The sequence below is a fragment of the Oncorhynchus nerka genome, linkage group LG2 (genome assembly GCF_034236695.1).
Source record: "Oncorhynchus nerka isolate Pitt River linkage group LG2, Oner_Uvic_2.0, whole genome shotgun sequence".
Classification (NCBI taxonomy): Eukaryota; Metazoa; Chordata; class Actinopteri; order Salmoniformes; family Salmonidae; genus Oncorhynchus; species Oncorhynchus nerka.
Window position 1 is genome coordinate 42,581,636 of NC_088397.1, and position 104,238 is coordinate 42,685,873.

The 104,238-nt window shown below is 41.7% G+C and overlaps 3 protein-coding genes across 3 annotated transcripts; 1 reads left to right on the top strand and 2 right to left on the bottom strand.

The window, feature by feature from the left end:
- Positions 1 to 13,984: 13,984 nt before the first annotated feature.
- Positions 13,985 to 61,490, bottom strand: LOC115135470 (mitogen-activated protein kinase 14A-like). Its single transcript, XM_029670184.2, has 12 exons — positions 60,942 to 61,490; positions 41,644 to 41,773; positions 37,859 to 37,917; positions 32,051 to 32,162; positions 31,936 to 31,965; positions 31,421 to 31,468; positions 24,177 to 24,291; positions 19,274 to 19,345; positions 18,298 to 18,377; positions 17,165 to 17,243; positions 16,855 to 17,028; positions 13,985 to 16,711 (listed from the first exon to the last, which is right to left on the bottom strand). Exons 1-12 carry the CDS (start codon positions 61,058 to 61,060, stop codon positions 16,644 to 16,646), a joined length of 1,086 nt encoding a protein of 361 aa, XP_029526044.1. The 5' UTR covers positions 61,061 to 61,490; the 3' UTR covers positions 13,985 to 16,643.
- A 2,924-nt stretch (positions 61,491 to 64,414) lies between these two features.
- Positions 64,415 to 66,982, top strand: LOC115135476 (protein kish-B-like). Its single transcript, XM_029670198.2, has 3 exons — positions 64,415 to 64,567; positions 65,219 to 65,350; positions 65,692 to 66,982. Exons 1-3 carry the CDS (start codon positions 64,558 to 64,560, stop codon positions 65,772 to 65,774), a joined length of 225 nt encoding a protein of 74 aa, XP_029526058.1. The 5' UTR covers positions 64,415 to 64,557; the 3' UTR covers positions 65,775 to 66,982.
- A 4,477-nt stretch (positions 66,983 to 71,459) lies between these two features.
- Positions 71,460 to 73,355, bottom strand: LOC115145326 (beta-1,3-galactosyltransferase 6-like). The gene is made up of 3 exons (XM_029686819.2): positions 73,128 to 73,355; positions 72,246 to 72,795; positions 71,460 to 72,069 (listed from the first exon to the last, which is right to left on the bottom strand). Exons 1-3 carry the CDS (start codon positions 73,133 to 73,135, stop codon positions 71,590 to 71,592), a joined length of 1,038 nt encoding a protein of 345 aa, XP_029542679.1. The 5' UTR covers positions 73,136 to 73,355; the 3' UTR covers positions 71,460 to 71,589.
- Between the last annotated feature and the right edge of the window lie 30,883 nt (positions 73,356 to 104,238).

Consider the following 104,238-nt stretch of genomic DNA (forward strand, 5'->3'; position numbering starts at 1 on the left):
TTTAATATTATATTTTTCTAAATGTCATAGCACGCTGATAGAAAGAGAAATCTAATACCTCCTCAGCTAGCAATGCTCAGGCATCATCCAATGTCGTTACACAGGAGGCAAATGCTTTGATTGACAACTGCCACAACTATACTGGCCTGACAGACTCTATGACTCTTAGATGGGGAGAACGTGCGGCCAGAGATCATCAAACTCTGCCAAACTATCCTACCCGAGGAGAAGTCTAAGCTTGCAGATGTGGTCGACACCGTACATCGCCTCGACACGAGAAGTGTGAGGTTCTGTGTTATATACTTTAGCCCGTTACCATATATGTGATTGAATATTATCTGCTGTTGGCTTGTGTGGATGTATGTGTTATGCAACATTGCTGACTTGAGACATTGTTAACAGTTTCAGGGCCATGGGCCTTTCTCATGATGGAAAAATACAGAATGACATGAAGACAGGAACTGTGCAATGAGTTGGGGGGGCACATTCAGAATGTAGTGTTGCGAGAACAAACAGTATTTTGTTAGATAACAGGAGCCAGGTGCCTGATAACTGTATATTCTACACAACTACAACGACTGACTGCTGGAGCGCCCGGGGGATGGGACCAGCTCTGCGCCAACAATCAACGATAGGCTGGGTGAGTCTAAACCACGCCCAGTCTCTACTCTGACAGGCCGGCTCGGAAGCAGGAACTATTTCTGTCAAGAGTATATTATAATATCTTTGTAAGGAACAAGTCAGTTCTCTGTTTGCCCTGCGAGGTGTGACAGAGAGCCCGCATATACGAAAATTGCATTTGCCACTTATTGCTTAGCTAATAAAAAATACATAGTATACAATCGGTGACTCAATGTCATATTTATCCTGATACCAGATTCGAATTGACGCAACTCTAACAGAAGGCAGGGTGACTCCAAGCCCAGAGGTGTCATTCTCCAGTTCACATTACAGATCTACAGGGATGCCACTTGGAAAGCAGACAATGCATCTACCTTCCTAGTGACAACCTGGTTGGTTTTTTGAAGACCTCTCGAAAAGAGAGAGAAACTGTGGCCAGTTGTGGAAAAAGCACGAAAATAGGGGAAAGCGGCTTACTTTTCATCGGAGTGCGCGCATTCATCAACAGATCTGAAATCAACCTTCCTCTCTGAGGACTGTCATAGACTGTGCCTGGTGGTCAACATAGGCTACCTAGATAGCTACCTCTGATGTGTGCAGATCTCGCTCCCGGCTCTAAGGTGATTAAACTTTTGTTCTAACTGCACAGGACTACTGGAGTAATGGATATTTACTTTTTTTGTTGTTGAAATTTCACTTCTGCTATTTTTACCTGCAGTATAGGCAGTGAGCAAGCTCTTTGTTGTTTCTTGTTCTGGCAGTTATCTTCGCTGAGGTAAACTTCTCACTGAATCTTTTATATCTATATGGGGTGCAAAGCTGGTTTCTTTTCATTCTTACTCGATTTTCGATTGCTGTTTAGCAGGTAGTGCTTTCTGTTCTATATTCTACTTTGTCGTTGTCTATAATTTCAGTGAATGCTAGGGGGTTAAGAAATAATGTCAAGCGCAAAGCATTATTTTTATTTGGCAAACAGCTTAAAACAGATTTTATATTTTTTTCAAGAGTCTCATTCATTTTCTACCATTTACATTACATTTACATTTAAGTCATTTAGCAGACGCTCTTATCCAGAGCGACTTACAAATTGGTGCGTTCACCTTAAGACATCCAGTGGAACAGCCACTTTACAATAGTGCATCTAAATCTTTTAAGGGGGGTGAGAAGGATTACTTTATCCTATCCTAGGTATTCCTGAAAGAGGTGGGGTTTCAGGTGTCTCCGGAAGGTGGTGATTGACTCCGCTGTCCTGGCGTCGTGAGGGAGTTTGTTCCACCATTGGGGGGCCAGAGCAGCGAACAGTTTTGACTGGGCTGCGCGGGAACTGTACTTCCTCAGTGGTAGGGAGGCGAGCAGGCCAGAGGTGGATGAACGCAGTGCCCTTGTTTGGGTGTAGGGCCTGATCAGAGCCTGGAGGTACTGAGGTGCCGTTCCCCTCACAGCTCCGTAGGCAAGCACCATGGTCTTGTAGCGGATGCGAGCTTCAACTGGAAGCCAGTCAACCAACGTCAACTTCTGGAGATCTCAGTGGGGTAATGATGTATGGCTCTCTCATGGTTCTGAATGCTCTGCTGGAGTCATCACTCTGGAGAATCATTTAAATGGAAGTATTTTGCACTCCGACTGTGACCCCTTTGGTCACTTTCTTTGTCTTGTTATCAACTGTAACAACAACATCATTATTATTATTACCAACATTTATGGGTACAATTCCAAACGTGAAAATGATCAGTTACTTGAATCTTTGGAAAAGCGTATTCTCCATTGGCTAACCAAGTTCTCTAATGATTTACATATAGTAGCTGGGGATTTTAATATTTCTGTTTATGGAAAGGTTTGATATTACAGATATTTGGAGAGTAGAGTTTCCCAATGACAAGTCTTTCACTTCGAGTAATAAGGCATGCTCCAGATGATCCTAGATATCCCTCTAGTGGTCTGGGGGCTGTGCTTTGGCAAGGTGGGGTTATATCCTGCCTGTTTGACCCTGTCCGGGGGTATCGTCAAATGGGGCCACAGTGTCTCCCGACCTCTCCTGTCTCAGCCTCCAATATTTATGCTGCAGTAGTTTATGTGTCGGGGGGGCTAGGGTCAGTCTGTTACATCTGGAGTATTTCTCCTGTCTTATCCGGTGTCCTGTGTGAATTTAAGTATGCTCTCTCTAATTGTCTCTCTTTCTTTCTGTCTTTCTTTCTCTCTCTCGGAGGATCTGAGCCCTAGGACCATGCCTCAGGACTACCTGGCCTGATGACTCCTTGCTGTCCCCAGTCCACCTGGCCGTGCTGCTGCTCCAGTTTCAACTGTTCCGCCTGCGGCTATGGAACCCTGACCTGTTCACCGGATGTGCTACCTGTCCCAGACCTGCTGTTTTCAACTCTCTAGAGAAAGCAGGAGCGGTAGAGATACTCTGAATGATCGGCTATGAAAAGCCAACTGACATTTACTCCTGAGGTGCTTACCTGTTACACCCTCGACAACCACTGCGATTATTATTATTTGACCCTGCTGGTCATCTATGAACATTTGAACATCTTGGCCATGTTCTGTTGTAATCGCCACCCGGCACAGCCCGAAGAGGACTGGCCACCCCTCAGAGCCTGGTTCCTCTCTAGGTTTTTTCCTAGGTTCTGGCCTTTCTAGGGAGTTTTTCCTAGCCACCGTGCTTCTACACCTGCGTTGCTTGCTGTTTGGGGTTTTAGGCTGGGTTTCTGTACTGCACTTTGAGAATTCAGCTGATGTAAGAAGGGCTTTATAAATACATTTGATTTTATTTGAATCACACGTAGATTTTTGTCTGGTGACTAAATGTTTTGATAAACAGGGTATTTCTGTTAACATCCTGGCCACTCCCCTTACTGATTGATCATAGAGCTATTTATATTGACATTAAACTGTTTATCTCTGATAATGGCCTTGGCAGAGCATCCTACTGGAAGCTTAATAGCTCCATATTAAAACACGAGTTGGTCAAGAGGGAGATAAACAATTTAATTACACTTCTGGAACAAAGCTATAAATGACAATTCACACAGTAATAACTGGGAGCTTTTCAAATATGAGATTGGAACATATTTAAGAAAATATGGGAGTATTCTTGCCAAGACGAGGAGAGCTGAAGAAGAAAGTTTAATTACAAAGACCACCTCTCTTGTTCAAAAGCCTGTTGAAAGTCTCTCAGTGGAGGACAAATCTGTTCTGGGTGAGCTTCAACACAAGTTGGATGATATGTACAAACTGAAAGCAGAGAGGGAGCCTTTGTCAGATCTAGGAACAAGTGGCTAGAGGAGGGTGAACAAAATTCATCTTGTTTTTTCAGGTTAGAAAATACCGCTCTAAAAAATAATACAATTCAACAATTAAATATTAATGGTCTCATCACAGGTGATCCCAAATTAATCTCTAACTTTAGTTGCAACTTCTACAGGAATTGATATGGTTCTAAGTATTGTGAGGTTTCCTCAAGTCTTTTTTTTTAAAACTCTCTGTGTGATGTGAAATCAATTGGGGAGGCTGAAAGGGAACAGTGTGATTTTTATTTTATTTTACCTTTATTTAACTAGGCAAGTCAGTTAAGAACAAAATCTTATTTTCAATGACGGCCTAGGAACAGTGGGTTAATTGCCTTGTTCAGGGGCAGAACGACAGATTTGTACCTTGTCAGCACGGGGATTCAATCTTGCAACCTTTCGGTTACTAGTCCAACGCTCGAACCACTAGGCTACCTAGTGTAGCCTAGTGTAGTTGTACACATTCAAAATAAAAAAAGTCTCCTGGGACTGATGGTATATCTGTTATATCTGTATATCTGAGTTTTACTAACCTTTTTCTCAACAGTCAGACCCATTTCTGTTGGAAGTCTTTTCTGAAATAATTTCAAATAATGCACACCCTCCCAGTTTGACTCAAGGTCTGATTACATTAATAAGAAAGCCCAAGAAAGACTTGCTTCTCCTCGATAATTGGCGTCTAATCCATCTGCTCAATAACAACTACAAAATATTAGCCTCTATATTTGCAAAAAGAATGAAGGCAGTATTGGACTCAACTACTTGTCCTCTTGCTCAGTTGTGCACCAGGGCCTCCCACTCCTCTTTCTATTCTGGTTAGAGACAGTTTGCGCTGTTCTGTGAAGGAAGTAATACACAGCGTTGTACGAGATCTTCAGTTTCTTGGCAAGTTCTCGCATGGAATAGCCTTCACTTCTCAGAACAAGAACAGACTGATGAGTTTAAGAGGATAGTTATTTGTTTCTGGCCATTTTGAGCCTGTTATTCGAACCCACAAATGCTGATGCTCCAGATACTCAACTAGTCTCAAGAAGGCCCGTTTTATTGCTTCTTTAATCAGAACTACAGTTTCCAGCTGTGCTAACATAATTGCAAAAGGGTTTTCTAATGATCAATTAGCCTTTAAAAATGATAAACTTTGATTAACTAACACAACGTGCTATTGGAACACAGGAGTAATGGTTACTGATAATGGGCCTCTGTATGCCTATGTAGATATTCCATAAAAAATCTGCCGTTTGCAGCTACAATAGTCATTTACAACATTAACAATGTCTACACTGTATTTCTGATCAATTTGATGTTATTTTAATTGACATAAAATGTGCTTTTCTTTCAAAAACAACATTTCTAAGTGACCCCACACTTTTGAACGGTAGTGTATGTCTAATAATATCCAACTGGTGTTTGACCTTATTGACTGTTCTGATCTAATCTTTTAAGATAGAAGACAATAAAACGTAGACTTTTATAAAGCCTTTGATACAGTGGAATATGAGTTTCTGAGAATTGTTTGCTGTTAAATACTGTGTGATACCCTCTATATGCAATATTCTAGTCAAGGAAAAAGTAACATACCTTGGGATTACCATATCTAAGGATCAGCAGGGTAGATGCTCATTAAATTTCATACCTATTATTGATTTGTCCTTGAAAGCTTGGGTATTGCTTTCTAAAGCTGAAGGTATCTCCAGACTTATGCAGTCCAGTCAATCTTGACAACAAAATAGGTAAAGTGGTTGACCAGATATTTTTCAACTTCATTTGGAAAAATCGTACACATTATATTAGGAAATCTGTCATTATGAACACATGAATATGGTGGTCTCAATTTTGGGGATTTTCCTACTTTGAATAATACTTTAAAGATACATTGGCCTGAACATTTCTCAAAGAATCGCGCTTCAATTTGGAATTTTATCCCTCATTATGTCTTCTCTTGTTTTGGTGGCTTCAATTTTATGTTACTTTGTAACTATAACATTGATAAGATTCCTACAAAATGATCTGCTTTTCAAAGACAAGTATTCTTTGCGTGGTTGTTAATACTGTATATAAACATATCTCATTACAATATCCCTGTTACACCTAGAGAGTTCGCCATAGTCTTTGATGCTATTCCATCTGGAACTCTCATGTTGTTTAGAGGTATAACCAGACCTCACCTTCTTGGCCTACCCTCCTTAATCCAGTTGAATCTCCAATAGGAAAACATTGTTTATCCTTGCTCCCTCAGAACAACAGATCTATACATGCTTTATTTCAAAGGGATATTGTATCCATTCCTTATGTCACAACTTACTGGAATACATTTGTCAATAATGTCTGTTGGAAAAAAAAGCTTGGTTATTACCACAAATACTTGCTTGTTAACAAGGTCAAAGAGGTCTCCTTAAGAATGATCCACAAGTATTACCCTGAGAATCATTACCTGAAGAAACTCAAAAAAGACATTAACATTAACTGTACTTTTTGTGTTGACCATCCCGAAACAGTTTAGCATTTATTTTGGCATTCTTTACAAATTATGGAAAGGTATTCATAGTTTTATAATTGTTAATATTCTTGATGACATTTTTTTTTAAATGTTATGGGAGAATGTGCTGCTCGGTTTCCTTAACTATAATAAGGAAAAAGAAAAACAATTTTACCTCATAAATCTAATTGTGCTAATGGGAATGTCATATTCATAAATGTAAATTCACTAATAAAAAAACACTCATCGGTGTTTCCTATAAGGAATTCGAGCAGCACATTAAGACCATTCTACATTCTTCTAATAAGAAAGCTGTTAAAACAATCAATGTGTGTTTCTTTTAAGGTCTTTGTATAATCGGTAATTTGTTGTACCCCCTAGCATATGTTATCATTGTCTGTTTGTATACTTCTTGTATGTATACTGTTTTTTCTGCAATAAATGAAAACAAATATATAACCATTATACTTTGTGATACAAAATGGTAAAAGGGAAGAAAAAAACATAATTATAAAAATAATTCACCCTTCCAATTAAACCTACTCTGATTAAAAACCTACTACCCCATTCCACTACTTTGACCCTATCTACTCCTGCACAAAGCCAATGGCCTGGAAGGACAGCACACCACCACTCAACACAGCCTGAAATCAAATCTTGTATACCCAAATACACTGCTCAAAAAAATAAAGGGAACACTGAAAGAACACAATGTAACTCCAAGTCAATCACACTTCTGCAACACTGATTGACAATAAATTCCACATGCTGTTGTGCAAATGGAATAGACAACAGGTGGAAAATATAGGCAATTAGCAAGACACCCCCAATAAAGGATGGGTTTGCAGGTGACAACCACAGACCACTTCTCAGTTCCTATGCTTCCTGGCGGATGTTTTGGTCACCTTTGAATGCTGGCGGTGCTTTCACTCTAGTGGTAGCATGAGACGGAGTCTACAACCCACACAAGTGGCCCAGGTAGTGCAGCTCATCCAGGATGGCACAATGCGAGCTGTGGCAAGAAGGTTTGATGTGTCTGTCAGCGTAGTGTCCAGAGCATGGAGGCGCTACCAGGAGACAGGCCAGTACATCAGGAGACGTGGAGGAGGCCGTAGGAGGGCAAAAACCCAGCAGCAGGACCGCTACCTTTGTGCAAGGAGGAGCAGGAGGAGCACTGCCAGAGCCCTGCAAAATGACCTGCAGCAGGCCACAAATGTGCATGTGTCTGCTCAAACGGTCAGAAACAGACTCCATGAGGGTGGTATGAGGGCCCGACGTCCACAGGTGGGGGTTGTGCTTACAGCCCAACACCGTGCAGGACGTTTGGCATTTGCCAGAGAACACCAAGATTGGCAAATTCACCACTGGCGCCCTGTGCTCTTCACAGATGAAAGCAGGTTCACACTGAGCACATGTGACAGACGTGACAGAGTCTGGAGACGCCGTGGAGAATGTTCTGCTGCCTGCAACATCCTCCAGCATGACCGGTTTGGCAGTGGGTCAGTCATGGTGTGGGGTGGAATTTCTTTGGGGGGCCGCACAGCCCTTCATGTGCTCACCAGAGGTAGCCTGACTGCCATTAGGTACCGAGATGAGATCCTCAGACCCCTTGTGAGACCATATGCTGGTGCGGTTGGCCCTGGGTTCCTCCTAATGCAAGACAATGCTCGACCTCATGTGGCTGGAGTGTGTCAGCAGTTCCTGCAAGAGGAAGGCATTGATGCTATGGACTGGCCCGCCCGTTCCCCAGACCTGAATCCAATTGAGCACATCTGGGACATCATGTCTCGCTCCATCCACCACGTTGCACCACAGACTGTCCAGGTGTTGGCGGATGCTTTAGTCCAGGTCTGGGAGGAGATCCCTCAGGAGACCATCCGCCACCTCATCAGGAGCATGCCCAGGCGTTGTAGGGAGGTCATACAGGCACGTGGAGGCCACACACACTACTGAGCCTCATTTTGACTTGTTTTAAGGACATTACATCAAAGTTGGATCAGCCTGTAGTGTGGTTTTCCACTTTAATTTTGAGTGTGACTCCAAATCCAGACCTCCATGGGTTGATCAATTTGATTTCCATTGATAATTTTTGTGCGATTTTGTTATCAGCACATTCAACTATGTAAAGAAAAAAGTATTTAATAAGAATATTTCATTCATTCAGATCTAGGATGTGTTATTTTAGTGTTCCCTTTATTGTTTTGAGCAGTGTACTTCTCTGCAGCTGCCACCACAACATCTATTTTTTTTTAATTTTTGCGGTACAGTTGATAACCATTGCAATGAATGCTAAGAAGATAACCTTACTGAAGCATTGCCTTTGGAAAGTATTCATACCCTTTGACTTTTTCCACATTTTCTTACATTACAGCCTTATTCTAAAATTTATGAAAAAAATTCCTTATCAATCTAGACAAAATACCCCAAAATGACAAAGCAAAGACAAGTTTAGAATTGTTTTGCTAACTTGTAAAAAAATATCACATTTACATAAGTGTTCAGACCCTTTACTCAGTACCTTGTTGAAGCACCTTTGGCAGCGATTACAGCCTCAAGTTTTCTTGGGTATAACGCTACAAGCTTGGCACACCTGTATATGGGGAGTTTCTTCCATTCTTCTATGCAGATCCTCTCAAGCTCTGTCAAGTTGGATGGGGACATCTCTGCACAGCTATTTTCAGGTCTCTCCAGAGATATTAGATCGGGTTCAAGTCCGGGCTCTGACTGGGCCACTCAAGGACATTCATAGACTTGTCCCGAAGCCACTCCTGCATTGTCTTGGCTGTGCTTAGCATTGTTGTCCTGTTGGAAGGTGAACCTTCGCCCAAGTCTGTGGTCCTGAGCACTCTGGAGCAGGTTTTCATCAAGGATCTCTCTGTAATTTGCTCCCTTCATCTTTCCCCTCGATCCTGACTCGTCTCCTAGTCCCTGCCGCTGAAAAACATCCTCACAGCATGATGCTGCCACCACCATGCTTCACCGTAGGGATGGTGCAAGGTTTCCTCCAGATGTGACGCTTGGCATTCAGGCCAAAGAGTTCAATCTTGGTTTCATCAGACCAGATAATCTTGTTTCTCATGGTCTGAGAGTCCTTTAGGTGCCTTTTGGCAAACTCCAAGTATGCTGTCATGTGTCTTTTACTGAGGAGAGGCTTCCGTCTGGCCACTCTACCATAAAGGCCTGATTGGTGGAGTGCTGCAGTGATGGTTGTCCTTCTGGAAGGGTCTCCCATCTCCACAGAGGAACTCTGGAGCTCTGTCAGAGTGACCTTCGGGTTCTTGGTCACCCCCCTGACCAAGGCCCTTCTCCCCTGATTGCTCAGTTTGGCCGGGTGGCCAGCTCTAGGAAGAGTCTTGGTGGTTCTAAACTTCTTCCATTTTGAGAATGATGGATGCCGCTGTGTTCTTTGGGAGCTTCAATGCTGCAGAAATGTTTTGGTACACTTCCCCAGATCTGTGCCTCGACACAATCATGTCTGGGAGCTCTACAGACAATACCTTTGACCTCATGGCTTGGTTTTTGCTCTGATATGCCCTGTCAACTGTGGGACCTTATATAGACAGGTGTGTGCCTTTCCAAATCATGTCCAAACAATATAATTTACCACAGGTGGACTCCAATCAAGTTGTAGAAACATCAAGGATTATCATTGGAAACAGGATAAACCTAAGCTCGATTTCAAGTCTCATAGCAAAGGGTCTGAATACTTATGTAAATAAGGCATTTTTTTATTTATTTTTTACAAATAATTAAACCTGTTTTCGCTTTTTCATTATGGTGTATTGTGTGTAGATTGATGATGAAAAAAATATAGAACTGTAACGGAACAAAATGTGGAAAAAGTGAAGGGGTCTGAATGCAATGTATGATTGTTTTTTTTAATGATTCTCTCCCTTCTCATGTAAAGCTGAACTTTATGAGATACCCTGTAAGAGCTCTTGTGCACAAGCCCCTCCAGTGTTATGAATTCACAAAATATTTGGGCATGTATCAAGTGTATGCAGATGGGAAGAATATCATATGCCAGCTGAGGTTATATGCTCCAACTGTGGTGTTGAACACTCAACACCACAGTTTAAGGGCTGTCCAACATGTCTCCTATTTGAAGGTGGTGAGAAGAGTGGAAGGAGCGAGTGGCATTTGAAGACACAAATGGTATTTGGGACTGCACAAGTGAATGTTTCTCGGTAATCAAGGGATTCTGATATGTTACAGGTGAAAAAGGTGGACTTTGTAGCATTTATTTTAATGGTCACAAACTGCACAGCACAAACAAATAAGAAATCAGAGAACATTTGAATTACTGGTCAGCAGTACGCTTTTTGGGACTCTGTGAGTTTACAGCCGGGGCATTGCAAGAAATCCTGTCAAAGGACGTTCCGCCCTCACAATCCCCGAGTCTGTGTAGGGATGTGATTTGAATGGCAATGTGACTGAAGGAGTGTCTATTTTTATATTTCGTATGATGTCGGTTTTTCCTACAATGGTTCTCAACTGTACCACAGAACTGGATTGTAAAAATCAGAAAAAATTGATTTGTTGTGGTGTCAGCTGTAGATAAGTACTTGGGTGTACGGGATTTTACTGCAGAATAGTTACAGGGTGTGCTGAACGATCATGTCCTGTCCTCCCAGGCCGCCGGACTGGTGTAGGATGAGATAGGACCAGTGGAATAGTGGTGACATTTTTAATGGTTATTTTGTCTTCCCTTTTCTCCATCCCTTCCCTTTTTATGTTACAAAGTGTAATGAATTCACATTCCAGAACAGTAGGCAGAAACACAGGGCTAGATAACAGAAATAGATTAATAGGATGGCCGACCGTTTTTACATATATATATATATTTTTTTTACAGTAATGATTGACGAGTGTGGAGGAGAAAGAGAGAAGGGAGAGAGGTCGTGCCTCTGCTATTGTTCTCAAAATGTCGGCGCCCAGACAAGACATGTTTCCAAGGTGAGCAGGACGATTATGAGATGAAAGCAAAGTCAGGAGAAGATGAATATTGGGACAGGGATACAGAAAGGTGGGTTTCTGAGGATCTAAAACCCTCACTCAGAGTATAAACACTTTGCTTCTTTTGATTCCTTTCTTTTTCACGACTGTAGCCCAATCATTCTCAATCTCATCTTCACCCGACCGACCCAGCATCAGTTTCGAACAGAACAGCCGTTCCCGCCACCTTCCCAAATCCTTCTTTAACCTCTTTAAGGTTTATTGGCAGACTAAAACCTATAAGGTGTATTGCCGTCACATACTGTGCGAGGTAGTAAAATATACCCCCAAAAATAAGACGTTTTGGATTGAAATATTCATACTAACTACGATCTTCAATATGCTCCATCTGTTTGCAAACATTTGCAACATGGGCAAATCCTTTACAGTTTTTGCATTGTAGTGTTTAGTGGACAAATGCTCTTGCTAAGTACTTTACATAAACTAGCTTTACATGCATAGGGATGCGCTCTAGGGATGTGCTCTTAATCAAAAAACAAAAGAACTGACAGAATTTCTTCCTTTTTTCTATTCACTATTCAGTTTAGGCGAAGGCCACCAACCACACCTTGGATTCTCTTGAAGTATTCAATCTCAACATCCATCGACACCCCGACGATGACTGCTTTAACAGGTGCTCTATTCTGCAGTTCAAAGCATGACACTTTGGAATTTGCAATTATTGTGCTTCCCAATGCCTTCTTCTGCTCTTCAGAAACACAATTAACTAGAACAAGCCCACTCCCGGTCACTCTTTTCCCAACGCATGCTTCACCTTCTTTTATACCTCAAATGTGTTTAAGGATTGGGCCCTTATTTTCCATTTTCGCCTAAAATGATAAACCCAAATCTAACTGCCTGTAGTTCAGGCCCTGAAGCAAGGATACACATTTACTTGGTACCATTTGAAAGGAAACATTTTGAAGTTTGTGGAAATGTGAAAGGAATGTAGGAGAATATAACATATTAGATCTGGTAAAAGATAATATAAAGACAAAAACAACCGTTTTTTTGTATTGTTTTTGTACCATCATCTTTGAAATGCAAGAGAAAGGCCGAAATATATTATTTCAGGAAATGTTCTTGTTTCTTACAACCTAATCGTATTAGCTTACATTAGCTCAACCGTCCCGCAGGGGACCCACCAATCCTGAAGAAGTTTTTAAAGTAATGATGGACTGTCATTTCGCTTTTCTTATTTGAGCTGTTCTTGCCATAATATGGACTTGGTCTTTTACCAAATAGGGCTATCTTCTGTATACCACCCTTACCTTGTCACAACACAACTGATTGGCTGAAACGCATTAAGAAGGAAAGAAATTCCACAAATGAACTTTTAACAAGGTACACCTGTTAATTGAAATGCTTTCCAGGTGGCTACCTCATGAAGCTGGTTAAGAGAATGCCAAGAGTGTGCAAAGAGGAGGAAACAGGCACAAAAGTATCTATATCCACAGTAAAACGAGTCCTATATTGACATAACCTGAAAGGCCACTCAGCAAGGAAGAAGCCACTTCACAAAATAGATGGCATCATGAGGGAGGACAATTATGTGGATATATTGAAGCAACATCTTAAGACATCAGTCAGGAAGTTAAAGCTTGGTCGCAAATGCGTCTTCCAAATGGACAATGACCCAAAGCATACTCCAAAGTTGTGGCAAATGGCTTAAGGACAACAATATCAAGGTATTGGAGTGGCCATCACAAAGCCCTGACCTCAATCCCTTAGACAATGGGCAGAACTGAAATTGCGTGTGCGAGTAAGGAGGCCAACAAACCCGACTCAGTTACACCAGCTCTGTTAGGAGGAATGGGCCAAAATTCACCCAACTTATTGTGGGAAGCTTGTGGAAAGCTACCCGAAATGTTTGCCCAAGTTAAACAATTTAAAGGCAATGCTACCAAATACTAATTGAGTGTATGTACACTTCTGACCCACTGGGCATGTGATGAAAGAAATTAAAGCTGAAATAAATCACTCTCTACTATTATTCTGACATTTCACATTCTTACCATAAAGTGGTGATCCTAATTGACCTAAGACAGGGAATTTCTTTGCTAGGATTAAATGTCAGGCATTGTGAAAAACTGAGTTTAAATGTACAGTATTTGGCTAAAGTGTATGTAAACTTCTAACTTCAACTGTATATATTGTTTTTGACCAAGCGTGCATGCACCAAATCCACCTCTTCGGCACCATAGAATTAAAAATGTTAATACTATAATGGACATGAACATTATAGGGTAAAGGTCAGCCATTTTGGTCAGGGAGTTGGTCAACCATAGTTTGCCAGTGCTGTGATAAGATAGTGTAAAATAATGAATTTTAAAAATTCATCTGCACTGTATGTTTTTTAGCAACCATTCAGACAGTTTTATATTCCATATTATTTTTTATTAACTGCCAATACATCAACATTCCATTCAAACAATGCAGTCAATCCACAGCCATACACTGGTTGAAATCAGTTCATGATCGTTCATGATAGGATAAGTAAATGCAACAAGCAGGGTAACGTGGGGTAACTAACCCCCCCCCCCCTCTAAAAACAATGTCCAATTACTGACACAAGATGAAGGAACAAGGAAACCACACACTGCTCTTGATAGTATCACTGATCTTTAATAAGCTTACGTATCAGCCTCACGGCCTTCGTCAGAGCTTTTGTGAGTTTTTTTCAAATTAACACCTTTATGTAGACCTAGCCCCACCCACATACGCAGGGGGTTAGACCTAGCCTCACCCACATCCGTTCCACGCATCGAAGGGGGTTGGAGGCAAAGGAAAAATAAGTGCTACCAAATATAACAATATGCATTTCATAAATATTAAAATAAAGTGTGTAAATAAGACGTTTTAAACACGTCTGTAAAACCACAATGAGGACATAGACCTACCGAGCATGTTTAAAAAAAATCATTGGGTACATCGTACGAAAAACATCAAAGTAATCTTAAATAGGGGCATAATTCAAGTTCAAATTCACAACATAACATACATAGGCATTTCATCATTAAGACCTTGAGGAAATAATGTCTGGAGGGTGAAAATCCCAAAACATTCTCTTTTACTCAGAGTATTATTAATGTCACCTCCCCTGTCTGATATCTTAACTTTCTCTATGCCACAAAATCTAAAAAAGTAGAAATGTCATGCTTTAGGTCATTAAAATGTACTGCGACTAGATAATCCCTGTCGTTTCTCCTGATTGAACTTTTATGTTGACTGATTCTCTGTTTGATTGAACGAGAGGTTTTACCGACATAGCACAGCCCACATGGACATTTAATAATGTAAATAACATGGGTGGTGGAACCCATAATAATGTAATTTATTTGGAACCATTTTCAAGTATGTGGGTGTCAGAAATATTCACACTTCATCGTATTGTTACACTGTGCGCATCCTCTGCATCTATAGCTACCATTTGGAAGAGGGCGTAAAAGAGCCTGGCTGATTTTCTTTTGTGACTGGCAGTTGGCATGAATCAACTTATCGCGTAAATTTCGACCTCTCCTATACACAAATAAGGGGTGGATTTTTAAATTCAGCCGGCAAAGCTGGGTCCGATGATAAAATATGCTAGTGTTTCTTCACCGCATCTCCCACTTCTCGCAAGTTCAAAGTAAGTATATGTGGTTGTGAACATTACAGAATGTTCAGGTTCATTTCCCAGACCGCCCTCCAATTCATGCATCACTAGCCACTTTAAACTATGCCACCTTGTTTACATACCCTACATAACTCATCTCATATGTATATACTGTACTCAATACCATCCACTGCATCTTGCCTATGCCGTTCTGTACCATCACTCATTCATATATCTTTATGTACATATTCTTTATCCCCTTACACTTGTGTGTATAAGGTAGTAGTTGTGGAATTGTTAGGTTAGATTACTCGTTGGTTATTACGGCATTGTCGGAACTAGAAGCACAAGCATTTCGCCACACTCGCATTAACATCTGCTAACCATGTGTATGTGACAAATAAAATTGGATTTGATTTAACAAATATCCTTTTGTGACAGTGACATAAGATCCCTCCCCTCGCTTCTAATAGACTACACACAGAACAGAGGACAGGACAGCGTAACAAGCGTTCGAGGAGGCAATGATACAAAGATGGAGTGAAAAAGAAACAGAGATGGGTAGAAAAAAAAGAGATGAAATAAGTTGAAAGGGGCAGGATAAGCAAATACAAAACTCCCCAGCCCTCTACCCCCTCTCTCTTTCTGCGTGATTGAATTAGAGAGAAAAGATGGACATCAAAAGGTTGTATCGTCATTCTCATAAGGGACACACCACTCTAAGAAAAATCCACCTGATTGGGCATGGAACCTGCCAGTCATTCCTAAACTGTTCCTGTCACTGGGGGCAGTGTTCTAATCAGTGAGAGAAGGGTGGGTGGGGCTATGTGCTCGATTATAATCGCGACTTCTCGGCAGTATTACTGTGTGCATAGTACCATTTATTTACAAGAGTGCAGCCTTATTTACATATGTAAAACACTGGCAGGCATAACAACAGAGTACAGTTTGACTGTGGAGACAGAACTTTTGTCAGAGAAGGGCAGAGGTGATTTACACTGTTGGGTTTCCTACTGAATTCGATCCAAAAGGAGGTAAAATAACATCTGGCTATACACTACCAACCTAAAATCATAAATAAATGTTTGAAGGTACCAGTTGTTTATTAAATTAAATAATGTGGTTGATTGTTTTTGCCATATTGAACTGAGCACCATTTCCAGGAATTTGTTAAATAAGATACTTTTTAGCAAATCATGTGAAAATCTGAAGCTAACTTAACAGATATTCTAAACACACAAACAGTAGATACAATATTACAAAGTAATTTCCCCAGTTCGGCCCAGAGACCAAAACATAGACAATATAATATAATATAGCAAGCGGGAGGGTGGGGTCGGTCACCTTTAACCCTTGATCTCTAACCCGAGAATGACCCCAGAAATGAACGACGACAGACACTTGAATGTCGTGGTTTCCCATTTGTTTGTTGTTAAATAGTCCGGAGAGTTGATAGTCCTCACACAAGGTTGTGTACTCTGGGAGGAAGTCGACTCTAAATTCTGATCTAAGATAAGCTTAACCTACTCCCAGATCCTAACCTAAACCATTAGGGGAGGAAACGCATAACTGGTCCGAGTTCAATGTCTACATGCCACTTCCTCCTCAACACAATTCCATAAGAGAAGGAGAAGGCAGCAAGATTATCAATGACATCACCCTAGTTCCCTCAGGACTCCATCTCGTCTCCGTCGAATGGCAGGGGCTCGAAGCTGCAAACCTCCTCATAGGTCAACCCTGAGAGAAAGAGAGGAGATCAGAAGTGGCCGGAGTAGACATCTACCTAGTTTAGTGTGAGTACCATGTTATGTTAAACCTAAATGGTTTTATCATCCTCCCTCCACACACGGAGCCATTTCCCTCTCTCCCCCATCACATACTTTTCCACTCCTCTATCTCCAGCTCACGGCTCTCAAAGCTCTGGTCGTATGGCTCAGACTCTGGTTCATCGTCTGGGTCGTGGTACTGGGAGAAGTAGGGGTGGGCCAGGGCTTCTGACGCTGTGATCCGCTGATCAGTGTCCAGAACCAACATCTTCTCTAACAGATCCACCGCTGGAAGGGAGAGAGAGAGAGAGAGAGAGAGAGAGAGATTGTAAACGGAGTGTCTGTTAAGACAGTGTGAATGTGTGTGTTTGTGAGACACTAGACAGACTACCCCATTATTACCTAGTAGACTAGCCATTATTACCTAGTGGGTTAGCGCCAATGAACACATCAGCAAAGTTCCTCTTGGGCATCTGGGGAAGGGAGTTAATGTAGTTTCTGGCCTGTTCGAGAGATACACAGAACGGTTCAACACACATTGGACGGGGAACACACAGGTGACTACAACACTTGAACTGCTTCTGAAATCAAGCGATACCTCATTTCGGCAGTGAAGACAGATTATTTCTGTACACTTAGGGCTCGAATCCTAACTTGAGATCAGAATGTGTAAATCCCGCATTGATGCCAATAGGAGACTCAGTTACGTGCTCTGTGGACTTATGTATCAAGCGGCTCAGTGTAGGAGTGCCAATTTATGATCAGTTTAGCCTTTTACATCACATTGAATAGGATTACATGGTCAGGGGGAACCTGATCCTAGATCAGCACGCCTACTCTGAGACGCTTGAGAAATGGCCTCAGATCTCAAGATAGGAATCCCATAGAGCACATCTAAAGGGTTATGAAGAATGCAGCAGTCTGTAGTTTGGAAGAGAACCACTGTACACAACGACCAAACACATCATATACCATCAGAACACTCCAGATCAGAGGGGCAAGGCCATAAAAAGCAGTCAGGAATTAGGGATTGAAAGGCACTCTGGGAAGTGGTTAGATTACGTCAGAGATGCATGTCAGACAAAAAGCAATCGGGTGCAGAGAGTAGGAGAGGGTTGGAAGAGCTCTGTAGGGCCTAACAAAAGACTGGGGGCATCATAGAGATCCAAATTAAATTACTAGAGGGGCTATGTCATAAACCCTCAAGATTCCAGGATGGGGTAGCCATAATGGTCAGGGAGAAATCCAAACCAATCTAATCGGAAAGGATGGCAGTAGAGGCATAATCCTGATTTTACTTATGCAGGAAAATAAAGTAAGACATGTGATATCAGAAACTGTGTAATAGAATTTGAACTAAAATATTGTCATAAATACAGTTCATACGGTTTTATATGCATTTTCTGTATAAATAGTATCTAAAATATGAGTCAACGACCATAAATGTCTACATTTGTTTTCCTGGAAAACTGTGAGTGCTATTATATAATACAATATCAGTACTTGTTGCATTTATAATTTGGGCGACCATGGGAAGGACATTTCATAGCGTCTCACCTCATGGCTGGGCATCCGGCTAATGACAGAGGCCGGGGGTGTACCTGTCAGCCTCATGATCTGCTGCAGCTGGTTAATATCTACAGCAGCCCAGGGTCAAGGGTCATAGGTCATACTGTCACACGTGAGAGGGTCACAGGGATGTCAAAGTGTCCCTAAACTAAATATTGAATCATTTTGTTTCGTGTGGAGAAGATAAGGTGGATGAGAGGAAAGGGTAAAAGTTGACATGCTGTATGAGGTATTATTGAATAGACACACAACAACATGCTTTTAGAACAAAGCCAGCAGAGGAACGAGTGACAGAAGAACAGAGCAACTCAAGACGAGAGGGCTCAAGGGGGCAGCTCTACTCAATGACAACTAGGTCAAGGTTCTCTTGGCTTCTGAAACAGCAGCCCATGTAGCTGTAAGTACACAGGAAGTGGTGTTGAGTTACAGTGGCTATATAAATGGCAGGACAGGAAGAGAGTATAGTAGTAGTAGCGTCTCACTAAGGAGGTTGTTATAGAAACGCAGAAGCACAACCCAAACGCAGGCAGGCAGACGGGCGAGGGCGGATTGGAACAGAACATGGTGGAACACGACGGAACACTCACAGATTCAGGAGAGTTTTCATCAAGAGCTCAGTTTCCGGGGTTCCCATGAGGAGCATTATAAGCTTCAACTGACCAATGTCTATACCATACCATACCAACATCAAGGGAAAACTAAGGGATGGGATGGAAGGAGGGTGAGAAAGAAGGGATGGGAGGGTAGGGAAAAGTAGGAGGGAAAGATGGAGGGAGAAGTAGGAGGAGGGATACTTCTATGAGAACCTCAGACATATACTACCTGGTTTGCCCATGCATGTAGTTAGTTATTTAGCTAAGTGCACACTTCAACTGGGTGTAGGGGATAGGGGTCAATATGGAATTGGGCCATGACAACAAGTGCTACACTTTTCTATGTCACCGTGACAACAGTGAAAGGATACGGTCGGTGCCGGGGAATAACGTCCTTCCGGTTAGCAGCTCCGCCATTATGCAGCCCACCGACCAGATGTCAACTACAACAACAAAAACAACACTGTTAGTGTTCAGCTAGAAACACATATCCGTAAAATAATTTGGTATAACCATTTACACCTGCAAAATTATTTTTTGGGGTGTAAAAAATACAATTATAGGTCATACCTGTCATATTGCAGAGATAGTGTAATATACAGTGGATTCGGAAAGTATTCAGACCGCTTCACTTTTTCAACATTTTGTTACATTACAGCCTTATTCTAAAATGGATTAAAAAAGTTCTAATTTCTCAAACACTACCCCATAATGACAATGCAATAACAGTTTTTTAGAAATGTTGGCAAATTTATTAAAAATAAAAAACTGAGACATCACATTTACATAAGTTTTCAGACACTTTACTCTACTTAGTTGAAGCACCTTTGGCAGCGATTACAGCCTTGAGTCTTCTTGGGTATGACACTACAAGCTTGGCACACCTGTATTTGAGGAGTTTCTCCCATTCTTCTCTGCAGATCCTCTCAAAATCCACTTCTGCATTGTCTTGGTTGTGTGCTTAGGGTTGTTGTCCTTGTGGAAGGTGATCCTTCGCCCCAGTCAGAGATCCAGAGCACTCTGGAGCAGGTTTTAATCAAGGATCTCTCTGTACTTTGCTCTGTTCATCTTTCCCCTGATCCTCACTAGTCTCCCAGTCCCTACCGTTGCAAAACATCCCCAAAGCATGATGCTGCCACCACCATGCTTCACCGTAGGGATGGTGCTAGGTTTCCTCTAGACGTGATGCTTGGCATTAGGGCCAAAGAGTTCAATCTTGGTTTTTGTCTGGCCACTCTACCATAAAGGCCTGATTAGTGGAGTGCTGCAGTGATGGGAGAAACTTCAACTAGCTTTTTCAAACATAAATTTGCATCCTGTAGCTCTAACTCCAAAAAGTTTTGGGACACTAAAGTCCATGGAGAATAAGAGCACCTCCTCCCAGCTGACCACTGCACTGAGGCTAGGAAACACTCACCACTGATAAATCCACGATAATCGAGAATTTCAATAAGCATTTCTCTACGGCTGGCCCAACAAACAGCCCCGCACACCCCGCAGCTACTTGCCCAAGCCTCCTCAGCTTCTCCTTCACCCAAATCCAGATAGCAGATGTTCTGAAAGTACTACAAAACCTGGACCCGTACAAGTCAGCTGGGCTAGACAATCTGGACCCTGTCTTTCTAAAATTATCCGCTGCCTTGTTTGCTAACCCTATTAGCAGTCTGTTCAACCTCTCTTTCGTATCGTCCGAGATCCCTAAAGATTGGAAAGCTGCGGCGGTCATCCCCCTCTTCAAAAGGGGGTGACACTCCAGACCCAAACTGTTAGACCTATATCCATCCTGCCCTGCCTTTCTAAAGTCTTCGAAAGCCAAACAGATCGCCAACCATTTCGAATCCCACCGTACTTTCTCCACTGTGCAATCTGGTTTCCGAGCTGGTCACGGGTGCACCTCAACCACGCTCAAGGTACTAAACGGTATCATAACCGCCATTGATAAAAGACAGTACTGTGTGGCCGTCTTCATCGACCTGGCCAAGTTTTTCGACTCTGTCAATCACTGTATTCTTATCGGCAGACTCAATAGCCTTGGTTTCTCAAATGACTGCCTCGCCTGGTTCACCAACTACTTCTCAGACAGAGTTCAGTGTGTCAAATCGGAGAGCCTGTTGTCTGGACCTCTGGCCGTCTCTATGGGGGGTACCACAGGGTTCAATTCTTGGGCCAACTATTTTCTCTGTATATATCAACAACGTCACTCTTGATGCGGGTGATTCCTTGATCCACCTCTATGCAGACGACACCATTCTGTTGTATACACCTGGCACTTCTTTGGACACTGTGTTAACAAGCCTCCAATCGAGCTTCAATGCCATATAACACTCCTTCTGTGGCCTCCAACTGCTCTTAAACGCTAGTAAAACTAAATGCAGGCTCTTCAACCGATCGCTGCCCGCACCCGCATCACTACTCTGGACGGTTCTGGCTTAGAACATGTGAACAACTACAAATACCTAGGTGTCTGGCTAGACTGTAAACTCTCCTTCCAGACTCATATTGAACATCTTCAATCCAAAATTAAATCTAGAATCGGCTTCCTATTTTGCAACAAAGACTCCTTCACTCACCCTGCCAAACATACCCTCATAAAACCTACTACCCTACCCATCCTCGACTTTGGCATGTCATTTACAAAATAGCCTCCAACACTCTACTCAGGCAAATTGGATGCAGTCGATCACAGTGCCATCCGTTTTGTCACCAAAGCCCCATATACCACCCTGTACTGACCTGTATGCTCTAGTCGGCTGGCCCTCGCTGCTTATATTCGTCGCCAGACCCCCTGGCTCCAGGTCATCTATAAGACTTTTCTAGGTAAAGCTCCGCCTCATCTCAGCTCACTGGTCACCATAACAACACCCAACCGTAGCACATGCTCCAGCAGGTATATCTCACTGGTCATCCCCAAAGCCAACACCTCCTTTGGCCGCCTTTTCTTCCAGTTCTCTGCTGCCAATGACTGGAACAAATTGCAAAATCGCAGTAGGTGGAGACATATCTCCCTCACTGACTTTAAGCATCAGCTATCTGAGCAGCGAACCGATCGCTGCTGCTGTACACAGCCCATCTGTAAATAGCCCATCCAACTACCTCATCCCCATATTGTACTTTTTTTGCTCTTTTGCACACCAGTATTTCTACTTTCACATCATCATCTGCACATCTATCACTACAGTGATAATTTACTAAGTTGTAATTACTTCGCTACTATGGTCTATTTATTGCCTTACCTCCTTACGCCATTTGCACAGACTGTATATAGACTTTTTCTATTGTGTTATTGACTGTACATTTGTTTATTCCCTGTTTGTGTCGAACTGCTTTGCTTTATCTTGGCCAGGTCACAGTTGTAAATGAGAACGTGTTCTCAACTTGCCTACCTGGTTAAATAAAAGGTGAAATGAAATAAAAACTTCCATAAGGACAACAGTCTCCACAGGGGAACTCTGGAGCTCTGGTCAGAGTGACCATTGGGTTCTTGGTCACCTCCCTGACCTTGGCCCTTCTCCCCCAATTTCTCAGTTTGGCCGGATGGCCAGCTCTAGAAAGATTCTTGGTGGTTCCAAACTTAAGAATGATGGAGGTGACGGTGTTCTTGGGAACCTTCAATGCTGCAGAAACCTTTTGGTACCCTTCCCAAATCAAATCAACTTTTATTGGTCACATACAAATGGTTAGCAGATGTTAATGCGAGTGTAGTGAAATGCTTGTGCTTCTAGTTCCGACAGTGCAGTAATATCTAACAAGTAATCTAACAATTCCCTAACAACTACCTAATATACACAAATCTAAAAAGGAGTGAATGAGAATATGTACAGATAAATTACTGGATGAGCTATGCTGAGCGGCATAGGCAAGTTGCAATAGATGGTATAAAATACAGTATATACATATGATATGAGTGATGTAAGATATGTAAACATTATTAAAGTGGTATTATTTAAAGTGGCATTGTTTAAAGTTACTAGTGATCCATTTATTAAAGTGGCGAGTGACTGGGTCTCAACGTAGGCTGCAGCCTCTCTGAGTTATTGATGGCTGTTTAGCAGTCTGATGGTCTTGAGATTGAAAAACAGCTTCTTTCTCTCAGTCCCAGCTTCGGTGCACCCGTCCTGACCTCACCTTCTGGATGGTAGCGGTGTGAACAGGCAGTGGCTCGGGTGGTTGATGTCCTTGATGATCTTTTTGGCCTTCCTGTGACATTGGGTGCTGTAGGAGTCATGGAGGGCAGGTAGTTTTCCCCTGGTGATGCGTTGTGCAGACCGCACCACCCTCTGGAAAGCCTTGCGGTTGAGGGCGGTGCAGTTGCCGTACCAGGCTGTGATACAGTCAGACAGGATGCTCTCGATTGTGCATCTGTAAGTGTTTGTAAGGGTTTTGGGTAACAAGCCAAATTTCTTCAGCCTCCTGAGGTTGGCGCTGTTACGCCTTCTTCGCCACACTGTCTGTATGGGTGGACCATTTCAGTTTGTCTGTGATGTGTACGCCGAGGAACTTAACTTTCCACCTTCTCAACTGCTGACCCTTCGATGTGGATAGGGGGGTGCTCACTCTGCGGTTTCCTGAAGTCCACAATCATCTCCTTTGTTTTGTTGACGTTGAGTGAGAGGTTGTTTTCTTGACACCACACTCCGAGTGCCCTCACCTCCTCCCTGTAGGCTGTCTCATGGTTCTTGGTAATCAAGCCCACTACTGTTGTGTCATCTGCAAACTTGATGATTGAGTAGGAGGGCGTGCATGGCCACGCAATCGTGGGTGAACAGGGAGTGCAGGAGGGGGCTGAGCACGCACCCTTGTGGGCCCCAGTGTTGAGGGTCAGCAAAGTGGAGATGTTGTTTCCTACCTTCACCACATGTGCCTCAACACAATCCTGTCTCGGAGCTCTACGAACAATTCCTTCGACCTGGTTTTTGCTCTGCCATGCACTGCCAACTGCGGAACCTTATATAGACAGGTGTGTGCGCCTTTCCGAATCCTGTCCAATCAATTGACAATCAAGTTGTAGAAACCTCTCAAGGATGATCAATGGAAACAGGATGCACCTGAGCCTCATAGCAAAGGGTCAGAATACTTATGTACATTCCAAAATATATACATATGAAAAATTCTAAAAACCAGTTTTCACTGTCATTATGGGGTATTGTGTGTAGATTGATGAGGATTTTAAAAAAAAAATCTATTTTAGAATAAGTCTGTAATGTAACAAAATGTGGGAAAAAATGAAGGGGTCTGAATACATTCTGAATGCACTCTATTACAGTATAATATTACCTGTCATGTTGTAGTGCATCCAGTTAAGCATGATCTCTGGGGCGCGGTACCACCTGGTTGCTACGTAACCCGTCATCTCATCATCAGTGTGTCTCGCCAAACCAAAGTCCAGGATCTGACGGGTAGAAAGAGAGAGAGGGCAAAAGTGAGTGTGTGTGTATGCATGTGTGTGCAAGAGAGAGAAAGAGAGATGGTTGTGTGTATCAAAAGGTGTGGACTCAAGTCACAGACTTTTTGTAATTCATAATTTGTAACTCAAGTCAGACTCGAGTGACCTGGACCTGGAATTTGAGTTACAAATTTCATAACTTCAAGACTTAACTTGATAGAAAATAAAATTACTTGACTTGAACTTGGAGCCTAAAGACTCGGGACTCGACTTGAATTGGCAACAGACAAACAGAGAACACAGGTATAAATACACAGGGAACAACACATTGCATGTATAGATAACTTTTATTACTTGACTTGAAAAAAAACGTATGACTCAACTTGCTCTTAGAATGCATGGTTTGGCCTTGACTTGAGACTCAACCAGTTCTACTTGGGACTCGGACCTTGCTTGTGACTCGAATAATAGTGACTTCGTCCCACCTCTGGTATTTACAGTGCCTTTAGAAAAAGTGTTCATACCAGTTGGCTTATTCCACATTTTGTTGCGTTAGAGTCTGAAGCTTCACACAATACCCCATAATGACATAGTGAAAACATGTATTTATTGTTGTTGTTTGTTTTGTATTCACACCCCTGAGTCAATACATTGTAGAAGCACCTTTGGTAGAGATTACAGCTGTGAGTCTTTCTGGGTAAGTCTCTATGAGCTTTCCACACCTGGATTATGCAACATTTGCTTCAAGCTCTGTCAAATTGGTTGGTGATAATGGCTAGACAACCATTTTCAGGTCTTGACATAGATTTTCAAGCTGATTTAAGTCAAAACTGTAACAGCCACTCAGGAATATTCAATGTCTTATTGGTAAGAAACTCCAGTGTAGATTTGGCCTTGGGTTTTTAGGTTACTGCTGAAAGGTGAATTCATCTCCCAGTGTCTGGTCGAATGCAGACAACCAGGTTTCCTCTGGATTTCGCATGTGCTTAGCTCCATTGTGTTTCTTTCCTATCCTGAAAACTCCCCTGTCCTTAATGATTACAAGCATAACATGATGCAGCCACCACCACACTTGAAAATATGTTGTGTTACTCAGTAATTTGTTGTATTGGATTTGCCCCTAACAGTTTGCATTCAGGACAACATTTTAATTTCTTTACCATATTTTTTGGGGTATTACTTCAGTACCTTGTTGCAAAACAGGATGCATGTTGTTTAATATTTGTATTCTGTACAGGGTTCCTTCTTTTCACTCGGCCAATTAGGTTAATATTGTGGAGTAACTATGTTGTTGATTTAGCCTCAGTTTTCTCCTATCATAGCCATTAAACTCTTAACTGTTTTAAAGTCACCATTGGCCTCATGGTGAAATCCCTGAGCGGTTTCCTTCCTCTCTGGCAACTGAGTTAGGAAGGGCTACTGTACTTTGTAGTGGCTGGGTATATTGATACACCACCCAAAGTGTAATTAATGACTTCACCATGCTCAAAAGGGTACTCAATGTTTGCATTTATTTTTATCCATCAACCAATAGGTGCTCTTCTTTGAAAGACCTTGGAAAACCTCCCTGGTCTTTGTGGTTGAATCTGTGTTGGAAATTCACTGCTCGACAGAGGGACGTTGCAGATAATGGTATGTGTGGTATAGAGTAGAGGTCGACCGATTAATCGGCATGGCAATCGGCATTTTTGAAGGCTGATTAAGGCCGATTACAATGCATTCCACGAGGAAACTGCGTGGCAGGCTGACCACCTGTTACGTGAGTGCAGAAAGGAGTGAAGGTAAGTTGCTAGCTAGCATTAAACTTATCTTATAAAAAAAACAATCAAACTACACATAGCTGATGATATTACTAGGTTACCTAGCTTGTCCTGCGTTGCATATAATCAATTTAATTTATCATCGAATCACAGCCTACATCGCCGGGGGATGATTAACAAAAGCGCATTTGTGAAAAAAGCACAATCGTTGCACGAATGTACCTAACTATAAACATCAATGCCTTTCTTAAAATCAATACACAGAAGTATATATTTTTAAACCTGTATATTTAGTAAAAATAAATTGTTAGCAGGCAATAATAACTAGGGAAATTATGTCACTTCTCTTGCGTTCACTGCACGCAGTATATGCAACAGTTTGGGTCGCCTGGCTCGTTGCGAACTCATTTGCCAGAATTTTACATAATTATGACATAACATTGAAGGTTGTGCAATGTAACAGCAATATTTAGACTTAGGGTTGTCACCCGTTCGATAAAATACAGAACGCTTCCGTATTTCACTGAAAGAATAAACTTCTGTTTTCGAAATGATAGTTTCTGGATTTGACCATATTAATGACCAACGGCTCGTATTTCTGTTTATTATATTATAATAAGTCTATGATTTGATAGAGCAGTCTGACTGAGCTGTGGTAGGCAGCTGCAGGCTCGTAAGCATTCATTCAAACTTTACTGCGTTTGCCAGCAGCTCTTAGCAATGCTTGCTTCACAGCGCTGTTTATGACTTCAAGCCAACTCCTGAGATTAGGCTGGCAATACTAAAGTGCCTATTAGAACATCCAATAGTAAAAGGTATATGAAATAAAATGGTATAGAGAAAAATAGTCAACGTGTCATAATTCCTATAATAACTACAACCTAAAACTTCTTAACTGGGAATATTGAAGAACTGGTAATATTGAACCACCAGCTTTCATATGTTCTCATGTTCTGAGCAAGGAACTTAAACGTTAGCTTTTATACATGGCACAAAAATTGCACTTTTACTTTCTTCTCCAACACTGCGTTTTTGCATTATTTAAACCAAATTGAGCATGTTTCATTATTTATTTGAGACAAAATAGATTTTATTTATGTATTATATTAAGTTGAAACATAAGTTTCATTGTTCATTCAGTATTGTTGTAATTGTCATTATTACAAATATATATATAAATAAAAATGGCTGATTAATCAGTATCAGCTTTTTCTGGTCCTCCAATAATAATCGGAGTTGAAAAATCATAAATCAGTCGACCTCTAGTACAGAGATGAGGTAGTCATTCAAAAATCATGTTAAACACCATTATTGCATGTGACTAGTTATGAACATTTTTACTCCTGAACTTATTTAGGCTTGCCATTAAAATTAGGTTTGAATACTTAAATTTCAAAAAACATAATTCCACTTTGACATTATGGGGTATTGTATGTAGGCTAATGACAACAAATCTTTAATCCATTTTAAATTCAGGCAGTAACAACAAAATGCGGAAAAAGGCAAGGGGTGTGAATACTTTCTGAAAGTACTGTGTGTGTGTGTGTGTGTGTATTCATTTTGGGGGTATTGAACCTTTATTTAACTAGGCAAGTCAGTTACGAACAAATTCCTATTTACAATGACAGCCTACCCCGGCCAAACCCGGACGATGCTGGGCAATTGTGCGCCGCCCTATGGGACTCCCAATCACGGCCGGATGTGACACAGCCTGGATTCGAACCAGGGACTGTAGTGAAGCCTCTTGCACTGAGATGCAGTGCCTTAGACCGCTGCGCCACTCGGGAGCAAATACAGTGCCTTCGGAAAGTATTCAGACCCCTTGACTTGTTCCACATTTTTTATGTTACTGCCTTATTCTAAGATGGATTAAATAAAAAATGGTTGAAGTTCGAAACCCCCAAGACTCATCCTAGAGCTGGCCGCCCGGCCAAAACGGAGCAATCGGGGGAGAAGGGCCTTGGTCAGGGAGCTGACCAAGAACCCAATGGTCACTCTGACAGAGCTCTACAGTTCCCCTGTGGAGATGGGAGAAACTTCCAGAAGGACAACCATCTCTGCAGCACTCCACCAATCAGACCTTTATGGTAGGGTGGCCAGACAGAAGCCACTCCTTAGTAAAAGGAACATGACAGCCAGCTTGGAGTTTGCCAAAAGGTAAATAAAGACTCTCAGACCATGAGAAACAAGATTCTCTGGTCTGATGAAACCAAGACTGAACTCTTTGGCCTGAATGCCAAGCCTCACGTCTGGAGGAAACCTGGCACATTCCCTACAGTGAAGCATGGTGGAGGCAGCATCATGCTGTGGGGATGTTTTTCAGAAGCAGGGACTGGGAGACTAGTCAGGATTGAAGCAAAGATGAAGGGAGCAAAGTACAGAGGCATCTTTGATAAAAACCTGCTCCACAGCGCTCAGGACCTCAGACTGGGGCGAAGGTTCACCTTCCAACAGGACAACAACACTAAGCACACAGCCAAGAACACACAGGAGTGGCTTCATTGGGTCAGTTACTGAAAGGTTACTGGATCGAATCCCCGAACTGACAAGGTAAAAATCTGTCGTTCTGCCCCTGAGCAAGACAGTTAACCCACTGTTCTATACAGTTGAAGTCGGAAGTTTACATACACCTTAGTCAAATACATTTAAAACTCAGTTTTTCACAAATCCTGACATTAATCCTAGTAAAAAATTCCCTGTGTTAGGTCAGTTAATATCACCACTTTATTTTAATAAGGTGAAATTATCAGAATAATAGTAGAGAGAATGATTTATTTCAGCTTTATTTTCTTTCATCACATTCCCAGTGGGTCAGAAGTGTACATACACTCAATTAGTATTTGGTAGCATTGCCTTTAAATTGTTTAATTTGGGTCAAATGTTTCAGTTAGCCTTCCACAAGCTTCCCACAATAAATTGGGTGAATTAAGGCCCATTCCTCCTGACAGAGCTGGTGTAACTCGGGTTTGTAGGCCTCCTTGCTCACACACGCTTTTTGATTTTCAGTTCAACCCACACATTTTCTAAATGATTGAGGTCAGGGCTATGTGATGGCCACCCCAATACCTTGACTTTGTTGTCCTTATGCCATTTTGACACAACTATGGAAGTATGCTTGGGGTCATTGTCCATTTGGAAGACCCATTTGCGAACAAGCTTTAACTTCCTGACTGATGTCTTGAGATGTTCCTTCAATATATCCACATAATTTTCCTACCTCATGATGCCATCTATTTTGAAGTGCACCAGTCCCCCCTGCAGCAAAGCACCCCCACAACATGATGCTGAAACCCCCATGCTTCACGGTTGGGATGGTGTTCTTCAGCTTGCAAGCCTCCCCCTTTTTCCTCCAAACATAACAATGGTCATTATGGCCAAACAGTTCTATTTTTGTTTCATCAGACCAGAAGACGTGTCTCCAAAAGTATGATCTTTTTACCCATGTGCAGCTGCAAACCGTAGTCTGGCTTTTCTATGGCGGTTTTGGAACAGTGGCTTCTTACTTGCAGAGCGGCCTTTCAGGTTATGTCTATATAGGACTCGTTTTACTGTGGATTTAGATACTTTTGGACCTGTTTCCTCCAGCATCTTCACAAGGTCCTTTGCTGTTGTTCTGGGTTTGATTTGCACTTTTCACACCAAAGTACATTCCTCTCTAGGAGACAGAACGCATCTCCTTCCTCAGTGGTATGATGGCTGCGTGGTCCCATGGAGTTTATACTTACATACTATTGTTTGTACAAATGAACGTGGTACCTTCAGGCATTTGGATATTGCGCCCAAGGATGAACCAGGCTTGTGGAGGTCTATAATTTATTTTCTGAGGTATTGGCTGATTTCTTTTGATTTTGCCATGATGTCAAGCAAAGAGGCACTGAGTTTGAAGGTAGGCCTTGAAATACATCCACAGTTACACCTCCAATTGACTCAAATGACGCCAATTAGACAAACAGAAGCGTCTAAAGCCATGACATCATTTTCTGGAATTTTCCAACCTGTTTAAAGGCACAGTCAACTTAGTGTATGTAAACTTCTGACCCACTGGAATTGTGATACATTGAATTATAACTGAAATAATCTGTCTGTAAACAATTGCTGGAAAAATTACTTGTGTCATGCACAAAGTAGATGTCCTAACCAACTTGCCAAAACTATAGTTTGTTAACAAGAAATTTGTGGAGTGGTTGAAAAACAAGTTTTAATGATTCCAACCTAAGTGCATGTAAACTTCCAACTTCAACTGTATATATATATATATATATATAAAATAACCAGTCAAAAGTTGACACACCTACTCATTCAAGGGTTTTTCTTAATTTTTGTACTATTTTCTACATAGTAGAGTAATAGTGAAGATATCAAAACTATGGAACACAAAAAAAGTGTTAAACGAATCAAAATATATTTATATTTGAGAATCTTCAAAGTAGTCACCCTTTGCCTTGATGACAGCTTTGGCATTCTCTAAACCAGCTTCACCTTGAATGCTTTTACAACAGTCTTGAAGGAGTTCCCACATATGCTGAGCACTTGTTGGTTGCTTTTCCTTAACTCTGCAGTCCGACTCATCCCAAACCATCTCAATTTGGTTGAGGTCGGGGGATTGTGGAGGCCAGGTCATCTGATGCAGCACTCCATCACTCTCTTTCTTGGTCAAAAAGCCCTTACACAGCCTGCAGGTGTGTTGAGTCATTGCGCCCAAGTTTAATTCTCCTGGTATAGGTAACTAGGTTTTTGGCTAAAATGTACACTGATACTTGGTAAAGTTCATGATGCAATTGTCCTTAACAAGGGCCCCAGGACCAGTGGGCGCAAAATAACCCCATAACAGCAAAGATCCACCACCATATTTTACAGTACGGATGAGTATTTTCTGCATATGCATTGTTCCTTCGAAGGCCAAACCCACCACCGGTGTACGTGGCCAAATACGTATATTTTCATGTCATATGACCATAACACTGGTTCCAATCCAAGTGCCAATGCCGTTTAGCAAACTCCAAGCGGTGCTATGCTTAGATGACATGAAAATAAAGCCCTTTGGCCACGCACACAAATGGTTGGTTTGGCCTTCGAAAGAACAATGCAAATGCAGAAAATAACTAAATGCAGTGGGCAGACTGTAGCATTCTGTACGTTGCAACTTCATGAACAGCCCACCACTTCAGGCGTGCATTTTTCACCAGTCTGAACGAAATATCTAACAGCTGTAAATGACTGAGATTTACTGTATGTTTCATGTTGGTGACCGTCGTGTTGAAAATACTGTATAAAATCAAAACTCTTACTAGCTGGAGAGGAGAAGCAGTTCAGGGTAGTTGAACTATCCCTTTTAGTTAGGCAGACTGGTTTAATAAATCGAAAAACTTTCTCACCTTGAGCTCACAGTCCTCATTCACTGCCAAGTTACTGGGCTTCAGATCCTGCAGAGGGGAAGGAGAGAAGGGAGAATAAGGCAGGTATTGAGTATACATTAACACTGTCAGGTATTACAATTTCCACCATCCACCAAATGCAAGCATCTTGACGTAAAGAATGATGTAAAGTACCAGTCAAAAGTTTGGCCACACCTACTCATTCAAGGGTTTAAATTTTTTTTTTTTTTTTTATATATATATATTTTCTACAATGTAGAATAATAGTGAAAGACATCAAAACTATGACATAACACAGATGGAATCATGTAGTAACCAACAAAGTGTTAAATCAAAATATATTTGAGATTTGAGATTCTTCAAAGTAGCCACCCTTTGCCTTGATGACATCTTTGCACACTCTTGGCATTATTATTCTACAATGTAGAAAATAGTCAATTTAAAAAAAATTAAAAACTTGAATGAGTAGGTGTGTCCAAACTTTTGACTGGTACTGTAAGTTTGATGTAACTTACTCTGTGGATGATGTCTGCTGAATGGATATACTGCAAAACAAAAACAGACAACTATTTACAACTGCAGAGCTATGAAAACCTATAGCTGCACCTATGAAAACACACACACACACACCTTGAGACCCCGGAGGATCTGGTATATGAGGAACTGAACGTGGTCGTCCGTCAGTTTCTGACACTTGACGATATTGTTGAGGTCCGCCCCCATCAGGTGGGTCACCAGGTACCTGCCAATCACAACCCAAAAAAGGTAATGGGAAAATGTGTATCATTGCAGGAAATGTGCTTTAAAACAGTGGTGCGGTCAGAGGCCGCACATTGGCCACCCACAACCCCACACCGCTGCTGAAAAAAATCCTAGGGGAAACACAATAGGTGTAGAGAGAGAGGTCTCAAATTAAACTACAAATTACAAGCAGTAAACAACGCTAAGTGCTTTACAGCTCATTTAGGGTGAACCAGGGATAGAGAAGGCAACTCTAAAGAAGGTTGGTTCTTTAAATCAGAATAACAGTTTTCAGCTGCCTTTTAAAATGATAAACTTGGAATAGCTAACAACATGGCATTGGAACACAATAGTGATGGTTGCTGATAATGAGCCTCTGTAGATATTCCATAAAAAATCTGACGTTTCCAGCTACAATAGTCATTTACAACATTAACAATGTCTACACTGTATTTTTTATCAATTATCAATTATTATATTTTATAAACAAGGGCATTTTTTTAAGTGACCCCAAACTTTTCGATGGTAGGTAGTGAGTGAGAGTGTGAGAGAGAGAGAGAGCGAGTGAGAGAGAGAGAGAGAGAGAGAGATCCTATCCTAGCCCAATGAGAAATGAAGGTTAGTACTTCAGTATTCTACACACATTTATACTGGAAGCCACAGAGACAGTGGAATGCTTGTTACCATGGAAATAAGGAATAATGTGCAGCATGTGTGCAGTGGTAAACCTGCATGTGTCTCAGTGAGATAAATCACACGACCAAAACACATTAAATAGAGACCTGCAGAAACAGGTTTGTTTAAATATAATACGGCTGGGATTTGCCAGGGACCTCACAATACGATATTATCACGATACTTATGCATAGATATGATATTGCGTTTATATATTATCACGATACTTATGCATAGATATGATATTGCGTTTCTATATTATCACGATTCTATATGTATTGTGAGTCGATACGGCATTTGATTGTGATTTGATGTTCCAAACATATTGGAACATCCTATAGAACAAGCTATAGGATGAAAAATAACAGAGTGTTGGAGCAGGTACAGCAGACTCGCGCAAGCTAACAAAAAAAAGTAGAAAATACAATGTTTTACAAATCGACACTTAAGAGTCACAGGGCTCTATAAATAGGTGCAAGTGTTGAATGCACCTTAGTTTGCAATTTTGTGATGTAAAATCTGGCGCACTGGCATTTTCACCCCTTACACTAGGTTCTGCAATTTACCTGTCCAATATCAGCTCACTTGCACAGAGGTGTGAGGGGTGGCAAGATTTGATGTGTGTCCTTAAAAAAAAAAGTGCAAAAGTGGCAATTTCATACAGCACAAAATGAAAGTTTTAAGACCCATCAAAAGCAGGTAACGTATTTGGTAATGGCATGGATTTTAAGAGCGGAAGTGCAACCTATCCAGCCGTGACATACAGTGCCCATGGAATCTCGTATTTAAAAACATTTTAAAAAATTATTGCCCCCCCCCCCGTTTTGTTTAATTTGATTAAAACCAAGCATATCCTACCCCCCCTTTGATCAAGGCAGGTTTAGCAGCTTTGCATGGGTGCGTCATTTTATCCTGGCCATGCATTAGCCAAGTAGCCTACGAGTTAACAGGGTTTTCAAAAATGGCTTAGTGAGAGTGCCCTGAAATATTTTAGGTTTCATGATTCACAATTCACATACCTGCATACTTTATTTCACTTGTTCAAGTAGGCAATCCCATCCCCATTTTCAAAGAGCGCCCCTCGTCCGATTACCAAAGAGCGCCCCTCGTCCGATTACCAAAGAGCGCCCCTCGTCCGATTACCAAAGAGCGCCCCTCGTCCGATTACCAAAGAGCGCCCCTCGTCCGATTACCAAAGAGCGCCCCTCGTCCGATTACCAAAGAGCGCCCCTCGTCCGATTACCAAAGAGCGCCCCTCGTCCGATTACCAAAGACGCGCTCCTCCAAACTATTCAGTCTCCCTATAATGCCATATCAATAGCCAATGTTTTTTGAGAATGTGCCTCGGAATGACACAAATTACGACTCTCCTGTCAATTGTATAGACGTGCAAATGTTGTACGTAAAGACATTTAGGACTGTGTGCACACAGTGCCATGGAACAAGAGAGGTTATTTAAGATATCATGCTTCTGACTCCATCCGATTTTGAAATATTGTCATTTTATCAAATGAAACGAAAAACAAGAAATCATGGCCTCCCCTCAATGAAGGCTGTATTTTTTGTCATGCTCAATAAAGAGTTTGGCTCGTGAGAGTGCTGTGAAATAACTATCAATCACCAAAGCTTTAGTGAAAGATCAAGTTTGGGAGCAGCAAAACAGTGAGTGGACCTCCCCTTTTTATCATTATTTTAGTCAGCTCCCATTATTATTTATTTTTGATGTGCGTAAAAGCCTCAATAGTCTTAATTTGTATATGCCCACAGGGAGCAATTATTGTGCCTGTAACTGTATTTAAACATAGACCATTTAAAAGAAGTTGTTATATTTTTATTAGAATTTCATTCAAATTATTAACTCTCATTTTAAGCCTCATCAATTGTGCATTTAATCTTGCTTATTCACAACGTTTGGCATATCCATGGCTCAGACATTAAAGACAATGCGATTTCAAGTGAATTCGGAAAGTATTCAGACCCTTTTACTTATTCCACATTTTGTTACGTTACAGCCTTATTCTAAAATGGATTACATAAATATTTTTCCTCCTCAATCTACGCACAACAACCCATAATGACAAAGCGAAAACAGGTTAAGACTTTCTCGCAAATGTATTCAAAATAAAAAAACATACCTGATTTACATTAGTGTTCAGACCTTTTGCTATGAAACTTGAGCTCAGGTAGATCCTGTTCCAGTTGATCATCCTTGAGATGTTTCTACAACTTGATTGGAGTCCACCTAAATGTAATTGATTGGACATGATTTGGAAAGGCACACGCCTGTCTATATAAAAGGTACCACAGTTGACAGTGCATGTCAGAGCAAAAACCAAGCCATGAGGTGGAAGGAAGTTTTTCGGAGCTCTACGAACATGATTGTGTCGAGGCATAGATCTGGGGAAGGACATCAAAATAGCATTGAAGGTTCCCAAGAAACTCCATCATTCTTAAACAGAAGACGTTTGGAACCACAATGACTCTTCCTGTAGCTAGCCGCCCGGCCAAAACTGAGCAATCGGGGGAGAAGGGCCTTGGCGTCGGGGAGCTGACCAAGATCCCAATGGTCTCTCTCAAAGAGCTCCAGTGTTCCTCCGTGGAGATGGGAGAACATTCCAGAAGAACAACCATCTCTGCAGAACTCCACAAATCAGGCCTTTATGGTAGAGTGGCCAGACGGAAGACACTCCTCAGTAAAAGGCACATGACAGCCAGCTTGGACTTCGCCAAAAGTCCCCTAAAGACTCTCAGACCATGAGAAACAAGATTGTCTGGTCTGATGAAACAAAGATTGAACTCTCTGGCCTGAATGCCAAGCGTCACACCTGGAGGAAACCTGGCACCATCCCTACGGTGCTGTGGGGATGTTTTTCAGCGGCAGGGATTGGGAGACTATTCAGGATTGAGGGAAATGGATGGACCAAAGATCCTTGACGAAAACCTGCTCCATAGTGCTCAGACTGGGGAAGGTTTACCTTCCAAGAGGACAAGGACCCTAAGCACACAGCCAAGACCATGCAGGAATGGCTTTGGGACAAGTCTCTGAATGTCCTTGAGTGGCCCAGCCAGAGCCTGGAATTGAATCCAATCAAACATTTCTGGAGTGACCTGAAAATAGCTGTACAGTGACGCTCCACATCCAACCTGACAGAGATTGAGAGAATCTGCAGAGAAGAATGGGAGAAACTCCCCAAATACAGGTGTGCCAAGCTTGTAGAGTCATAACCAAGAAGACTAAGCTGTATTTGCTGCCAAAGATGCTCCAACAAAGTACTGAATAAAGGGTCTAAATACTTATGTAAATGTGCTATTTCAGCTTTTTATTTTAAATAACTTGCAAAATTTCCAAAAAACTGTTTTTGCTTTGTCATTATAGGGTATTGTGTGTAGATTGCTGAGGATTGTTTATTTAACCCATTTTAGAACAAGGCTGTAACAAAATGTGGAAAAAGTCAAGGGGTCTGAATACTTTCCGAATGCACTGTACAGTAGGCCTAGCCTCTAGATCACAGCGAATGCTATGTTTAACAATATATTTCCATATTGAAGTCATGCAATTAGACATCTTACAATGTGGATTTAGCAAAGATGGGATAGGCTTACAAACATTTTGTTATTTTTGTTTCTGTAGGTTATTTAACAAATTAGGCTACAATGGACTAACATTCAAATTGGAGTTGACAACGCAATTCATAAAATACTGTAAATACACAACTTGAAGAAACCAAATATTTAGCCACGGAGCACGTTCTGATTGGCCAGTGAGGGGGTCAAGCCTCGACTCATCTACAACTTTATATTAATCAAAACCCAGCACTTGCACACCGCCAGCATACCGCCAGCATCTGTTCCCATAATTCCGGTTGTGAAAATGGCAAAAATATTTGACACCCCCCCGAACCTATGGCACTACCACCCGCGCTTACATGTACCATTGCGTTAAGTTTGTTAAAATGGAGCCCACAGTATCGACATAAAATCATCAAAAATAATATCGCAATACTCTACTGTTAGCTTGGGTGGTATACTGTATAAACCGTATACCGGGGTATTTGGGAAAAGCCACGGAATGGTTTTTCAATACAGTCCAAAGTTTTCCAATATATTTGAATATTTGTAGCTACTTAAGTTATTACCTTGCAGTCAACTTGTGCAATACCTTAAGGAGATAAAAACAGATTGCGTACTTCATTTCACCAGTCACATTATTTTAAATGATTAAGCTTACTGTGGATCCCCAAAACAGTTGAGCCAGTCACTGTGTTTGTTTGTAAATAGCACAACGGGAGAAAGCGAGCTGCTGAGTCCATAGCGTTCTATATATATATTGGAGTCTCTCTCTGTGTGGCGCACACGAGGTGATAACGTTACACTTGTACTGAATTCACAACTAAATGTTTGCCATCAGATATCTTATAACGGCTTCCTGCCAGAAGACAAAGAGTTCTGGATGAGTTATTTTTCCCCTGTGTGTTTCCTACTAGCGTTTCCCCCCCCCCCCGCCTCAGTTCTTCTCCATGTACACATGCTGCACTTCCTTCAGAAAAAGCGTGCGTCACAACTTTGTTCATTTGCACAATTTATCTCGTTCACTTTCGCGTGTAGCTATGCTTGTATAACTTTATGGAGCTGGATTTGCCCGTCTTTGCAATTTGTTTGTTAGTTTTCGCTCGTTAGCATTTAGCTAACAGCGTCTATGTGATTTCGTTATTAGTTTGTGCCAAGTTTGTTAGCAATCTGGTAACGGAGGCCCAATGGGCTTTTACTGTGTTTTTAGTGCCCACTTGTGTGCTATTCTAGTAATACCACAAATTCCGGTATGAGAGAAGGACAGTACAACAATATTAAAATCTGGAACCGCCCAAGCCTACTGTATCGATCCCACCCCACATCCCTATAACATATACATTTGCAAGTGTTCTGCTAAGCAACTTAAACTCCTATACAACAGCTATTTGAAATGCCAGAGTGAGGGGTTTAGAAATGGCGAGCAAGAGAGAGAACAAGAAAGAAGTTACTCACACATCGTTGAACTCTTCTAGGCTGGTAGCGGGCGTAAACACATCCAACAGGCCGATCACCTGACAGAAAGAGGAAGTCAAAGGTTAGACAACATTCTAAATACAACAGACAACTCACATTGCAAACATAACCCATACTTCAGAAAAAGCTCACACTACAGACAAAACAATAACAAACACCACAACATGTGGTCTTCTTCCAACTGCTAAAATCCCTCAGGGGGACTGAGGCAATGTGCAGAGTGCACAAACAGAAGAGAATGGTTTATACATTTGCCTTTGTGCAAAGAAAAGTAGAGCCTTCTTAGTGTGAGACTGTGCTACCACCCGTCGTCCTTGACATGGTCTTTCACTGTTTTAATAACCATCAGATAAAGGTCGCTTTGACAACAAACATCACGTTTCATCAAACAAAGTTTAGGGATTTTGGGATGCAGTCATGGCAGGTCGTTCTACAGCTTTGGAACAGAGCCTAAACCACTGTTCTGCTCTCAACACAGGACAGACAGCACACAGTGAGAGTCGGGGCTCTGTGACACAGGCTAATGCACTCATAGTGTGTGTGTGTGTGTGTGTGTGTGTGTGTGTGTGTTGCAGGAGAAAGTGATGACTGAACTCCTTACAGGAAATCATGCAGAATACAATAAACAGAAAGAGAGAGCCAGAGGGAGAGAGAACAAGGGAATGAGAGGGAAAAGGAGAGAGAAAGAAGAGCTAGCATGCAGGCACTGTGTGGGTGGCTAGAGAGGAGTTGAGGAGAGCGGACCGAGGGAGGAAGCGGACATCGGTGCCAGACCCAGTGTGCCCCCCTCTAGAGAAACTGACTGATGTGGGTGGGTGTCATAACAACACGACTCGACACCGTCCACGCAGGGCAGAGCCCTCTGCGATTGGTGGACTCGAGCCAAAACAAAAAGTGATTGGCTGACTCAGGCTTTCCAAAAAAACATAGCCTGCAGTGTAACCAGGCAACAGCGGGGAAATTCACTCAGAGAATAACAGAGAATAAGTGGGTCAAGACTCAAGAGCTGTGATCAAACTGACACGTGTATCTACTCTACTGTTCCCTTACCTGCTGCTAAGCGCTAATTGTTACCTGAACTCAAAAGAGAAGTTTAAACAACTCAAACCCACACACTCCCTGTGGCAGGTGGATCCTGCTGTTGCCTGAGCGTTACCTAAAGTCACAGAGGGATAACATTTCGTTTTCGAAAAAAGACCTTGTGCACAATCACCACAGTCAGCCTTGTCCGATAAATATGAATTTATTGCCATTTGCCACACACAACCACAGTTTGGTGGTATTTGCTTACGGTGCAGCAGCATGGTGACTCTTAAGTTGGACTCTGGGTCAAACCCCCTATCATCTTCAACTTGACGATGAAACACAGCAGTTGACCTAGTGTGTTCAGCTTCACCACCACTGAAACATTCAGTGAAACCCCACACCCCTGAAGGAAGAAATTTGCTCCAGTGTTGTTTACACCACTGATTTATGCAGAGTTAACCTCCCTTCACACCACAAGCATAACAGGCATAATATTGGATGTAACCAGGGGTTGTAAAGGTGAAGTGTTGGGGTTTGCAGCACCATACCACCGTGAGAGTGAAATCAGTGAGCAAGACTGATGTTTGAATAAGCGCTGAGGGGCCTCTTCACGTCCTACAACTTAGCTCTCCTATGGTGACTCAATGTTAGAGAGGGGATGTGACCATAGAATTAGAACGACTAGAATATTCTAACATTTCCACTTAAGTCAAGGTACTCCGTAGCACTCACTGCTGTCATCATGAAGCGCTTTGAGAGGCTAGTTAAAGATCATATCACCTCTACCTTACCGGACACTCACTTCAATTTGCTTTCCGCCCCAATAGATCCACAGACGATACAATAGCCATCGCACTGCACATTGCCCTATACCATCTGGACAAGAGGAATACCTACATCAGAATGCTGTTCATTGACTAAAGCTCAACATTCAACACCCTAGTACCCTACAAGTTTATCATTAAGTGCAGGGCCCTGGGTCTGAACCTCACCCTGTGCAACTGGGTCCTGGACTTCCTGACGGGCCTCCCCCAGGTGGTGAAGGTAGGAAACAACCCTTCCACTTCGCTGATCCTTAACACAGGGGCCCCACAAGGGTGCGTGCTCAGCCCCCTTCTGTTCTCCCTGTTCACCCATGACTGGGTGGCCACGCATGCCTCCAACTCAATCATCAAGTTTGCAGACGACACAACAGTAGTAGGCCTGATTACCAATAATGACGAGACAGCCTACAGGCAGGAAGTGAGGGCCCTGGCAGAGTGGGGCCAGGAAAATAAACTCTCTCTCAACGTCAACAAAACTAAGGAGCTGATCATGGACTTCAGGAAACAGCAGCGGGAGAACGCTCCTGTCCACATCGACGGGTCCGCAGTAGAGAAGGTGGAAAGCTTCAAGTTCCTCGGCGTACACATCACTGACAATCTGAAATGGTCCACCCACACAGACAATGTGGCGAAGGCAGCGCAAAAGTACCTCTTCAACCTCAGAAGGCTGCAGAAATTCAGCTTGGCCCCTATGACCCTCAGAAACTTCCACCAATGCCAAATTGAGAGCATCCTGTCAGGCAATATCACCGCCTGTATGGCAACTGCACCGGCCGCAACCGCAGGGCTCTCCAGAGGGGGGTACGGTCTGCCCAACGCATCACCGGGGACACACTGCCTGCCCTTCAGGTCATCCAGCACCCGATGTCACAGGAAGGCCGATCATCAAGGTCCTAAACCACCGCCTGTTCACCCCGCTATCATCCAGAAGGCAAGGTCAGTAAAGGTGCATCAAAGCAGGGACCGAGAGACTGAAAAACAGCTTCTATCTCAGGGCCATAATGTTAAATAGCCATACTAGCTGGCTACCACTTGGCTACACAACCCTGCACCTTAGAGGCTGTTGTACTATATACATAAACTGGCCATTTTTAATAATGGAACACTAGGCACTTTAATACTTTTTACATACATATTAGATGAGTAAAGTAGTATCTACTGTATTTAGTCAATGCCACGCCGACATTGTTCGTCCTAATATTTATACATTTCTTAATTCCATTATTTTACTTTTTGATTTGTGTGTATTGTTGTGACTTGTTAGATACTACTGCACTGTTGGAGCTAGGAACACAAGCATTTCGCTACACCCGCAATAACATCTGCTAAATACGTGTATGTGACCAATACAATTTGACTTGACAGAGCCAGAGGCCTTTTGCCTGTTCAAGTGAATGTCGTTCTATGAATGTGACACTGACCTGTTGATCCCTTCAGAGAGAAGCTCCAGTACACTTACCACAGGAGCCGGAGGATCATATGAAAACACATACTTTGTCCACTCGACTCCCTTCACACGCACTCGTGCACACACAAAAACAGACACGTCTACTCCATCTGCTCTTTAGATTAAGAGATGGCAATAAATAGCCTTTCATAGCACACAGATACAGTACCACAGTCAGTAACTCTCACTCTTGAGGGCAGGTCAGCTTTCCCCAGAGTGGAGGCAGATGGCGGCAACACACACATGCATGGGCGCGTGCACACACACACACACAAGATTTTTCAGAAATCCGAGTTGGAGGATTATTGGAACTTGAATAAGCAGCGAAGGAATCCTCTAGGCTCAAACTGGGACTCGTGAAAAATCCGGTAACTCCTGCAAAGTTGGACTGATCGATCAGTAAAAAGTTCAAGGAAAGGTTAACTCACATGCTCCGGGAGGTGTGTGTGGGTACGGGGTTAACTCACGTTCTCGTGTTTCATGTGTTTGAGGAGTCGTAGTTCTCTGTAGGTCCTCTTAGCGTGGATGACGGACTGGAACGGCCTCGACAGCTTCTTCACCGCTATCTTCAGCCCCGACTTCACGTCATACGACGAGCTGCTCAGTGTCAAAGAGCGCGCACACACACACACACACCTTGGTAATTATAACATTCATATCACATATATAATATTACTGATATAACATAACATTCCTGTTATCACAGTAATGACGTTACATCAATAATTCAACACTACATTCCTCTTATTTCGATTGCATGCTACTTTCAACCAGACATTTAAATAAACCATTATTAAATGTAATATTGTGTGAAGTGGTCCTTGGGACCTGGAGAGGCGCTGTACACAAAGGTGTTTTATTAAAACACCATGATTGTTGTAGCCTCGGTAATTTTGCAGTACTCCGTATCAATGCAGTAGCCCTCCCTTCCTGCCGCATGTAACACAGCATAGTTAGGGCAAATCTACAGCAAGGCAACAGTACACGTCGTCCCCCACGAATGATGCAGCGCATCATTTGACTTCGATACCAGTCTTAGTATCACGATACTCGGTTACCACAGCAAAAAAAAGGCGTATTAGCCAAAGTCACAGTCAAAATGGCACTTGATCCAGACAGATCCTTTGAGATCAATACATCATTACATTTTAAATGTTTGATGTCAATTTTTCTGAGATAACCAATTTGTTTTTGTTCTAACCAATCTACATAAAAACATAACGGTTATAATTTACTTTAAATGTTAAGTCTCTATTGATAAACTGGGTAAATCAAGGCCAATTCACAATAGAGGTGAATGCGTATTCAATAGGAATGTGTGCATGCATCGAGGTATATGGAGCTTGTTTTGGCTGATTTTATGGTGCTACAGATGAAAAACAAATCTGTTTTCTTTCCATTTGAGACTTATTTTATTGTACTGATCAGAAACATTTGAATAGAAGAAGCAATCTCTTTTAGAAAAGTGCACGCTGTTTCAGCCCTAATGATGTCATTCACACACACGGACAGAGAGATGTGACTGATGCGAGGGAGACGAAGTGAATTAATCAAGTTTTGGCAATGACTATGGTTTTTGGTGACACTCAGCTTTGAAATAAGGATATTTTGCATTATTGTTTGCATTTTATGACAAAGTACTAGGGTAGTGAATTGATGTTAGCTTCAGCTGTGAGCTAGCCAGGAAAGTTATCCTACAAAGCTGGAAGCTACCTGTATTTTCTTGCATTGTAAAGTGTTCTAGCCTGTAATGGACATTGTTTTGAGAACAGTAATTAACAGTTGCAACATTTCTACATAATGTGTCGCATGTGTCGAAGTGAGTGCAGCGGTTCCTCAGGACAGGCTAGAGCTAGCATTGAGTAAGTGTAGCAGGCCCGGTGCGCTCGCTCTATAAAGGGGACATCCGCTGCGCTGATAGACAGACTTGATCCTCTCAAATAAGTAGAAGACGTCAGACACATTTGATAGAATTACTGAAAGTAACAAATTCTGTTACCGAACCGTTTCAAGTTCTGGTATTGGAAAAAGTACAAAAGTTTCAGTATACCGTGCAACACTATTCATTTCTTATGGGAAACGTTTTACTCATGAGGGGCTGTATATATAGTGCTTTCAAAGTATTCACACCCCTTTACTTTTCACATTTTGTTGTGTTACAAAGTTATTTTTTTGTCAACGATCTACACAAAATACTTGAATGTTAAAGTGGAAGAACATTTTTCTATATTTTTTTTATGAATGGGAACAAAAACACTAAAATATCTCATTCACATAAGTATTCACACCACTGAGTCAATACATGCCAGAGTCACCTTTGGCAGTGATTAGAGCTGTGCGTCTTTCTGGGTAAGAACTTTGCACACCTGTCTAGTTAGACTGTAAACTCTCCTTCCAGACTTACATTAAGTATCTCCAATCCAAAATTAAATCTAGAATCAGCTTCCTATTTTGCAACAAAGCCTCCTTCACTCATGCTGCAGAACATACCCTCGTAAAACAGACTATCCTACCAATCCTTGACATCAGCAATGTCATTTACAAAATAGCCTCCAACACATTGGATGTAGTCCATCACAGTGCCATCGGTTTTGTCACCCACCACTGCGACCTGTATGCTCTCGTTGGCTGGCCCTCGCAACATATTTGTCGCCAAACCCACTGGCTCCAGGTCATCTACAAGTCTTTGCTAGGTAAAGCCCCGCCTTATCTCAGCTCACTGGTCACCACAGCAACACCCAACTGCAGCATGCGCTCCAGCAGGTATATTTAACTGGTCATCCATGAAAGCAAACACCCCGTTTGGCTGCCTTTCCTTCAAGTTCTCTGCTGCCAATGACAAGAATGAATTGGAAATATCACTGAAGCCTTAAACAGTGGGGCAACAAAGTATTTAGTCAGCCACCAATTGTGCAAGTTCTCCCACTTAAAAAGATGAGGTCTGTCATTTTCATCATAGGTACACTTCAACGATGACAGACAAAATGAGAAGAAAAAAAAATCCAGAAAATCACATTGTAGGATTTTTAATGAATTTATTTGCAAATTATGGTGGAAAATAAGTATTATAAAAACGTATTTGCTTGCCATAACAAACGGGTTGAATACTTATTGACTCTTGACATTTCAGTTTTATATTAGTTTTATATTAATTTGCAAACATTTCTAAAAACAATTTCCACTTTGACATTACAGGGTATTGTGTGTAGATCAGTGAGACAAAATCTCAATTGAATCCATTTAAAATTCAGACTTTAACACAACAAAATACAGAAAAGTCAAGGGGTCTGAAAGCACTGAGTACAAAATGTAATGACTGTAGGGACAGGAGATATGCATGTTCAAAGTTTTGGAATTTCAGTTGATTACTACAGCGCCCCCTTGGGACAACCAGTAATTTTGTAAATGTCAGATTTCCATGGCAAGACGCATTTTCAAACCCAAGTTTCATTGTATATATGGAGACAGATCTGCAGTCCCACGGGGACAATAAAAGTGATTATGAAAATCAAATTGAAATGTGTCACACATATGAAAACCAACATTGTCAACTGTATCTGTATGGAATTACACTGCTTATAGGTAGTCACCCTTTCAAAATGTTCACCTTTTGTGAATGAACGGAGCTTATAGATCCTTATGGGAAACTTGTAAAAATATTGAAAAACATAATTTCACTGACATTATGTAGGCCAATGACAAAACAATCTTTAATCCATTTTAAATTCAAGCTGTAACAACAAAATGTAGAAAAGGTTGAGGGGTGTGAATACTTTCTGAAGGCACTGTGTGTGTGTACTTTTTCCCTTTGCTACGTTACAGCCTTATTCTAAAATGGGTTACATAAAAATTCCCGGAAATCTACACACAATACCCCATAATGACGAAGCAAAAACAGGTTTAGACATTTTTGGAAGCAGAAACAAAGGAAACAGAAATACATACATAAGTATTCAGACTAAAGGTCGACCAAATAATCGGAATGACCGATTAATTAGGGCCGATTTCAAGTTTTCATAACAATCGGAAATATTTTTATTTAACTAGGCAAGTCAGTTAAGAACACATTCTTATTTTCAATGACAGCCTAGGAACGAGGCAGAACGACAGATTTTTACCTTGTCAGCTCAGGGGATCCAATCTTGCAACCTTACAGTTAACTAGTCCGACGCTCTAACCACCTGCCTCACGAGGAGCCTGCCTGTTACGCGAATGCAGTAAGCCAAGGTAAGTTGCTAGCTAGCATTAATCTTATAAAAAACAATCAACGATTGTCGTTGCTCCAATGTGTACTTTACCATAAACATCAATGCCTTTCTTAAAATCAATACACAAGTATATATTTTTAAACCTGTATATTTAGCTAAAATAAATCCAGGTTAGCAGGCAATATTAACCAGGTGAAATTGTGTAATTTCTCGTGTTCATTGCACGTTGAGTCAGGGTATATGCAACAGTTTGGGCTGCCTGGCTCATTGCAAACTAATTTGCCAGATTTGACCTAATTATGACATAACATTGAAGGTTGTGCAATGTAACAGGAATATTTAGATTCATGGATGCCACCCGTTAGATGAAATACGGAACTGAATAAACGGAATAAACGTTTTGTTTGAGGTGATAGTTTCTGGATTTGACCTAACAGTATTTCTGTGTGTTTATTATAGTTAAGTCTATGATTTGATAGAGCAGTCTGACTGAGGGGTGGTAGGCAGCAGCAGGCTCGTAATAGTCAAAGGTATGTGGTTTAGAGAGAAATAGTCGACGCGTTATAATTCCTGTAATAACTTGCGGCTGAACTTGAAAGGGGTTCCTTCGTTATTTTACTGTTCATGTCTTCCATAGAGGATGTCTTGATCTACTTCAAATAAGGTCTGTTTCGTGCAGGCTTAAACCGCCTCGGCGTTTTGATACCCGTGTAAATCTCACTAGGATAAGGTAACGTTTGTCAACATATTTTCATAAATCCACTCTACAAAAAAAATGATATTCACTTGTATTTAGCCAATATTGATCAGAGTTACCTTGTCCTATGGATATCTACACAGTTATAAAATTGGCAAGGTGGTGTAAGCCTACACGAAACACAGACCTTATTTTAAGTAAATCAAAAAAATATCCTATGGAATAAATGAATGAAGAAACCGCTTTTCAGATTTTGCTAGAAGGTGTCATGGGAATTATGACTCGCACTTTGGTAGTCAATTCTTACCATGTCCATTATTAAAATAGGATTTCCTGCATATAGAAACCCAGTTTTTATTTTCAACATTCATCACAGGGAACTTAAAAACAAGTAACTTGAGAGTATTTGTCTCCAAAGCAGACTCTTCAGTATCAGTATCATTGTCACTTCAGAGCTGTGTCTGTGTTTTACAGATGGCAGAGAAAAGCAGAGCACCAGTGTGGGACTGTTACATGGAATTGGCACCAGGGAAAGCAAGGTGTCTTATTTGTGATAAAGATGTAAGCAACGGCTAAATCATAAAATACCACCAACCTGTGGAATCACCTAAAGAACACCCATCCAAAAGCCCATAATGTATTATATTAAGTTAAAATAAGTGTTAATTCAGTAGTTGCAATTGTCATTATTACAAAAGTGTATATATAAAAATGTTAAATAAAAAAAATTGTCAGATTAAGTCGGTATCTGCTTGTTTTGTCCTCCAATAATCGTTATCGGCATTGAAAAATCATAATCGGTCGACCTCTAATTCAGACCCTTTGCTTTGAGACTCTGTTTCCATTGATCATCCTTGAGATGTTTCTACAACTTGATTGGAGTCCACCTGTGGTAAATTCTATTGATTGGACATGATTTGGAAAGGCACACACCGGTCTATATAAAGGTCCCACAGTTGACAGGTCATGTCAGAGCAAAAAACAAGCTATGAGGGCAAAGGAATTGTCCGTAGAGCTCCGAGACAGGATTGTGTTAAGGCAAAGATCTGGGGAAGGGTAACAAAATATTTTTGCAGCATTGAAGGTCCCTAAGACCACAGTGGCCTTGATCATTCTTAAATGGAAGAAGTTTGGAACCACCTAGACTCTTCCTCAAGCTGGCTGCCCGGCCAAAATTGAGCAATCGGGGGAGAAGGGCCTTGGGAGCTGACCAAGAACCTGATGGTCTCTCTGATAAAGCTCCAGTGGAGATGGGAGGACATTCCAGAAGGACAACCATCTCTGCAGCATTCCACCAATCAGGCCTCTATTGTAGAGTGGCCAGACGGAAGTCAGTAAAAGAAGTCAGTAAAAGACTGCTTGGAGTTTGCCAAAAGGCACCTGAAGACTCTCAGACCAAGATTCTCTGGTCTGATGAAACCAAGATTGAACTCTTTGGCCTCAATGTGAAGCGTCACGTCTGGAGGAAACCTGGCACCATCCCTACGGTGAAGCACGATGGTGGCAGCATCACGCTGTGGGGATGTTTTTCAGCGGCATGGACTGGGAGACTAGTCAGGATTGAGGGAAAGATGAACAGAGCAAAGTACAGGGAGATCCTTGATGAAAACCTGCTCCAGAGCGCTCAGAACCTCAGACTGGGGCGAAGGTTCACCTTCCAACAGGACAACAACCCATAGCACACAGCCAAGACAATGCAGGAGTGGCTTCGGGACAAGTCTCTGAGTGGCCCAACCCAACTTGAATCCAATCAAACATTTCTGGAGAGACCTGAAAATAGCTGTGCAGCGATGCTCCCCATCCAACCTGACAGAGCTTGAGAGGATCTGCAGAGAAGAATGTGAGAAACTCCCCAAATACAGGCGTGCCAAGCTTTTAGTGTCATAACTCTTTTTGGGTGAGGCAGTATATCGCTGCCAAATGTGCTTCAACAAAGTACTGAGTAAAGGGTCTGAATACTTATGCATATGTGAAATCAGTTTTTGATTTATTTTAATACATTTGCACACATTTCTAAAACCTGGTTTTGCTTTGGCATTTTGGTGAATTGTGTGTAGATTGATGAGGGGGAAAAAACGATGGAATCCATTTGAGAATACTGTGGTAACGTAACACAATAAGGAAAAAGTCAAGGGGGCTGAATACTTAACAAATGCTATGCATGTAGCACGGAGTTCCAATATGATGAAAAACATCTACAGGTGGGTTATATAGGCCGCTGAATTTTTTTGTATTAGTCATCACAGGGATCCTACTTGAAAACGCAACAGAGAAGCAATTTGCAGTTTCGCAAATCACTAAACAGTCAATAGACATGAAATCATAAAATTACACAAACTGTGTAGGACACTAAATACTTCATAATAACAACCCAAATGTTATAAGTGGTGAAGTTGTCCTTCAAGTCATATAATTAGTCTCCCATTGACAGCAATGCATGACTTAGGACTCACCTCATGTTACTGTCTGTCTGTATGGAGCTAAGGGGATGATGTGTATGATAGTGAGTCAGCTTCATCAAGTGGTAGTCCTTGAGCTGCTGTGTCCACATGTATAACAGTAAAATGGCTTGGCTGTGACACATCCACACGCACGCAGTGACACATCCATGCTACAGTGATTCCTCAGCAGCACATGCCATGTCCACACCCTGATACAGAACAAAGAACATGGAGAGCAGTGGGTGTTGAACATTCCCTGCCCTTCTCTGCCTAGCCCTATCTGAGTCACACACACACACACACACACACAATGTTTATCAGTGACATAGCCTATTGCTGCAGTGACTGCTATGGCATTTCCCGACAAACTATTTCCTATACATTACATATACCATGTAGCTTAAAGTAAGACTGAGCAATGTGACCAAAATATCATATCACAATATTTCTCTCATTTTTTATCCTCTCATTTAGCTAGCTTTGATGTAGCTAAAATATTCATGCTCACCTATTGTTCTCTGATTTAGAATATACCATTGCACAAACAACATGCTGATTATTAGCTAGCTAAACTCAGCAAAAAAAGAAATGTCCTCTCACTGTCAGTTGCGTTTATCTTCAGCAAACTTAACATGTGTAAATATTTGTATGAACATAAGATTCAACAACTGAGAAATAAACTGAACAAGTTCCACAGACATGTGATTAACAGAAATAAAATAACGTGTCCCTGAACAAAAGGGGGGATCAAAATCAAAAGTAACAGTCAGTATCTGGTGTTGTCACCAGCTGCATTAAGTACTGCAGTGCGTCTCCTCCTCATGGACTGCACCAGATTTGCCAGTTCTTGCTGTGAGATGTTACCCCACTCTTCCACCAAGGCACCTGCAAGTTTCCGGACATTTCTGAGGGGGAATGGCCCTAGCCCTCACCATCCGATTCAACAGGTCCCAGACGTGCTCAATGGGATTGAGATCCGGGCTCTTCACTGGCCATGGCAGAACACTGACATCCCTGTCTTGCAGGAAATCACGTACAGAACGAGCAGTATGGCTGGTGGCATTGTCATGCTGGATGGTCATGTCAGGATGAGCCTGCAGGAAGGGTACCACATGAGGGAGGAGGATGTCTTCCTTGTAATGCACAGCGTTGAGATTGCCTGCACTGACAGCAAGCTCAGTCTGATGATGCTGTGACACACCGCCCCAGACCATGACGGACCCTCCACCTCCAAATCGATCCCGCTCCAGAGTACAGGCCTCGGTGTAACGCTAATTTCTTCGACGATAAACGCAAAGCTGACGATCACCCCTGGTGAGACAAAACCGTGACTCGTCAGTAAAGAGCACTTTTTGCCAGTCCTGTCTGGTCCAGCGATGGTGGGTTTGTGCCCATAGGCGACATTGTTGCCGGTGATGTCTGGTGAGGACCTGCCTTACAACAGGCCTACAAACCCTCAGTCCAGCCTCTCTTAGCCTAGTGCGGACAGTGAGCACTGATGGAGGGATTGTTCGTTCCTGGTGTAACTCGGGCAGTTGTTGTTGTTGCCATCCTGTACCTGTCCCACAGGTGTGCTGTTCGGATGTACCGATCCTGTGCAGGTGTTGTTACACATGGCCTGCCACTGCGAGGGCGATCAGCTGTCCGTCCTGTCTCCCTGTAGCGCTGTCTTAGGCGTCTCAGTACAGACATTGCAATTTATTGCCCTGGCCACATCTGCAGTCCTCATGCCTCCTTGCAGCATGCCTAAGGCACGTTCACGCAGATGCGCAGTGACCCTGGGCATCTTTCTTTTGGTGTTTTTCAGAGTCAGTAGAAAGGCCTCTTTAGTGTCCTTAGTTTTCATAACTGTGATCTTAATTGCTTACCGTCTGTAAGCTGTTAGTGTCTTAACGACCGTTACACAGGTGCATGTTCATGAATTGTTTATGGCTCATTGAACAAGCATGGGAAACAGTGTTTAAACCCTTTACAACGAGGATCTGTGAAGTTATTTGGATTTTTACAAATTATCTTTGAAAGACAGGGTCCTGAAAAAGGGATGTTGCTTTTTTTTGCTGAGTATGTTTGCTCTGACTAAGTACATTTAGCTAGCTAACTAGCGGTTAGCATTAACGGCTAACACAATTTATTTTAGCCACAACTTACTGAGAAAAGACAAACTAGCTGTTTGCAGACAGTAAGATACAAAAACTAATAGTGTAATTATAGACCTCTTGTGGATTTATATTAAGAAGCAAAATGGAAAGCAGCATCCGTGTTACCAACACCTTGTTGCATCTTCAGAATTGACCATGCAGATTGCAAGTGGTTGTGACTCCTGGTCGAGCAGAAAAACTGCTCACCTTGTGTGTGGAAGAAGAGAGACGAGTCAAGTAGCATAAAAACTGACATTTACATGCGGCGGAGTGGTTTAACATATTTAACAAATCAAACATTGAAATACTGTTATACAAGGTCAAGTAAAAACCCAAACCGGTCCGTGCATAAATACAGGTATTTAGTACAATACGGCACTAAAATACCAGTATTAATAAACAGCACTAGCCTAAAACAGACCTACTAAACATATTATAATTCACACAGGTACTACTGATTTGATGGCAATGAGAGGGTGTGTAGCTCCTGCAATGCAGCAAGTGGCAGCCAGAGAGCAGCAGGGAGATTCCCTAACACCAAAATCACTATGTCCACCCTGTTGCCATGTGGAGATGTGCCCCTCCCACATTATTCAGACCAACAATGCAGCACTTTAAGTATTTGTAAAATTATTCTTGACAAAAATGTTGACAAACATGCAGCTGCTAAAAAAAAACTCACTGAGAACTGTTAGAGCCCCCTGGATCGATGATGAATTTAAAAATTGCATGGTTCAAAGGATGAAGGAAAAAAAGAGCAAAGTGGCAACAAAAAAAATCCGGCTGCTCAGCTGATTGGTTGACATTTTGTCAATTGAAAAATTGTGACAAAAAATAAAAAATCTATAATAATAATAACCAAAACAATATAAATGGGAAAACTTGAGCACCTTACACTATGGGCAGAAAATCATTTAATCTCCATCGTTCATTGCAGTTGATGGGTCTTTTATAACAAAACCTATTTATATAGCCAATCATTTGAATTAATATTTCACTGGTTAAGTGGACAAACAGAAGTGAAATGACAACATTGACCAATGAACCATTATATTTGATTATTTAAGATCTAATAATGAAAGAGAAGGATTGCCGTATTGAATTTGGGTGGAAGAGGTGGAAAAACAGTTGTTATCCATCAATAATGATAAGCCACCTGGTATAGACAACCTAGTTGGGAAGTTATTGAGAATGGTAGCGGACTGTATTGCCACCCCGCCATATATTTAACCAAAGCCTAAAGGATTGTGTGTGTCCACAGGAGCGGAAGGAAGCGAAAGTAATTCCACTACCTAAAAATAGTAAAGCACCCTTTGCTGGCTCTAACAGCAGCTCAATCAGTAAAGCTGACTGTTCTTAGTAAACTGATGGAGAGAATTGTATTTGAACAAATACAAGGGCATTTTTTAAAGAACAAGTTAGTTACTGACTTTCAGCATGCATATAGGGAAGGGCACTCAACTTGTACTGCACTGACTTAGATGACTGATGATTGGCTAAAATAAATGGATAATCAGATCATAGTTGGAGCTGTTATTGTTAGATTTCAGTGCAGCTTTTGAGACTATTGATCATCACTTATTATTGAAAAAAATACTTGTTATGGCTTTACGTCACCCGTCATCACATGGTTGGAGAGTTATTTATCCAATTGAACTCAGAGAATATTCTTTAATGGAAGCTTCTCTAACATCAGAAATGGTATTGGTACGGTATTTCCCAGGGCAATTGCCTTGGGCCATTACTCTTCTCTATATTTACAAGTTATTTGCCACTTGTCTTACAAGCTAAAATGACTATATATGCTGATGATTACACACTACACATCAGCACTTAGAGCCAGTGAGCTCACTGAAACTCTTAGCAAGGAGTTACTGTCAGTGTTAGAATGAGCAATGAACAATAAACTGGCCTTAAATACATCTAAAACTAAAAGCATTACATTTGGCTCAAAGCATAACTCTTAGACCTAAACCTCAACTGGAGTTGTGTATAAAAGGTGTGACCATGGAACAAAGTTGAAGAATCTGAACACCTAGAAGTAACACTGGCTGTTCAGTTAATATGGTCAAGCCACATTGACAAAGTTGTTGTGAAGATGGGGAGAGGCATGCCTGTTATAAAATGATGTTATGCGTTGTTGTTTTTTAACACACCTGTACTAGTTGTTCAGGCTTTAATTACAACGTGATTAATGTCCGGTAATATGATCAGGTGCAGCAAAGTAAGACCAAAGAAAGCCACAGCGGGCTCAAAACAAAGCAACACGCCTTGCCCTTAACCGCACACACAGAACTAACATCAACAACATGCATGATAGTCTTTCATGGTCGAGGAGAAATTGACTGCTTCCCTTCTAGTCTTTTTAAGGAACATTTGTGTGTTGAAAATGCCTAACCATTTGTATAGTCTATTTGCATACACTTTCGGCATACATACCCCACTAGACCCGCCACTATCGGTTTCTTCACAGTACCCAAACCAAAAACAGATTTAATGCGTCACATTATATATAGTCATGTCATCGTGGAATGCTCTGACACCAGTGGTTACTCAGGAAAACAGCTAGTTTAGCTTAAAAAACAAAAATATATTGTATCACAGTGCCTCTCCTCTTTCTAAAGACCTAATTTAACTGTACTGTATATAAGAATATGTACAGTACCAGTCAAATGTTTAGACACACCTACTCATTCAAGGGTTTTTCTTTATTTTCTACATTGTAGAATAATAGTGAATATATCAAACTATGAAATAACACATATGGAATCATGTAGTAACCAAAAAGTGTTAAACAAATCAAAACCCTTGAATGAGTAGGTGTGTCCAAACTTGACTGGTACTGTATAAATGAAGTGTGTAAATATTATTTTTGTTGTCTTCCCTATATATACACTTTTTAAAAATGGTATAATTATTTAATGTATTATTATCTTACGTTGTTCTTGTCTATTACTGTTCTGTAATGTATTTGTACATTTTATGTGGACCATAAGAGTAGCTGCTGCATGTGCAGTAGCTAAATGAGATCCTGATAAACTAAACTACTACGTGTAGAGTTTGCCCTCTAAACAACAAGGAATAAGGAAGCAAGTTCCTACGAAGTCAGATAAGTATAGAAGCTGGTTTCCCCTCAGAGTAAACTTGTTACCACAACTACATATGGTCTTATCAAAGAAGGCAAACTTTTCAGTGGTCATCTTAGTACCATTGTTTTGTTATGTATTATAAATGCATTTGTGTTTGTGTAAGCTTGGCTTAGTGGCTGGCTCTGAGGGCACTGGATACCATTAGCGCTCCCGACTGTACCAACACCAGCAATCTACTCTAATGAGGCTGAGGCCATATCTGTTTACACATTTGTTTTTATAAACTTCATATTTAACCAATTATTAACTGTCTATGAACTACCTTCAATAAAACATTTACAACCCACCTCTTAAAATGTCTTAAAGTAAAGTCTTACCAATATATATTATTAATAACTCTGAACACTCTTTGCATAAACATTCTTAGCATGGAACTCCTGGATGGCTTCCATTCTAAGAACCAATTCTAGGAACAGAGCAGGAATAGAGTGAGGTCTGTGATGGGAGTGGTTTTCTCAAAAAGGCTTGGAATGACAGATGGGGTAGAATCTAGAATGCCAAACATGGTGCTTACAATCCTTTATTAGGCAGAGTTCACACTGAGGACTGGGAGGGAGGGACCGCCTGGTGGCAGGAACAAATACATACATTAACTCGAAACCGACTGGCTGAAAGGTTGGCATCCCAGCTTGTCTTTCTTTGCAGTCCTGCTGGGCATATGATAAGATCCATTCGCCGTATCAGGAACCACTTTAACATGATATGCTAGACATTTCTCCGGGCGATGTGAGATCTGATCATCTGAGTAGCGGGACTGCAAAAAATACAACCAAGAAACGCAGCCACTGATTGACTGACTTCCCTGAACAACGGTCTGATTGGCCTGACTGGCCCGGGCAACCAACTGACTGACTGCATACAGGACTACAGGAACTGACTCATGGAATAGCCAAGACAACTGGAAGGACGGACTGTGTCCCAAATGGCACCCTATTCCCTACATAGCGCACTACTTGACCATGTGACTCTGGTCAAAAGTAGTGCACCATCTATAGTGCACATATCTAGTCTATGAATACCCCACTACTCTCCCATTATAGAGTACTGCACTGCCACGCTCTCTCAATGTTGCTTTTCTCTCAACAACGTCAACGCACTCTCAAAGTATGTTTCACTGCACCTCCCAAGAAGGTACAGTACTTAGGCCTATAGAGTATACTCTGAGAGCACTGAAGTCCTATGACAACGTTTTAGCTCACGCCTGCCAGCACTATAAGTCTAATTTAGGCTAGTGCAGTGTCCCACAATTTACTGCAACTGCACTGTCCAGGAGACCAGTGAGACGCAGCAGCTCATCAATATTTGGCTATAATACAGAGACAGAAGTTCAGAGCTTTCAACCGCTGACACTAACTTAACATTAACCCTTACCACTAACCCTAAATGCAAATTAAAGTACAAATAGCTCATATATTTTCTGCTCACTTTCTGATGATCAGTGGTATAAAGTAGTTAAGTAATACTTTAAAGTATTTTTTAATGAACCTCTTGAACTTATGGGGGCGCTGTGTCATTATTGGATAAAAAGACGTGCCCGTTTTAAGCGCAATATTTTGTCACGAAAAGATGCTCGACTATGCATGGAATTGACAGCCTTGGAAAGACAAAACTCTGACGTCTCCAAAACTGCAAAGATATTATCTGTGAGTGCCCCAGAACTAATGCAACAGGCGAAACCAAGATGAACTTTCATACAGGAAATGCCCCAGATTCTGAAGGCGCTGTGTTCCAATGTCTCCTTATATGGCTGTTAATGCGCCAGGAATGAGCCCGCGCTTTCTGTCTATTCCCCGAGGTGTCTGCAGCATTGTGACGTGTTTGTAGGCATATCATTGGAAGATTGACCATAAGAGACTACATTTACCTGGTGTCCCGCCCGGTGTCCTGTGTGCGTAATCTGTAGGTCAATGCGCGTTCCATTTCTTAAGAAGAGAAAGTAAAAATCCATCGTGGCAGTTATCGTCGATAGATATGTGAAAAACACCTTGAGGATTGATTCTATACATCGGTTTGCCATGTTTCTGTCGATATTATGGAGTTCATTTGGAAAAAAGTTCGCGTTTTAATGACTTATTATATATATTTTTTTCCTTACCCAAACGTGATGAACAAAACGGAGCGATTAGTCGACACAAATAATATTTTTTGTAAAAACGGAACATTTGCTATCTAACAGAGTCTCCTCATTGAAAACATCTGAAGTTCTTCAAAGGTAAATGATTTTATTTGAATTGCTTTTATGGTTTTTGTGGAAAATGTTGCATGCTGAATGCTAACGCTAAATGGTACGTTAGCCATCAATACTGTTACACAAATGCTTGTTTTGCAATGGTTGAGAAGCATATTTTGAAAATCTGAGATGACAGTGTTGTTAACAAAAGGCTAAGCTTGAGAGAAAATAGATTCATTTCATTTCATTTGCGATTTTCATGAATAGTTAACGTTGCGTTATGCTAATGAGCTTGCGGATAGATTTACACAATCCTGGATACAGGTTTTTTTTCGTAGCTAAACGTGACGCAGAAAACGGAGCGATTTGTCCTAAACAAATCATCTTTCAGGAAAAACTGAACATTTGCTATCTGAGAGTCTCCTCATTGAAAACATCTGAAGTTCTTCAAAGGTAAATTATTTTATTTGAATGCTTTTCTGTTTTTTTGTGTAAATGTTGCCTGCTGAATGCTAATGCTAAATGCTACGCTAAATGCTACGTTAGCTATCAATACTGTTACACAAATGCTTGTTTTGCAATGGTTGAGAAGCATATTTTGAAAATCTGAGATGACAGTGTTGTTAACAAAAGGCTAAGCTTGAGAGCAAATAGATGAATTTCATTTCATTTGCGATTTTCATGAATAGTTAACGTTGCGTTATGGTAATGAGCTTGAGGCTGTAGCCACGATACCGGATCCGGGATGGCTCGACGCAAGAAGTTAAGTAGTTTTTTGGGGTAACTTTTACTTTACTACATTACTAAACAAAATAAGGTACTTTTAACACAATTTCCCCTGAAACCCAAAAGTACTCATTACATTTTGTATGGCTAGCAGGAAAGGAAAATGGTCAAATTCATGCACTTATCAAATTCATGCACTTATCAAGAGAACAACCCTGGTCATCCCTATTTCCTCTGATCTGGCAGACTCACTTAACACAAATTCTTCAATTGTAAATCATGTCTGAGTGTTGGAGTTTGCCCCTTGCTATCCTTAAAAAAAACTAAAACAACGATGCTGTCTGGTTTGCTTAATATAAGGAATTTGAAATTATTTATACTTGTAGACATTTACTCAAGTAGTATTTTACTGAGTGACTTCCACTTTTACTTGAGTAATTTTCTATTAAAAGGGTATCTTTACTTTTACTCAAGTAGGACAATTGGGTAATTTCCCCACCACTGCTGATGATATTGCCATTGTCACATTTGTCCTTTCTAGCATGGCCATCTAATGACAAAAGGACCAATTCATCACTTTCCAACTGAAAGCAAAATGATGCATCAACAGCTGCTACTGTACAAAACAACTTAACAGTGAGACACACACTTAGCATGTCCAGAAGAATAACGATTCTCACAGGACAGGAGCGGCTGTGTTATAATTACATTATAATGAAGTCTTCTTGTCAAAGGGAACCTTGAGGAGACTACAGCAGGATGACTCAATCGAAACAGAGCTGAAGAGACTAGGCTACCTAATCTCGCAGTTATGACTCATCAGTGTACACACACAATGGGAAAAGATGACATCATTCCAGGCTCATCACCGGCAGGGCAGCAGATGCCTATAGAATAGAACGCTCATTAATCTGACTGGGGAGGTGGGGCTGCTTTCTGCCCGGCAACCACGTGACTTTCTATCAGTCACACTGCCTGCTGGCCTGGGTTAGAGTGCGCTACTAGAACATGCAGGGATGTAAAGGGAGCAAGGGGCTATTGGGCACAAGGTGATGTAACTAGGAACTTCCGTACAGTTTTAGTCACTTTCTGATTACATTCAGATGTAAGCATAATGATTCAGCCAAGTTCAAGCAACATCATGTGGGACCATTGGAATACCCACCCCGTATGCCTAGCCTACATTGTTATCATCATGCATAAAATGTTTTTCATTCAGTAGCCTAATCATGACCATGCATGCCAAAGACGTCACATTTTGATTTGGGATAGGCACAAGAAGCATACACAGTCGGGTTTCTACAACTGACAGATGATGCATTAACGTTGTTGTATATGTGCTGTTTAGTTGAGAGGCAGTAGTGAATAGGCGACTGAAGTCTTTCGTCTAGACTGTTAAATTCTCGTAAATGAAAAAGCTATCTAATCTATTTTTGTATACAGGAAAACCAACCTGGGAGGCACATTTTATTTTCTATCTGCACAAAAACAAAGATAATCTGATGTTTGAAAGACAGTCAGACCCAAATCACTCAGAAGAGTACGTAGCACAGCAATCTGGTTACAGTAACCTCATTTTTACACTGACTGACACTTCGTAGGCAGCTATCGTAAAATGCTGAGAAGCAAATTATCCCCTGGCCTGATTTTGTGATTTGAAACATTGCAGATTGCTACACTCTGCAATAGTTCATAAAAAAAATTGAATATATTTTATTTGTCACATAACATCTGCTAAACATGTGTATCGCGGGTGTAGCGACATGCTTGTGTTTCTAGCTCCAACAAGAGTGTGCGCAAAGCTGTCATCAAGGCAAAGGGTGGCTACTTTGAAGAATCTCAAGTTTAAAATATATTTTTTGACTTGATTAACCTTTTTTGGTTACTACATGATTCCATGTGTTATTTAATAGTTGATGTCTTCACTATCATTCTACAATGCAGAAAATAGTTTTAAAAAAACACTTGAATGCATGTAAACTCAGCAAAAAAATAAACGTCCTCTCCATGTCAACTGAGTTTATTTTTCACCAAACTGAACATGTGTAAATATTTGTATTTACATAACAAGATTCAACAACAGACATAAACTGAACAAGTTCCACAGACATGTGACTAACAGAAATGGAATAATGTGTCCCTGAACAAAGGGGGGGGCGCAAATCAAAAGTAACAGTCAGTGTCTGGTGTGGCCACCAGCTGCATTAGATAGTGCAGTGCATCTCCTCCTCATGGACGACAACAGATTTGCCAGTTCTTCCTTTGCCGCTCTTCCACCAAGGCACCTGCAAGTTCCCGGACATTTCTGGGGGGAATGGCCCAAGACCTCACCCTCCGATCCAACAGGTCCCAGACGTGCTCAATGGGATTGAGATCCGGGCTCTTCGCTGGCCATGGCAGAACAATGTCTTGCAGGAAATCACGGGCAGAACGAGCAGTATGGCTGGTGGCGTTGTCATGCTGGAGGGCATGTCTGGATGAGCCTGCAGGAAGGGTACCACATGAGGGAGGAGGATGTCTTTCCTGTAACGCATAGCGTTGAGATTGCCTGCAATGACAACAAGTTCAGTCCGATGATGCTGTGACACACCACCCCAGACCATGACGGACCCTCCACATACAAATCGATCCCGCTCCAGAGTACAGGCCTTGGTGTAACGCTCATTTCTTCGACGATAAACGCAAATCCGACCATCACCCCTGGTGAAACAAAACCGTGACTCGTCAGTAAAGAGCATTTTTTGCCAGTCCTGTCTGGTTCAGCGAAGGTGGGTTTGTGCCCATAGGCGACGTTGTTGCCAGTGATGTCTGGTGAAGACCTGCCTTACAACAGGCCTACAAGCCCTCAGTCCAGCCTCTCTCAGCCTGTTGCGGACCGTCTGAGCACTGATGGAAGGATTGTGCATTCCTGGTATAACTCGGGCAGTTGTTGTTGCCATCCTGTACCTGTACCTGTGACCTTAATTTCCTACCGTCTGTAAGCTTTTAGTGTCGTAATGACCGTTGTTTATGGTGTTCATTGAACAAGTATGGGGAACAGTGTTTAAACCCTTTACAATTTTTACGAATTATCTTTGAAAGACAGGGTCCTGAAAAAGGGGTGTTTCTTTTTTTCCTGAGTTTATGTATGTATGCATGTACACACACTACTGTTCAAAAGTTTGGAGTCACTTAGATATGTCCTTATTTTTGAAAGAAAAGCCATTTTTTTGTCCATTAAAAAAACATAAAATAGATCAGAAATACAGTGTAGATATTGCTAAATGTTGTAAATTACTATTGTAGCTGGAAAGAAAGATTTTTTTAATGGAATATCTATTTAGGCATACAGAGGCCCATTATCAGCAAACACAACTCCTGTGTTCCAATCGCACGTTGTGTTAGCTAATCCAAGTTTATCATTTCAGAAGGCTAATTGATCATTAGAAAACCATTTTGCAATTATGTTAGCACAGCTGAAAACTGTTGTTCTGATTAAAGATGCAATAAAACTGGTCTTCTTTAGACTAGTTGAGTATCTGGAACATCAGCATTTGTGGATTCGATTACAGGCTCAAAATGGCCAGAAACAAAGACCTTTCTTCTGAAACTTGTCAGTCTATTCTTGTTCTGAGAAATGAAGGATATTCCAAGTGAGAAATTGCCAAGAAACTGAAGATCTCGTACAACGCTGTGTTCATTTCACTTCACCAATTTGGACTCTTTTGTGTATGTCCATTACATGAAATCCAAATCAAATACATGTAAATTAGAGGTTGTAATGCAACAAAATAGGAAAAACGCCAAGAGGGATGAATACTTTTGCAAGGCACTGTAAGTCATGGCAAAATGTGTAGAATTGCAGGAAATTAACTTTAAAATGTCAATTTCTTTTTGCTGACAAGGGGGGGGGTCACTAAAAATGTTTTGCTACAAGGTGGGAGCCCCCAACAAAAACTTACTTACGCCCCTAAAAGACTCGAGGTGCGTAGTAATTTAACCTTTTTTTAACTGATATGAAAATTATGTTCCTTATCTCTCCCAAACCGTACCGCAAGGGAAAGCAAAACTTCGTCAAAATATTTATACCGTCAATAGGGGCATAAGCATTTAGCGTCTATGAACGGGGTAACTCTATAGTATCTGTAGTTTATATACTTGTAATATGGATGGAATATATTTCGTAGGACGGAGCAGAGTTCACTAAGCAGGTTCTAGTTCTCGTAGATATAGTTGATTTACTGGAAAGGTACCTACCAGACGGACCCGTAGGCTCCCGAGCCGACCGGGGACAGGGTCTGGTACCGCTCCGGGACCTCCCATATCGTCTTGTTGAGGTCCTGTCGGTAGAAAGTGGGTCTCTCCTTGGGAAACATTCCCTGCAGAATGCAGACAAACAAGCCCGTCGTAACTTCGGTTTCCTCGTTTGCGTGGTACTAGTGATGCTGGTGGTGCCTAGAACTCAATACAACGATAACTATTGTTGACACAACCAATAGACGAATTTGGTCTCGCGCATTCCGGACCGTGCAAACTTTATCCAGTGCACTACATGAGAACAGCAGAGCCTGAACACAGTGAGCTATGACTGAACAGCAGAGCCCGAAACACAGTGAGCTATGATTGATTTCTCCTCTCTGCAGATTGCTATCCTGTTCATGGGTACGTTCAGCGGATCACTTTTGTCAAGTCGACTTTCAAAATTCATTGCATTAAGTGGTTAAAAATTGTCCGATTTGCGCCTACATGTGGACATGAATTTCACAAAAATTATGCGATCAAAGGTCATGACGTTTTGACTGCATTCAACTGCAAGTTTTTGCAGTTGCTCTTCACCATAGATAATAATAGAGTCCTCTAGTGGCCAAAGGGACGCTTTGCATTGTCAGCCCCATTTTTGTTTTATTTAACCTTTATTTAACGAGGCAAATCGGAACAAATTCGTATTTACAATGACGGCCTACATTAAGGGCTTCCACCATGCTTCTGCCATTTTAAAGTATATATACAAAAAGTAAATATATACAAATATAAATATAAGTCCTCTATCTCTATGCTCTTCACCAACTTCATCCCGAAGCCACCCCTGCATTATTAATTAACCAACGTTGCTGCCATTCATGTCGAACAGTGGACATATACAAATAACGGTGATATTTGGGTTTCTCTCTCACTAATTGACTGTACAATGTAAAACACTTTTATAAACAATTGCAACACTGCCATGTTGAAAAACCAGTGTCTGAATGCGGCTATCACCGCTGCACCTTCCCCAACTTTACTCCTCGACATTTGTCTACTGTCATTTGCTTCAGCCACTCAAACGCGCCCCTTAACTGTGTTGAGAGGGACCGTGAACTGGGTGTAATCATTAGTCCAAACAGTTGAAAAAAAATATACGTTTTTCTATTGAACAAACTCAGGTAGGGCCCTACCCGTTTTGTTCAGGTTGCTTCCGTTTAAGAAACGTTTTGCAACAGAATCGGTTTTAATAAGCCCCTGAAGTGCTACCCTCTCCCTATTCACACATCTCAAGTGATTTGAGTTTGGCCGACAGGGAAATCCCACTGAAATATGTAGTAATTCCTAATATCCTTTGCCTTTCACTGTAGGCTACATGTTGAAATCAAAGACAGGTTTAGAAACTGTGTTGAAATGTTGAAAAAAAAAATATGTATGCAATAGTGATTGACCCGTTGGGCTTATTTAACATATCGCAGTGGTATGATGGCCTTACTATCTTGATGTTTCCCCAATATTTTGTATTGCCATCTGGACGAGCCTGCTGCATACATTTTTACTTGCAGTAATCATAGGCCTAGCTTGTTAGTTTAATTAGGTTGCAGCTAACGATTAGCATACGCATGCTATACATTTATATCAAAGACACTCATTACACCCTATTTGTTTAGCTTTATATACAGTATGTAGAAAATCCACACATTTCCCGACTGACATTTCCACCAATCACCCCCATTTCCAGGTTTCTACAGGGGCTGTATGTCCTCCTATCCTCATACAAACTATCCTGATCTCGCTAGCTCACATTCCATTTCGCTACACGGATAGAGCAAAACAGAATTTGAGCTTGCAAGATCAGGATGGTTCGTACGAGGCTAACGTCCTCCCCCAACACACCTTAATTAGGCTCACGTGCTTCCAATTAGTGATGGGAAGTTTGCTCTTTTTACTGACTCAGATCTTTTCAACTCGTTCAGTCAAAAGAACAAAACGTTCGACTAATTTCTTTAATTTGATTCAGTAATGCTCAGAGCACGCAGGACCCCCTACCGGCGAACGATGAATTAAAAAACTTGAACGGATTCTACAAGCCTCTTGTTCGCCATAGGGGGCTTATTGGAGCTGTCATTTGTGAATAAGAATCATAAAAGTGTGCTTCAAACAATGTACATTTCTGATCTCTAGGCATAGCCTACAAATAAGAATATTTATTGATACGTTTCAAACAAGGTCTATGGCCACAACCGGACTAGAATGTGAACGACTCTTGGCGGAATGCAATTGCTTGACTGCCACCAGGGAGATTAGCACAATATTGTTTACAAACTGCAGCCCCCCAAACGATTCGTACTAGAGTTCGAGTTGAGCTGTGTATGCCATGTTTTGGTTCTACAAAGCTGTGTCCATCGATAATAATCAATTCATTGCATTAATTATTGCACCATGCGATCAATTATCAGTTCTAAACATGTCTTTTTCTTCTCTACATTGCCTGCAGCATGATTTATTTTTCTGTGCGCATAGTTGGTCGGATAGACAGTGGGTCAGAGCAAGTGCTGTATCCTGAGCCACTGAGCCGGAGGAGCGCATATTAATGCTGCTGTAGAATTCATTGCAGCCAGTTCGTTTACGAACTGCACATCACTACTTCCAATCAATCAGTCTGGCAACCTCATAGACTGGAAGCATGTAGTGTTTGAACATGTTGAATGTGTAATATAGTTCCTAGTCCTTACCTTCTGAAGTTCATCCCCTGTTTCACCTGGATGCATTATTGCTTAAAAATAATCCATCCATCTTTATGGGTTCTACTAAACTAAGATATGGAAAAACAGAAGGAATAAGGTTTGGAATTGTCTGTCCTATATCTAGGAGATATAAGAAAGATGAGGAAATATTTTAGTTTTTTTAACAGATATTTAACATCCATACTTCCATTCATTTTTTAAACCGGTACCAGGTTACCTTCATACCAGTCCTACTGGGCTTTGTGAGAGTCTCATCTTTCCATAGAGGGGTCATATTAGTTAGTAGGCCAAAACATCCACCACATATGTGGAAGGCCGACATAGGCTGATTAAGTGGATTGAGACGCAGCCCATGCAACAAAACAGATATCTCTAGCTTAAACTGACAGATTTTTATGGGTGCAACAATAGTTAGTCAACTGAGAACTGAGATCCTAGTGTTCTTACAGACACTCCACTGTGAAGCTCCATAACCCTCCAAGATTTTTCAATATACTCTATCTCTCCTTGATACACAATTGGCTGGGACAAAGATCACCTGACCAACTTTGATTTTGGTGTGAATTGTCCCTTTCATGTGGAGGAGACCGTAGATTAAAAATACAAACATTTAAACATTTAAGAAAAATACATTACTAACCCAGTTTGTCCACAGAGTTTCTAAACCATCTTTGGTTTGGTTTTGTTACTCACAATATCTGAGTTCCATTGCTCTGTCCTGATGAACCCGGATTGTCATTTGTTTTCCATCCATTAATTGTCACTCGATTGGTCATGCTGGCTGCTGACTAACACAGGGAAGGAGGACAACATTTGACAACAACATGGACCTTTGAAAATAACTGAGACTTCAACACAGTCTTGGACAACAGCAAACTGCAAACATGACAAATGGTACGTTTGATGTGACGTTTTATAGGTAATCTTACAGGAGATGCACTGTTTTCAAAGTAAAGAAGCAGACGTTAGCGATATACTGTAGCTTTAGTTAGCTAGCTCTCCCTTTGTGATTCGATTAATTATCATTGTGCCAGCTACTTTGCTAGCTAGCTACCATATGGTTCTGTAGACGTGGCTACAGACCGTACTGTAGCTAGCCAACATAAATTTGCTAACATTTTGATTTATGAACTGAAAAGTGCATCGTCAATTTGCATTCTAATACGCCCATCTGGTAGCTAGCTATCTGTGTTGTGACATGTTTGGTGGGACGTTTATAAATCACCTAGCTATTACTGGCATCAACCCTGCTTTTGTAATTGATGTTGACATAGCTAGGTATCTAGCACGCTAATCACACAGGTATCAAGTGTAGCCTAGCTGTCAAACTGGTTTCACTGGCAATGGTATTTTACAATTGCTGTAGACATCAAGAAGTGATTGTGTGCTAGCTTCAACAAGATACAATCTGTCAATCTATTGTTGTCAATAAAATATTAAAATATCCAAGGCAATGGTAGTTCATCATCGAAAATTGAACCACCATCCATATCTCCAGATGTCATCTTCAGACCAAATTATGTGTTTTTTTTCTCCTCTCCTCAGTGTACTCGTTGGATGGGATTGTGGTATTTGGGATTCTGTTCATCTGTACATGTGCATACCTCAAGAAGGTGCCTCGCCTCAACAGCTGGCTACTCTCAGAAAAGAAAGGTGTGTGGGGGGTGTTCTATAAAGGTAAGCCATCAATCAATCAAGTAGTCATTTCCATCTATGTAATAGAATAATGGGATATAAATACTGGGTTTGTGTTTCTAACTACAGCCAAAAAGCTATGCTACAGTTTCATCGTAGTCTGAAGCAGAGAGGTACTGTTTTTTTTCTCCCTCATTCCCCCATTCTATTTCCTCCCCTATCTGTCCATCCCTCCCCTCTCTGTATCTCTCTCCCCTCTGTATCCCTGCCCTCTCTGTATCCCTCCATCTCTCTCTGTCTTGCACCCCCATTCTCTGTCTCCCTTCTGTCTTCCTTGGTCTCTTTTGCTCTCTCTCTCCCTCCGTCTCTCTTTCATCTCTCAGCTGCAGTGATTGGGACTAGACTCCACCATGCTGTGGCGATAACCTGTCTGACGATGGCATTGTACCTGGTCTCCTTAAAGTGACCGTGTCAGGCTGGGATGGACCAGACTGGACTAGGATGGAGTGGAGTGGAGTGGAGTGGACCGGACATGGCCAGGCTTGGCTGGGCTGGATTGGCCTGTGCGGGTTGCCACCCATGGACACTGTTTGGACAATGTGTGCCCAACACTCCCAATTTATTCACCCAGGACCTGTAAAGGATAAGGATAAGCCAATAGTGCCCCACATTAGGTAAATAAGATCCCTGTAGCTCACTGCACTCTTCTAAACCTGACATCATCCATCCCTGCATGACACAACTGTCATCCAGTTTACCCTGAGTTTCCTGTACAGATCTTATAGAACAGTGTTTCTATTATTGAGGTGCACATTCTTTGTTCTAGCTCAACACTAACACATCTGATTCTACTGTTCAATTGCTCAACCAGTCACCAAGCCATTGATTAGTTGAATCAGGTGTGTTAGCTCTGGGCTGAAACAAAAACGTGGTCCACCTGGAATGGATTAGGGATCACAGTGATAGAGATGTCAGCATGCTAAGTAGTGTCAGCATGCTGATGTACTCAGCACGCTCATGTGTTGAGTAGTATCTTTATTTAATACTGTTGTTAGCAGAAATAGGTTTTTTATTATTACCATTCTCAACGGTTTATTCTGGGGAAAGGACTGGTATAAAGGAATAGCCTAAAATAATGTGGAAAATATTAATTCCTGTTTAAAGTCAGACTTCGGTTGTATATATTTAGGGGGGAAAGTCAGTATAATAGATTTGAAAAAGCTGTTTTCTGTAGAGCACCATAGAGAAGAGCATCACATGCATTGTTGTTAAGTCTAAATATCTCTTTGTTTATTCAAAGGTATTTTTTAACGTTAAAGTGGTTGTACGTTGTCATGGTTATTGTCACTATCATTTTTCAACAACCAGGAATAACCCTGGGCCATAGTTAAAAGCTATAAGGTCACATGTTCAGGTAAACTCTTGGTTCCTTGCCAAATTTTCACAAACAAAACTAATATAGGAGAAATGTCTTGGTGTCCAGCTTAACCTCTTATTTTCTTTCAACCTCTGTTCTTCTTTTTTTTGCTCTGTAATTTATGTATGATTTCCCTGTTTGGAAAAACCACTACAGATTTCTGCACCAGTGCTTTGTGACTGGCCCGCTGTATGTTGTGTGACAATAGCGCTCGTCATCTTTGGGGAAAATACATTTTTAAAAATTACTTAAAACAACTTAACAGTGCAGTATGTTACAGTATGTTTTAGTGAAAGATGCAATGAGAACCTCTGTCAATGAAAGTGTGCAACTCATGACCACAGCTCAATAACATGTACATTGTGGCGTTGTCTTAATCTACAGTAAGTAGTAGACATGTGTGTATATATATATTTATATATTATTATTTTTTAAAACCTTTATTTAACTAAGCAAGTCAGTTAAGAACAAATTCTTATTTACAATGACGGTCTACACCGGCCAAACCCGGACGACGCTGGGCCAATTGTGCGCCGCCCTATGGGACTCCCAATCACGGCTGTTTGTGATACAGCCTGGATTCAAACTAGGGTGACGCCTCTCGTACTCGGATGCAGTGCCTTAGACCGCTGCGTCACTCGGGAGCCCATTGTTGGAGAGATAGCAACCCTTAAAGCACTCTTGTATGATAATGGTGGGTTAAATTGTGGATGAGGGTAGAATAGACTGACAATATCCCTTTTCATTGCTTTCACCATTATGTTTTGTATACTTTAGAAATGATTATGTTAACTGGTGTTGATGATCCATTGACTGGGATTTTTAAAAAAAAGGTCCAATGAAAGATCTCCTTTGTTTCTTTCTGATTGTTTTACAGAATTATGTTCACACTCCTCAAACGAAACAAACCTAGGGCTTGATTCAATCCGTATCGCCGAAATTGCGCGTTATTGTGCGTTTGCAATTTAAAGGTAATTTCCGATTGAGCTGACATATGCAGCGTTTACCGTGAATGCAGTCTCCGCAAACGCGGGAATATTACCTTTCTCCAAGAATCTCAATATCCATATTTGGTTAACTCTCTTGAAATGGATGTTAACTGCTGTCTGCGTTCTCAGGTGGATAATTCCCCATCTGCTCTCGACCCCCCGCTCTCTCTTGAGCTGAGCAGCTGTAACACCAGGGAGAGTGGGAGGGAGCGACAATTAGACAGGGAATCAGATTTGACCTGCATAGAGCTGTAAGATGATCCTGTTCAACATTCACTTACACCACTGCTGATTCAACTCCGAGTGATGGGATAGCTTGACCTGGAAACAAGACCAAGATTTTACTTTGGCGTGCATGTCTGTGTGTGTGCGAGAACTTCTCCCTCAATCAAGATTCATCCCGAGAGAGCACAAGCTTCCCTCTTTCTTCAGAGCTGCAGTTCAGCTGTTATGTGACTATCCCTGCACACAGGTAAGGCAGGTTTTTTTTTTTGTGAAGTGGGGGTTTATCATGATACAGTGAGTGTGTTTCAAGGAGAGTTATAAAGTTGACTTCAATATAAGATAAATGTTTTGACATCACTGCGAGAGTTATTGTGATTTCCCTACTGTTGTGTGAATTCCTATATATTGCTTATCTTCCACTCTCAACAGGTGTTTACAGGAAATGGATATCAGAAGCCACAGGAGAGGTGAGTTCTTTATTGTGCATTTTGTTGGCAATAACATTTCATCTTGCCAAAGAGCATGAATAGTAATGGAAAACAATAATTTATTACCTTAAAGATGACTCGTACAATACCTCAATGAAGTGTCCTATTCCTTTCCCCAGCAATTACTACATAATAACCATTTACTTTGTAATCTTCAGTAAATACTAAGGCAATTATGGTTAACAAAAAAATATGGCTGTCAGAGTTAACCAGTCAACTTGAGTTAACCTTTTATGTTATTTTAGTGCAACATATTTTTTTGCTGTGAATAATCGTATTGTCTGAAAGCATTTTAAATACACTAAACATCATTTAGAGCTAAAAACAGTTGAAGTTAAATAAAGTGTGCTTTATCAATGTACCTGATTTTGGACCAAATCAAGACAAATGATTGCAATGATTTTCAATATTAAATTACAGCTTACTTTTAAGCACATTCTGAATTTGCAATAAATCGGGATTAATAACAGCAAATCCTGCGATTAATCCGATTGCATTTATCGTTTGACAGCCCTATAAAAAATGTAACAATCTCCTCTTCCTCTGTCAGGGAGCTACGTCTGTCGAAAAGGCCCATTTAATCGTCTCTGTCTTTCAAGGGCCACGATGACATTATCCATGACCTCATCCATCCTGGAATCCGACCAATCCCGTCCTGGAATCTCCCATACACCGTGACCACCAGTGCGAGCTGATGCTCAGTCACAGATGGTGGAAACAGTTAACAGTCAACACGACCAGGTTATAATGGGAGACCAGATTTAACTGTCATATTAGGCCCGCTGAGACAATGTTGTTATATAGCTTACAGTAGTAGAATAATACTATTTATTCCTAAATTACAGATATACAGTACCAATAAGTATAGGTGTATACATATTGATATGAGTACCATCTCAGTTCCGGAAAACTGTGCCAAAACAGCTCTAAGTCTGCTGGCTTTGGTCTTAGTAACAAAGGTAGATGGCATTTTATTCCAACAAATAACTGCTTAATAAAGATTTTATTACAAAAATACACTTTTCAAAAGCATTTTAATGAAATGCTTAATAGGTCAAAATGTTTTAAACAAACGATGAGGAGAGGACAGTCATACAATTTCTTTCAACATCTTTAATGGAAGCAGTTATTTTTTCGTTTGTTGAAAAGTAACCAAATGCCAGCTGGAAAATTGCCAATACAGAAGCTCAGCTGAAAACACACACAGCTCTGTTGGGCATCACTGGGCTTTGCAAATACGTCGACCTAACACAGACAGCAGGTGGGTTAAATCTCCCAGCAGAACAGAACAGGCTCTCAATAATCAGGGGAGAGGAGAGAGGCCAACATTATACATTTTTAACATCAATACAACTCTAAACACCATCAAGCTCTGAATGTATAATTCTGGGCCATTGTTCCTCATCAATAGGTAATAAGCACCATATTCATATCAATATAATCACTTTCATCACATTCACCAATAGGTCCACTTTCACTCAAAGACAGACCCAGGAATTTGTAAATATAGACAAGAATGAGGTGGATGAAATTATACCTTGAAGACAGAACGAAGTGTGTCAGTCAGTTAGCAATGAGCTGTCGCCCACACTATGATGTGGGCGTGCCCCAAGGTTCGATATTGGGGCTCCTCCTATTCAGCCTGTACATTAATGATCTGCCTTCTGTCTGTACTTGGTCTGAAGTTCAAATGTATGCAGATGATATAGTGATATGTGCCTGCAAAGAGCAAACAACAAGCTGCACAAGAACTCACTACTGTAATGGTCCAGGTTACAAAGTGGCTCAGTGACTCATGTTTGCATCTCAATGTGAAGAAAAAAATCAGTCTGCATGTTCTTCACAAAGAGGGCAACTGATGCTACTGAACCAGATGTCTATGTGTCAGGGGAGAAGCTCCAAGTGGTGTCAGATTTTAAGTACATTGGCATCATACTTGATTCCAAACTCTCTTTTAAAAAGCAGGTGAAAAAGGTAACTCAACCTAGCTATTTTCCAATTTATATGAAATTGTGACTACTGAGGTAGCAAAACTGTACTATGATACTCCCCCACTTAACATACTGCTTGACTAGTTGGGCCCAAGCTTGCTGTACAACATTAAAACCCATTGTCTATCTACAAACAGCCTCTCAAAGTGCTTCATAGGAAGCCCAATAGCCATCATCACTGTCACATCCTCAGAAAGCATGAGCTCCTGAGTTGGAAAAATCTTGTGCAATACAACGACACGTCTTGTATTCAAGATCCTAAATGGCCTGGCTCCCCCTCCACTCAGGACTTTTGTTAATTCAGAAAACCCAAACCCATGGCAGCAGATCCACAAGGTCTGCCATGAGAGGTGACTACAGTTGAAGGAAAAACACCTTTCGTCAATCTGCTTTTTCTGTGAGAGCTTCCCATGTCTGGAATACACTGCCATCAGACACACACAACTGCACCTATCGCAACTTCACAAAAAACATGAAGACATTGCTCAAGGCCAATCACACTTGTGAACATAATCACTAGCTGTGTATGGCTGCTTTCCATGTTATTTGTAGCTTTTGAGGTGTGAAAACACTTTGTTGCTATTATGTATTTTGTTGCTTTTTGTGCTATTGCTCTGTCTGCATGCTACGTGTTGCTTGTCCTATGTTGCTCTGCGTGTGTTTACTGCTCAATGATTGTCTGTATTGTTATTGTTTTGAATAACCTGCCCAGGGACTGCGGTGGAAAATTAGCTAAAAATGGCTCAAATCGGCACTTTCACTGAAACGTTGATTATGGATATGTAAAAAATAAACAATCTTGGGTCTCTTTATTGTCCTACCAGTAAGCTGAATACCAGTTCCTTTAAGTACACTCACTCCCAACATGCTGTTAATAATAAATACATCGACTCCTGTCCTATTCTGTGGTACCATTTTGCTTTAGTTTAGTCCGTGAGGGCTCCAGAATAAATAAACAAGTAAACATATAAAAAGGGAACAGTGTTTTCCTCAGGTATTTTCATAGGCGGGCTGCCATAACAGACACCTTCTATGGATGGCAACAAATGTTTTAGTTGAGGAGGGGCAACAGAACAAGAGGGGAGGTGGGGGACGACGGCAGAGCAAGGCTGAGGGAGTACACCATACTGCCTGGGGAAACATTGGTGAGGATGGACAGGGTCAGGGGTTATCAGGGTACTCCATCCTTCCTCTGGCAGCACTGGGATGGCGGGACGCTCCAGTCGTATACATAACTCAGTCTGAGTTTAACCTCTTCTTTACACAACCTCCCATCTCTCTGCAGTGTCTGCTGTTTCTCTAACATATCCTCCAGGCTCTGCTTGTGGGTCACCAGGTACTTATTACTACAGCCCCTTGACTTGAACTCCGTGTCGAAGCGTGGATCGTGCGTCCGTTTGACATCCACGGGGGCCAGCCAAGCCCCGAGCGACACGTCCTCGCTCTGCCACACCTTGAGGAAGGCAGCGTTGATGCGCACGTAGTGGATTAGGTCGCAGGAGAGCAGATAGCCTCCACCCAGGGCGTAGGGTAGGTAGTAGTCACACAGCTCCCAAGCCGACTCCCTCCACTTCTCTGCAGTTTTGACACGACCGCAGCCTGAGAAGAACCCCCAGTACAGCCGGCTGGGTTCTTTAGTCTTCAGCTCCTCCTTTAGATGAGAAGAGAAGATGTTATTGTGTGTTTGCACAGAAATGTGTTTCTATCCATATCACACAATATAGAAACGTTTTAAAAAAGGCAAAACTGTAAAGAAAATCACATAACATACAACACCCCAGGGCTGCGTACCAACATCAGGGACGCATCCCATATCAAAATACACACCTTCAGCAGGTCCAGGCGAGCGAAGGTGTCGTCATCTGCTTTTAAAACAAACTTAAAGTCTACATTGTGATCCAGCCAGGAGTACATGTGCAGCAGCTTCAGGGTCAGGTTCTCATACGAGTCCCGCAGCTCGGGGAGTAAGAGCAGGTCTTTGTGTCGGCCCTGCTCTGTGTTGAGGTTCTGCATATCCTCGGCCGGTAGACCCTCTGTTCCCACCACAAACATAGCTAGAACCTCCGGGTCCTTCTTAGTCAGCCATGTGCTGCGGATAATGCTCCGCCGCTCTGTGTACTTGGGTCCTGTGGTGATGAGGACCACAAGGAAGGCTGAGAGGTCTTTGGGGCGTGAGGGGGGCTTGGGATGCTCTGCTCTGGGCCGGGAGTGGGCAGCGTGGGGTGCTAGGCCTGGCGGGTCAACCTGGCCCTGTTTCAGGGTCTCGGAGGTACACTTGGCGAGGAAGAGGACGACAACAGCAAATAGGCAGACTCCTGCAATTGCCAGAGCCGTCTTGTGACGACACAGGAGGCGAACCAGTTTCATGGTGGGGAGACTGAGAAGGGGAGAGAGAGACAGGGGGAGAGAGAGATCTGTAAACAATATGTCTGTGAACAACAGCAGTCAATGAATGTCTCCCAGAGAAAGTAGCTAAAGAAGTAGACATTCTAGAGTTGATCAACTGTATTGAACAGCTAGCTATTAATCTGGGCTAACCAGACCACCAACAGCTTGCAACCTGGCTAACATTACCTGACCAATCTAATTCCAAGCGCCCGAGAGAAAGCATGCTTATTCAATCAAAATCAAAACAAAGGAGGGAATATGGGCTACAGTACATGACAGTGTCACACAACGCTAGGTGTCGAATGCATTGATGACAGTTACCTGGGCATTGCTTCTGTCTGTAGCTAACACAAATGCGAAACGTTAGCAGACTGGCTAGCTCAACAGCTATCGAGGAACAATGATTTGCTGCTCACAATTCGCTTGCTAACAAACAACGCGAGCCATTTGGTTCAGTATAACTCCCTGAGCTCTTTGGTCGGTGGAAATGAATAAAATCGTTAACTGAAAAAAAAGAGCAAATCATTGTGTGTAGCCTTTACGTTCATTTTCGCCCCTGTTCACACGCAGTCAAATTATCATTTTATTTTTTTAAATATCAAATTACAATACAATAGCAAATAAACATAGGATATCACGACAAATATCCTTTCTTCTTATGAAACATAATAAAAATTAAAAATAAATATAAAAATCACTAGACATGAATTGCCAGCATGGCTAATTCTAGGATTAGAAGCAAATATAGGGCCAAAACCGGTAGGGGGGTCCGGGGGCATCCTCCCACGGGAAAAAAAGAGCAGAATTTCAACAGAAATGAACATTGAGAAATTAGAACATTTTCCAGTCAACATGGTGGGTTCGGGCCTATTCTATTTGAGAGTCGGGGAACTCGACATCGACTCGTACACAGGGGGCTTCATACTCTTCCCGAGTCCAGCAGAATCATATTACTCTCGGGTTCCGGCTAATGGTACTCGAGTCAACTTCAGCATATCTGGCCCGATTAACTTTTTCAGAAGTAGGGACATCTGAGGTTTTTATTCGGAAGGTGATGGAAGAATAAAAAACAAATGAATGTAATAATTTCACCTCGAATTTGCAAGGTAATTTGCAAGCTAAAATTCAGTCCATTAGGCTATTAGATGGAGAAGGATACTAGAGAATCAATTATATAAATTAATTAGATTTTACTCCAGACTTTTTGGGGGGGAAACACCACAAAATTGTATCTGATCCAAATGGTTGTATAACCAGGGCTTTATTTCGGCATTAAATTCAAAAGGACATTTGAGCTCTTATCCAAATTAGTCTACATCACTGCAGTTTACCCAAGACAATAATTGTGTACTAACAATAATACATTCCTCATTGCACTGTGTTGTTGTAGCCTAGAAGGTAGAATAATTGTATTTTCTAAAACCATAGGCCTAATGATATCAATAGTGTAGCATGCCTGGGACCACAGAGCACAGCCTGGAGGAACGCATAGGCCTATATTTTCCATTAGATAATCTGCTACCTAGGCTGAAGGAGTGATGCAGCCTACAACCATGCATGTTGAATTATTGCAATAGCCTATTAAACTGTTACATATTTAGTCTATAGCCTATTGGTCTCCTGAGTGGTGCAGTGGTCTAAGGCACTGCATCTCAGTGCAAGATGCGTAATTAAGCCCCTGGTTCAAATTCAGGCTGCATCACATCCGGCCGTGATTGGGAGTCCCATAGGGCGGTGCACAATTGGCCCACTGTCATCCAGGTTTGGCCAGGGTAGGCTGTCATTGTAAATAAGAATTTGTTCTTAACTGACTTTCCTAGTTAAATACAAAAATATATAAACTAAATAAGGACCATGATTGTGGGTTCAATCCCTGGGGCCACGAACAGAATATTAATGTCACATTTATTATTTTTGCACACCTCATTTATGAGACATCGAAAACATTTCTGCATGGAACTTTTGACAGTAGCAGGGCTGTCTGCACATTCTGATAAGATGGAAGGAAAATAAAACAGAGCATCTTAACTAGGTAAGTTATGAATTGTATCACCAACTGTGTAACTTTGTCATAGTGTTTGTCATAACCCAAGGTTGCATGCCACATTTTTGCTGAACCGGAACATAGACTAAGTTTAATTCAAGATTGAGACCTCATTGTTTTACAAATCTGTGATTGTAATTTTCAAAATTGTCTATTGCCAACATCAATGCTTGAAGTATCCTTAATAGGGAGCTAGCATTATCTATAAAGGAACCAAAAACACACGATCCAGCAGCGGTGGCCTGTGCTGCTCGAGCCGTCTGCCTTGTAGCTCAAGCCGGCCTCGCCGCTTGACTTTCCAACAGTCGAGGCCAGCCGTAGAAGACACCAAAAAGTTCAAACTAGGTAATTGTAGCTATTGTATTTGTAGTGTATTTTGTAGCAGTCGTTAATTAGTTTGTGACATTGTAGCTACCTTCATTTTTGGACTGGTCATAGTTGTTTCTCCGTTACCGTCAGTTTCTCCGTTACCGTCAGCTAACTCTTAGGGTAGAGGTAGCTAGCTATGTCATATTTGGTAGCTAATTGAGCTAGCTAGTATTTTTGTTTGTAAAACATCAGTAGTCTACTGTAGCTAAGACTAGGCAAGAAAGCACCCGGTTAACATACAGTGGGGAGAACAAGTATTTGATACACTGCCGATTTTGCAGGTTTTCTTACTTACAAAGCATGTAGAGGTCTGTAATTTTTATCATAGGTACACTTAAACTGTGAGAGACGGAATCTAAAACAAAAATCCAGAAAATCACATTGTATGATTTTTAAGTAATTAATTTGCATTTCATTGCATGACATAAGTAAAAGTACAAAGTAAAAGTAAATGCTATACATCAAATTCCTTATATTTAGCAAACCAGACGGCACAAATTCATTTTTTATTACTTTTTCTGACAGCTAGGGCTAACTCCAACACTCAGACATAGTTTACAAAGGAAGCATTTATGTTTAGTGAGTCTACCAGATCAGAGGCAGTAGGTAAAAGTAAAGTAAAAGTAGTCAAAAATATAAATAGTAAAGTACAGATACCCCTTAAAAACTACTTAAGTAGTACTCTGAAGTACTTTACACCACTGCCTGGAGGGCAGTTAGTTTTCCCCCAGTAATGCGTTGTGCAGAGAGAACAGTCTATGACTTGGGTGGCTGGGGTCTTTGACAATTCTTAGGGCCTTCATCTGACACCGCCTGGTGTAGAGGTCCTGGATGACAGGCAGCTTAGCCCCAGTGATGTACTGGGCCGTTCGCTCGGTCCTCCTTTTCCTGTAGTCCACAATCATATCAACTGTAAAGAAAAATCAAGTGTCCGCATAACAGAGCAACACAACTCCAAACATGACAGATAAGAAGCCACATAGTCCCTAGGCCATATGACTATAAAGAGACATGAGCCAAAAAAAACTATAGAATGAAATCAGTTATAAGACCTTTATTATTAATTTTGTCAGTTCTATCAGCTAATGTGTGATTTTTACATTTTGAGGACACATAACTTAAGGGCCTATGTATTTTCAATGTTTTGTTCAACTACAATCTAACCACAAAGCTCACCATCTTTTCCCCTCTCTTTCTGGCTTCCCTCCTCCTTCCCTTTTAAGTTGAAGTTTGTTTATTTGTCATATACACAGAGTATACCAAACATTAGGAACACCTTCCTAACATTGGACTCTACAAGGTGTTGAAAGCATTCCACAGGGATGCTGACCCATGTTCACTACAATGCTTCCCACAGTTGTGTCAAGTTGGCTGGATGTCCATTGGGTGTCTGACCATTCTTGATGCACACGAGAAACTGTTGAGTGTGAAAAACCCAGCTGCGTTGCAGTTCTTGACACAATCCGGTGTGCCTGGCACCTACTATCCTACCCCGTTCAAAGGCATTTACATGTTTTGTCTTGCCCATTCAACCCCTGAATGGTACAGATATACAATCCATGTGTCAATTGTCTCAAGGTTTAAAAATCCTTCTTTCACCTGTCTCCTCCCCTTCATCTACACTTATTGACGTGGATTTAACAAGTGACATCAATAAGGGATCATAGCTTTCACCTGGATTCACCTGGTCTATCTATGTCATGGAAAAAGCAGGTGTTCTGTATTCTTTGTATACTCAGTGTACACATGATATGCATGGAGTACACTGCAATGAAATGCAATGAAATGGTTACTTAGCCTCTCGACAATGCAACAACAATAGAAAAAGTAAGTAACTAAGTGAATAAAAAGAGTAATACAAATTAAAGCTCAGTGAAATCATTTCACCAATTTCAATAATGGGAAGATTTCTACAAAAAGTTACATAGCCTACATGGAAATATAACAGACATGAGCCAAGCATGCTCACTGACAGGGATGTGTGTGCACAACGTTTTAAATACGTTTTTTGTGTGCGTGTGGACCGTTTCTGGGATCTTTTATTTCAGTTTATGAAACATGGGACTAAAACTTGACATTTTGCATTTATCTTTTTGTATAGCGTATCTCCCTCCAAAATAACTTCAGTCGCACTCATAAATGTGAATAATAGTTTCCTCTTTATCACAAAATACGCATTTATCCTCTAAGTCCATGAATTTAGACAAGTAGAATATGTATATTTTGTAAGATTATATTTTGTAAGATTCCAGATTAATTTCCTTCTGGGAGAGATCTTGTTCTTGAAATGAAAAAGTTCCCTTATTAATTTAGTATTATATTTTTTATGGAGCAGTGGACAACCTTCTAACAAGTTGTACATCTCTTGAAATGTTCTCCGATACACATATGAGATTTCATTAATTGAGTAAATGTTGCTTTGCATATATAATTACATTCTCTAATGTATTAGGAAGTAATGTTTCTAAGAACTTTCTATAAGCGTATATTCCCTTTATAAACTAGTAAATCAAGCACAAATGTATTTTTTCAAACCATTTAGAGAATATCTTTGTTCCGCAGAAGTGTTTTGCTGGAGGAGAATTTGTGGACAGGCTGAAAGGGCTCGTTAGATATATTTTACTGGAGAATAGTTGCACTTCCACAAAAATTGAAGACTACACAATTTCTTAAAAATATGTCAAGAAATGAAGTACCATGTAGATTAAGAGCAAAGCATGCATCTTTTTATCCTGTTTATTTTAAAGGTGTTGATATAAATTAAATCTAACACGTCAAGCCCACAATCAGCTCTTTATGTTTGATATTACAGATTTATTTTGTTTATTTTTCCATAAAATCTAGAAAAGTTTTGACATCCTTGCTGGTTGTATCTGCTACAAATAGGGTTAGAGCAGGGTAGACAACGCGACAGACCTTCTAATTTGGAAGATAAAACACTTTCAATAATAGAGGTCACGCTGTAGCAAGTTATTCAAGATGGATGTTGTTTTCTTTCATCTTGGAGAGACATTGAGATGTTCAACGACTATATGGTTCAACACCCGAAGCTGAAGAGGATGATTTTGTCTTAAGAGCAATAGTGATCCTTGTGATTTAGTTGTATCATCTACTTATATATTATAACTTATATATTTTTGTTAAACTTATTTTCCAAATATAGAACTCAATGTTGTTTCAAATGCTGAGAGATAGTACTTCTGAAAGGCAATAAAGAGAAGACAAAGACAGTATGTCTTTGCAGGCACTGGGGAGACACATTTGGTGCCACCCAGTGGATAGAATTAGAATGAGCGTATAATTACAACTAAACTGAAGCTACAGCAATGATTCTAAATTCTATTTGGAAAATGTACTGTGTGGGAATAGAATGTGGAACCATAGAAATAGAATGAATAGAACGGTCTTGGAAGCTCTAACCCTGGAAATATGACTGGTACACTCACAATGGCTGCCTGGTATTGTGACGCAATCCTTTCCATCCGTACTTTGGAATGTTCTATCAACTGACGCTGGATCGCCACAGTAACGTAGAATGTTCGTTCAAATGTTGCTATCTGATGTGGCTCATGCAATGGAATGTATTTTCTTTGTAATGTCAGTTGAGTTGATTCAACAAATCACAGCACAGATTGAAGTGTACACTTCCTGCTTTTACTTCCTGGGATGGGCACCCCCATTTTTTTTTATTTCACCTTTATTTAACCAGGTAGGCTAGTTGTCATTTACAACTGCGACCTGGCCAAGATAAAGCATAGCAGTGTGAACAGACAACAACACAGAGTTACACATGGAGTAAACAATAAACAAGTCAATAACACAGTAGGAAAAAAAGAGTCTATATACATTGTGTGCAAAAGGCATGAGGAGGTAGGCGAATAATTACAATTTAGCAGATTAACGCTGGAGTGAAATTATCAAATGGTCATGTGCAGGTAGAGATACTGGTGTGCAAAAGAGCAGAAAAGTAAATAAATAAAAACAGTATGGGGATGAGGTAGGTAAATTGGGTGGGCTATTTACCGATTGGCTATGTACAGCTGCATCGATCGGTTAGCTGCTCAGATAGTAGATGTTTAAAGTTGGTGAGGGAGATAAAATTCTCCAACTTCAGCGACAATGGCTGCCAGTCCATACAATATGCCACCATTGACTTGAATGTAGACAACCTTTTTATTCATTCTATTTCTATGGAACTCCCCCAACTCTGTTCTGGTTCTTTACTAGTTTTGTGGGTAAGAAACCACAGAGAATTTCTACTCCCGCTCTATCTCTATGGAAAAGGAATAGCCCCTTTTAGTTGGTTGCTAGGACACCACTGCTAAGTATTTCCTGACCAGGTATGGCCAAAACCACCCATTAGATATTGCATGTAGTGATGTGACAGGAGTAGTCCACAGTAGGTGTATTGTTGCTACCAGTAGCTGACACAGCCAGACTGACTGCCAGACATGGACGATAAGAAGGCAGCAGAAGATCTGACAGATGACTTCAAAACATGCTTTGGGAACAAACTTCAAATAAAACTGCTGTAAGGTCACAAATAACCTCATGACTTCCATGATGATCATTTTACTTTGGGATGGGCTCCTTACCCATAAACACTGAACAAGGTTGTAAATGTCAAAAATAAATCACACTGACTTGTTATTGTTGTCCACCAGGAAGGCGGCCCCGTGCCCCGTCCACTGATGCCTTGGCTTCCTCGCCTTATTAGGAAGACAGGAGCTGAACATACACAAGGTCATGGAGGCCCTTCAAGAGGTGACACACACCCGCACGCAGGCACACACATAATAGTTCTTACCCCATAACGTCTGAATCTCTGGCCTGTCTCTGTCTGTCCGTCTCTGCCAGGACTTTAACGTGACCCTGATGGCCCAGCGTGTCAGAGATAAAGAACTGAAGGAGAGGGAGGTCCAGATGAAGGAATACCTCAAAGAAATTTGACACCTTCCTCAAGCTAATGGGTGCCTGCTTTCGATCCAGCCCTGCTCTACCACACCTGATTCAACCTTTCATAATCTTCAATCCCGGAGTCTGTCCGAAGTTTATATGCATGTTTAGCTTTTTGTTTGTTCCCCATTCCACCAACCACCAAGAAGAAATCAGCGCAGGAAAGAGATCTAGCCCATCAGAATGCAGCGGACCTACCCATCATGAGACAGGAACTAAAGGCTATCACTAAAGAGAAAGATGAAATCTACCCCCTCTTTCTAGGTAAAGTGGTCAGAGCCAGTGAGCAGGTAATGATATATACAGTATATATACATAAGTATGTGGGCCTCCCTTGTGTGGATTCGTCCATTTCAGCCACACCCGTTGCTGACAGGTGTGTAAAATCGAGCTAACAGCCAATGCAACCACAAACAAACATTGGCAGTAGAATGGCCTTACTGAAAAGCTCAATGACTTTCAACATGGCACCGTCATGGGATGCCACCTTTCCAACAAGTTAGTTCATGAAATGTCTGGCCTGCTAGAGCTGCACCGGTCAACTGTAAGTGCTCTGTTATTGTGAAATGGAGAAGTCTTGGAGCAACAACGGCTCAGCCGCGAAGTGTTAGGCCACACAAGCTCACAGAACGGGACCGCCGAGTGCTGAAGCATGTAGCGTGTAAAAATCATCTTTTTTCCAAATCAAATCAAATTTTATTTGTCACATACACATGGTTAGCAGATGTTAGTGCGAGTGTAGCGAAATGCTTGTGCTTCTAGTTCCGACAATGCAGTAATAACCAACAAGTAATCTAGCTAACAATTCCAAAACTACTACCTTATAGACACAAGTGTAAGGGGATAAAGAATATGTACGTAAAGATATATGAATGAGTGATGGTACAGAGCGGCATAGGCAAGATACAGTAGATGGTATTGAGTGCAGTATATACATATGAGATGAGTATGTAAACAAAGTGGAATAGTTAAAGTGGCTAGTGATACATGTATTACATAAGGATGCAGTAGATGATATAGAGTACAGTATATACGTATACATATGAGATGAATAATGTAGGGTATGTAAACATTATATTAGGTAGCATTGTTTAAAGTGGCTAGTGATATATTTTACATCATTTCCCATCAATTCCCATTATTAAAGTGGCTGGAGTTGAGTCAGTGTGTTGGCAGCAGCCACTCAATGTTAGTGGTGGCTGTTTAACAGTCTGATGGCCTTGAGATAGAAGCTGTTTTTCAGTCTCTCGGTCCCAGATTTGATGCACCTGTACTGACCTCGCCTTCTGGATGATAGCGGGGTGAACAGGCAGTGGCTCAGGTGGTTGTTGTCCTTGATGATCTTTATGGCCTTCCTGTGATATCGGGTGGTGTAGGTGTCCTGGAGGGCAGGTAGTTTCCCCCGGTGATGTGTTGTGCAGACCTCACTACCCTCTGGAGAGCCTTACGGTTGTGGGCGGAGCAGTTGCCGTACCAGGCGGTGATCCAGCCCGACAGGATGCTCTCGATTGTGCATCTGTAGAAGTTTGTGAGTGCTTTTGGTGACAAGCCGAATTTCTTCAGCCTCCCGAGGTTGAAGAGGCGCTGCTGCGCCTTCTTCACGATGCTGTCTGTGTGGGTGGACCAATTCAGTTCGTCTGTGATGTGTACGCCGAGGAACTTAACTTACTACCCTCTCCACTACTGTTCCATCGATGTGGATAGGGGGGTGTTCCCTCTGCTGTTTCCTGAAGTCAACAATCATCTCCTTAGTTTTGTTGACGTTGAGTGTGAGGTTATTTTCCTGACACCACACTCCGAGGGCCCTCACCTCCTCCCTGTAGGCCGTCTCGTCGTTGTTGGTAATCAAGCCTACCACTGTTGTGTTGTCCGCAAACTTGATGATTGAGTTGGAGGCGTGCGTGGCCACGCAGTCGTGGGTGAACAGGGAGTACAGGAGAGGGCTCAGAACGCACCCTTGTGGGGCCCCAGTGTTGAGGATCAGCGGGGTGGAGATGTTGTTGCCTAGTCTCACCACCTGGGGGCGGCCCGTCAGGAAGTCCAGTACCCAGTTGCACAGGGCGGGGTCGAGACCCAGGGTCTTGAGCTTGATGACGAGCTTGGAGGGCACTATGGTGTTAAATGCCGAGCTGTAGTCGATGAACAGCATTCTCACATAGGTATTCCTCTTGTCCAGATGGGTTAGGGCAGTGTGCAGTGTGGTTGAGATTGCATCGTCTGTGGACCTATTTGGGCGGTAAGCAAATTGGAGTGGGTCTAGGGTGTCAGGTAGGGTGGAGGTGATATGGTCCTTGACTAGTCTCTCAAAGCACTTCATGATGACGGAAGTGAGTGCTACGGGGCGGTAGTCGTTTAGCTCAGTTACCTTAGCTTTCTTGGGAACAGGAACAATGGTGGCCCTCTTGAAGCATGTGGGAACAACAGACTGGGATAGGGATTGATTGAATATGTCCGTAAACACACCAGCCAGCTGGTCTGCGCATGCTCTGAGGGCGCGGCTGGGGATGCCGTCTGGGCCTGCAGCCTTGCGAGGGTTGACACGTTTAAATGTTTTCCTCACGTCAGTGAAGGAGAGTCTGCATGTTTTAGTTGCGGGCAGTGTCAGTGGCACTGTATTGTCCTCAAAGCGGGCAAAAAAGTTATTTAGTCTGCCTGGGAGCAAGACATCCTGGTCCGTGACGGTGCTGGTTTTCTTTTTGTAATCCGTGATTGACTGTAGACCCTGCCACATACCTCTTGTGTCTGAGCCGTTGAATTGAGATTCTACTTTGTCTCTATACTGACGCTTAGCTTGTTTGATTGCCTTGCGGAGGGAATAGTTACACTGTTTGTATTCGGTCATGTTTCCAGTCACCTTGCCCTGATTAAAAGCAATGGTTCGCGCTTTCAGTTTCACGCGAATGCTGCCATCAATCCACGGTTTCTGGTTTGGGAATGTTTTAATCGTTGCTATGGGAACGACATCTTCAACGCACGTTCTAATGAACTCGCACACCGAATCAGCGTATTCGTCAATGTTGTCGTCTGACGCAATACAGAACATATCCCAGTCCACGTGATGGAAGCAGTCTTGGAGTGTGGAATCAGATTGGTCGGACCAGCGTTGAACAGACCTCAGCGCGGGAGCTTCTTGTTTTAGTTTCTGTCTGTAGGCAGGGATCAACAAAATGGAGTCGTGGTCAGCTTTTCCGAAAGGAGGGCGGGGCAGGGCCTTATATGCGTCGCGGAAGTTGGAATAGCAATGATCCAAGATTTTTCCAACCCTGGTTGCGCAATCGATATGCTGATAAAATTTAGGGAGTCTTGTTTTCAGATTAGCCTTGTTAAAATCCCCAGCTACAATGAATGCAGCCTCCGGATATATGGATTCCAGTTTGCAAAGAGTCAAATAAAGTTCGTTCAGAGCCATCGATGTGTCTGCTTGGGGGGGAATATATACGGCTGTGATTATAATCGAAGAGAATTCCCTTGGTAGATAATGCGGTCGACATTTGATTGTGAGGAATTCTAAATCAGGTGAACAGAAGGACTTGAGTTCCTGTATGTTGTTTTGGCCACACCACGTCCTGTTAACCATAAAGCATACGCCCCCGCCCCTCTTCTTACCAGAAAGATGTTTGTTTCTGTCGGCGCGATGCGTGGAGAAACCAGCTGGCTGCACCGTCTCCGATAGCGTCTCTCCAGTGAGCCATGTTTCCGAGAAGCAAAGAACGTTACAGTCTCTGATGTCCCTCTGGAATGCTACCCTTGCTCGGATTTCATCAACCTTGTTGTCAAGAGACTGGACATTGGCGAGGAGAATGCTAGGGAGTGGTGCACGATGTGCCCGTCTCCGGAGTCTGACCAGAAGACCGCTTCGTTTTCCCCTTTTTCGAAGTCGTTTTTTGGGGTCGCCGGCTGGGATCCATTCCGTTGTCCTGGGTGAAAGGCAGAACACAGGGTCCGCTTTGCGAAAGTCATATTCTTGGTCGTACTGATGGTGAGTTGACGCTGCTCTTATGTTCAGTAGTTATTCTCGACTGTATGTAATGAAACCTAAGATGACCTGGGGTACCAATGTAAGAAATAACACGTAAAAAAACAAAAAACTGCATAGTTTCCTAGGAACGCGAAGCGAGGCGGCCATCTCTGTCGGCGCCGGCTTTAACACTCACTACCGAGTTCCAACCTGACTCTGGAAGCCACGTCAGCACAATAACTTGTCGTCGGGAGCTTCATGAAACGAGTTTCCATTGCTGAGCAGCCGCACAAAAGCCGACCCAGCTAACACAGTGGATCTGGGCCGGATTCCGGCTAAGAGTCAGGGCATTTGGCTGAGAGTCAGACTTGGCCGAAGTCATGTTGGCAGTATTAATTATGGCTAGGATGCTCGGGCCGATTCTGGTGTGAGTAACCAGAAGCTAGCCAGTTTACTACAACGCGACTCAGACCAGAACATACCGGACCTATTTTTCTCTCCATATCCCCAGATTTCAACCGCAAGCTCTGGACATTTACACCGGGATCTCGCAGCTAGCTAGCTGCTATTCGTGTGACTATTGGCTTACGTAGATCCCGGAGCAAACATCAATTATTCCGGAGCTAGCCAGCTGAAGAGTTCCATCAGCCACTCCTGGGCTACAATCACCGATCCGGACCCTTCACGACTGGACTACCAACGTTATCTGCCAGAGGGAGTTATTCAACTGGTCGCTCGGTCGCGACGTTACCGGAACGTCCATCTGCGGCCCGCTAATCGTTAGCTGTCTTATCAGCTGCTATCTGAATAGGTCTATCAGACAATTTTTCTTGATTCACTATAAATATTTTGCCAATTGGATTGATCCCCTCTACTACACGGAACCCCACTAATCTACCGACGGAAACGCACGAGGTAGCTAAAAACAGACCTCCATCCTATGCTAGCTTGCTACCGATGGCCCGGCTGGCTGTCTGAATCGGGGTGACCCCAATCAACCTCACTACTCACTGGACCCTTGTGGTCACTCGATGAAGCATGCCTCTCCTTAATGTCAGTATGCCTTGTCCATTGCTGTTCTGGTTAGTGTTTATTGGCTTATTTCACTGTAGAGCCTCTAGTGCTGCTCATTATCCAACCTTTCACTTCCACCACCCACACATGCGATAACATCACCTGGTTTCAAGGATATTTCTAGAGACAATGTCTCTCTCATCATTACTCAATACCTAGGTTTACCTCCACTGTATTCACATCCTACCATACCTTTGTCTGTACATTATACCTTGAAGCTATTTTATCGCTCCCAGAAACCTCCTTTTACTCTCTGTTCCGGACATTCTAGACGACCAATTCTCATAGCTTTTGGCCGTACTCTTATCCTACTCCTCCTCTGTTCCTCTGGTGATGTAGAGGTGAATCCAGGCCCTGCAGTGCCTAGCTCCACTCTTATTCCCCAGGCGCTCTCTTTTGATGACTTCTGTAACTGCATACCACCCTGCATACCACTGCTGGCTGTGAAGGACTTCGGCGTTACTCTGGACCCTGATCTATCTTTTGAAGAACATATCAAGACCATTTCAAGGACAGCTTTTTTCCATCTACGTAACATTGCAAAAATCAGAAACTTTCTGTCCAAAAATTATGCAGAAAAATTAATCCATGATTTTGTCACTTCTAGGTTAGACTACTGCAATGCTCTACTTTCCGGCTACCTGGATAAAGCACTAAATAAACTTCAGTTAGTGCTAAATACAGCTGCTAGAATCCTGACTAGAACCTAAAAATGTGATCATATTACTCCAGTGCTAGCCTCCCTACACTGGCTTCCTGTCAAGGCAAGGGCAGATTTCAAAGCATTACATGGGCTTGCTCCTACCTATCTCTCTGATTTGGTCCTGCCGTACATACCTACACGTACGCTACGGTCACAAGACGCAGGCCTCCTAATTGTCCCTAGAATTTCTAAGCAAACAGCTGGAGGCAGGGCTTTCTCCTATAGAGCTTCATTTTTATGGAATGGTCTGCCTACCCATGTAAGAGACGCAAACTCGGTCTCAACCTTTAAGTCTTTACTGAAGACTCATCTCTTCAGTGGGACCTATGATTGAGTGTAGTCTGGCCCAGGAGTGGAAAGGTGAACGGAAAGGCTCTGGAGCAACGAACCGCCCTTGCTGTCTCTGCCTGGCCGGTTCCCCTCTTTCCACTGGGATTCTCTGCCTCTAACCCTATTACAGGGGCTGAGTCACTGGCTTACTGGGGCTCTTTCATACTGGCCCTATGAGGGGTGAGTCACTTGAGTGTGTTGAGTCACTGATGTGATCTTCCTGTCTGGGTTGGCGCCCCCACTTGGGTTGTGTCGTGGCGGAGATCTTTGTGGGCTATACTCGGCCTTGTCTCAGGATGGTAAGTTGGTGGTTGAAGATATCCCTCTAGTGGTGTGGGGGCTATGCTTTGGCAAAGTGGGTGGGGTTATATCCTTCCTGTTTGGCCCTGTCCGGGGGTGTCCTCGGATGGGGCCACAGTGTCTCCTGACCCCTCCTGTCTCAGCCTCCAGTATTTATGCTGCAGTAGTTTATGTGTCTGGGGGCTAGGGTCAGTTTGTTATATCTGGAGTACTTCTCCTGTCCTATTCGGTGTCCTGTGTGAATTTAAGTGTGATCTCTCTAATTCTCCCTTTCTCTCTTTCTCTCTTTCTCTCTCTCTCTCGGAGGACCTGAGCCCTAGGACCATGCCTCAGGACTACCTGACATGATGACTCCTTGCTGTCCCCAGTCCACCTGGCCGTGCTGCTGCTCCAGTTTAAACTGTTCTGCCTTATTATTATTTGACCATGCTGGTCAGTTATGATAATTTGAACATCTTGGCCATGTTCTGTTATAATCTCCACCCGGCACAGCCAGAAGAGGACTGGCCACCCCACATAGCCTGGTTCCTCTCTAGGTTTCTTCCTAGGTTTTGGCCTTTCTAGAGAGTTTTTCCTAGCCACTGTGCTTCTACACCTGCATTGCTTGCTATTTGGGGTTTTAGGCTGGGTTTCTGTACAGCACTTTGAGATATCAGCTGATGTACGAAGGGCTATATAAATAAATTTGATTTGATTTGATTTGGCTTGCTTCTGAAGCTAAGCAGGGTTGGTCCTGGTCAGTTCCTGGATGGGAGACCAGATCCTGCTGGAAGTGGTGTTGGAGGGCCAGTAGGAGGCACTCTTTCCTCTGTTCCAAATCAAAAAAATGTCCCAATGCCCCAGTGTAGGGTGCCGTCTTTCGGATGGGACGTTAAACAGGTGTCCTGACTCTCTGAGGTCATTAAAGATCCCATGGCACTTATCGTAAGAGTAGGGGTGTTAACCCCAGTGTCCTGGCTAAATTCCCAATCTGGCCCTCAAACCATCACAGTCACCTAATAATCCCCAGTTTACAATTGGCTCATTAATCCCCCTCCTCTCCCCTGTAACTATTCCCCAGGTTGTTGCTGCAAATGAGAACGTGTTCTCAGTTAACTTACCTGGTAAAATAACGGATAAATAAAATTAAAATAAAAACCGTAATAGCCTTGGTGTCATGCATGTTAACATTAGAAGCCTCCTCCCTAAATTTGTTTTATTCACTGCTTTAGCACACTCTGGCTACCCGGATGTTCTAGCCGTGTCTGAATCCTGGCTTAGGAAGACCACCAAATAATTTGAATTTCTACTTTTAAAAATCCACCTCTCTAAAAACAAGTCTCTCACCGTTGCCGCCTGCTATAGACCACCCTCTGCCCCTAGCTGTGCTCTGGACACCATATGTGAACTGATTGCCCCCCATCTATCTTCAGAGCTCGTGCTGCTAGACGACCTAAACTGGAACATGCTTAACACCCCAGCCATCCTACAATCTAAGCTTGATGCCCTCAATCTCACACAAATGATCAATGAACCTACCAGGTACCACCCCAAAGCCGTAAACACGGGCACCTTCATAGATATCATCCTAACCAACTTGCTCTCTAAATACACCTCTGCTGTTTTCAACCAAGATCTCAGCGATCACTGCCTCATTGCCTGCATCCATAATGGGTCAGTGGTCAAACGACCTCCACTCATCACTGTCAAATGCTCCCTGAAACACTTCAGCGAGCAGGCCTTTCTAATCGACCTGGACGGGGTATCCTGGAAGGATATTGATCTCATCCCGTCAGTAGAGGTTATATTTTTTTAATGCCTTCCTCACCGTCATAAATAAGCATGCCCCATTCAAGAAATTTAGAACCAGGAACAGATATTGGTTCTCTCCAGACCTGACTGCCCTTAACCAACGCAAAAACATCATATGGCGTTCTGCATTAGCATCAAACAGCCCCCGTGATATGCAACTTTTCAGGGAAGCTAGAAACCAATATACACAGGCAGTTAGAAAAGCCAAGGTTGCTTTTTCAAGTAGAAATGTACTTCCTGCAACACAAACTCAACAAAGTTATGGGACACTGTAAAGTCCATGGAGAATAAGAACACCTCCTCCCAGCTGCCCACTGAAGATAGGAAATACTGTCACCACCAATAAATCCATTATAATTGAGAATTTCAATAAGCATTTTTCTACGGCTGGCCATGCTTTCCACCTGGCTACCCCTACCCCGGTCAACAGCACTGCACCTCCCACAGCAACTCGTCCAAGCCTTCCTCATTTCTCCTTCTCCACAATACAGTCAGCTGATGTTCTGAAAGAGCTGCAAAATCTGGACCCCTACAAATCAGCCGGGCTAGACAATCTGGACCCTTTCTTTCTAAAATCTCTTTCATATCGTCTGAGATTCCCAAAGATTGGAAAGCAGCTGCAGTCATCCCCTCTTCAAAGGGGGATGACTATCTATCCTACCCTGCCTTTCTAAGGTCTTCGAAAACCAAGTCAACAAACAGATTACCGACCATTTCGAATCCCACCATACCTTCTCCGCTATGCAATCTGGTTTCAGAACTGGTCATTGGTGCACCTCAGCCACGTTCAAGGTCCTAAATGATATCTTGACCGCCATCAATAAGAAACAATAATGTGCAGCCGTATTCATTGACCTGGCCAAGGCTTTCGACTGTCAATCACCACATCCTCATCGGCAGACTCGATAGCCTTGGTTTCTCAAATGATTGCCTCGCCTGGTTCACCAACTACTTCTCCGATAGAGTTCAGAGTGTCAAATCGGAGGGCCTGTTGTCCGGGCCTCTGGCAGTCTCTATGGGGGTGCCACAGGGTTCAATTCCTGAGCCGACTCTCTTCTCTGTATACATCAATGATGTCGCTCTTGCTGCTGGGGAGTCTCTGATCCACCTCTACGCAGACAACACCATTCTGTATACTTCTGACCCTTCTTTGGACACTGTGTTATCAACCCTCCAGGCGAGCTTCAATGACATACAACTCTCCTTCCGTGGCCTCCAATTGCTCTTAAATACAAGTAAAACTAAATGCATGCTCTTCAACCGATCGCTGCCTGCAACTGCCCGCCTGTCCAACATCACTACTTTGGATGGTTCTGACGTAGAATATGTGGACAACTACAAATACCTAGGTGTCTGGTTAGACTATAAACTCTCCTTCCAGACTCACATCAAACATCTCCAATCCAAAGTTAAATCTAGAATTGGCTTCCTATTTCGCAACAAAGCCTCCTTCACTCATGCTGCCATGAGCCTCGACTTCGGCGATGTCATTTACAAAATAGCCTCCAATACCCTACTCAATAAATTGGATGCAGTCTATCACAGTGCCATCTGTTTTGTCACCAACCCCCATATACTACCCACCACTCCGACCTGTACGCTCTCGTTGCCTGGCCCTCGCTTCATACTCGTCGCCAAACCCACGGGCTCCCTGCTAGGTAAAGTCACCTTATCTCAGCTCGCTGGTCACCATAGTAGCCCCCACCTGTAGCACGCTCTCCAGCAGGTATATCTCTCTGGTCAACCAATTCTTCCTTTGGCCGCCTCTCCTTCCAGTTCTCTGCTGCCAATGACTGGAACAAACTACAAAAATCTCTAACACTGGAACCACTTATCTCCCTCACCTGTACATAGCCCATCTATAATTTAGCCCAAACAACTACCTCTCCCCCTACTGTATTTATTTATTTTGCTCCTTTGCAACCCATTATTTCTATCTCTACCTTGCACATTCTTCCACTGCAAATCTACCTTTCCAGTGTTTTACTTGCTGTATTGTATTTACTTCGCCACCATGGCCTTCTTTTTTTGCCTTTACCTCCCTTATCTCACCTCATTTGTACTGTATTATTGACTGTATGTTTGTTTTACTCCATGTTTAACTCTGTGTTGTTGTATGTGTCGAACTGCTTTGCTTTATCTTGGCCAGGTCGCAATTGTAAATGAGACTTCTCAACTTGCCTACCTGGTTAAATAAAGGTTAAATTAAATAAATAAATAAAAAATTGCTTGGGCCGATTCCGGTGAGAGTTATCTGGCCCAAATGTATTACTTTGGGCTCGGGACGATTGGGGCTACTCTCAGGCAGATGATTAAACGGGCTGCTTTATATAATTTCATTATTTATTTTTCCATATTTTCTCCTTGTTTCTGTGGTCAAAAAATACAATTAACATTTAAATGAAATTCTTTAAGAGTCTTGTGTAGTATTTTAGTAGTTTGATACTTTGTGCAAGGCAATTTATAAGCATGAAACACTTTGTGGATGGCGCCTCCCGAGTGGCACCGTGTTCTAAGACACTGCATCGCAGTGCAAACTGCGTTGCTTCAGATGCTGGTTCAAGACCCGTGCCGGCCGTGACCGGGAGACTTATGAGGCGACGCACAATTGTCCGAGCGTTGTCCAAGTTTGGGAAGGGTTTGTCCCATTGCGCTGTAACGACTCCTGTGGCGGGCAAGATACATTCACGCTGACACAGTCACCAGGTGTATGGTTTTTCCTCTGACACAAAATGTGTTTTTGTGGATGGGTATAATTTGTATGTATAATAGTAATATTTGCACCTGCAAATAAGATTGCTTAGATGTGTGAGTGTCTTTTGAATTTTATAATAGTAATATTTAAAATGACTAAATCGGGTAATTTTGTATACATTTATTTAAATTCTGGGTTGGGATTCTGGTAAGACGCCGGCAAAGTTGGCTGAATTCTGGTAGACGGAAATGGCTCAATGTACTTGGGCCAATCCTGGGCAGTCATTCATTTTGATTCCGGGCCGAGTCCGACACCCAATTCTGGGCCAATTCAATCAGTTCTAGTCTCCCGGAGCCGCTTCTAGGCCGATTCCTTATCGCTAGCTGGGTAAAATCACCATGTGCAATGCCAAGCGTCATTACACAATAACTATCAAACCACGTTTAAAAAATGTCAGATACATACATAACTTCATCAGTTAATCCAAATTATTCCAATCTACTCAGCAGCATGTGAGGTTGGCACAAAACACAAAATAATCTATAAATGCACCGAACATTTCTCTATATTTTATGTTGGAGATATATTTGACATAATGGATGTATTCTCCATTTAATAAACCTGCACGAGTAGGACAACTTTATGTCTCAAGATGTCTAAAATGTATTTAACAGCCTGCATTTAGAGATTTGATTTTGTTTAGCTGTGGGCCTACGTTGCTAATATACAAAATGAACGTTTGCCAGACTGCTGTCTTGCATCAACTGTCAGTTGACTAAAGAATGTTCCATGAAGTTGAACATTCCAAAGTTCCAAACTTCTGTTTTGTTCGCCTTTTGTGATAATCCTTTGAATTAAAATCTAAAAGTGTGGCCAGACTGAGGCTGTCCAACCAGAGAGAGTCTCTCTAGGCAGCCTTCTTGGAGTTCAGGTCTCTCTCGCATATACAGATTCTTAATCAGTGGTTTTCATTATTAATTTTTTTGTTGGATGAACATTATGATATTTATTATGCTTCTATTATTTGAATTATTCAATAACAGTTCCCATATATGCTGAGCAGTTGTTGGCTGCTTTTCCTTCACTCTGCGTTCCAACTCATCCCAAACCATCTCGGGTTGAGGTCGGGTGATTGTGGAGGCCAGGTCATCTGATGCAGCACTTTCCTTCTTGGTCAAATAGGCCTTACACAGCTTGGTGTGTTTTGGGTCATTGTCCTGTAAGAAAACAAACGATAGTCCCACTAAGCGCAAACCAGATGGGATTCACTGTATCACAATTCTAGCGGGTCAGAAGTTTACATACACATACACTCTGTTAAACAGCTTGGAAAATTCCAGAAAATAATGTCATGGCTTTCCAAACTTCTGATTGACATCATTTGAGTCAATTGGAGGTGTACCTGTAGATGTATTTCAAGACCTTGTGAAGATGCTGGAGGAAACAGGTACAAAAGTATCTATATCCACAGTAAAACGAGTCCTATATCGACATAAAGGCTGCTCAGCAAGGAAGAAGCCACTGCTCCAAAACCGTCATAAAAATGCCAGACTACGGTTTGCAACTGCACATGGGGACAAAGACTGTACTTTTTGGAGAAATGTCCTCTGGTCTGATGAAACTGTTTGGCCATAATGACCATTGTTATGTTTGGAGGAAAAAGGGGGAGGCTTGCAAGCTGAAGAACACCATCCCAACCGTGCAGCACGGGGGTGGCAGCATCATGTTGTGGGGGTGTTTTGCTGCAGGAGGGACTGGTTCACTTCACAAAATAGATGGCATCAGGAGGGAGGAAAATGATGTGGATATATTGAAGCAACATCTCAAGACATGAGTCCGGAAGTTAAAGCTTGGTCGCAAATGGGTCTTCCAAATGGACAATGACCCCAGGCATTCTTCCAAAGTTGTTTCAAAATGGCTTAAGGACAACAAAGTCAAGGTATCGGAGTGGCCATCACAAGACCTGTCCTCAATCCTATAGAACATTTGTTGGCAGAACTGAAAAAGCGTATGTGAGCAAGGAGGCCTACGGACCTGATTCAGTTACACCAGCCCTGTCAGGAGGAATTGGTCAAAATTCACCCAACTTCTGTGGAAGCTTGTGAAAGGCTACCCAAAACAATTGACACAAATTAAACAATGTAAAGGCAATGCTACCATATACTAATTGAGTGTATGTACACTTGTGATGAAAGAAATAAAAAAAATAAAAAATAAAAGCTGAAATAAATAATTCTCTCTACTATTATTCTGACATTTCACGTTCTTAAAATTAAGTGGTGATTCTAACTGACCAAATACAGGGGATTTTTACTAGGATTAAATGTATTTGGCTAAGGTGCATGTTAAGTTCCGACTTCAACTATATGTATATATGTAAATATTGTTGTCAGGTACCGTCTAAATGGTGTCTCTGTACATGGTATTACAATAGTGTTCAATAGTGTTTTGAGACATTTCATTGCATGTTTTTAAGACATAGCACAAAATGGCATGGGGTGTCTTGAGGCAGGTCTCCAAAATAACAATGTCTGAAGACTTGAGATGTCTTGAGAAACAACTGATGGCTGGGTATGTATTCCCTAATGGGGATTTTAGAAAACAGTAGTTAATAAAAACTAACACAGTCACATCAAACTCTGAAATGACAGCAGGGGAAGATCAAAGTCATATTGTTCAACATTGTTGCCAAAGGTCTGAGTGGCAAACAGCAAGGTTCGTACAAACCTGTGCTGTTGTAAACTAAATGGGAGCTAGAAGCAAGAGGAAATAGTGTTTAATAAAAGCATACACTCTTCAATATTTATTTTTTAAAATTGCCATTCCAGCATGATTACACAAAGTTTATTATTTTATTCAAATATAAATCAAATTGTATTTGTCACATGCACTGAATACAACAGGTGTAGGACCTTACCGTGAAATGCAAGCCTTTAACCAACAATGCAGTTCAATAATTTTTTTGAAGAAAATGGAGTCTTTGACCATTTTTGGGGCATTCCTCTGACACCGCCTGGTATATAGGTCCTGGATGGCAGGAAGCTTGGCCCCAGTGATGTACTGGGCCTTACGCACTACCCTCTGTAGTGCCTTATGGTCAGATGCCGAGCAGTTGCCATACCAGGTGATGAAGCCAAAGTCATAAGATAAACATTTAGGCTAGATAAATAAAGTTGAAATGTTATTAGAATTTTTGCATTTTTGAAACCTAGCTAGCTAATTTAGGCTAGTTCTGTTGCGATAACGTTAGTTGTGTTGTGTCAGATTTAAGGCCCGAGCCATCCACCATGCCAATAACTATGATGGTAATTATGATGATAAATTATAGGCTAAGGCTGTAGCACTATAAAACATTGAGGAGCATCCACACCAGAGGAAGTTTATAATTTGTTGTTCTACAGTCATACACCTATCAGTCAACTGTTCAACGCATAGTACTGCATGCAGCAAATTAAATAAGGTGGCAACACAAGACCATTCGTGAGGTCTCTTAACTGGTTCAGACCATTCAGGGCTTTCAGGGTGTGTTCATTGTCACAGTGAAAACTGTAAATACTACTTCAGTGTACATGTAAGCCTAGTGACCGACAAGTCGAGTGACTTGCATTTAAATGTAGCAATTCAACAACGAACACCCTTTCGCGAAAAGCTACCATTTTGTAGTCCATCCCGTAGGTAGCATAGGTAGCCTGGCACCGGGCACAGTGCTCGAAATGCTACCATTTTGTAGTCTATCCCGTAGGTACACGAAATATATCCTACCTAAGCTACAACAACACAATGTAATGAAGAATGTTATTGTTTTCCAGTGAGTACAAAACTCTAGTTAAGGCAGTGAAACTGCAGTGAATGTAATTTAAATAACCCCTCAAAACCACAGCGTTTTAAATGCACATGCATTTCGAAATAACTTCATATAGCCTGCATGATTGGGCACTTGGATCAGTTATGGGTTTTTTCTCTGCAGTTTAGCCAGGCACATTAGCAGGACAGTAATATGGTGTCTTCCTTCATGATGTATCAGCTAACAGAAACACACTAACGCAGGGATTTCTAGTGGTGTGTGCGTCTGATTTATGATAATGTGCTAGCACGGAGGAAGTATTATCCATAGTTTCAGCGTTTAGCTTCAGTGTTTTAAAAGTGTTCGAAAATTAGGTGGATAAAAGGCTTCTAGAACTTAGAACCCTTTTTTTCTAAGAGTGTATGTGACAAGACCTAGATGTAGTGTTATGAGTGGGTGTGAGTCCTTTCCTTATTTTTGGCTGTGCAATTGGCAGTAATGTGTTTCATCAGCTGTAGATGGCGATGTTTCATTTCAGATGATGTTCCTCTACCCACTCAGCACTCAGAACAGCCACACCTGAACTTGCCAAAACATACATGGCAACGGATGAGTGTAGAAAACATTTTCCTTAGTTCCCACTTCACTTTAGTGCTTTAAAAGGTCCATCGTCTCTCTCTCGCTCTCTCGCTCTCCCCCCCCCCCCTCCCCCTTTCTCACATCTCCTCTATTTCTCTCTCTGCCAACACTCCTGTGTCCATTAGCTCTGGCCCTCTTGAGTGGGGAAATGGTTTTACAAGTGTGCGTACCTCTCTCCCATGAGTGGTGGTGTGGTCGTGAGGGGGGCTTCAAGAGTTTTTCAGTGGACAAAACGTGATGCAAACCCGAAGCATCAGCTGAAATCTCTCCCAAATGATCTGGTACAAAGGCAGCCAAATGATCTGGAGTTTGGATTGTGTTTTGTGCGGAGACCAGAGGGGGAGAGGTGGAGGAGAGAATAAAGGAGAGCAAATTTCACTGTCAATTCACAGCTTCGCACATTAGGCCAGGTGTTGTTCATAAATTATACATGGTGGACATCAAAGCCAGTGTGTGTGTGTGTGTGTGTGTGTGTGTGTGTGTGTGTGTGTGTGTGTGTGTGTGTGTGTGTGTGTGTGTGTGTGTGTGTGTGTGTGTGTGTGTGTGTGTGTGTGTGCGTGTGTGCGTGTGCGGGAATGAATGAATCTCTCATTTGCATCCTCAACATTTGCATCCTCCACTGTCACCTTGATTCAGACATCCTTCTGGAAGAGACTCTGTTACCTGACATGAACCACAGGCGCAATGACAATGCGTTTCCCATGGACATGATCTCAAAAGAATATGTCAAGATAGTGACATTTAACTATTGTAGTTCTGTCATGTAAGCGGACATATTAGTTATATGTCATTTATGGTGACATATTACGTGTAGGTTTAGTGCTCTATTCACGGTAAATGCACCGCTCAATTGGAAATTACCTTTACATTTCTAACGCAAGATCTGTAACTCTTCAACAATACAGATTGAATAAAGCCCTTAGTTACAGTTTAGTAACTACTAGTTTTAATAAAAAGCAACCTGGAAACTATCACTGAATTTATGATTATGCAATATTTTCTCCACTTAACAAAATCTTGTACACCGTATCAACATAATAGAGTGCTCTTGGTTCTATCTCAGTTTAGAAGTCTGATAGCAGCACCTCAGGCCAATACAAAGCATGCTCTGTTTATTTCCATGGTGTTTCTGTGTTAGCGCTATCTGCTCGGTGGTGTCGGGGAGCTTCTAAACACGACACAGGGACCTTAATGGTACCGCAGCACCCAGGACGTTGTCACATAGAGGTCAAGGATCAGACAACACAATGAGTGCCAATACCACATCAAGGTTGAAAGTTACCCAGTTACCCAGTGGCCCAGGCATCGGCAAGTACTGTTGTCTTGCCTGACCCTTGAATTTGATGTGCCATCAGTAGATGTAGAGTAGAGTGTGTTGGTACTATCCAGATTACTCTTTGATGTGTAGCATTGCCAACACGACTGGACGGCTGGACTGGCATACATCAGCTCACACTTTGAGCAGTCAGAGATCTATTCTGGCAGTACAGATAAAAAGGAGATCATGTGTTGTGTGATAGAAATGTGAGGGTGTTAGGAAATACAATGACTATTTTTTAATTGAAAGAGTTAGAATTCTGGGAAACATTAGATTAGATTGAGTTTATTAGACACATGTACAGGGATGCAGATGCAATTGTAGGGTACTGTGAACAAAGGTTTAAAAAAAATCTAAAAGTATGCAGTATATGAAATAAAAAGAGAAGTGAACGAGACAAAATATGGAAAATAATAATTATATATATACACAATGATAAATGACCGTTGGGTGTTGGGGGCATAGGAAGAATCCGTTGGAGTATGTCCTTAGGGGGAGCAGAAGGGAGGGAAGTGAGATGTGAATAGAACAGAAAGAAAAAATAATCATATATACAGTCGTGGCCAAAAGTTTTGAGAATGACAAATATTAATTTTCACAAAGTCTGCTGCTTCAGTGTCTTTAGATGTTACTATGGGAATACTGAAGTATAATTACAAGCATTTCATAAGTGTCAAAGGCTTTTATTGACAATTACATGAAGTTGATGCAAAGAGTCAATATTTGCAGTGTTGACCCTTCTTTTTTAGGACCTCTGTAATCCGCCCTGGCATGCTGTCAATTAACATCTGGGCCACTGATGGCAGCCCATTCTTGCATAATAAATGCTTGGAGTTTGTCAGAATTTGTGGCTGTTTTGTTTGTCCACCCGCCTCTTGAGAATTGACCACAAGATCTCAATGGGATTAACGTCTGGTGAGTTTCCTGGCCATGGACCCAAAATATCGATGTTTTGTTCCCCGAGCTACTTAGTTATCACTTTTCCCTTATGGCAAGGTGCTCCATCATGCTGGAAAAGGCTTTGTTCGTCACCAAACTGTTCCTGGATGGTTGGGAGAAGTTGCTCTCGGAGGATGTGTTGGTACCATTCTTTATTCAAGGCTGTGTTCTTAGGCAAAATTGTGAGTGAGCCCACTCCCTTGGCTGAGAAGCAACCCCACACATGAATGGTCTCAGGATGCTTTACTGTTGGCATGACACAGGACTGATGGCAGCGCTCACTTTGTCTTCTCCGGATAAGCTTTTGTCCAGATGCCCCAAACAATCGGAAAGGAGATTCATCAGAGAAAATGACTACCCCAGTCCTCAGCAGTCCAATCCCTGTACCTTTCGTAGAATATCAGTCTGTTCCTTATGTTTTGCCTGGAGAGAAGTGGCTTCTTTGCTGCCCTTCTTGACACCAGGCCATCCTCCAAAAGTCTTCACCTCACTGTGCGTGCAGATGCACTCACACCTGCCTGCTGCCATTCCTGAGCAAGCTCTGTACTGGTGGTGCCCCGATCCCACAGCTGAATCAACTGTAGGAGATGGTCCTGGCGCTTGCTGGACTTTCTTGGGTGCCCTGAAGCCTTCTTCACAACAATTGAACCGCTCTCCTTGAAGTTCTTGATGATCCGATAAATTATTGATTTAGGTGCAATCTTACTGCCAGCAATATCCTTGCCTGTGAAGCCCTTTTTGTGCAAAGCAAAGATGACGGCATGTGTTTCCTTGCAGGTAACCATGGTTGACAGAGGAAGAACAATGATTCCAAGACCCACCCTCCTTTAGAAGCTTTCAGTCTGTTATTCGAACTCAATCAGAATGACAGAGTGATCTCCAGCCTTGTCCTCGTCAACACTCACACCTGTGTAGAGCTACTAGTTCCCCTTTGGGAACTCACCCCACCCCCCCTGAGCTGTAATGTGGCGCAGGGAACGCAAGAAATAATCCTAAAAATATTTAACCTCCACAGAATCGCTTGAAAAATGGCTCAAATGAAAGATAAAGAAGTTATTTATCTACCCAGCAAGTCAGATTTCTAAAATGTTTTACGGCGAAAACATAGCACATATTTATGTCCAACCACCACTGCATACATACCTCATTAGCTTAGCCAAGTAGGAAAAAATATGCAATCAACAAACGCAGGATTAAAAGAAAAATAATTTCACTAACCTTTTGAAATCTTCATCAGATGACAGTAATATAACATGTTACACAGTACATTCATTTTTTTTTCAATAATATGCAATATATATCCATAAATCTCTGTTTACAATTATGCATCGTTCAAAAAATGCTACTGCAATGTCAGGAGAAATAAATAGCTCCGGCAGATAACGTCAGCTAACAAGGAATACACATCATAAACTTTGACTAAATATGCATGTTTTACATATGTATGGCAAGATAAACTTCTTCTAAATGCAATTGCTATGTTACAATTATTTTTAACGTTACATTTGGCGTTTACTAGGCTATAATAGAGAGTCGGCGCTCTCATTTAGCATGCTGACTCCTCTATCATGGAGTCGGCAGAAACCCAAAATGAAGACGTAAATATTCCCTTACCATGGCTGTTCTTGCTTCAGAAGACGTGGAAGGGTTAATACTCACCAAGTTAGCGTTCAGTTTGCAAGTCTGTGTCTTTCCGTTCTCAAACTAGACACTTTTCGGTCGAAATGTATGCAAATTTCAAGTGGCTGCGCACCAAAACGTCGAAAGTATACATTATATTTCGAGTAAACTTGTCAAACTATGTTTATAATTAAGCCTTAGCATGTTATAAAGGTCTACAGCAATCGTGAGGGCGAACAGATTAGCACACGTTGTTCAGTCTGTCCTGGGAGAAAGAGAGAGAAATATCCAATCTCCCATTGGTGAAACTTTTTTTTTGCGTCACCGGGACGTTTGGTCACGCTGAACGTCTCGTGAGCACGTGATTCTCACAGTTACAGGCCTCATCGAAAGCAGGCTTCACGCTGAAGACATAGAACGTGTTTCCATGGTTATAGCTCTTTGGGAAGTGTGTATACAATGACGTCAAAGTGATGGCAACTTTTCCCATTACAAGAGAGACTTTGGGAGAATGCATGCCCTGAGACTTCTGCTTTAGCTAGAGACAAAATTTAAACGGTTTTATAAGCTTTAGAGTGTTTCCTATTCGATAACAATTTTTAATTGCATATATTAGCAACTTTTGACAAAAATTTATCATGGTTTATATGGGTGCCGAATTCCTCCAGAAGGGGCAGTATTCAGGGCTAGCCCTAACATTATTAACGAGAGAATTACTGTCAGCTGGTCCTTTTGTGGCAGGGCTGAAATGCAGTGGAAATATTTTTTGGGATTCAGTTTATTTGCATGGCAAAAGAGGGACTTTGCAGTTAATTGCAATTCATCTGATCACGCTTCACAACATTCTGGAGTATATACAAATTGCCATTATACAAACTGAGGCAGCAGACTTTGTGAAAATCAATATTTGTGTCATTCTCAACTTTTGGCCACGACTGTACATATTTATAGTTGAAGCTGGAAGTTTACATACACCTTAGTCGAATACATTTGAATTCAGTTTTTCACAATTCCTGACATTTTATCCTTAAATTCTCTGTCTTCGGTCAGTTAGGATCACAACTTCATTTTAAGAATGTGAAATGTCAGAATAATAGTAGAGAGAATGATTTATTTCAGCTTTAATTACTTTCATCACATTCCTAGTGGGTCAGAAGTGTGCATACACTCAATTAGTATTTGGTAGCATTGCCTTTAAATTGTTGAACTTGGGTCAAACATTTCAGGTAGCCTTGCACAAGCTTCCCACAATACGTTGGATGAATTTTGTCCCATTCCTCCTGACATAGCTGGTGTAATGGAGTCAGCTTTGTAGGCCTCATTGCCCGCACACGCTTTTTCAGTTCTGCCCACAGATTTTCTATAGAATTGAGGTCAGGGCCTTTAACCTCTAGCGACGAGCAATCCCGTATCCGGGAGGGTAATCATAGCCTCAATTGCATTACCATAACGCAACGTTTCCTATTCATGAAAATCGCAAATGAAATGAAATAAATATATTCAAACACAAGCTTAGCCTTTTGTTAAAACCACTTAAGCTTAGGGCTTACTTTTTCGAACATTCTGTTAAAAATCGCACAACATTTCAGCGCCCTGCTACTCATGCCAGGAATATAGTATATGCATATGATTAGTATGTGTGGATAGAAAACACTCAGACGTTTATAAAACTGGTTAAATCACGGCTGTGACTATAACAGAACGTGTGTTTCATCGAAAAGTGCAGGAAAATCTGATCACTGAAAATGGGAAAATATATCAATGCGCCACTTGCATGTATTGTCTATGGGAAAGCAAATTACCTGGAGCTGAGATTGCAATTCCTACAGCTTCCACACGATGTCAACAGTCTTGTCATTTGCCTAGGCTTTGTTTCTTGGTCAAACGAAGAAGAGACAGCCCATTTCTTCAGGTCTCGGACCGGATATTTTGGTTGAGATTTACCCGGACATTATTTCCAGACGTACCCCTATAGAATATACTTTGTCTCGTGATTAATTTGATCGCTTATTAACGTTTACTAATACCTAAAGTTGCATTACAAAAGTATTTCGAAGTGTTTTGTGAAAGTTTATCGTCGACTTTTTTAATTTTAAAAAATGACGCTTTTTTTTCGTTTATCACACAGTCTTCATAGATCGATATCTAGGCTATATATGGACCGATTTAATCGAAAAAAAGACCCAATAATGATTATGGGACATCTAGGAGTGCCAACAAAGAAGATGGTCAAAGGTAATGAATATTTTATATTTTATTTGTGCGGTTTGTGTAGCGCCGACTATGCTAATTATTTTGTTTACGTCCCCTGCGGGTCTTTTGGGGTGTTACATGCTATCAGATAATAGCTTCTCATCCTTTCGCCGAAAAGCATTTAAAAAATCTGACTTGTTGCCTGGATTCACAACGAGTGTAGCTTTAATTCAATACCCTGCATGTGTATTTTAATGAACGTTTGAGTAATTTACCTTTGAAGAACTTCAGATGCTTTCACTCAGGAGACTCCCAGTTAGATAACAAATGTTCCTTTTTTCCCAAAATAATATTTTTGTAGGCGAAAAACGTCACGTTTGTTCATCCTGCTTGGCTGAGAAATCGACAGAAAAATAATTAAACTATAATGCATTAGCATAACGCAACCTTTTCTATTCATGAAAATCACAAATTAAATGAAATAAATATATTGAAACAGAAGCTTAGCCTTTTGTTAACAACACTGTCATCTCAGATTTTCAAAATATGCTTTTCAACTAAAGCTACACAAGCATTTGTGTAAGAGTATTGATAGCCTAGCATAGCATTAAGCCTAGCATTCAGCAGGCAACATTTTCACAAAAACAAGAAAAGCATTCAAATAAAATCATTTACCTTTGAAGAACTTCGGATGTTTCCAATGAGGAGACTCTCAGTTAGATAGCAAAAAAAAAATTCCCCCAAAATTATTTGTGTAGGAGAAATCGCTCCGTTTTGTTCATCACTTTTGGCTAAGAAAAAAAAACGAAAATCAATTCACGACAACGCCAAACTTTTTTCCAAATGAACTCAGAAACAGAAACATGGCAAACGTTGTTTAGAATCATCCTCAAGGTGTTTTTCACATATCTATTCGATGATAAATGCTTCGTGGCAGTTGGGTTTCTCCTCCGTAGCAAACAGAAAAGTACTGCAGCTGGAGATTACGCAATAATTGCAACGGAGGACACCAAGCGACCACCTGGTAAATGTAGTCTCTTAGGGTCAATTTTCCAATGATATGCCTACAAATACGTCACAAAATGCTGCAGACACCTTGGGGAAAACGTGGAAAAGGTAAGCTGACTCCTAGCTCCTCCACAGCCATATAAGGAGTCATTGCCATGAGGCGGTTTCAAAAAATGCGGCACTTCCTGATTGTATTTTTATCTGTTTTTTTTCTGTAACATCAGTTCTGTGGCACTCACAGACAATATCTTTGCAGTTTTGGAAACGTCAGAGTGTTTTCTTTCCAAAGCTGCCAATTATATCCATAGTCGAGCATCTTTTCGTGACAGAATATCTTGTTTAAAACGGGAACGTTTTTCATCCAAAAATTAAAAGAGCGCCCCCTATATCGAAGAAGTTAGGCCATTTTGCCACAACTTTGGAAGAATGCTTGGGGTTATTGTCCATTTGGAAGACCCATTTGCGACCATGCTTTAACTTCCTGACTCATGTCTTGAGATGTTGCTTCAATATATCCACATAATTTTCCTCCCTCGTGATGCCATCTATTTTGTGAAGTGAACAAGTCCCTCCTGCAGCAAAACACCCCCACAACATGATGCTGCCACCCCCGTGCTGCACGGTTGGGATGGTGTTCTTCGGCTTGCAAGCCTCCCCCTTTTTCCTCCAGACATAACGATGGTCATTATGGCCAAACAGTTCTATTTTTGTTTCATCAGACCAGTGTACATTTCTCAAAAAAATACGATCATGTCCCCATGTGCAGTTGCAAACCGGTTTTGGAGCAGTGGCTTCTTCCTTGCTGAGCGGCCTTTCAGGTTATGTTGACATTGGACTTGTTTTACTGTGGATATAAACACTTTTGTACCTGTACCTCATCCAGCATCTTCACAAGGTCTTTTGCGGTTGTTCTAGGATTGATTTGCACTTTTCGCACCAAAGTACGTTCATCTATAGGAGACAGAACGTGTCTCCTTTCTGAGTGGTATGACGGCTGTGTGGTCCCAATGTGTTTATACTTGTATATTATTGTTAGTGCAGCTGAATGTGGTACCTTCAGGCGTTTGGAAATTGCTCCCAAGGATGAACCAGACTTGTGGAGGTCTACAATGGTTTTTCTGAGGTCTTGGCTGATTTAGTTTGATTTTCCCATGACGTCAAGCAGAGGCACTGAGTTTGAAGGTAGGCCTTGAAATACATCCAGAGGTACACCAATTGACTCAAATTATGTCAATTAGCCTACCAGAAGCTTCGAAAGCCATGACATAATTTTGTGGAATTTTCCAAGCTGTTTACCGGCACAGCAAACATGGTGTATGTAAACTTCTGACCCACTGTAATTGTGATATAGTGAATTATAAGTTAAATAATCTGTCTGTAAACAATTGTTGGAAAAAATGACTTTTGTCAGCACAAAGTAGATGTCCTAACCGACTTGCCAAAAATATAGTTTGTTAAAACTTGTTATGGCTGCAATCCCCCTATCGCGATAAGTGTCATCAACAACCACTGAATAGCATAGCGCTACATTCAATAAATATTACTACAAATATTTATAGTCATGAAATCACAAGTGCAATATAGGAAAACACAGTTTAGCCTTTTGTTAATCCACCTGTCGTGTCAGATTTTTAAATTATGCTTTACAGCGAAAGCAATCCAAGCATTTGTGTAAGTTTATCGATCGCACGACAAAACATTGAGTATACTT

Excerpts from the sequence above, each read along its gene's own strand:
- LOC115135470 (XM_029670184.2), bottom strand. The coding sequence starts at position 61,060 with ATGTTTCCCAAGGAGAGACCCACTTTCTACCGACAGGACCTCAACAAG. Across the intron at positions 41,774-60,941 it reads GGAGCCTACGGGTCCGTCTG|CTCGTCGTATGACGTGAAGT; the intron begins GTAGGTACCTTT and ends GACACTGAGCAG. Across the intron at positions 37,918-41,643 it reads AACACATGAAACACGAGAAC|GTGATCGGCCTGTTGGATGT; the intron begins GTGAGTTAACCC and ends TCTTTCTGTCAG.
- LOC115135476 (XM_029670198.2), top strand. Across the intron at positions 65,351-65,691 it reads GTGGGGGGTGTTCTATAAAG|CTGCAGTGATTGGGACTAGA; the intron begins GTAAGCCATCAA and ends TTCATCTCTCAG.
- LOC115145326 (XM_029686819.2), bottom strand. Across the intron at positions 72,070-72,245 it reads CTCGCCTGGACCTGCTGAAG|GAGGAGCTGAAGACTAAAGA; the intron begins GTGTGTATTTTG and ends TCTCATCTAAAG.